The following is a 142,991-nucleotide window of genomic DNA, read 5'->3' as shown; positions in this document are numbered from 1 at the left end:
TATTGAAGTATTTTTATTATTTGTCTATAAATGGAGGACAAGAATTATTTTTGGGGGTGTAACTAGTTTTTCTCGGTGTTTTCTCTGTCTAACCAGAGTATGTGATATGTTTTGAAGAAAAAAAATGAGCCGCGTCACGACAAAACCAACATAATTCGTTTGCGACCAGCATGGATCCAGACCAGCCTGCGCATCAGCGCAGTCTGATCAGGATCTATGCTGTTCCCTATCAGTTTTGCTACTTGTAATAGGGTTGGTAAGCGAACAGCATGGATCCTGATCAGACTGCGGGGATGCGCAGACCATGCTGGTCGCAAACGCATTATGTTGGTTTTGTCGTGACGCGGCTCAAATGTTGATGTTATGTTTAGTTTGTTATTTGATTAAGTTAGGGTCACAAGTTGTAAAACAAAAAACTGTAGACTGGAGTATATTTGATTATTTGGTTTCCCGGAGCTGAACAGATTTTTGCATATGGGAGAGCTTAATTTATATTAAACCTGGTCCTAAAGTCTATGTTTTATGACCTATGACCCTACAATATGATTTCACATAATGAGTATGTGTGACTTGAGAGGAACTACATCCAAATCTATTACTATTATTTCAGCCACTATCTTTGTCATTGTTTGTTTCCTTTATTTGACATGCTAATAAATATTTGATTTTCTTAAAATTTGAATACTTTTTTTTTATACCCCTGAGCATATAGTAATTGAATCGTCCTTCAACCATCTGTCTGTATGAGGTTAACATAAAACTGCAAGTCGGATTTATCTGAAATTCTACATGTACCAATAGCTTCATAATTTACCCACTTACTAATCAATACCAAGTACATTATGTGGGCAAGTTACATATCTATGGCTTCCATTAATCCATATTATTGCCTTTTTTTGCACTTTGAAAATGGATATGGTTGACCTAAATCGGCGAGTTGGATATATCTTATGTTCTGTTTATACTAATGGCTTCATAATTTACACACTTATCAATACAAAGTACATGATAGTGTCATGTTATATAACAGTGCTTTCCATTTTCCCTGTTATTTCCGTTTTTAGCACTTTGAAAACTTATCACCAATAAGATAATATAAAAAATGTGATATTTCAGAAGATCTAGTATGGTCTTAAAGCTAAAAAAATCATAAAATTTGAAAACTGGTCAACTTAAAACGGAAAATATAGATAGGAAAAACAAAAAAGATAATGAAATGTACTCTGAAATCAATATTTAGTGTGTTTCTTAGATTTGAGTAAAACGTTTAAACAATGTTCAATATTAAGTCATTTTTCAAAATAAAAACGATTATTCTGGAGAAACATAAGCTGGGAATGTTTTAAATTTCGCTTACATGTTAAAAAGTATAGACCTACATCAAATGAGTGAAAAAATCTTTAAATTGTATTTTCAGTTAAGTCATTCATAACACTTTTAACATTATTCAATTGATTTGTAGCATACGACGGGGTTATCAATTCAACGAACTAGCTCCAGAATATGCATGTGGTCATACATGTATATTAGAAACGGTGTCTTATGATTGCTTTACAATGCCATGTTGTGCAAAATGTACTCAAACGTAATATTAAAAAAGTAGAAAAGCATTTCATACATAACAATTGAAATTGTCCTTAACTACCCCATCGTTATATAACTTTGATAGTAATTAATGTAAAATATTGTAAAGTGCAAGTTAAAGAAATATGTAGCCCCCACAAGGGCAATAACTTGCTAGTCTGTCATTTATTTATGACGGTGCATATTTTATGAGGGAAAATTGGGACATGTTTTGAAGACTAACTACGTTTTACGATTGCAAATATTGCAAATAATATTCCTACATGTAGTCATTTGCAATTGCATTTATTTTATGACCTGATTGACGTACGTAAGACATGTACATGTATTGTATTCACAAGAACAAGTTGTGAACACAAACAGAGAGAGGCATCAAAACACTGTCCCGTATCAATTCTCTTAAAGCGCTGATCAAAGTCGCTTCAAACCTAGAATGACTCGCAGATTAAAATAAAATAAAAAATCTCGCTATAAATCTTTCTTCTTTTTTTCGCCATTTTTTTCACATGAATAACCTGATATATGCTTTGTCCCTGCCAACATTAAATAACCATCTCTTGTTAGATTTATTCAAATTGTTGTCCATTAAAATTACAGTTTTGTCAAATTGGCGTTCCATCTGTGGACTTCATACATGTGGGTTTGTGACATCAGTGCGACACAGTGATTCTATTAACGCAGTTATGTTTTAAAAGCATCGCCATTGCTCAAACGCTGACTGAGATCACCTGTTTTTATTTGTTTGGGTCGTCAGACCAAACAAATAATGGTAGCGAAATTTCAGAGCCTAATGCTGTTAATTGCAAATGCCTAAAGTAGTCCACTTTTTTGAAGCGGTTACTTCCCTTTATATGTACACTAACGCATTGGAAAGCATTGGTGGCACTATGTTCTCAATATAGCCTCTAGATAGTCACGAAATACCAGGATATCACTTCCTCTTCCAAAAATTTTCTCGTGGGAGCATGCCCCGAACCCCCCTATTTAAGGAGTACATATCAAAATAGCTCAGTTACGCCCCTGCTAAGTGAACGATTTTTATTGTTTTCTACAGTGAATTTGGAAAAAAGTTACCAGCTTAAATGCATGTCCCTCATATATTGAACAGATACGTTACCACACTTAAGGTAAACCTGAGTAAGAGTAATATGAACTTGTAACATGTAGCCGATAAATGATGCATTGATCTCGATTTTATTGGAAAACTGAAAATGTGAATCAGGAATTTGAAATTCAAGGAAAAGTTGAGTTTTCTAGAAAATAAAATGTTGAAAAACAAGAAAGAAACATATAAAGATTTACTGTTTTATTTCCTGGAATAAATATATGTTGATATCTTTATAATAATAATTATTATCATAATTTTGTTCATAGTAGAACGGTGAAACAGATACGTTACTATGATTTAATATTCGTTTCCACTTAGCGGAATAAATTTATACTGTTAAGTAAATCCGAGCAACATTGTGTCAATAGATAAGTATGGAACATCAGTATTTTTATTGACCTAAAATGCTTTTATAAGTAAATCATGTATTTGGAATAAACAAGTCTGATTAATAAGTAACATTTTCATCAGCTTCAGTTCGACGTGGATTTTTTTTAAAAATGCATATTGATGCATAATATTTTGTAATTTATACTGGTGCTATATTGTTGAAAGAATGATAATAAATTTCTAAATTGTGTATATTCATGCTAAGTATTTTTATCTAGTCTCTGAAAGCAATTGGAAAAATGGTAACGTATCTGTTTTTTGCACAAATCTCGAATTCTTGGTGTCTATCTCCTATTAACTAATATTAATTAACAATGTATATTTAGCATTAGATTGCCATACACATACATATATTTGTACAACTACATAAAGTACAACATGTTATTTATATCTGAACATGTCTTTAATATATCAAAAGAAGGTAGATTTAAGCTTAAATAAACAATTTCTAATAAAGTTTTTTTAAAGTAAAAGAAGATTAAACATATTAAACTTATTATTTTTCATGGAGGAGGCGCGTACTGTAGGGAGTAAAACGACTATAAATTACCTAGTTTATTGAGATATATAGAAAATAATAAGATTATTAACATATGAGCCGCGTCATGACAAAACCAACATAGAGTGTTTGCGACCAGCATGGATCCAGACAAGCCTGCGCATCCGTTCAGTCTGATCAGGATCCATGCTGTTCGCTTACAAACCCTATAACAAGTAGAGATACTGATAGCGAACAGCATGGATCCTGATCGGACTGCGCGGATGCGCAGGCTTGTCTGGATCCATGCTGGTCGCAAACACTCTATGTTGGTTTTGTCATGACGCGGCTCAAATATTTAAGGTTTAAAGTATGGTCTGGCACCCAGGTAAACAAATAATTTATATCAGGGTTCAACATTTATCATATTATGTTTAATTTCTCTTCTGACATGTTATAAGTGTTATTTAAGGAGTGAATAATCATTAAATAAAGTAGTTTAAGGACATTTTCTAGAATTTATTAACATTGTAGACCTATCACAGCACTTTTCATATGATTATATTTACACAAACTAAGTTTAAAACATATCATAGTGTCATATAAGTCATATATGTATTTGTTATAAAGGGGAGAGCAGATAACTCCTGCTATTTAGTGGTATTTTCATTTATTGGCTATAAAAGTTTCTTTTTTTCCTATATTATCAAAGAATCTTATGTTGCAATTGGTTAGATTAACTCTTTTAAACTCTCAATAAGTTGTATTCAATTATATTGGATATATCTTGTGTGTATAGAACTACTTATTCAGTTAATTTAATTTGCATGCTGAAAAATCAGTGCGAGGTCCATTTTCACAGTTCTCTCCCTTGGACTGTAAATGGCCATTATAATTGATTATGTCATAACTTATTTAGTTTCCGATGGAAATTGATGGGGTTTTCTTCTCCAAGTCAGTTAAATATTGTTGTTAATTGATATTATTATATCAAATTAATAAACTATAGACCTTTTCTTGTAGGAGAAGTTAAATTAGGGTAAAATTACCTCATTTATTGTTGGATTGACTTCTTATCTTGAAATTGTTAGGCTATATAGGATAATCATTGTAACTTTTATAAAAGTTCATAGAATTTCATAGGGATTTTTTGGTTTGGACCCTTAAAAATGTATGTTAATAATTATCATTCAATGGTATGGATTTTTATAACTGTTTTGGTTATTTTTGGGATTTATTAAGCCTAATCTTATTAAATTAGGGTTATTTCACTTAATATTTTCTATTTTTAGGAGAATCTTAATGAATTTGGTTATTTAAGTAAAAACATGATAATTTATAGGGAATATCTATAGATTAATTTGGCTCTTCTATAGTTTAGGTTATTAGGTGATATTTAATGCAAAAAAACTAATCTGGTATGGACTTTACTAGAGATACAACTTACAAATTATATGAAATAAACAGGTGTCAAAAAGTAAAAAAAAGGACTAAAGTAAACAAACTGGGTCCCCATAAACACCTGTTTTAAGTGATAGATAGATATATGATGGTGAAACATTGCAATAAATAGAGTTTTGATGATATCTTCAGTTTAAAGTCACAAGGGAATAGGAAATGCATGTTACTTTAAAGACCTGTCATGACTTTTAATGCTATAGGTACTACTGGGATCTTTACCACAATTATATCTAAATAAACAATTTAAGAGCTTAAATGGCACTACTATTGCAAATGAAATTAAAGGTTATACTAGAAATGTGTCATCATGCCACGGATGCCCCCGCATGCAGCCAAAATTTCAGATGTTATAATATTTAGTTCCAAATTTGTTTGCACAAATTATTGTTTTCATTTTAAGTTCAAAGCCCTTAAAACTTTTCAATGTTAACACAAACCATTTTCATACAATGTTCAAGGCACTGAAATTATTCAGTCTTAACCTTTTGAAAATAACATATTTCATATTTGTAGCCAAAATAATGGCTACATACATGTCCACAAAAGTATGAGTGCAGAAACTGAAAGTTTAAAATTTTTCCAATATTCAAGAAAGATAAGTTTGTCCAAAATCATTGAACCACGACCAAATTCAAACTTAAACTGCCTATTCCTAAGATGTATCTATATTATTTTCAAAGTGAAAGGGACATAACTCTGCCAAAAAATCATCGAACCATGACCAAATTCCAACTTGACCTGCCCATTCCTTTTGACATATCCATATGTCAAATTTGAATTGAATATGTAACACTGTTGGGTAGATAATGAACAGAAACTGTAAATTTCATATTATTTTGAAAGTGAAAAGGGCATTATTCTGCCAAAAATTATTGAACCATGACCAAATTCGAAACTTGACCTTGGCATTCCAAAAAAATATCCATATGTCAAATTTGAGTTGAATGTGTTGTACTGTTGGGGAGATAATAAACAGAAACTGAAAATTTCATATTATTTTCAAAGTAAAAGGAGCATAACTCTGCCAAAAATCATCGAACCATGACCAAATTCAAACTTGACCTGTATTTTCTCATGACATATCCATATGTCAAATTTGAGTTGAACGTGTTGTACCGTTGGGGAGATAATGAATGGAAACTGAAAATTTCATATTATTTTCAAAGTAAAAGGGGCATAACTCTGCCAAAAATTATCGAATCATGACCAAATTCGAACTTGACCTGAATTTTCTCATGACATATCCATATGTCAAATTTGAGTTGAATGTGTTGTACGGTTTGGGAGATAATGAACGGAAACTGAAAATTTCATATTATTTTCAAAGTAAAAGGGGCATAACTCTGCCAAAAATCGTTGAACCATGACCAAATTCGAACTTGACCTGTATTTTCTCATGACATATCCATATGTCAAATTTGAGTTGAATGTGTTGTACCGTTGGGGAGATAATGAACGGAAACTGAAAATTTCATATTATTTTCAAAGTAAAAGGGGCATAACTCTGCCAAAAATTATTGAACCATGACCAAATTCAAACTTGACCTGTATTTTCTCATGACATATCCATATGTCAAATTTGAGTTGAATGTGTTGTACCGTTGGGGAGATAATGAACGGAAACTGAAAATTTCATATTATTTTCAAAGTAAAAGGGGCATAACTCTGCCAAAAATCATCGAACCATGACCAAATTCGAACTTGACCTGTATTTTCTCATGACATATCCATATGTCAAATTTGAGTTGAATATGTGCAACCGTTACTAAGATAATGAACGGAAACTGATGATGACGGAATGACAGAATGACGGAACGGAATGACGGAAGGACGGAATGACGGAAGGACGGAATGACGGAAGGACGGAACAGGGTAACACTATATGCCCCAGCCATTACATGGCGGGGGCATAAAAATGTAAAACAATGTTGTATTTTCCCTTGTATTCCCGAACATTAGGTTAATATTGTCTGCACTTAAGGCTCAATCCTGGTTTAATAATAAGAGTTTGTGACTTTCTCCTAATTGATAGGGGTAAAATACCGGCCTCCTTTCGAAGAACAGTGCTCCAAGGGTTAGCTAGGTGTTTGAGCCCCTGTCAGGCTGTGACATATCAATATCAATTGGTTAATAAGAATAAAATTGGAAGTGATGGGCAGCATATATGCAGACTATAATTATTCTCTCATAAAATCAGTATTTCTTTATTGATACATTTACATGTATAATGGGAAATATTACATCACTATTCTGAATTTGAGGGCTAAATCAGGAAAATGTTCATCATGTTTGTATTTTTCTGGGTTTTTTTTGTGAAAATAAATTAATGTATTTATTTCTTAACACTTTATGTTCACTGATTTACATCAGTTTAAAGAAAGTTTCAAAGGTTTATTGATATTGTTGACTCAGGTTCATAAATCTAAGGCATTCAAAATTGAAAGGAAAATTCATGTGTATACATGTATATTATATACACCTGGAAATAAGTTATAATAAATATAGCACTACCCGGAAATTTTAAATGTGATTGAAAGCACTGTCATGAGATGATGACTTGATTGAGCTAGGAAACAGTAATTTGATAACAAATGATACCAATTTAGTAATCATAAACCAGTAAATTTATGAGTTATAGTAATCATAAACCAGTAAGTTTATGAGTTTTCAGGAGGTGGGTGTTGATGTTCCGGAAGTGATGTTCCTATAATAGCAATGTCAAAAATGTAGCTATAACTCTGTATACAAAATGCAAGCAATGTATACAAAATGCAAGCAATGTATACAAAATGCAAGCAAAAATGATTTAAGACACACTAGAAAATGTAGTTTCACTATTTTAAGGTGATACAGTTTTTAAAAATCATTTAAGGTGATACAGTTTTTAAAAATCATACTGTCAAATATCTATAATAAATTTACAAAACCTTGATTTAAATAAATGTCAAATAAACAATGACTTTGATATAGACATAACATTCACAGCCCTGTTTTAATTTTACAAACCATGAATTAGCATATTAATATAAGTGCTCCCGCTGAGATTTGAACTCAGAACTCCTCTTATGTAATACACTAAAGAGGCATTTTGACAATTAAACTACAAGAGCTTAAAAACTTACTAGCCATGGCTTGTAATACATTTAAAAGATTAACATTCTTCCTACTTTTTTTGCATCCATAGTTTTTAAGCAGCCAAAATATAGGTAAGTGCCAAATATCTTGGGTCTATTCTAAATAAAAAAACTATTTTATCCTGAAAATTCTTATTTTTTTGTAAAAAGAATTTCTCAGAATCATTTCAACTACAAGAATCATTTCAACTGCATGTTTAAGAATTGTTTTTAAAACAATAGCTGTCGGTAGGACAGCAACGCTCGACTATTCTTAATGCTTGATAGTAAAAGAGCCTTGATAATGTAAAATTTTATTTAATATTATAGTTAATAACAAAAGAACAAAATTTTCTTGAAATCCATGTTACAGTTATAGGCCTTGAAGAGAGTCCTTTTATGCTCTCAAATAAGAGTATAAAATTTCAACTTGTTTCAATAGAATATGAAAATATCTGTGGTGGTATGCAAATCTAAATGTAAATTCTAAGTTGAACAAGAGGGCCATTATCAAGAGGGCCATAATGGCCCTAAGTCGCTCACCAGAAACAACTGCTTTTCAGTGTTGGAAATTATTTTTCAAAAGAAGTTGCTGAAAGGCAAGTCCAGCTCTTTCGGCAAGTTCAACTCAACTTTAACTTGCCCCTCTAGTAATATACTTTCACAACACTGATTGTTTTAGCTTTTTTTCTTCATAATAAACAATAGGGCCACTAAGATGGCCCTAGATCACTCATCTAACCCATCATTTCATTATTCACAATATAAATTGAAATATTTTGCCCCGATACTTTGGAAAGGCTTTGTTAAAAATATGTATGTTGCAAGTGTGTTCCTATGAGACTATGTAGAATAAATGCAAAATAAATGACCACTAGAGCAGGATTAATTTTGACTGGACAATTTTTTTTATAACTTTTTTGAATGAAAACACAAAATGTCACATGCAAAACATGTAAGGTGTAGATGTTTGAAGTTTTCAGTAGGAGATGATGTTCAAAGGTTTTCTATATTAGCTTTAGCGGCCCCTTTAAGGGGCCAATCAAATTAATATGAACAAACTTGATAAAAGACTACCTAAGAGTGCTACAGACAAAGTTTGGTGATTTCAGTAGGAAATGATGTCCAAAGATTTTTCTATTTTTAGCTTTGGAGGCCCCTAAAAGGGGCCAATCAAATTAATATGAGCAAACTTGATAAAAGACTACCGAAGAATGCTACAGACAAAGTTTGGTGATCATCCATCGATTAGTTCTGTAGAAGGAGATGTTTAAAGGTATTTCTATTTTCAGCTTTAGCGGCCCCTAAAAGGGGCCAATCAAATTAATATGAGCAAACTTGATAAAAGACTACCTTAGAATGCTACAGACAAAGTTTGGTGATCATCCATCAATTAGTTCTATAGAAGAAGATGTCTAAAGGTTTTTCTATTTTTAGCCGTAGAGACCCCTAAAAGGGGCCAATCAAATTAATATGAGCAAACTTGATAAAAGACTATCTAAGAATGCTACAGACAAAGTTTGGTGATCATCCATCAATTAGTGCTGTAGAAGAAGACATTTAAAGGTATTTCTATTTTTAGCTTTAGAGATCCCTGAAAGGGGCCAATGAAATTAATATGTGTAAACTTGATAAAAGACTACCCAAGAATGCTACAGACATATTTTGGTGATCATCCATCAATTAGTTCTATAGAAGCACACATTTAAAGCATTTGACCTTGTAAATCATAAAATTCTTATTCAGAAACTGCATTATTACCATTGTTCTTCTCATACAATTAAATGGTTTTCATCTTATCTTGCAAACAGAACACAGAAAGTCAGTGTATCAGGTAAACTCTCAGAATCTGCAGAGGTTATATCAGGTGTTCCCCAAGGATCTGTCCTCGGGCCCCTGCTTTTCATTATATACATCAATGATCTCCCACTTCATTTAGAGACCTCAGAAATAGACATGTTTGCAGATGACACCACACTTACAGCATCAGGACATTCACCACAAGAACTACATAATAAACTTCAAACTAACCTCGAACATGTAAACAAATGGTGCATACAAAATGCAATGGTGTTAAATACACAGAAAACAAAGGCAATGCACCTTACATCAAATAATACACAGCTTCATTTACCACCTTTACACCTTCAAGATCAAATGATCCAATTTTCTGAAACCGAAAAGTTACTAGGTGTTTTTGTTGATAGTAAACTAAAATGGAAGATCCAAATAGAAATGATACTTAAAAAATGCAACTCTCAGTTATACCTACTTCTCAGAATCAAGCAATACCTGGACTTACATGCAAGAAAACTATTCTTTAACTCATACATCTTACCACACTTAGATTATTGCTGTACTATCTGGGGCAATTGCAGCAATGATCTGATCAATGAAATCATAAAATTTCAAAAAAGAGCAGCAAGAATAATTCTAGATAAAAGTTATGATGCACCCTCCAGTGATTTGTTTAAAGAACTAAATTGGATGAGATTTGATGAAAGAATGAAATACAAAAAAGCAATCATAATGTTTAAATCTATCAATGACATACCATATCCACAATACATGCAAAGTAAATTCCAATTTGTTTACCAAAAACATGAGCGCAACTTAAGATCTACAAATAGTTCAGACCTAGCTGTTCCACGACCTAAGAAAGAATTTTTTAGAAAATCCCTGGTATACTCTGGCCCTAAATTATGGAATAATATCCCTCTTAACATAAGAAAATCTAAAACAGTTCAGGAATTTCAAGCTTCATATCTATCCTGGCATTTCTCATCATTAAATTAATCATTTTATAACAAAATTAGAATCTAATCATTTGATGTACCACCTTGAATGTATTTCATTTGATATGTACTTCTTTTACATGTATTATGCTATTAATGGACTGTATATATTTAACATGTATTTCTTGTTCTGACAATTTTAATGTACATTGTAACACAATGTTGTTGCAATTATTTTTGTAATATTGTAGTTGTATATATTGTAAATTATGTTTCATAGAGGCCCACATGGAAGATTGGGAAACCAAATGTGTAGCCTCGATAAATAAAGCCTTTACTTACTTACTTACTTACTTACTTACTAAAGGTATTTCTATTTTTTAGCTATAGTGGCCCCTAAAAGGGGCCAATCAAATTAATATGAGCAAACTTGATAAAAGACTACCTAACAATGCCACAGACAAAGTTTGTGATCATTCATCTATTAGTTCTGTAGAAGAAGATGTCTAGAGGTTTTTCTATTTTTGGCCCTAGAGCCATCCATCAATTAGTTCTATAGAAGCACACATTTAAAGGTATTTCTATTTTTTAGCTATAGTGGCCCCTAAAAGGGGCCAATCAAAATAATATAGGGCAAACTTGATAAAAGACTACCTGAGAATGCTACAGACAAAGTTTGGTGATCATCCATCTATTAGTTCTGTAGAAATAGATGTTTAAAGGTTTTTCTATTTTAAGCTTTAGCGGCCCCTAAAAAAGGGCCAATCAAATTAATATGAGCAAACTTGATAAAAGACTACCCAAGAATGCTACAGACAATGTTTAGTGATCATCCATCCATTAGTTCTGTAGAAGAAGATGTTTAAAGGTTTTTCTATTTTTAGCCCTAGAGACCCCTAAAAGGGGCCAATCAATTTAATATGAGCAAATTTGATAAAAGACTACCCAAGAATGCTACAGACAAAGTTTGGTGATCATCCATCAATTAGTTCTGTAGAAGAAGATGTTTAAAGGTTTTTCTATTTTTAGCTCTGCTGACCCCTAAAAGGGGCCAATTGGAATGACATGAGCAAATTCAAGTGTGACTGTCACAAGGCTGCTACAAACCAAATTTGAAGTAAATCTGCTTAGTAGTTTCAGAGAAGAAGACGATTGTTGACGCATGACGACGGACGCCGGAGCATCCCCCTTTGATACTAATAGCTCACCCTGAGCGTTCGGCTCTGGTGAGCTAAAAGAGGCATAATTCTGTCAAACTGCTTGATACAGTTACCTCCTCCTGTCTACAGGTTGAGGTCATGATGGTGAACAAGTGTGCAAAGTTTCAAAGCCATATGTCAATGGTCTTTGAAAATATTTGAGGTATTACAAAAACTTTAACATAAGTTGTTATGCCGACGCTCGGGTGACTACAATAGCTCTACTTATTCTTATCGAATAGTCGAGCTTAAAGTGATGTTTCATCATTTTCCTTCCACAAAGCATTACGAGTTGTGTATCATGTAAGCATTACAAGTTTTGAAATTGTGAAATAAAATTGATATTTAACTGTTTTGCAACATTGAAATACATATATGAAAATTTACAAAGGGCAATATCTCAACAAATAAGAAGTGCAAGGAATAGCTATTCTTGTGCTCATTGAATGAAGCATGCATACCAAGTTTGGTGTCAATCTGACCGATAGTGAGTTATGCTCCAGACGAGCCTAAGGGGAAGCCGAAATTAACAAAGGGCAACAACTCTAAAATCATTAAGTGCAGCGTACAAGTTCTTGTGCACTGCACTTCTCAATGAGATACATCATCCTATGAAGTTTTAAGTCAATAGCTTTTAAAAAGTAGGAGAATTGGCCCGGGCATTTTAATTATGAAAATTTACATGAGGCAATAACTCAAAAATATATCATGAAATACAAAGTACCAGTTTAAGTGTGCTGCACTTTTTCTTGAGATCTATCATCTAACAAAGTCCATAGCTTTCATATTTAGGAGAAATGGCCTGGACAAAGGGCAATAACTCTAAAAATAGGAAGTGCAGAGTAACGATTCTTGTGCACTGCACTTTGAGTAATTGAAAGAAGCATGCATACCAAGTTTTGGAGTCAATCCAACATATAATGAGTAAGATATGCTTACCAGGAAGCCTAACGGGATTCCGCCGACAAAAGTAACCCCTATATGTCCAATTTTTCAAGGGCGACAGAAAAATCAGTTATTTGACCTTTTACTTATAAATATATTTTTATGTAAATTATAGAAATTTTCTCACTTGTTCATTGCTGTGACATCAACACACACTGCAACATTTTCCATGAACCATCCCATTCTCCTACAAGTATATACAGAATAATTGGTTAACATATGTTAGATACAAAAAAATGTAAATTCACCAATTGGAGAATAAAAAGAGTACAAATGGCATAAATTAGACAAATTATTCAAAATTACAAGATCTGTCAATGAACAGCACACTCTTATTTTTTACTCAGTGCTGAGTAGTATTGATAAATGCAAAGTAAAAAGGGGGCATAATTTCTGCAAGTGCTTGGCAGAATTACATGCCTTCGATTGTGTTTGCTTTTTTTTCAGTCACACCGACACATTTAGGTTCATATGGTGACTTTCCAGCTTTACTGGTGGATACCTGACATGAAAAGATTCAGATTTCTGCCAGGATTCGAACCTACAGTGTTGAGAGACAAGTGGTTTAAAGTCAAAAAACCTTAACCACTCAGCCACGGACACACCTACATGCCCTTGATAGTAAACAAGTTCTTCAAGTTTGTAGTGAATATGTATGATGTGCTTTTTTTATGTTGAAAAAAAGAAAAAACTGTCTTAAAACTAAAAAGGGAGATAATTAAGAAAATTCTGTCACGGTTTATTTTCCCATTAGAAATTGCATGCCAATTGGATGTGTGTAACGGTTAAAGTGAATATATATATGGTAAAGACTTATGTGGAAAAAGGGCATAACTGGAGAAAAAAATGAAAAAAAACAGGGTTAATGAAAGAACTAATGAAATCGAGCTGTATATTAAATGGACTTGCCTATCTTTCAATCTTATTTTTAGGGACAATTTCAAAATAATTATACAGACTGAATTGTGAACAGTGATAAGACAATTTTTGTTTTGATATCACTATAAAATCTATTAACTTCATTTTCTTCCCCTTCTGCTTTTATCATGGCTTTGGGACATGCTAGTTATTAAAACTAGGCAGCATTGGAAGAAGTGTAGTCAAAGTATACGTCGAACCGTCGTATAAACGCACACTGAATGAGTTTATTATAATTTTGTTATTATATTTTAAAGCGCGCTACACTTTCCATCCACATCAGTTTAACGAAATCTTGTGATTGTGGTATGGTTTATTGATTATTGATTTATTATTGTTTTTTTCATTATTATACTTGTTATAAAAAAAAACATTATACTTTTAAAATTTTTTTTATTATACTTATGTTATTATTATTTTTAAAATAATAATTTGTTTATTATTAAATTATAACTTTCAGGTAATTATTATTTTTATATAAAATATAGCTTTTATGTTTTTGATATGCTTTTCTTTTATTGTTCTCTTTTGATTACATATATTTTTCATGAGACACAACAACACGACAAAATTTATAACCATTTTTTATGTCACATTGATTGAATTAAAGTTTAAAAAAAATTTTACAATTTCCATACACAGAACATACTTTTACACAATCGTACATATAGCTTCTTTTAAGAGCTTGACCAGAAACATTTTTTATTTTTACACCCTTTTTGATAACACATTTTTTCAAGCACATTTTTGTAACACATTCTTTATTTAACATACGGTATATTTTTATAAAATTTCTTTATTACCATTTTTATTTTACTGCCACATACCGCGGTATTTGCACTTTAATAAAGACCATTCATAGCATATTCATACCAATGTTTAACATATGTGTTAACCCTTTGAACATCTTTGTGTTTTTAAAATTTTCTAACTATAAAGAAGAAATCGCATCATTAAAAGTCGGCACGATGAGCTTCCGAACCAAAATTTAGTAGGTGTTATTACCAACATCTAAGATGCACTGTTGACTTTTTTCAACTAATACCCTTTTTTAAATTATAACTTTATCGATATTTTTTTACCACACAATTTATATCATCTTTTGATTTCATGGGTGAATATTATGGAGCCTACTCCATACAGCCGACCTGAACAACTTTTATACATATTCTTTATTCACACCAAGGACTTTTCAGACAAATTTTTTATACAGTTTTCTGTAAAACTGATTTTTTTTACTATATAAAAAAAACCTTTGACATGTTTAAACAGGATTTTTCCTGTTTTACCCTTTTTTGAAGCAGCCAACCAGAAACCAGATACATATACTCTTTATATGAAACCCTTTTCATATTAAAATTATTATTACAAATTTATTTTTAATACACCCTTTTTTTACAAATCTATAAAAAACACATTTGACAAGTTTAGCTGAAATTCTCCTGTTTGAGGAAACAGCCAACCAGATACAATTAATACCCTTTTATAATTACACTTTTTATACAAATTATTCATACAAATTATTTTTGATATTTCAAGTTTTTTTTTTACAAATCTATAAATGAAACGAAAAATTCCACGAAAATTCCGCATAGGGCCTAGTCAGGCACGAAAACGAAAATATTTTGTGCCAGGTGGGAACAAAACGAAAATTTTGTATCGGAGGGAGAAAATAAATACAATTTATAAGTAAATGACAAACAATTTATGATGTAAAAGTAAGGATATGAAGGCAAAAATCTAGGAAATTCCGCATTGCCACTTCAGACACAAAATGAAAATATTTGTGTCTGTTTGCTTACCAAAAGATATTTACCAATTACAGTCATGATCCAGACCACTTCCATACTATGAAACTCCATATCCCTCAGCACTGAAAAAATAAATAAAAAACAGAAATAATTTTTATACACATTTTTTATACACATTTTTATACATGTACATGTTTTTACGTTCAGAGTACAGACCCCCAGCCAATTATATTGTGGCTGAGAGACCAGATTTTTGTTTATACATTTTATGATACCCATCATTGAAAGTACAGACCCCCAGCCAATTATTTTGTGGCTGAGAGACCAAATTTTCTTATACCTTTTTATGATACCCATTTTTTATACATGTTTTTACTATGAGAGTACGGACCCCAGCCATCATGTGGCTGAGAGACCAGATTTTTTTTATACCTTTTCATGATACCGATCCTTAAGAGTACAGACCCCCAGCCAATTATACTGTGGCTGAGAGACCAGATTTTTTTTATACCTTTTTATGATACCCATTTTTTATACTTGTTTCTACGTTGAGAGTAGTGGACCCCCAGCCAATTATACTGTGGCTGAGAGACCAGATTTTTTTTTTTTACTTTTTATGATACCCATTTTTATACACATTTTTACACACAGTTTTATTACACATTTTTTTGAAACTCGCTATTTTAAATATTTAAAAACATTCTTTGACATATTTAACAGGATTTCTCCTGCTTTTTGAAGCAGTCAACCCGAGGCTGAGAGACCAGATACATTTTTAATACCCTTTTTATGATACCTTTTATGATGCCCATTTCATACAAATTATTCATCAATTTTTTTGCATATCTATAAAAAACCTTTGACAATTAAGTTTAATAGGATTTCTCCGATAGAATTACCACTTTTTACACTCGTACTAGAAACTGTCGACTAGAAACAATTTTTATACCCATCTTTTATACCCATTTTTATACATAATTTATACACCCATTCTTTATACCATTTCATACACAGTCTTATACACATTTTTTGAAACTCATTATTTTACATATTTAAAAAACCTTCTTTGACATGTTTACAGTTAAACTATTGTTTGTGATTTTTTTCCACTCCTTTTTTGCATTTAATACCCATTATGCATTTAACATATATCACCAAGCGACCAAAAACATTTTTATATCCAATTTTTATACCAATTTTTATACTAATTTTGTATACACATTTTTTTTAAACATACATCCTTTGATATATTTATAAACCTGTTTGACATGCATAAAATACATGTATTAATAATCAGAACGCGGCAGGAGAGTTTGTCAATAAACAATAAAATAAAATAAACAAAAAACGCCGAAGTATGTTATGTCGCGCAAAGTATGTTATGTCACGCGGCTGGTCAGACTGGCCAATCGAGATCGTCAAATTAAACATCAACCATATTTCATCAACACGATAACTAGCAAGTCATGTGGGGGGTGGGGGGTAATAAAACAGCCAGGTGTCTCAATTATCAGGAGCAATTATGTATACAAATCATCAAAATAAAAATAAACAGTCATATAACAAAGGCATTCAATACGATAGGCTAATGAAAAAATCAAATGACACGATAAAGTACAATAAAAATATCAACACACCTGCACGCCATTTCTTCCATCTTCGCCGTGCAACTCTCCCTCCTAAATATGCTTCTTCTTTTTCTTCTTCTACTTCTTCTTCCATCTACTTCTTCTTCCAGTACTGTACATACCTGAAAAAATCAAATGACGCAATATTAACACACCTGCAAAATCAATTTTCCATCTTCGCCGTGCGACGTTCCCTCCTAAACTGATTTTTTCTGTGTGCTCAAATGATCACGTGACCTATAATGTGTAAAGCGGGAAAATTGTCCGGGGTTTTTCGCCGTACTTCGGTCAACTCTGACCTTTTCATTATTGAAACAACAATAGATTTAACCAAGTGTTCTTTTGTTAAAATAAATATGGCGGGGTAAAATTCCAATCGCAACTTTTCGGCCCTTTCCGTCTGTTTTCGGATAAGGACCTCGAACATGTATGAATACATAGGATGGCTACGGCATTTCGGTCTAACCCACGCTAATATACATTCATTAAGTTCTTTTACTTTCAAGTTAAATTTCAGATACTTAAGTTCTGTTTAACCGTGCCTTTTCCTACACATTACAATGCATCCTCTTACAAATTATTTTATGCTGCATTAATGAGTTAAACTTTTTGTATGACTTAAAATTACGTTCTCGATACTCATGCGCAACACACAAGAAACATTTACAAAATTGTCGCCCTTGCATAGCGTCAAGTTAGCGTAAAAAAGACGTTAGCTCTGTGGTTTTCATTACGCACAAAGACAGCTGCTTTTTAACAGCGGAATATTAAAAAAATATTTGATTCAAATTTCAGCTATTTAAAAACGAAGACGGAAATGTTGTCTTTAAATTGTAGAAAAGGTATATACGAAATTTTGTTGTTGTTTTTTTAGACCAGCAACTATTAAATGTAAAAGCCGGTAACATGCCATTATTGGATATGGCTTACATGTTTCCAGCAAAAGTCACCTGCAAGAATATAGTCAAACAATATCTTTAGCACATGTAATTTGACTTTGAATTTCTAAATGAATATTTATATAGCATTATGTTTGTAATGTTTTTGTACACGAACAATCTTTAAATATGACATTTTTCAAATGTAAGTCATGCCTGCTCCATCTTTAAGGTCTTTTCTAGCAGATATGTTTTCATTGCCTACTTAAGTTATAGAAACATTTCTTTACATACCTTCAATTAGAAGAACTTCTTACCAACACAAACAGAACGTGTAAAGCGCATAACATAATAATTACAACTATTTCATACTTTTGGAAGGAATTTGAACTTGACCATCTTTTGAATTTTCATTAAAAAAAATCTTGAAAGATTTTTCCAGCATTCAAGAAGTTTCGAAAGTTTTCTATTCCCGTTTGCGGCTTTAACTTTCTTTTTCCAGACATTGAATCACTTTGAATGTGGCCAAAGTTATAAAAATAGATAAAATGTCTACAAAATTTATGTGGGTATTTTATCTTTATTTATTTAAATTATTTGTTTAAATGTCATTTAATAATGTAATGGATTAAAAGATTTTAATAAGATTTCGAATGTTATAGTTCTGGAAGTTAGATACTTATGGTCTAAGAAATAGTGTAGTGTCAAAGTCAACTAATCAAGGGATAATTAGCCGAGAGCATACTGTTTTATATGATATAAATCGATTCAACGAACACTCTGATTTTAACAATTTTTGAAAAAAAGTTACAAGGACTGTTCTATCTCCAAATGTTTTTTTTTAAGTTTTTAAGCAAGGAAATGTTAAAATCCACATATCTTTAACGATATTGAGATGTTCTCTCGACATCACGTTTAGTAGTTTTTAAATTTTCAAAATCCGACAATAAATATAAAAGTTATGCAATACTAAATCTTTACATGCTTTTTTCTCAAAAATAACAAATTAGCACTTAGAACAAAACGTTTTTCAAGCGACGAACAGGATATGAAAGAATCATTGACGGATCCTTTCGGAATAATGCCTGCTTACTGTAACAGCGAGATTCATTCTAGTTTTTTTTTTAAATTTCTTAAATATAATTCATTCACGGAGCTAGACTATTTTTAAACACAGATATAATATAGTATTTAATACTTACTAATTTTAATATGTTGTATACAGACAATAAAAGTATTACATAACTCATTTAGATACAATTTATGTGTTTTTTATTACGTACGGCGACATTGTATTTTCCCTCGTACTATTCCATTTTTTACAGGTATGACATCTCTCTAGCAGACGACACGTAAAATTGGAAACAATATGGCATTATTTCATAGCTTATTGTAATAGTTTTTATTTGTTTGGGTCGTCAGACCAAACAAATAATGGTAGCGAAATTTCAGAGTCTGATGCTGTTAATTGCAAATGCCGAAAGTAGGTCGCTTTTTTGAAGCGGTTACTTCCCTTTATATGTACACTAACGCCGAAAAATTCAGGGGAGATCACTGCGTACAGATGGTCAAATGACAGGCGCATTAATTTTCAAGCAAAATAATTCCCGAATGGTCGAAGATTTCTAATATTGCTTTATCCTTTATAGATATACATGCTTATAATAAACTCCATGATTATTAACATCTGTGTTAAACAACATTTAGCGTCGAAATAATAAGGGTTACAAACCCTAATTTAGAATATGTTTTTTTTTCTTCAGGCCTTTTACATATAACTTGACCGTGGCCGAGGGGTCTGGAGTTCAAATCCAGGAAGGCAACTCTTTTTTTCAAATTGTTTAAGTCAAATAAACATTGAATTGAATATCAGTTTTGCAATTAGTCTTAAAGCCAATTAACTACAATTAAAACGCTGGAAAGCACTGGTGGCACAATACTAAAACAAATTGGTTTATAATCTCACAACCTTCACCTTTCTGACATTCTGAGACCCAAACAAATTCAGCGCCTTCTGTGCTTTGATTATACATGATTTTTTTTCTATATAAACAAAGAAGGTCCGAAACGTGCATTATTCTACAACAATGCACTCGCCGTTCTTATTATCTCCCTGTGTATTTTCACATCGAGGGCGCCATTTTGTTTGAAAAATCTGATAAATAAAAAAAAACATTTTTTTGTCGAATTTTGTTGTGAAAACTATTTAGAATGAAAGAAAATGGTCTAACTAAGAAAATGAATCTTAACACCAATAAGTTTAATTTAGTCGTTAACGCTGTACAGACGTTTAAAGTGTCGTTTACGTGACGTCACAATGTAGCGCCTGGAAACTCTGAGGCGAAAACAAATTTAACCACCAACTTTATAGTAATTATTATATTTTTTCTTGATGTGTTAACATGGAAAAAGATATTAATTTTTCGTACATTATTGTACAGACGTTTAAAGTGTCGTTTACGTGACGTCACAATGTAGCGCCTGGAAACTCTGAGGCGAAAACAAATTTAACCACCAACTTTATAGTAATTATTATATTTTTTCTTGACGTGTTAACATGGAAAAAGATATTAATTTTTCGTACATTATTGTATAATAAAGCACGTTTTTCGTTCAAATGCTTGGTAATTAATCATTCAGGCCTATCGGCCTCCGTGATTATATTACTACGCATTTGAACTCAAACTGTGCATTATTCTACAACAATGCACTAAGAATTGATATATATATATTTCCTAAATAAAATCACAGTTTGACATTCTATATTTACACATGTGAAGTAATTATTATACACGTGACGAAACCACTAAATGTGTGACACGCGCAATATAGGGTAATAACAGGTACAGCAGCATTTATATCATTTTTAATAACGAGCATGTAAAATATAACACAAAATTGTATTTTTTTAAAACTTATTTATTCTCGTATATTCAAAAATGATCGTATTGGTATTTCGCCTATGAAATGGACATTTGTGTTTTAAAATATAATTAATATGCTTTAAGTAATAGATATACCATTGCTGCGTTGACGGTTTCTGGGTTTGCGTAAATTATACCATAATCACGTGACCTTTCTTATGCCTTAACCTCACGAGACGAAATCGAGTGAGGTTGCATAAGAAAGGTCACGTGATTATGGTATAATTTACGCAAACCCAGAAATCGTCAACGCACCAATGGTGTATCTGTTTTAACCTATAGCTCCGCCCAGAAACACTTACTCCTTCGATCTTCAAAACTGAAAATTATACCATAGTCTGGGTATGGTATAATTTACGGTTATTGGAAATTATACTTGGAAGAATTTTACATAAGAAGCGCTGAAGAGCTATAGGTTAAAATTTGTCTCGTGAGGTTAAGGCATAAGAAAGGTCACGTGATTATGGTATAATTTACGCAAACCCAGAAATCGTCAACGCAGCAATGGTATATCTATTACTAATCATAGAGCTAAAGTATATCTGCGGATTTTTGGTGTATTATTCTTAAATAACACATAGGTTTGTGGATAACACTTAAAATATCATCCAAAGGAAAATACTGTTACTCAAGTCGTGAATAAAAATAAAGTCTGAAAATATTTATAAGCATTATTATATATACATTTTTTTTTTAATTTTTTTTTAAAAATATTTCATTCAATAAAGTCCCTTTCATCATTCAGGTTATTTTAACTGTTAAACAATTGTCATTTAAAGTCTTTTCAATTCAAATCCAAGTGAGCGTCGATTTGTATCTTGCCGGGGAACGTCGAAGTCCGGAGACCGGAGTATCTTATGAACTTTAATCTTAATCGATTTTACGCTTGGTTTTTATTAAAACAAGCGTTTTGTTGAAAATCAATAAACTACAGTTTTTTAACGATTTATAGCAATATTAGTGTCTGCTGAAATGGATGCTTCTGTGAGATTTATTTCTTTGTTTCTTAACATATTTTCGAGCACACGATAGAAATGTCACTAAAAACACTATCTTGAATAATTGCCTTGATGTTAATCCTCGAAAGTTTTCATGTTTCGGATATATTATTATTTCGGATAAACGTACGACGATGCTGTCCGGTAATCTTGCGCACCTAAGCACTTATCAGCTAATTTACTACGATTCAAATAAATACAAAAAACTCATAATTATTTTCCTATTTGCAAAAATCTTTAAGACATATAATGACAGAAATATTTTTTGGAAATAACTCATTGAACTTCAGGAGTGCAACAATGTAAACACTTACCACCATGTTTAATCCCAACATTTATTTGTCCGGTGATCTTGCGCATGTGTTATGAATGACGTCACGGTAGCTTTTTTTAAAGTATGGTGTCCCAGTAATACTATCAATATAAATTTTGTGAGTCCAATTAATGAAAAGCTAATTTAAACTGTTCAAACAAAACTATAACACAAACTTATTTACATCAAGGGTTTGTTATTTTACTGTTCACTACTACACCTGGGACACCTGAAATCATCACTACCAGTCAATGTCTCAATTTCTGTACAGAATTTCAGATGCACCCATTGACTACACACAGTACAACACCAGTTAACAAATTCAATGCTCTTTTCTAGACCCTTTTACGCTTCCGTAGAAAAAAAATTGAAAAGCGCGGGAGGGGCCATTTTGACAAGATGGCGGGAATCGGCAGGAGATAACAACTGAACACACCTTAATTTGCAAAGGGAAAAAAGAAAATTTACAACATTTTATCGGTGCAATACTGCTTTAAAATGTGTGATATAGATTTTTTTTTGCTGGACGTAAGATTTTGGAACTGGATGAATAGACCATGTACATAGACAGGAATATAATGGGAAAATAGGTCAGTGGGCGTGTTTATGAATAAATAATTAGGATGACGAAATAATGTAAACAAATATGTTTGACAGATATTTTTTTGAACTTTCTTAACTTGTTGTAGTTCAAAGTAAGACCAAGTCACAAATTTTGGCTGAAAATTTCTAGCGACAGCATAAACAAACAGCCAAACAAAAGGAAATGCCGAGTGCGCAAGATCACCGGCCGCGCAAGATCACCGGACATGACTTTATTATTTTTACTGTACATTTGTAGGTCTTTTTATACATTTTCTTTTCCATCCAAATGTTTTTCTGTTGTTTTTTATGTTTTTTGAATGTTGACTTCAAACGTAAAATGCTATATATGTCATGATTTAAAACACTGTTTTTTTCAGTAAACAAAGGCATAATTATCCTTAGTATTAACACAACAGGCCAGGTTGGATGATATACAAGTAATATTTTCATCTGTCTTAATTTGGTGTACAATTGACAGTCTAGTGATGACTTTACATAGTCAATTAGTCATAGTGATACTTCTCATATTTTACATATGAGATTTGTTTTAATCCGTTCCCACTATCTTACGCTACCTATTTTATTCTTATAATTGCAAGGCTAAATGTTAATAATAATCTGTTTAATGTGAGATGCTGAAATATATGACATGTTTAGGATGAAATTGATATCAAAAGATAAAAAAAAAAAATTAAATTTGAAATTAAGCACGGTCCGCCTCAACTCGAGTCACGATCAGACCCAGTGTTTTTTTTCTTTATATAACTACTACCCTAAAACGGTACTGTTCCCAATAGAAAATAGACATTAAAATTCCCAATTTCCAATGTTTAAATTCCCAAAATGGCTGTTCAAAATAACCACAAGGCCAAGTGAATTCTCTGAAATCATATAAATCCAACATATTCATATAAATCACCACTCATTAGTTCTCCCTGGACAGTGGAAGCTGTTAGCTATCTATATTCATGATGACTAATCTTATTTCTAGCTGAAACAAGAGCCACCGCCGGGCGGGGGCAACGCTCGACTTTTTACTTTTTCTAAACGCAAACATAGAAAGGTTTGAACATATATTGATGTTTCCTTTTTATAAATTTAGTTGGTCTGTCTTGTCACATTAGTTTTGTTTATATATTTTGTATATATATGAATAGAAACATTAAGCATATTTCTAAAAATAGCAACAGTACGCAATTTCTAAAAATAGCAACAATGACGCAATTTCTAAAAATAGCAACAATGACGCAATTTCTAAAAATAGAAAAAAAATGACGCAATTTCTAAAAATAGAAAAAAAATGACGCCATTTCTAAAAATAGAAACAATGACGCAATTTCTAAAAATAGAAAAAAAATGACACAATTTCTAAAAATAGAAACAATGACGCAATTTCTAAAAATAGAAAAAAATGACGCAATTACTAAAAATAGCAACAATGACGCAATTTCTAAAAATAGAAAAAAAAATGACGCAATTTCTAAAAATAGAAAAAAATGACGCAATTACTAAAAATAGCAACAATGACGCAATTTCTAAAAATAGAAAAAATGACGCAATTTCTAAAAAAAAAAAGAACAAAAATGACGCAATTTCTAAAAATAGCAACAATGACACAATTTCTAAAAATAGAAAAAATGACGCAATTTCTAAAAATAGGAAAAAATGACGCAAATTCTAAAAATAGCAACAATGACGCAATTTCTAAAAATAGAAAAACATGACGCAATTTCTAAAAATAGAAAAAATGACGCAATTTCTAAAAATAGAAAAACATGACGCAATTTCTAAAAATAGAAAAAAAATGAAGCAATTTCTAAAAATAGAAAAAAATGACGCAATTTCTAAAAATAGAAACAATGACGCAATTTCTAAAAATAGAAACAATGACGCAATTTCTAAAAATAGAACAAAAATGACGAAATTTCTAAAAATAGAAAAAAATGACGCAATTTCTAAAAATAGCAACAATGACGCAATTTCTAAAAATAGAAAAAAAAATGACGCAAATTCTAAAAATAGCAACAATGACGCAATTTCTAAAAATAGAAAAAATGACGCAATTTCTAAAAATAGAAAAACATGACGCAATTATATACATGTATATATATGTATATATATATATATATATATATATATATATTTGATATATATTTATATATATATATTTGATATATATATATATATCTATATATGTATATATATATATATATATATATACATATATATATATATATATATATATATATATATATATATATATATATATATATATATATATATATATATATATATATATACCTGCATATATGTATATATATACACACACACATTTATATATATATTTATATATAATACATATACTATACATACACACACACCGATAAATGCACAATCTGAGAAAATTCAGTAATATAACCTTCAAGGTCAAGGTCATTAAAGAGCCCAAGCAAATTTGGGTTTGATAAACAACAAGGTCTGGTCCTTAAGAATGTTCTGTTATAATATGAAGTTTATCCCTTCAAAAATAGCAAAGTTACAGTCAGTTACTGCCAAAACAATGAAAATTTCAATAATTTGACCTTCAAAGGCAATGTCATTAATGAGTGAAGGTCAAGGTCTTTCGGTATATTTTTAACAGTTATCTTTGAAGATTATTATGTTCAAGTTTGAAGACAATCCATTCAAAAATAACAAAGTTACAGCCAATAATAGCCAAAAAAATGAAAATTTCAATAATTTGACCTTCAAAGTCAAGGTCATTGATGAGTGAATGTCAAGGTCTGACTGGTTATTTTTAAGGGATATCCTTGAAGATTATTATGTTCAAGTTTGAAGACAATCCATTCAAAAATAACAAAGTAACAGCCAATAACAGCATGAACAAGCAAAAATTGGACTTTTAACCTTGAAGGTCAAGGTCATTTATGGATGAAGGTCAAGGTTAGTGTGGTCTACTGAAAGGTCTTGTCCCAAGGGTTGTTGTGGCCAAGTATGAAGACAATACACCAAGAAATAAAAAAGTTATGATCCAGGTACAAGTTTTCGGACGGCAACGGCAACGGAGACGGCAACGGCAACGCCGACCTGTCCAAAAATATGGTCCGCCCCATCCAAACATACGGTCCAACTTGTCTCACCGTCGGCCCTGTCCTACGACAGAATTTAGCTTTCGCTTTACCATACCTGTTTAATGTGAGGCATTATACTGGAAACTTATACAAAATAAAAGAACCCTTTCAATATATGCTTGTACAACAAATGGATATGTCTTTTACCTGTAAACTGTATTTGATGACCTAAAACACATTATATCATGACAATTTTGTACCTTGATGTACATGCACAGCACCTAAGCAGCCTGCATTTTTTTTAAATTTTCTTTCAGAGATTATAATTTAATTATTACTTAATTTTGATAATATTTTGGAACATTATGTTACTAGGACAATTAAGATATGAAGAGACTGTCATATTTCCTTTATTAACATGACATGGTGCTGTTGCTGGTCTATTCACTTTAAATCCAAGTTTAAACACTGCTACTGTTAATATTAAGAGAAGGATGGTCTAGTGCCTGCTGCTCAATCCAGGGATTGTAGGTTCAAGCCCTAATGTGGTTTCCTCACCTGGCACAATGATTAGTTCAAGGAAGTAGACTGAATGTTGCAAGAATTGTTTAACAATCAAGCTTAAATAAATTTCAATTGATCTAATGCTTAACCCTTAAACTGCTGGAAACGAAAGCATTAATTTAAGGCTTTGCCACCAGTATAGAGCACCGTGCAGTCTGACCAGGCTCTATACTGTTGGCTGACAAACTTTTAATATTCAAATTGATATCCCTACAATTGATAATGGACAGTCCCAAAATGGAAGTGGGACAAGTCCATTTAAAATATTCAGCATGTTAAGGGTTAATGCTAAATTGCATTATTATTGGACTGTATTCCAGGGAGGCGTCTATGCTTTTTTCAGTTATATACATGTAAGTTATAAAAGAATTGTGGCAGGGCCCATGGAGAGGGAAAAATTACATTGTATAGGGGAAAGAGGTGGACAATTTAAAAACAGATCAAACATTTTAAATCTTAAATTATACCATTCTTATGATTAATGAATTTAATTACAGTAAGCTTAGGTCTAATGAATACCCAAATCATATTTGCAAGGTCTGAATCGTGTCTTCAAGTAATAATTTCAGCACTTGAAATGTGGTTTATCATGATTTATTACATGGCTAAATAAGATGATGACAAGTGGTAATTTGAATATTGATGGTGAGTTAAAATAAAAGTACTAGAAGTAGTTAATACGTCGGACTAGAAAATCTGCAGATTGCTGCCTGTTATGTTTCAAACACAACAAAGTGCAAGCAGTGGTTTTTGTAAGAAACTGAGCAATCAATAATTGTTGCTGGTTGGTTTCTGGATTACATATTGTCTCTTTAAGCATACAGTTTTCCACACTATAAAACTAAAAAATAAATTCTGTATAAAGCATAAAAGGGAATGATTTCTTGTTGTTTTTCAGTCACAGGAAGCAATGCTGAAGAAAAAGCTCCAGGCATTTTTGTCTGAGATGCTGAAACTAGGGACGGTAAAAGGTTTTAAGTACTTTGCGATGTATATGCGTGGCCGGGAGGAAATGGTACTGAGCGTGTTAAATCACCCTCAGGTAAGGTTTGGTGGTTCTTTTAATAATCAATGGTGTGTCAGAATCTGTTAGTACATGTAGCTGAACATTTAGTACTTTTTCTTTGAAATTTTATACACTTCTTTAATTTGATAATATATAATTTGTATATGATGTTGTTTTAGAAATTCTATTGTTATTGTTTTACTTTCATGTGATAAGTTTATAATAATTATCCTGACGCTCACTGAGTATATCTAGTCCAGTGCATTTCAATTTTAATGTCCAGCACTGCATACTGTTAAAACTAACCAAAAATGAAACTAACCAAAAATGTCAAAGATGTATTAAAATATTATAAGTATGTTTGTTATTGTGTTTATTAAATATTGACATCATCATTACAGAGTATATCTAGTCCAGTTCACAGCAAGCCAGATCATTCTGAGACAGAGAGGAAAACATTGTCAAAATCTGAAAGTTTCAGCTCTCAAAACCTGCCATATGATCAGTAAGACTTCTTTTATTTCACATACATATACAATCTATAGTAATGATACAGGAATTATGTAGGATACCAAAGTTGTGTATGTTTAGTTCATGTCACTTTAAATGGGAGCAAATGCAGCATGAATTGACTAAAGATTATTTATCAAATGAACTTGGAAGACTTATGTAATGTCAGTTTGAAAAAAAAACAAATTCAAGAACAAAATATGAAATATTTCACCTCTGTAAAGACATTAGAACTGTATTATTTTTGTGACTACACTATTCAACTATTGTTTTTTGTTGCATTTTTTGGCCTCTTGTGGTTTGATTATTTAAAAAAAACTGTGAAAATGCACATGTCTGAAGCTTATGTCAGTATATTGTAAGAAACTTGTAACAGTAAGAATACATTAGTATACACATGTATCAAGTTACAAGTCAGAAATTACCAAATGCATTACCAAATTTACAGGTTACCAAAATGCATTTGAATATTATTATAAATATTGATGTAATGACCTTTCTATAAGTATCCATAAGGTAATTTAGATACAGGATAGATATTGTAAAAAAATCAAATAGTGTGCCGTGGTATGGAAAACGGTTGTTGAAAAACTCTGTTCTACTGCTTTTTTTCTTTCGTGAGTTTAAACTATGCAGCAAAGGAAAGGCTTTTAAACATTTATATTTGTATTTTAGGCGATCACTGATGCTGTCCGTCCGTTCACAGATGATTCTCAGTACCCATGGTGTAAAAGATGTAGGTTTACCACCAGCATCTCCTAGTGCAGAGGAGTCACTACCTACTGTAAGTTAATATCCGCTGGTAGCTGTATTAATATGGAGTATATTCATAAGATTTATGATATAAAGTTTAAGTTAATATTTTTTTGTTATTTATGATTTTTTATCTTCATGTCATTGCAATGGCCTAGAGGTTAAGGTTGCTAAATTCAGTTGCCTATCCATTGTTGTTGTGCTTTGTTATCATGTACTGAATGGTAAAATTTGTTATGTAAGGAAACTATCTTAGTAGGCATGTGATTATAGTTATGTAACCACTTCTGATTGAGATGATGCTAAAATAAGCGGCACTTCGGGTATTCCTTCAATAGTAAAACCAGCAAGATCTCAGATAAAAAGAATATTAAATTAAATTCGTGTAAGTTCATTACATAATTTCTTCAACTCATTCAATAAATACATTATAAAAACTTACTCTCATTCAATATCTTCTATATAAATCATCATTAAAATAAAATGTTTTCTTGTATGTATTTCAGGATGAGAAATCAACATTATTCCTTATAGCTGGTTATAGTAGATACAACTGTCCGTATGTATGGGTGAGATCAAATCATGACCGACTTGTTAAACTCACTGGGGAATCCAGGGAAAGAGATTGTCCATTGAAATTAAAGACGACAATGAAATGGAAAGATAATGGTAAGTCCATATGTTTTTATCTGCTTAAGTTGATCAGCTGTGTTGAATATGTAGGTTATAGAATGATTTCTATTATACGTGAAATTATATATAAAAAGCAACAATTATGATTTTAAACAAAATATTAATTTTTTTAATGATGCCTTTAATTTTACCTTGAGCTGAGTTATTAAAGCTGCATGGCTCTAGAAATTTACATGTTATGTGCAATTAAAGAATGATATTGAAGTATTTATCACCATATTGCTACAGCATTACTAATGCAGTATAGGTTATTTTTGCATAATTTGACCAGATTTTGTTAATTTAAGTGGATTGTAAGTCTCATTATAGGCTATTTTTCATATTTCGACCTCTTTTTGGTAATTTATGTGGATTGAAAGTGCTTCACTTCACAATATTTTTTCTTTTAAATAAAATTTCAATTTTGTTCATGAAAAGCATGAATCTGGAGCCAAGCTGCCTTTGAGATAGTTGTGCCTCAATATTTTGGTTCAGATTCCTCTCAAAATGTTACATTCTATTATGTGAGGAGACCATTTACCTAGCTTACTGAATGTTGGAGGTTCAATTTGGTGATTGCTTGTGTCATAAATGAAATATAGACAGAATGATGGCATTTTTTCTTGTACTAAATAAGCAAAAAAGTCATAATCTGAGAAAAATAATCATTTATAAAACTCAAATGGCAATCATTTTTTAAATGGTGAAGATAAAAAGTAAAGTCAGTTAGTAACAGTATAGTTAAAGGTAATATTGACACTCATAATAAGGAATTATGATTATTCAGTCTAATGTAGTATGAAAAGACAAATTAAAAATCTCTTCCAAAATAGATTGCATTTTTTTTGTATGTAAATACTTTAGCAAAAATACATTGTTCTATTTTATTCACAAATTATTTTGCTATGCGATAATACATTGTTCTATTTTATTTACAAATTATTTTGCTATGCGATATGGTAGCATTGTTCTATTTCATCACTTTATTCACAGTTTATTTTTATGAATGGGATATCATAACAGTTAACTATTTTATCATTTTATTCACAGATGTTTTTGTATGGGATATCATAGCAGAGCTGGTGAAGTTATGTACATATCCAGCCCCAAGAAATCCTTTTGAGATAGATTTTGATTACTTCTCAATGTTGCCATTGTCAGAGAAAGTGTTAGCTACGGCTGCCATGGTAACCATTCTTCAGAAAATTCTCATTCAGACATCAGATCACAAGCAGTATGCTGGACCAGGTATATATGTTATATTTAACCTTTAACCTTATGAGTTTGTACAAGAGTTTTGCATCGTTTTGACTATGGTGTTATACTGCTGTTTTAAAGGAACTCCACTGAGGTCCAAAAATCTAAAAACATGAAATTAAGATTTTTTCTCATATCAGCTGATGTACTTGAAACAGGAAGATGAGGACAAAATAGTAAAATTTTATTCAGAAATAATTGAAAATTGAATTTTTATCTTATTTTTATCCGATTAGATTGAAATGATTTTTTGGGTATTTTTCATATTAGAATGATTATTCTGGTACAACAGAGAGAGCCAATGATCTGATAGTTTGCACATGTTATTGGTGTAGACCTACATCAAATGAAACATTTATTTTGAAAAATTATTTCCAGTCCTGTCATGTCAAAAAAACTCAGTTGAGGCCCTTTAAGGGATTGATATTAATCCCTTACCATTCTAAATATATTAAACAAATTTGTCCATCTTTGGACTAAAGACTAAATTATGTTTTGGATTATAAAAAAAAAGAAAAAATGAAGTAACTGAATTGCAAACTAATGCAGACAGTATGGATGTTCCAGCTGATTTTTGTCTGACATGGTTGCATGAGATAGATTCAGTTGATGCCAGCATGGTAAAGATGGTAAAGAATAAATGCTTAAAGAATAAATGCTTTGAATGCCAAATTGATTATGGCGTGACTATGCCATCAGTTGGAATCATTCAAGCATATACTATTGAAGAAGAGGGGGAGAACTATTGTACTCACCCTTGTGTAATCATCACCATCTTACACTGGTTAAGTTTTTTCATGCAAGTTGGTATCTCCAAACTGCTAAAGGGAATATGTTGAAATTTCAGACACTTATTTGAGAGCATAATAGGAGGTTGCTGTCAGTTTGACAGAGTTATGGCCCTACATTATTCAGAGACATATTTTCTATCAAGCAGTAAGATAAGTCAAGCATGCTGTCCTTCTGACAGCTGTTGTTATTCCTTACTTACCTAGAATTTGCTAAATCTAGTCTTGAAAAACCTCATTAAATTAAATATTTCTTCAGTCAAAATTATATTGCCCCACTTCTGTTGAAGTTTGATGTCCTGTAAACAGATCAAATGACTTCAGATATTACACTTTTACACAATTATCTTGTGTATTTTCTATGTAAAATCAACCTTAAAACCTTGAACCATGTTTTTTTTGTGTGTGTGTTTTTTGTTGGTTTTTTTTTAATTTGAGAAGGAATTTATTATTATCAATACTCGACAATAGCTATTTTTTTTTTCTTCAGTATTTGAAGAGTTACAACTCATAACGAAACTACATTTTAGTAGTTTAGAAAAACTTGTTCAGGAACAGGGCCTCCCAGTTTTACAAAAGCAGCAGCAACAACAACAACAGAGGTCAAGGTCACAGTCATCACATATGACCTCAAGGTCAAGGACATCATCATATAATCAGCCAATGAACACAGGATATCAGAATGCACCTCAACAAACAGTATGGTTACATGCAAACTCAGGCAATGTTTTGAGAAACAGACCTGTTTATGTAAAACACAGTTCATTACATGATGACTTGCAATATTCATTATACACATGTAGTTTTCATAGCTAACACACTGAGTGGTAAACCCTAGCATGATAAAATTTTTGAGAAAAACAATTGTCCATGCTAATTGATTTTGTTTTAAAGCAGCACGCCTCCAAATTCATACTTATTTTCAAGAAAATTTTGAAAAATTTAAAAATATTGTCAATTACAAAACAGCAGTCAAAAATATGCAAAAGTAACCCTTTTACTGTGTTAGTCATGTAAATTAGGAAAATATGGTGATAAATTCTGCAAATCAAGCTAGTTCATTGAATAAATTATTGTAAATTATTACTTGAATTATCAATAATTTTACTTTTCTTTAAAAATTACAATTTTTCTTTCAAGTTATTTTCTTTGGATTTTTTTTTTGGGGGGGGGGGGGGGGGGGGGGGGGGGGGGTGGCGGGGGGGGGGGGGGTTTCATCTGGAGGCATGCAGCTTTTTTTTTTTTTTTAAAGATATATCAAGCCTCGGACAATTATTATACTTTTTTTCTTTTGGAACCTTGGCAAACCAAACATATGTTTTATAATGCTTTGATAATAGAATATTAGAATTTAAAAGCATATTATTTAGATGCTAAGCAATTGGAAGAAAGTAGCGATGAATGTGACGTATTATGTCACAATTGTATAAGAATAAACTAAGTGGTATTTTGACTTCCATACAAAATACTAAATCACTATAACCTTACTGTATTGCCAAAAATGCAAAGGAAGCAATAGCTGATTCGACGGAAGGAATTGCCAGCTCCATCTTACAACTGTTGTTCTATATTGTTTAAAAATACTTTGTGAGATTTTATGTCCAATCAAGAAACAAAACAAAAATATTTTAGAATTCATTGTAAGTCAATGTTTCTATTCCAGGTTAAGTAATTGTCATTTATATCACTGTTAACTATTGATTTATATCACTGTTAATTATTGCCAGTAAATCATCATAAATTACAGTTAACCTTGTATTGTGAATTACAGGTACTGCTTACATAGTATGGTTAAGAAATGATATATCCCAAACTGATTTTTATCAGTCAATAAAATCACTGTTCAGAGTTCCGATGCGAGGAATTATATCACGATGGCGTAGCCCGAGTGATATAATGATGTGCATCTGAAAGACAGTGATTTTATAAAGCGATAAAATCACCGATTTGGATATATTATTTCGATTCTAACACGACATTAACAAATAAATGCTGCCATACCTGATATTAAGCTAAATTGCGGCTGATTTGTTTCCATACTTATTTTCAGTGCGTCGCATCTTTAGTGGTTAAGTCACATGTATTATGATTATGTCACATGTCTAAATATAGAACGTCAAACTGTGATTTTATTGTATAATAACACACACTTTTGGTTCTTCTATGTTCAATAGGGAACATTGCGGGTCGTGTTAGAATAAATTTAAAGCCACCATTTTAATTGTTAATGCACCGCGTTATAAATCACTGTGTTTTTTTTTTTCAGTTTTGTTTTTACATTTTTACTGCTATCAAATAATCATTTGATTGTGAATGACCACTAGTAAATTGTTGTTTGGGATTTATTTTTTAATTACTGCTAGCTCAGCCTCTTAAGATACTTTTAGCCATTCCATTGTTAGGAACTGCAAGTAAAGCATCATGTAAATTTCTTAAGATATATTTTTTGTTATTTATTGCTAATATAAAATAATTATCAAATAGCAATTAGTCATTTTATTCCAATACATTGATAGGCACAACAAAGTCAGAAACACAGCTATCTATATAAATTGTAAATATTAGGTTGGCAAATCTTGATTAAGCACAGTGAGCAACAACATACTTTAAACCACACTAAACCATTCAGTTAAAAGCATTGTTAGCCAAAACATAGTTAAAACCACATAAAATCATATAGGTAAAGTCATAGCTAGCCACAATGTAGCTAAAAGCACATCAAACCATTTAGTTAAGTCATTTTAGCCATAATGTAGTTAAAACAACATCAAACCATTGTAGTTAAATTCATTGTTAGCCACAACTGTCAACATGCAATGTACATTGTAGTTAAAACCACCTCAAATTATTTTAGTTAGAGTTGATATCAGCCACAACATAGTTAAAACCACATCAAACCATTGTAGTTAAAGTCATTGTTAGCCACAACTGTCAACTTAGTTAAAACAACCTCAAAATTATTTTAGTTAGAGTTGCTTTTAGCCACAGCCTATTTAAAACACATCAAACCATTAATTTTAATTAAAGTCATTGTTAGCGACAACATAGTTAAAACCACTTTTAACCATTTGAGGAAAAAGTCATTGTTAGCCTAAGCATAGTTAAAACCCTTCAAACCGTTGAGTTAAAGTCATCGCTACCCACAATATAGTTAAAGCCATATCAAACCATTGAAGTTAAAATCATTGTAAATCACAATGTATTTAAAACCACATTAAACCATTTTAGTTAAAGTCATTGTTTGCTGCAATATAGTTAAAAGCAAGTTTAGGAGTAGAAACCATGGTTTTATGTAACATGCATAAAACGCAAAGTTACACCTTTGTAGTGAAAGCTGCTGTTAGCTTTAACAGTTTATAAAAATATATAGGATTATTATTAAAATCACTAATGCATTAGAATAAAAAGCATAGCAAGTACATGTGTATATTGTTAAAGCACTGCTAGTTTTATAGTTAAAGCACACCTAGTATTAAAGTTAAAGCACAGCTTGCCTTGGTATCACTGTTAGCCATATAAATAGTCTAAAGCACATTATTGTAGTGCCATCTCATAATTAAAACACATACAATTTTTGAACATTGCTGATAATATCTGCTTAAAGAACGACTAGGTATTTTGTTGAAGGGCACCTGATCCGTGTGAAAGAAAATAACTGGATTCGATGACAATTGTAAAACCTTAATCTGTGGTACTTGTGCAATATTTTCACCTTTTTCATACCTCTACTCTGATAGATAGATTGACATAATTTAGTCCCTATTATTCACATTGGCCTTAGAAGACTATTTACTTTTAATAACTTATCTTCCTTTTTCTTTTTTTACCAAAATAATGGTTAGCATATGATTATACTCTTAGCAAGGCAGTTAATTGTAATTATTATTGGTACACAAATGATACATCATAAAATATAGGTCCAGTTCAAATTTTGCTTCAGACCACTTATTTTTCATGTAGTTAAGGTGACTGAGGGTGGTATTAATCATCTTTAGTGATTGCTCAATTTTCAATATGGAACAATCCAGGTTGAGGTTGAAATAATTTCGATATCAAACTACAAAAAATTGAGTGAGCAACAGTGCATCAGTATAGAGTCTTGTCAGACGGTATAAAAGTGCAAGCTGGCCTGGCTCTATACTGGTAGCATAGACTGATGCTTCCAGTTCCAGCATGTTATGGTTTAAAGCAGAATGCCAACAAATGAGCCAAAATATTTGAAGAAAATCAACCTGGAGAAAAATATACTAAGATTTTAAGAAAAGTAAAAATATTTACATTCACAATTAATAATATAAGTTAATGAATTACTTGCATGAAAAACACACTAAGAACTAATTTTGCACATTCTGACCTAATTTTGGCAATTTTTACGTAGATTTTAAGTGCCATTTGCAATGTTTGAATTACTCTCTTTGATCACTTATCAATATTTTACTTTTTAAAACAAATTAAAAATTATATAATGAAAGATACCATGAATCTGGAGGCATGCTGTTTTAAGCACTTGTCAAGCTTAGATTGAAATATGAAATTATCATTTTGTATAATTTTTGTATGCATGTGTTCAGATAAATAAGAAATGTTTGTCAATCTGTTTATATGTCAAATCTTCTTTGCCATGTTTATCAATTCAACATTTCCTATAGTTATTGCTTGCAATGAATGTAAAAATTCAGGGTGTCAGAGAAAATACTGTCTGGTATAATCTTTCTCTCCAGAACGGTGTTAGTTTGCAGAGGTTATAATGTATTTATTAACAAACTAAGTGCCAAGTTATGCTTTTTTAGAAGGGTATAATTGTGGAAAACATAAAATTTGGTAGAAACATATTTTTTCTACAAGTTATATTGGACAAAGTATATTTCTAGACAAAAGCTCCATTTTGAGGTAGCAAAATATGACACCTGAACCCCATATTCACCTTGATCTCTTCAATGTCAAGTTTTCAAAATCCCAAGAAATTTCACAATAACTTTATGATTTGTTTACAGTTTTGGGACAAGGGCATTTATGTTTTAGGAACATATCTTTTTTATGTTGTTCCTAGTCATATAGTTAAGTATTAGTTAACATTTGACCTTGAATTTTCATGAACTTGACCCAGTGACCTACTTCTGTATCATAGAAAGTATTACCTTGTCTAGTCTACACCTGCTATATAAGCACTATTGTTTATGCTCCACAAGTAGTTGATTAGATTAGTATGCTGAATTTTTGTGAGCTCATGATAGTTATATTTATTTCAAGTGTACCAAGTAACAGCTATGAAGAGGAGAAATATTAAAGCGGCCTCCACCTTTTCTCAAGGTTTAATATGTTATTTTCATTTAATTGTCAAATCAATATGTCTCCCTTTATGTAAATTAGTTAAGCAAAAGATTTCCTGATCTTCTATTTAAAAACAAACATCACTGACGCGCTATTAATAACTCTCAAAACGTTGTTTTGAAGAAGGCTTAATGTTGATGTGACGCGCTATTAATAACTCTCAAAACGTTGTTTTGAAGAAGGCTTAATGTTGATATGATGCACTTTTCCAAGATAAAATTACTGAAATTCTTAGTTTGAAACAACACAGAATTGTTTTTCTAGAAAAAAATAAAAGCTGAAGGCAGCTTTAATATTAATTCTATAGCAATGTTCTATTTGTGGTTAAACATTCACACAGATCTTATTGGAAATAGTCTGGTCTGAAACAAACAATCCTTTTCTTGTGTAGGAAACTTGGCTATTATAACAGACATCAAATGAAATAAATGTACTTTTAGCCACAGACTCTTGAACTTTTGGCATTTCTTGGAAACTTTAAAGCTGGTTTGAAAATGATGCCTGGAGAATGTCTTAACACCTTGGGCAAACATGCAAGTGATTTGTCTAATTGCACCATTCATGAATGCTTTGTTAATAGCCTTTGTTATTATTTTCGAATCATCGAAAATACTGCGTTCAAGGATAATGGGAATCTGCATAGATGGCATTAAAATGTTTCCATTATTTATTTGATGTTGTATTTTCCTATGGTACAATTGTTTCAGTTATTAAGTAATCTGACGATGAGTCTTTATGGAAAGTGAGATATGGAAAATATTTTACTTCAAAGTGATGTGTATTCTATATTCATATTTTTTTTATTTCATTATACATTGGTAACTTTTCACAATATTTAAGAAACATGATGAAATATAATAAGACAATTAGAATATAATTATCTCATTGAAACTATTCTTTGTATGAATAATTTATGAATATTGAATTGTGTATGTACATGTATAACATGTTTTTTGGGACAGCTCATGTAAGATCTTGTGTTTGAAATTGTTTAAAGTTCTTTATGTATAAATATTGATTTGATATTTCCATGGAATGTTGTCATGGAAATGAGGAGTGAAGTGTTCATAAATGTTAGAATATGTTAAAATGTAATATTGTTTATGTATTATGTCATAAGAAATGTCTAATTATCTTAACTATTAGAATGCTGGAGCCAAAATATAGCAGCCTTTAGGCTTAGTAAAACAATACAGTCCACACTCTATTTATGGCCAGGCCAGCGTGTTAATCCATGCAGTCCACACTCTATACTTTTGGATGAACAACTTGAATTTTCGTCTTGATGTCCGATAAGTAATAAAAGACATTTTGCCATATTAGGGCAGTAATCACAGTATATAAACGATTTGTACCCCAACCGGATCTTGTGAGAAGATCTCAACATCAGTTCAGTACAAACAGGCGGGGTGACCAATGAAACTTTTTAAGACGGCTTGCATTCAATCTGAGACGGTATGTAAACATTTGAATCATATTAAGAAATATTTTTTCTTTGCTTATAGATACATTTATATCCAGCTTCTTTAAATTTTTGCGCATAAAACGCTTTGCTCTTCGCTCAGTGTTTTGTTTATGTCAACACACGCCGATTACACAAGCAAATTTATGCATAAAATTGTTTTATTTCACTATTACTCATATCTGAATCTTAACTTTATTGTCTAAACTTGTCTTACCGCACAGACACTTGTGTGGATATCTTTGAATATTGATAAAAACACAGTAAATAATAGAGGCGAACATTCTGATAACTGTACCCGTCTTGCTAAAACAATTTTAATGATCTGTACCTTACTTGTGTTTTCACTGAACCATAACTTGCGAGTCACTTTTGATGATTTTTATTGTTTTTGTCCTATGTTCCAAATTATATCTTGCAGAATATGAAGTTATTGTGTTACAAGAGCATGACACATCTTTTAGTTCTATTTAAGTAACCAATACTGCACATGAATGGACCTTCATCATATTCTCACTTTCCATGGAAATACAAGCATGAAGTAGCTGGTAATACGAATTAGATTTTTAAAATTATTTCTTGACAGGAATTATCAACCAACAAATCTTATCTTCATTTACCATTCATTTTTCTTTGAAAAGATATAAAGCTAAGATATAACATAAGTCCAATAAACGTTTCTAGTATTAAGTTCAACGGCATTGTTGTTAGTCTTGACGTGACCGTTATTTAACGTCCATATCAATCCATCCTCCTCGAAAGATCATCACAGGATTACTTATTTCAATATGTTGAAAGCTTTACACGTACCGTTGATTTCAATATGTTTCATATTCTCATATTAAAATGCCTTGACTTTCTATTTCTTACATGCGCGACTAGGATCACTCATAATAAATCATTTTAAGGAGTTTCCTGCATATTGTTGTTAAATGTGTGAAAGGTAGTTTTCACTCTTGCAAGTTTATTTCCACTTATTTTTAAATAGTTTACAATCTTGCCAGTGTCTAAGACAACCTGTTAGTTTTCTTTGCACACAACTTGAAAAGTTTATCATCTGCTATCATAAGTGATCTTAAGTCAAAAGATATATATAAATCCATTTCCTTTCTATAAATTGCCATATACATGTATTTCTGATGGATTTGGATGAATCATTTGTAGTTGAGGGTCTTGACAGTAGCTTTCGTGTAACAAACATTCCCCTGAAAACACAACTTAAATGTGGGATCTGTGGAATAATTTGACTCCAAGTTTAGTCATCTGTACTAAAAACGTATCTTTTGGAGGCGTTTTGATTTTTTTACATTTCTTGATTGGAGATTAGTTTTCAAGTCCTCCTTCTTGTCTTGAAACTTTTACTGTTTTTGTAATATCATTTGCTTTTAAAGTCCTTTTTTTATTTTTTTCATTTTTTTTCAGTCTTTGGAGTATGATTTTAATGTTTATGTTATTGTTGTCAAACTGAGAAATTGTTATTTTAAGCTTTTGTTCTTATGTCATAATTGTGAACAATAGTGTTTCCGATTTTTTTAAAGAGAAATGGGACAATTAAGACAACTGAATTCTTCCATTTTGCCTGTCAATAAACATATAAATACGTTAAATGATAAATGTTCTCTCCATTAAATCTTTTAAAATACTCACAAGTCAGGGTACAGATAAAATTCGTAAACTCACAAGTAGGGTTCACAATCACCAGCAAGTAACGTTCAGTTTACGAAATTGACCTCCTTGGTTAAACTCTTAAAGGTTCAAAATACATCAATATTTTTTGCAGATGACTAAATTATCGTTTGTTATTGATTATTTTAGTAGTTCGATATCACAATTCAATGCTTAACTAAATAAACCTTGAAATAAGACAGAGTTTTGTTCGTGTTCAGTGTTGATCACATGAAAGCAGTTCGTGAGTTTCGATTATTTTATAGCTTTTATGCTAACATGTATATTTTGCATAACTTAAACGTTTAATAAAGTTCTTTTCTACGATATAAATAAAGATTTACTAACCTAACGTCCATAGGTATCAATATAAATACCTATATATTAAATAAGTCAAGCGTCAGAAAATGGTTGACACTGACATCTTCTCACAAGATCCGGTTGGGGTTCAAATCGTTTATATACTGTGGTAATGGGATAAGTCCTTGTAAATTTAATAGCAGTTAATCAGTTATTGTACAAAGGAGACAATTTGTCAAAAAAGGAAGCTGGAACAGTCAAATTAGGAATTCAGCAAAATATAAGTGCTAAAATGTATTGTTTTTCTGTATGATGTTAAAATGTTATTGTCTGAATTTATTTATGTGTATAAATGTTAAAGAGGGCTTGAATCTGATGGAAAGTAAATTGTGATAAGTTTTTGTTGTTGTTTCTTTTGTATATTTATCCAACTGAAGTCTCCTGATGAATTCGAAACACCTACATAAATGCAAAATAAGCAAACTTGTAAAATTGATAGACCTTTTATATAATACAATTCACTCTATTGAAGCCACTTAGTATAATGATGTACCTCAGAATAGGATTTGGTGTCTTTCACTTATTATGACAAGAAGTCCATAAAATTGCCTTTCTTGAGGGTCCTGTAAGAATCATTTCTTTGGTAAAGATCACCAAAGTGGTTTAGGAGATATATAAATAAACTTATACTGTTTTACATAATAATAATAAGTACCCTTCATTATAGAGATTTGTGTGCTGGTGCCTTCTAAATACATACCTTTTGCTAATGTTTGAGGTGATTGGGTCATGGTGAAGGTCACCAACACTTGTGATCTTCTTTAAAGCAGCAGTTTCAATAAAAGGTTTCCACTGCATTAAAATGGAATAACTAAAATCAGTTCTTTCCTTATTTTTTCAGTCACTTTTCACCAATTGAGTTCTGGTGGCAAGAAGACTCCCCCCAAGACTCACAACCTGTACATGTAATGCAGTCTCCCAACCTTTTACGATTGGCTGTTTAATTCTAATTCTTGAAGCCATTACTATGCTAAATATCTTAAACTGACTTGTCCATCTGTCATTCTGGACAAAACCATTCATCATTTTTAATTTTTTTTTTAAAAACATAGAGAATGGATGTACCAGCTGACCACTGTATGCACAGGTAGAATCTGTTGTTATCAGCAGGGTAAGAGATAACAAGAGAGGTTGGACATGTCCAGAAATAGATGATAAATAGACACTAGTTATCGTCCGGAAACTTTGACGTCGATCGACCAACCAACCGACCGACAAGCTGACTCCTATATACCCCCCCTAAACTTGGTTTGTAGTGGTATAATTATCTGGAACTTGGCAATCAGGGGTACAAACTTTTACCTTTACAGCTATAAGGTGTATTGTAACTATTCACAAGTGATCAGCAAGTTGTCCTTATTTTCAATATATTTACTAAAGTTTTCTTTGTAAAAAGGTTGTTTATACCCTGTGATAAGATGGGAAAAATTCAACTTTCCCGAGTTCTGAGTACATGTAAATTGTATCTTAAGTCATCAGTATAAGGGGTCACAAATGGATCATGTTCAAAAACAAGACAATAAATGTACAATTATTAATCTTTATTCAGTTAAAATAAGTCTTAATTACATATGTTCACTAAACTGAATAATTACGTTTCAAAAAACAACAGTCAATTCAGAGAAGAAAAAAAAATACAACTTAAAATGCCTTATTGTATTTATGAATAAACAGAACACCATACAGGTGCTATATGACTAAGTAAATACTAAGAAAAACATATCACCCTGTCTACATTGACTTCTGGTCAGTGCTTAACATGGTTACTGTCAAAATAAGGGAAAATACGTAAACGTTTTCACTTCTGGTCAGTGCTTAACACAGTTACTGTCAGAAATAAGGGAAAAATACGTAAACGTTTTGACTTCTGGTTGGTGCATAACACAGTTACTGTCAGAAATAAGGGAAAAAATACGTAAATGTTTTGCTTTCTGGTCGGTGCTTAACACAGTTACTGTCAAAATAAGGGAAAAAATACGTAAACGTTTTGACTTCTTGTCAGTGCTTAACACGGTTACTGTCAGAACTTAACATGGTTACTGTCAGAATGAAGGAAAAATACATAAACCTTTCCCTTATTTTAAAATTTACATTTATATACCTTGTTCTAAACAATTTAAATACAAGTACATATCCAATTATCTGTCAGTAAAATGCAATCATATTAACATATAAATGTTAATTATTCATTAATAGTATTATTATTAGAAATAGTAAACTGCTTTGTTACATACATATAAACATGTACTGTATATAAAGAAATGTTTATATAATTTAGTAGATTTCTTTTATCAATTATGGCTGAAATGAAATTTGCATTATTAAAGTTTTTAAATTCGATGTTATAGTTGGAGTGATATGGCCTTTTAGTCAGCAGTTATTACACTTTCGATGATAAATTAAAATATCATATTATATCCTATAAATAGGCTATACCGAAGTATTTTACAGAACGTGTTAGGATTAAATATAAAAAAAAACAAGATCCTCTGGTTGACTATTGTTAAATATTATTGATTTTCATTGTTTAAATACATTAAAATATTAAACTCTTTTTTTTTCACTGCCATGTCCTTAATGATCAAATTTCTTAGCATATAAATTTTTGAACTGTGATACTTATAACCTCAAAATAAACGTTAAAAAAATGCATTGTTTATTTTGTTAAAATAAATGGTTTATTAATAATCAAAGTAAAACACCTTTTTATCATTGTTTTTAAACGTCTTAATAATACACAGTATACCATACATGAAAAAAAAGAAGAAAAAAATTCATAATTTTAACCAAAAACAATTTCTGTTATGTACATATTTATCAACCTGACATAATACAATGTACGATAAAAAAAACATTTAGCACACAGAGTTAATTATCTGTCCTTGTTATATGTAAGAAAACTTTTTTTTTTCAAAAAGAACACTGTCCTTGTTATATGTAAGAAAAACTTTTTTTTTTACAAAAAGAACAAACTTATTTCTACATATTTAAATAGGGTAAATTTTCTTGCTTATAATATATGTTTAACAATTAAAATAATATGATGTAAAATTAATATAACACAATTAATGGGAGTAAAAAACACAAAAAACAAGGTGACTCATTTATAAGGGAAGCATAACTGATCACCAAGTTTTTAGTATTTTAACTTTACATGCATTTTTTGATAAAAAAAATAATATATGACCATAAAATTCTTAAATCTAAAATTAAAGTGACCATTTTACATATTCATCAAGAAAATGTAAAATTTCCATTTTTCACTTGCCAAAAGATTTTCCTTTAACATTCCTTGTTTCTTTGTAAATCATTTTTCCCTGATATGAATCAAATTAAATCTAAAAAAAATTCTTGAAAAAAAAAAAAAAAAAATAAGTAAAAGAAAATATACATATAAAAATAAAATCCCTGTTTTTGGAAACAACTTCTTGGCAAAAATTAGGAAGAATATTTATTATAAATAAAAAAGCTGTTTTCAGAGTCTTCACTGTTTTCTGGCAAAGCTGTACTAAATTCAGTGATGTATAAACATATTAATGAAAACATGTAAACGTAAACATGTAAATGACTTATGAAAACATTTCGTTATGTTAACATTTTGGTATAAACATGTATAATATAAGCACATTGCTCAATGTGCAAGCCTTTTATCTATTTATACAAAATAAGCACCTTCAAACTACAGTGCCACTTATGTATGTCTTCTAAGATAATAAATAGATTCCTAAATCTCCATATATTTCCATGATTTTGCATAATTACAGGAACTTCTTTAGGCAATACCTCACACCCTATCACAAACATCAGTAAATACCCTCTTATTTATGTCACGATCTTGACGGAAAATGTTTTTCATGTATGTAAATTTAGAAATCTATTTTCTCAAAGCCATTACTTATATTCATTATTGTTCACATAGGCAAAACAAATTTTATCGAACATAGTAAAGGAAGCATTTATCCGTAATCAATTATACACAGTACTGGTATCCCTTGACATTTCTTATCCTTCATGAAAACTTTTAATCCAAATCATAACATTTTGAATATTTCTAAATACGCTTTTTTCCCTAAAAATAGAATGACATATTTCTCTAAATATTTTTTGGTTCTACATTTAGAATTTATATGGATTTAAAATCAAAACCTTTTTTTCTTTTCTTTCTTTGACAGCTGTTAAAATGCAGGAACAAATGTTGACTTTATTATATCAGTAAAGGCGGCCTCTTTTACGAAGCTTATATAAATTCGCCTGTAAGACATGTCAGCTATTAGTCGGGGGTACTAAGTTAACTCTAAAACAATAGTTAAGAAATTTCCTTGCATCCATGTACTGTTTCAAAATGGCACAATTTAGATATGTAAAAATACTATTTTCAACATCTCACATATATATGAATCTAAAAAAATGGCCATTAATTTTAAGTGAGTATAAAAAATGGTTATTAAAAGAAAGATTTAAAACAATAAACGTGATGAAATTCAATGATTAAAAGAAAACAAAATTAATTTAATGTTGGTGCTTGGCAGAGAAAAGAAAGTGCTTTACTAGAAAGAGTAAGGACTGCTTTTTTCCCCAAATTTCTCTCCTGAACCAGTGCCAGATGTGATGATCAGATCATCTGGTCATAATCGAAATGAAAATCAGATTTAATGGGGAAAAAATATAAAGTCAATTTTTCATAAAAAGACCTATAAATGAGAACTTGTCTGTTCATTTTCCGTATGAAACAGCTAACAAATAAATCATAATGATACTGAGGTATTATAAATCAGAACTGACAAAATAAATATACAAATACTGGCTTGTATATAAAGTAAAATGAGCTGGTGATATCTTATTGCTTGTACTCTAGGGGAAAAAAAAATTCAACAAAAATATCTTCAGATCTGAAAAAAAGGCGAAAAATAAAATCTATGATGCCAAATTTACAAAACGTGTCAAATTCCACTGACTAATTAATTAATAATCAATGAGAAAGGGAATTTGACATCCATGGTAATGCTGCTGACAGTGATGGAGAAAAAAAAATTAGAAAATATTTCATGACAAAGCTAAATGATAAAATATTAACTTATAGGCAGTATTAATCAATGAACAATGTAAGTTTGATTCATTTTTAAATGCAGTATTTAAAACCCTAAAATAGATTCTTAAACAAAAACTATTTCCTTAAATAAAAAAAATCAAATCAAATTGTCCTCAAAAATTTACTATCGTCCATATAATTAAATTGTAAAAATACACAATATCAAAATCTAACATTCATGTAAATAAAATGTACAAACACTCATTCATGCTTTAAGCATCATTATTATTTAAAGAACAACACAGAATATTTACTACAGACACAATATCTTACACTATAAAAATTCCAATGCTTCTCAACCTAATTGAATAGTTCGTTAAAACAATATATTAAAACTATGCATTTCCTGCTTAAAAATTTTCAACCAAATTTGCCAGGAATGTTGGTGTCTTTTTTTTTTGCCTTTTTCTCTCCCCTTGAATGAGGTGTATCTTTTATTCAAGGTGCATCTTTTTATAAATACAGCAAACACCACTTATAATGATATCACTCATAATTATTTACAGCTTATAACAAAGCTGTTGATTCAATCCCAAATCTTGTTTTCAATTTGGTCGCCTCTCGGATATAACAATACATTTTAAGATCCCATGAATATCATTATAGGCGGAGTTTACTGTACTTAATTAATTACCAATACTTCAATAAAGTATACTCAATTGGAAAGTTACAGGCCTTTTATATATTCATATTATGGTAGTAGAGAGTTTCGATATTTGAAAGCAAAAATTAAAATTTTATATATTCTTACTAAAGAAAAAAAAAGACAACCAAAATCAACACATTCCTGACCGAAAGGTTTTCACTTATTTATGCTTATAAAATCAGTACAGAAATCATTTAAATTACGAAAGACTTTCTACATACAATTATGAAATTGATTCATTACATGAAATCAACACATTTTCCCCCATACATACAGTCATGTGTTTACACAATGATCCCATATATGTCATTTCTCTGTGTAAAGGTGATCATGATACACAATGATGGACATAAACAACACTGAAATATGACAAAGATTTAAAGGGGCACCCTCTACAACAAAAAAAAAAAAAAAGATAAAAAATAATTCCCATTCTATTCCCATTACTCTAAAAAAATAAACATATTTGATTTACATTTCTTCTGAAATCTGAATTTTTTGCATCCAAGACAAGTTGGATTATTTTGCTTATGTAAAATTTTGACTTGTTTAACAGTACTTCCCCAGGATATTTTGAGGTATCCCTTAAAATCAAAATCACTGAAATATTTGGAAACCTTCAAATATAACATTTTACTCATATCAAATCAAACAGAAAATGACCAAAAAATCAGTTGGTTTAACGGTAATGTAGTTGGTCTTTAAATATCTTTTAGTGTTGGATTTAATCTAAGACAGCAGACAACCTACTAGCTACAGGCTTGCTTTTTAACTCTGTTAATAATTATGTAAATTAGAAATATGTAGGTGTGGCGTCGTTGGTAGTTTACCCTCTATCACGGCAGCAAGCCATATTGAATTTACCAGAGTACTTCAGCCACCGCATTAAAAAATTGTATCCCTTAAGATCTCTTTGTAACTCTTAAATTTATCGCAGTAATTTTTCGTTACTGTTCAATGATAAGAGTAGAAATATTAATGAATGTTTCCAACTACGTAGGACAGTTGTAAAACAAATAAAACACAATTAATTTGGTTACAGAAATTCCTGCAATACTAGACCATTTTTCCAGAGGTTATATCAATATAAATCCTTCATAATAGTAGTTATACATACATAACACTAATACAAAAAAAAAAATTTAAGCGAACGAAATACAAAATCACAATGTTTCATTCAATAATTCATCTGGCATCACATTCTACACATACTGGACACTCGTGTAAAAACTTAAAGCTGGTGTAAATCTAGCCGTTTTGCACTTTTGTTCTTAAAACTGTCTAGTTACTGTCAGTCAAGGAACTTAATTTGTCACTTAATAACTTTGCTTTCTCGATGGGGGGGTCGTAGATGCCATTTCAGTCATCATGATATAACATACGCTTTCCTCATAGTCTCTGTCTATGCTTTATGGAAATACGATGTTGCAGTTCAAAATACGTTCAACAAATGCACATTCGGAGCACATCTGTGTGCAAAATAATAATGATGTATGGTCTCTTTTCTACATATTTTATACAAAAAAATTATATATTACAGAGATTTATCACGAAAAACATTCTGTTTTTTGTTTTTTTTTGTTTAATCTATTTTTTCAATTTCACAGCTACCCAAAATTTGAATTTGGTGGAATTCACATGCTTGTGTCTTTGTGGACAAACTCTGTTACAAAACTACTTGTAGAACCATGTATATGGTTGAAATGATTAATAAAGCACTTGTTGATACGGATGATGCCCCTGAATCACCCACTTTTTCTCCCTTCTTGTTTGGCTTGTTAATGTCATATTTTGGATTATTTGGATTTTGGAAGTCAATATCGCCATCTGGTGGCTGGTTAGGTCGTAGAGGTCGACGTGTTGGGTACACGGGACGTAGAGGTCGACGTGTTGGGTACCCTGGTGATTCATCCTCATCATCAGATCCCTGTCCGGACCCAGAACCACTTTGTACAACATCATCATCATCATCACCATCATCTCTACCGTCTCCACTAGCAACCACTTTGTCACCTTTAACTTTATGTCTTCTGTTACTTCCACTGCCCTCAAGGTCATCCCCACTTGCATCAATATCTAAATACAATGACAAATACATTACTATGCTTCATTGAAATATTCATATTGAATATAATGAATTTAGTACTGAACATTTTGAAATTGTAAGGTAATTATGCTTTTAATTCAACTTTGAATTCCTCTTATATATAACAAGACAATTAGATTTTAGCAGTTGACTAATCTCACTGCTTGAGAATTTGAAAAGGGGCATAACTGTAAACTGATAACTTAAAGAGTTATGGGACCTGTGCCCATCATGTTAAATAATCGCAGAAAACATATGTGTGAAGTTTCAACCCATTCCCTTCAGTAGTTATGGAGATACCAACTCGCACACAAAAACTTGGTCAAAGTGTGATGCTAAATGGATGAGTATAAAAGCTCTCCCTAGTCTTCAAATAGTCTGGCTATCATGAGCAACCCATGTTGTAGATTAACTTCATCTGTTAAAAATTCTAAGTTAAGAAGGGGCATAACTCCAAAAAAGATTGCTTTCAGAATTATGCCCCTTGTCTTACATGATCAAAATTTCATACTGATACCTTTTGAAATGGTTGAATAATGGGCTACATTAAAGATTTTGCAAAATGACAATGCAACGATCATAATACCTCTACTTTTTCTTTTCCGAAATACATGAACTAAAAATTAATAATGTCATTAAAACAGTGCTTAAATAGGACAAAATGAGAATACTGTAAATGTTAAAATATCTCCGATACAAAAAACTGACACAAAAATACAAACATAAGTAAACATACTGTATTGATTTAATGATTTCTTTTAAGTTGATGTTGTTTTCCAATTGTTTTTGTTTTGTTTTGTTTTTTAACATGTAGAAGTAAAACAGATTAGTCAGTAGTGCAGCAGAATAATATTTCCAGGTTTTCAGGCTCAAGTTCTGGACAGGCTGCACATTTATTGACCTGTTATAATAATAACATTTTCAAAAATAATTACCAATATTAGAGGGACTCCATTCAACATCAACACCATGATAGGCATTGTGTAGCTTTGTGGTGATCAATTTCAAGTTGTAAATTTGTACAGAGATAATGCCATTGTCCTCTTGTACGTCCACGGTCACTTCTGGATTGTTCACTTGATATATACGTCCATCCTTCTGTACCTCATGTATATACCTACAAATACAACAATTGTTACTTTATGAGCTTACTTTACTAAACAAAATTTATGTGAACAAATTTTTATGTGGAAAAATTTGTTTTGACTCAATAAGTAAACCATTAGATGTACAGTACCACCTATCGCTCTTATCCCAGGCAAAGCAAATGCTCCTTTTCGCATTGATCCTTATTAAGTTATTTGGTTAATTGCTATATACAGATAGAGAAATTAGATTTACTGGTACAGAAAAATTAATAAACATTGGTGCAGAATCTCAGAATACTTTAAAAAATCTTTTTTCTTTTAAGTTAGTGTACCACTTTATCAGAGTTCTGACCTGGCACTTAACATAATCAATTTATTAATTAATCAATCAATTAACCGTCTAGTGCTCCTCCCCTGGAGTATCTCTCCCCTAAATGTTTCTAATATTTTTCTCTCCTTTGTTCCTGCATTAAATCATATTACAATACTTTCATGACATAAAGTAAGCCACCTTGTATCATCCTAATCATAAAAGCAACCTTTAGATAAATTCTTGTAACAATAGAGACAATGTGATATGCTGTCTAGACATACAAATTAACCAGACTTCATATTATCATGATTTATCCCCCTAAAATATGATTTTCTGAAACATTTTTTCACACAAAATGTAATAGAATTCCCAAGATTCCTGCTTTACTGTCTGTGAATAATCACTTACAATGTTAACTCTATATAACGGACTTAACCTGCTGTAAAACTTGAACTTTAAATTGCTATTTAAAGGGAATTCCAACGTCAATTAGAAATATGTTCATAGGACACAGATGCACCAACACTTTTTTGACAGTTTACAGATGGATAGTAGGGCATTGGGATAAACTTAACCAAAGTGTGATGCCGACTCATGAATGAGAACCATAGCTCTATACAATGCACTATCTATTGAGCTAACCTGACAGTTCACTACATGGATGTGCATGCTGGCATGGCTTAATACTGGTTCAAAATGGCTAATCAGCAAAGAAAATGGTTAAGTTAACCCTAAGATAATATCTATATTTACTTTGCTCGATCTTGACCATTCCAACAGTCCTCATCATTATCTGGCTGGTTGGCTATCTCACCATTGCATATAGAATATGGAAGCTGAACCCAGAAATTCTTTGCCACCTCAACCTATAAAAGTGCTCATAATTAGTCTTGTAAATAATGTAACATATTCAAAAGAATGAAAAAGACAATAAGTCATGTACAAGGTCACTAGTTCAGGAGACTGCAAAAAAAATAAAAAATGCTGCACTTCTTTTTTTCTGTTAAGGTACTAGTCACCCTTCAATGCAACACTAAAATTCTTCCTTTAAAGCATTTGACCCTATTAAAATAGCTTTTTTTCTTATGTTTCCATGGTAATAAAGATCATTAGAATAATAAAATTGCTCATTTTCTGACAAAAAAATTATATGTGAAGGTTAAATGCAGAAAACTCCGAATTAGAAGAAAATTTTAGTTAGTAATTTTTTTTTTATTTATCCAGTAAACAAAAAGACAAATTTTTATGAAATTTAAAAATCATGTTGCAAGCTAATTTTACAAAAGAAGTCAAACATGACCTTCTGTCATGTCAAATTTGCAAGCATGACATTCAAAAGACAAAGTAACACAAACAAAATGACATGTCATAATTTAAGGTCGATATTTTATCAAGAAAGATTTTTTTTCTCTTACCTTGTCCTTGATATCTTTAACAAGACGATCAAGGTTTGTGCCTGCAGCAGTTGCCTCCCTTTCATTACTCTGACCACCACGAGCATATGTCATAAATTCTTTACCATAAGCATAGTCTGTATACGAGGACTCGTCCCTCTTGTAGCGGCTGTTAGTGTTTCTCCGTGGCTGACCGCACCCTTTGAAAATCTGAAAATATACAAGAAAAGACGACATATGAAAATAGCAGGTCAGGTGACAAGATGACAGTCATGTAAGACTAATTATCGTGTATTCTATTTAGAAATGCTCCTTTACTGTTTTTTTTATAATAAGCCAAACAGAAGAGTTCTATCATGGCTGGGGACCCAAGAAGCTTGCACAAGCATATGAAGGCACCTGGTCAAAGCAATTTACCTTTGTAAGCCATATTATATAATTGAACTTGTTAAGACTACAGTATAACTTCGACAAAGCAACAACCTTTGAGAGACAAACATTTTCATTGTTGCTTAGAAGTGTTGCTCTACAGAGGTAAAATACAGTAAAATACAACTGTTATGTATAGTGGAATAAAGTGGAAATTTTTACTTTGGGAAGAAATCATTATATAGAGAGGTTAGCGCTCTACAATTTATAGCCATGATTCACAGGTTATACTGTACTTGTGTAGAAGAATTTCTGAATCCCGATTGGGATTTATACCTTCACATAAATCTAGCAGGTTAAAAGAAAGCTCTATGCAAAAAACCTTTTGTTCTCATCAAACATATACATGTAATTGTGGAAAAAAAAATTCATAGGTTCATAAAAGCTGAAATCTTATATATGTCTATAAACAGAAAATAAAACATTTCTATGACATTACAGAAGTACATAAAAGAAATAAGATACTGGTCATGTTCTGTACAAATCACTTGGAATAAATGACAGGGGAAAAAATCCAATCAGGATGGAAAACACAGCTATCAATAATAGTATTATAACTGACAGATATAATACAGCAGGAAAAATGACTTACAATTTGTAACTATAGACTTATACAGCATTATCTGAAATTCATTTATATATTTTCTGTCTCCAACATTTTCGAATATGTCTACAACAAAAGCCATATAATTCTGCCATAACTGAATCAATTTCTAGAAAATTGTGCCAATAAAATCCTCAAGTAATTTCTACAGTGAATCACCAAATAAGGCTTTTTACAAGTAACTTTCACCCAATCTTTGTTTCTACGTCAATTATTGCCCATTTCCTCTTGCTAAAAGCAACCAATCAATCCTAATAAAAGCAGACGGGCAAAGCAGACGGTAGAATATAACAATCTGGAATTAAATTGTTCAGGGCAATCTTCTTGGATTTTTCCATTTACTACCTGTCAAGTATACTAACTGTGGAATAAGAACTCCAATTTCATGGTGTAACAGGCAGAGGACAGTCTGATGTGGCATGTCCAACGCTTTTTTCCCTTTCTTCTGAGAAACAAAGACAATAATGACAATGGTTCAAATATAAAGGTTAATGGCCTTCTTTCCTGTAAATTTCTATAAGCGAAATTAGAGTCACACCCACGCATGACAGGTCATGTTTCGCTTAATAGTATAGAGGACTTCAGCGCACATGATGTCATACGATTTTCATATTAAACAACAGTATTTCAGTTCTATACTGAATTCTCAGTAATTACAGCTATTTTAACATGACTGTGCTCAAATCAGAGCTATAAATAACTTCTTTCACAGAGAACAGATAAATATTACATTTCATCTTGATATCAATTAATTTTCAAAACTGTATTTTTTTCTTTAAATAATTGTTAAACTTTGTCCAGACATAATAATTTCTGTGGATTTCTACGCCATTTGTGTACCAAAAAAGACCCCCACCAGACGAAAATTTACACTTTCCAAAGTATTAAATTTTAGAAAAAATATTTATTTCAAAACTTAGAGAGAGACTGGTATTTTAAATGTCAAATGTCTAGCCATTCCTTTTTAAAAAACATTTCAATTTTCTTTAAATCAACATGACCCTGTAATTTTTGATGATGTAAATAATCATATAATTTTGTGTATGAGGAATGGAAATCCTACAAATACATTTAGTTGTCAGATGCCTGTCCTACACGTACATATTAGTTGTCAGATGCCTGTCAGATTTTTAAAGCCAGCATGCTCCTTAGACTCCACTGACACTACCCATGTTTTTCCATCTGAAAAAGTTATTTCCCTTTTCCTCACTTAAATCACTCAAAACACTTTTCCAACTAATAAAGTTAACCAGTTTTACTCAAGATTTCCTTCATTTTTTTTCTTCTTCGTCTTTTTTTTTTTTTGAAACTTCATGATAACTTTTTCGCATCTGTGTAGTTTCACCACACGCATAATTTTTTGTATTTTCTGACTGACAGAACATATGTGTATCAATCAGCGGTGTTGGGAAATCGTTTCACATTGCTGCACTGTGCCATAGCATCACTGATAAACCCATTAGGTGATAACATTTAGGAAATTCCACACCTACCTTTTTTTTTTTTTTTTTTGGTTCACAAGTAGATTTATGGAAGCTGATTCTATTAACTTATATTGCTTAAGTATGATAGTCCCTTGTACATTGTACCTGCAAACTATTAAATCCAAATGTTCTCAAGTTATTGCTAACATTTTAGACCACAGATTTGCGGACACATGGGTATAATTCTCTAGAACAGTATGAACTTGGTTGCTTTTCTTTGTTTTTCTTTTTTTGCATGTTTTTCTTTTTCTTTATTCTTTTATCAATTTTAACAACAGTATTTTGGTCATATCAACTTAACCAGCTTTCCTGGATAACTAACCAGTATTTAACAATTTCTCCACAAGTGATACCAAATAAATCAGTGGTAAGAAATAAATGGCCATGAGATACAATTTCCAAGATTGAATGTAACACAATGTCTGTACTTGTGGACTTGAACAATCAGAACTGATCAATTCAATGTAAATATTTGTTTGCGCAGTTCTAGGCACTTCCTACTATTTTAGCAAGTAAAAATCATTTTAATTCATTATTTGCAATTTTATCTCGTAAAACAATTCCACTATTTCCTTATCCATATTTTCACATATAAACCCTATTCCATCACTCAACATCTACTTATCATTTTTTATTTTCAATCGTAAATTTACAGTAAAACATGTTTGGCTTTTCGCTATAATTACTTAGCCACCACTTTAACATTTCAAAACATTGATTGCCTATCCCTATTTACCATTTCATGGCATATTACCTTAGCAACGGTTTTAATAAATAATTAGCAACAAGTTTAATATATAAAAGTATTTTATTCTTGGCTCTCTCAGTCACCATGTCATATAATTATAAAGAATAGCGAGCCTATTATAAAGAACAAAAGCCTCTATGAAACTAACCATAACCCTAGAAAATATATCAAAAACGTTGGCTGCAATGGTGCTTACAGAATTATTTATTATAATAATTTACAGATATTAAGACGTATAAATTACATCTTCAGTAACGTAATTATCAGTAAAACTTGCTGCATTTTCTCCAGACATAAAAATATATCGAAGACTTAAAAAAAATGTCTGCGAAACAAAGACGTCTTCTTTGAGAGAGAAGTATTTATCTTTGACAGGCATCTATAAAACAGGTCAATGATCTACGCCAATTCATGTCTATTACTCATAAAACGATCTGACAGAAATATTTCAGATTACATTTTTATGTAGGAAAAACAATGAATCGGTTATTAAATTTAAAGAGAGCCCTGTTACCCATTTTCTTTCTCGTAATCTATGTAAATGTCATGATTTTGTTTCCTATCACTTTATAAAACCCATTATATTAGCCGTTTAATCAATAGCATTTCTCAATCTTCAACATGTAAAATTGATTTCATCTTAAGAGAACATTTATAACATAAACCACTTCTGTATAAATTATAAGAAAAGACTTGTTCAGAAATAAAATTTGTTCACCAAGTCGGAAGTTTTAGTGTTCTGTGACCTACAAAGAATGAAACTGTGGGACTTTAATTACAGTTGGTTAAAAATAAAGGAAGTTTAAATAAGTCGATCAAACCATCAATTAAAGCTTTAGTTTCAGTGGTATTTAAGAAATTATTCTAAAATTGGCTCATAAATATCTTAAAGATGTTCATTTGAAACTTCTGAATTCAAAAGGGGGCTATATAATTAATGTAAAATGCATAGAAGCGAATGCCCCTTTATCATGTTATTCAAGTTTTGATAATGAAACAATTACCTGGACAGTCACATACTTTGAAGTAAATAAAGGGGTTGTAACTCTCACAAAGATCAAATCAGAGTTATCCAACTTTGTTCACTAAATGTTATTATATACACCACATTAACTGGCTCAAAAATACAAGTGTAAGAGTAGTAACCAAGACGATGTAAGAAAAGACCTATAAACATTTATGTAAGACAATATTTCAAAGTTTTATTTAGAACAGTTAAAATAATGACAAGTGTATAGACCACTGTAGAAAAATGTAAACAACCTTATAAGACATGTGTCAAACCTTATAAATATACAAAAACATTGTATTTATCATCCCAAACAGATTTTTGCAGGGGAAAAAAAACAACAACAATGAAAAGATTCAAATAGTGACAAAGCTGCGTCTGAAATTTAATTCCTCATATCTCGGAAATCATATCTGAATAAGCAAATAAATATAATTCAAACTGCATTTTCAAAAATTAAGTTTAAATATATCAAAACATAATCTGACATATTGCATTTACAACACCTCTCTTTGTTTATTTTCACTTCTCAGATAAGCTTTATCATTTTAACATTTCAAGATCATTTCGTAGGAAATAATTGATGGCCTGGAAATCTGCTATTTTTCAAGACTTCCTCTCTTTCTGTGTTTCTTGTCTTATTGAGTACTTTTCAGACTCAAGATTTCTTTTTGAAATTTCTGAACCGGATAACTGATTCTTTTTTCATAAATCAATAAATCACATTTTTCGTTTTGTCAGCTACTAGGGGGGCAAGTTTATCGTGATGTTTATAACAAAAATACTGCTGTATGCTTCTATACAGATGCAGAAAAAGACTCTGCCTTTATATCCGGACAAGCGTTCAATGAATTATATCAGCAAACCTCCAGATTCATGCTTATTTTTATATTCATGAAAATCTTGAAAATGTATCAAATAGTAAAATATTAAAAGCGAACAAAGAATGTATAACACTGCAAACAGCACTTTCAGTCCACATAGATAACCAAATAAAAATGTCAAAATATACACACAAAAAGCCAGAAATATATAGCGATAAATACTGTGTGAGATTTATTCATTCATTGCATGTAACATTTCAATTATTACTTGAATTGAATATAATTATATTTTAAATTATTTCTTAAAATCTTCGTAAATTTTTCTTCAGGTGAATTTTCCTGAATTTGTTTTTGGCTCATCTGAAGGCCTACAGCTTTAACTTACAAACATCGAATTAGAAAAAATTACCCTTTCTGTAACAGTAGTACTGTCTTCTTGGAAGTTCATGATAGCTTCTGATATCTTCACATCTATAGGGTCAACAACTGTCTCAATGTTGAAAGGACCTTCTAGCCGCTCTGCCACCAACTTCAGCGCTTCTGTAAATACATTATCACATTCTGAATTAACATTTTATACTTTACACTGTTTATCTGTTATCATATCAATTCCTTTTGTAACATAAAATTATCATAACCAGTAATTTAATATATTCCTATGATATATGAAACGTATACAACCAAAACTTCAACATATCCCTTTTGAAAAAGAGTTACCATTTACTATACATGTATCTAAATATTTTGTTTTGAAAAGTTAACATATCATTTTTTGAAATTTTAAAAACTTCCATTTAATATGGAAACCTTATATTATCAATAAACATATTTCCTTTTGAGAAGAAAACGATCAGTAACTTTATAATTTCCCTTTAACAAATACAAAACAGCGGGTAAAAATCATAAAGGGGAGTAACTGCCACAATAAATATCAAACTATCAAGTTCTTATGAGAAAATTTTTGTCATTCTGATACAAAGATCCCTCAGGGTATAGAAACAATAAGATACTATAGCTGATGACAATATAAACATAACATCTAGTCCCTGTGGAAATTAAACAGACAAATATATCATAGGAATAGCCTGTAGGAAATAAAGCAAGCATTTGATTTGTTCTCTTTCAGGGAATTGAAAGTAAATCAAATTGACATTATTTCAATCATAGTCTCTGGGATAAAATGTTCCCAGTCGAATGGTAATTTTCGGTAAATGACAGTAAGTAGACAATGAATATACAAAACAAACCCAGAAATAGCCAGATATTGGCTTGTGAATAAACAATTATAGTGTTTTTACTCAAGCTGAATATAATATTAATTATCATAGTGTAATTTGGAACAAGATGTCAAAGGCTTTAATTAACTGCTGAATCACTTTTATTTTCAATACATTTTTATTTTAAGGTTTTGGTTCTCTTTGCACCAGCACAATAGAGGTCAAACGGTGACTTTCGAGAAATACCTCAGGTGCCACTCCGTCCATTATTTCAGGCATGAGTTAAAGGACCATTGAGGTTCCGTACTTCCCCACACTTAAGTACAACAATGTCATAGGGCTGTCCTAGTTTCATTCTTATAATTTCCTTCTACAACTTTCTATTATTCAAACTACTAAATTGTTTTGGTTCAAGATATGGATAATTTTCATTAAGTTTTAGACAACTGCTAACAATACATTTTATTTCCTGCACTTTTGATATGAGCTCATGACCTTTATAAATGTTTTTGGCCTCTCCCATAGTTTTAATTCAAGGTTATAATTATTCTAAAAGGCCAATAACAACAATACGCATTTAGGGCGGAAGAACAGACTATTTTTTTTTACATACTTGAAAAAATCGTGCCTCTCGGAAAAATCTATTAAATAACCACTCACATAAGTATCAATTCATTCTTTGCCAACTTCCTTTCCCAGGAAAACAATATATCTAATGACATAAAGTAAAAGAAGGCTAATGTTCATATGGCTGTATAGATCACTTAGACTAATTTTGCTTCATTCTTTCACAACTACAATTCACCTAAAACTCATTTTTTTAATTTATTTTTCCGCCTATTATAAGTTCTATTATGTGATTCATCATTAGAAACCTTCCGGGGTATTTGAATTGATATTCAATGCAAAAAACAAAATGGTACTTGAATGAATATTGTTCTCTTTCCCATTGTTTAATTCTTTTTTTCCCACAACCATAATGTTTCATTACAATGATATTTGTCACTGTTAAACTGGTCCAAGAATGTTAAGATGGTATAAATCAAGCGCACTCATTCATATCACATGTATCATCAGAGCTGTGCTTGTGTTATTTTTTAAACAATCGCAATGATAATCAAACTTGATGAATTCCTATAATGACCATTTTAAGTTTATCAGGCCAATGGTGTAATGACATTCATAATTCTATAAATATCTAAGGGAAATGAGCTCATTTCTATTTTTTCTAAATCTTATATTATATTTAAGTAAGACATTAATTCAAAATGTTAATTTCAATATATATTTTTTAAGTTTGAACCAGGGCTGTATATCCTATTTCATTAAGTGTTGTACAACTGTTACATTTTATGTATACAATTAATAGAATCATTTTACACATTATTGAATATTTAATATTCATGCAAGCAACCATCTTAGAAAAATATAGGGCCTTTATTTAACTTTAGGTCTCTTAACAATAATGTAAGGTATTTAACCGTTACGAATCTAACACAGATGCCGTATTAAATATCGGACAAGAACAAAAACCGCAGACCGAAGCGGGACCCCTATCATCAAATTAAGGCTATCTTTGAGACTTCTTTTCATTCATTCGTAAAATATGAAACTGTAACAAAGTATCAACGACAAAGGATTTAAAGCTATCCTCTCCTAAAAAAGAAAAGGTAGAAGGGTACATATCAATTATCGCTAAATCTATTTACATGGGTGTCCCATAACCAAAATGGTGTCCCTATATAATACACAAATCACTGATGTACCAGTGATTATCTATAAAAGATGTCCTCAACTCTATTGTCCAAGATCAAGACTTTTCCGCTTGTTAAGAAAACACTTTGAATAACCCGTAAATGATCAACCAATGTGGTCTGCCTTTATTCATCTTAAATCTAACGCATAAAGGATATTCATAAACTTAAGATCAGTCATTTCTGTTAATAAGGTTTCAACTCGCAGTTCAAACTTGTTATTAGCACAAAGTTGTTCAAAAGTTACAACGATCTTAAATATTAAAATCTAAAGTTATGAAAAACCAAATAGCAATTGATTTTGTGGAAATTTCAGAAAAAACTATGGTGTGTACTTAATGCGAAAGTTATATTCCCTGAATAATAATAAAATAATTACATCAAACAGTGATTGTCAATATAAATCTTGATCCTAACTTGGAAGAAATTACCACCAGAATTATGTTGTCTGATCAATTAATTCATCATTGATCGTTCCATTTAGCAAAGACATTGTTGTTAGTTTGAACAAGTAGGCGGGAGAAGTAATCTCTCTTTTTCCCCCCAGTCCCACCTCCCAATGGTATAGTTATATCAACAAAACATCTGCCATACTGACATTTAAACAATTTCTTTGTTCTAATTTAGAAAAAAAATAAGTATAACAAATACAGTAATGTTTATTTTGTAATTTTGTTTCATAATTGCAATAACATGTTCTTGGGTTTTTTATATACCAAGTGCGCTTTTGTTAGCTGTTACTTCAATTTTTTTTTTCAAACTTATAACTTGGTTTTTGCCCACTTACTTTACAATGCAAAGGAAAATCTCATGGGATGGTGTCTTTGCCAAGCATATTTACTAACCAGACCATTTATTTCATTTTAGTTGAGACTGGAAGAAAACAGAAAACAACAGGGACTCGAATTAATCAATTATTTATCACCATTGTCCAGCTTGTTCATCCAAAATTGAGCTCTTAAATACAGCTTAGTTGTCCATTTATACGTCCAAATGTTTTTATCCCCGTTGCATTATCATAATGCAATATTAGCTAAAGCCGTCAACATCAGCAGGCGAGCATTTGTGGCGGACTTTTTGTAAATCTTGTCTGTCAAAACTGATAAATGAATGACGATCTAATTTGAATAAAAAAAGTATTGGTAAAACCATATGAAGATTAAGTTTCTTTACGGACAGGTAAAATTACAAGACTGAGCACTTAATACTGGATCGAATAATCTTTAAAAAAACATACCCTCGTACCATGTCACTGATTTGAATGGACCGGTTATTTACATTTCAATATCAACCCCTATATCTCCCGTATTATTTATATGTCTATTCTATTTGCAATACATCTATCGGAAACCTATGAAGAAGCCAATGAAGAGGTGGTCGTTTGGACCATAATATGTTGACATTATCATAAACAAGACGGCAATCTTGAACGGTGATCTAATCCTTGTCTACCAACAAGTTATTTATACAGTTTACCTAACCCTGCGACAGTTTTCATAATTTTTTATCTTTTTCCTACATCAATGTTAATGGCCTATATTTCATGTTTATAGTTTAATGGAATCCCAAATGAGACATTTGATATTGTGGTAATAAATATATGCTTCTCTCTTTTTAAAACCATTCCTTCTCTAAGTTTTCGTTCTTTAATAAAAAATGTTGGTATTAAAGTTTACGTGCAGGCCAGTTATGTTGCATATAATATATTAATCCAAAGCCAAGGTAAACTGACAAACAGATGCACAAAATTATCATTCATGGATTCCTAAATAAACTTTATCTCGTCACATGTGGAATCTATGATGCCACACCAGACTATACACCCATGTTCATTCTCCTTACTCAAGATAAATAAGCCTTAAAAACTTATTACACAGATTCAAACTCTTCAAAACCTATATATAATACCGTCAAAAACTGATTATCGATTCAAACTTTAAAAAACTCTGAAGGAAAAAGTGGAACCAAAATACAAGAAAAGAAACTTATCTTTCAAACACATAGCAACATGAATTAAACCATTTCTTCTAAAAGGAATTTCGATTTACATGTTAATTTTAGAATTTAATACAGATTTCGACTGTAAATGTGCCACAGGCTACCTATAAAACTCACAAGTTTGGATGGCAGAAGATGTACATTTCTCTTAGATTCTCTGACTTAAAGTGTACATTTTCTTTAGAGACTTCACACTTCCTTTATTTCTGCAGAAATTTTAAGTCGTAAAATTAGGACAAAGTTCTGGCATCCACGCCATTTCTCTACCTCATTACAGTTCTACCAGACGTGTATTTTGGAAAATATTTAGCAAAATTTTATACTACAACAGACAAGAAAAGAGAGAAAAATATGTTCAAAATAATTAAATGAAGGCAATATTTCGCCTCTGTTTGCACAAAACAATCTCATTTTCCACAGAATGTAATCAGCAATTTGAATGTCTAGAGCATGTTAAAATGTTATAACAAGTCTTTCTTAAGCTGTTATCAACATGATAGCTATATCTTTTTATGGCAAACTAATGCAGCATCTTTTATTAATATGCGTCTGCACAGATTCTTAAGGTCCAAGTTACTGCTAAATATCAGTTATAAGCATAAAAATAATGCGTGTTTTAGGCAGAAAATTAAGTATATCGTAAAAATTCTATCAAATCAGCAGTTCCATTGTATTATTTTATCAAATCAGCAGTTTTAATCACCATATCATGACTCAAATTACAAAATTTTCAGTGAAAACATTTTCAAAACCAAATCTACTAAACTTTTTCCTCATATTTTCATCATTTTAGGACCCACATTACATTCACACTACATGATTTTCAGGACCCAGATTTTGATATTTTCTGACGCCAGCACATTACATCATAATGACCTAATCATTTCACATTTCAGGATCCACATTATATCATTTTAGGACCCAAACAAAATTTCAGTTGGTCACCCACATCACATCATTTTACCGACCCATTGAATGCTATTACATTTAAATAACATCTTTGTTGAAACCAATGAAACTTCTATTTTAATAGATATTATCAGAAACTCAAGAAATGTCGGTTATGTCCAGGGGTACAAACTTATACTATTAAAGCTTACATGGTGCTGTACCATTAAATTCACAGTAATAAAGTGATCAATGCTTTGCACTTATTATGACATAATCTCCAAGTAACGTAACAGTAAAAGTTTATTTGTACCACCAGATAATAGATAGGGAAAACCCAAATTTACCAGTTCCAGAGTATCTTTATTCCCATGGGAGAAGATATAACTTCATATTCCAGAGCAGATTTTATCCAAAATTCATACAAACAACACCAGATAACTCATGTACCTGATAAACCTAATAGGAATCATTTTTACCTGGCTTTTCTCTCAGTTCATAAATATCAAAACATGATAATTGTTAATCTGGTATACGATCAGAGGAAATAAATTCTTCCAAACTATTTTCAGTTTATAGTTATCATCGGCTACATAAGCAGACGTACAAAACTTATAAAAGCAGACAAAATGTAATGGAAGCAGGTATGACAGAATTTATACAAAAAGCAGGTGAAACTTTTTCAAAAATGAAATTATTCAAAAAAAAAGTTGGGATAGACAGCAGCCTAAGACATTGACCACCACAAAATGATGAGATTTAGGAGAGCTAGCATTTCCGAGATGAGTCAGGAGGTTTCAATTAACTCTATGTACACTGTATAACAATGGCTGCTTCCAGTTTTCCTTGGTTGCTAAGGGTAACCAGGAAGTAAAACATCTGACGTCTGCTACCTCTGACTTTTTTCTCTTTTTTTTTTTTGTTTTCAAAAAGTCTGCTTATTGTATTTTCTTTCTTTTCCCTCTCATCTCTTGTTTTTAAATCAGGTGGAATACTTAAAATGCATTTACCTGAACTACAATTCAATAGATAAAAAGAAACTGGAAAAACTCACAGATCTGAATTAATGCTGGGTACACAATTGTTTACAAGGCATTTTTTTTATTTAAAACAAAAATTTATTTTCAATATTGAATCAGAGTAAATAACTTCATATAAATTACACCAAGATCAGATTTCAATTTAACAACATGGACAATGTGGCCATACCACGTGACCTTTCGGGTACGGAACACGCCGATTTTTCCCTCGATTCATGTAAGTTTTTTATTCATAACTTATTTATTACACTACCGATTTTGATCAGATAAGGCGCAGAGTACCCGTAATTATATCAGTTATCCACGGTATATCAAAATTCTGAAAACCCCTGAATAGTTTTTGAGAACATTCGAGTACAGTTTTATTTTCATAGCCTGGCCCGAGGGGAACGGTACACACTCATTTGGCATAACAGGCGATCTCTAGCAAGTCATATGTTTTTTGACACTATTTCATAGAAAAATACATGTTAAATCTGATATATTTACTATGTCCAATGTATCGAGTGAATGCAATGATGTTTTAGCATATTTTCATAAAGTTATGTTGAAATGATATGGAACACACTGTTATTTCAAAAGATACGGTACACACACAATTTCTGTCTTTGAAACAATTCTAAAATAAAATATATAAAAAAATTAATTTCAATTATTATGTGAGTGATTTTTTTCATAGATATACATTTTATTAATTTAAACGAGAACCCTGGGACCTGTTTTGCAAAGTATCATTATGTCTACAGTTTGATGTAAACAGGATTATTAAAAAAATAAAAGAACATTTTGAGAGTACGTTGCGCAAAATTCGATTTTATATGTTGAGCAATTATTATTTGGCTATAAAATGTTAAAATTTTAGGGAGGAATACGGAAGACATTGTTTTGTTTTGATTTTCATTTGAAACAATTAGGTATATTCTTTTGATTATAAAACGAATTGTGAAATTCATGGACATCTGTTATGTGTGATTATTATTTCATTTAATTTGTTTGTTCGAATATATAAATGACTGTCTAAACGTAGTATGAATATATAAACAAACAAGAAGTTAGGAGTAAGTTGGAAATATATGTTCCTTGCAAAATGTTGTTTAAATAATCGAATTTGGAGGAAAAACGCTGGTTTTGATGTAAGAGGATTTTTTTAAATCACGGAAAGTTTAAAGTTTTTTTTCGGCCACATAATATTTGGTATGAATAATCTGCCAGGGTCCCAAACTAACTGCATGTATCTTAATTATCAAATTATCTAAATATGGACAAATATATTTCGCAGTTTTACGTGAAATCAAAATTAATAATTTGATAATTTGAAGAACCCATATGGGAACAAGGCCTGTTATATATCGTAACGTAAGCCGTAGTTTATACAAGGTAACCTTGTTACATATACGTGTAAGGATAAACATGTTAGGAAATTTGGTAAAATTATGCCTATCTTGGACTTTCATTTCAAGATGCATTAAACACTTGAGTTCATGGATATGTGTGCTTGCGTGTTTGTGTTAAAAATAAAATGATATTTAATAATACCCATTTTGTCAATCAAATGCTATGGATTTTGGAGGCTGCGTTCTGTTTTATATACTACACGAAGTAGGTACGAGACCACAAGTGTCACTTCGATGTTTCGATTTTTTATGTGAGAAAGTTTACTACCGTACAGAATGTCGGTCGTTTTACTCAGGTGCCCGTTCGTTCCTTTATTTGTACCCAAAGGGGCACTTATAAAACTCGAAAGTCGCCACATGATAATGTCAGTTTTATGAGCCGTGAAACCAAACCAAAAAATGACATCATTACATGAATTAAAAGTTATTTTTAAAGCTTCATGCCTTTAAACATTAAAAATTTAAGCAATGGCGACTACATTTTTATTTGTTTGGGTCGTCAGACAAAACAAATAATGGTAGCGAAATTTCAGGCTCTGAAATGCTTATTTGCAAAATAAGAAAGTAGTCCGAACCCCTGGAAGCGGTTATCTACCTTTATATGTACTCTAACGCTGAAAAGATAAGGGGGGATCACTGTGTTAAGATTGTCAAATGACGGGCGCATTAATTTTCAAGCCTTCTCGGGAGAAGAAAAAGTAGTTCCCGATTGGTCAAAGACTTCAAATATTGTGTAATTCTTTACAGATATACATGTAATATTAAGCTCCATGATTATTTACATCAGTGTCAAACGAAATAAATAAGGGTTACAAACCCTAATATAGAATGATATGGTTTTCTTCAGACTGTTATCTTATAACTTCCCCGTGGTCGAGGGGTTACACGCCCTTTTAGGAAGAGAGATGTCCTGAGTTCAAATCCAAGTTAAGGCATGTTTTTTTTTTAATTGTTTAAGCAAAATAAACAATGCATTACATATCAGTGTTGCAATAAGCCTTATAGCCAATTTACTACAGTTATGATACTAGAAACAACATTGGTGGCACTATACAAAAACAAATTGGTTTACAATCTCACAGCCTCCACCTTTCTGACATTCTAAGACCCAAACAAATTCAGTGCCTTCTGCATGTGATTTGATTTAATTAAACATGACCATGATATTGCAAAATTGTACCTAATGACTTGCTTATTAATAACAAAATATAAATATATATAAATTGTTATCAAGTAATGATACTTTTTAGCGATTTAGGTCATGACCTTGTTTTATTTTTTCAGGATGAAGCAAAAAGACATATCTTACTTCACTTAAACTAAAAGAAATAAAAAACAACAATAAACACAGCATTATATAACAACATCTTCTTTCTATAGAGCGCAACTACCTGATTCTGTGAAGATTGAAGTGTTTAACATACCCTAGGTGATTTTAAATAGGACAATTACATGGAGGTTGTAAATGTTAAGCGTGATCTCTTGAAATATATAGTGCACAAATACATATAAACATTAAAAGTAAGCATTACGATACATTTCAAAAGAGGTCCCTGGGTTCTAGTTTAAATTAATAAAATGTATAACTATGAAAAAAATCACTAACATTATAATTGAAATTAAATTTTAGTAATTTTTATTTTAGAATTATTACAAAGACAGAAATTGTGTGTGTACCGTATCTTTTGAAATAACAGTGTGTTCCGTACCATTTCAACATAACTTTATGAAACTATGCTAAAACATCATTACATTCACTTGATACATTGGACATAGTAAATATATCAGATTTAACATGTATTTTTCTATGAAATAGTGTCAAAAAACATATGACTTGCTAGAAATTGCTTGTTATGGCAAATGAGTGTGTACCGTTCCCCTCGGCCCAGGCTATGAAAAGAAAACTGTACTCGAATGTTCTCAAAAACCATTCAGGGGTTTTCAGAATTTTGATATACCGTGGATAGCTGATATAATTACGGGTACTCTGCGCCTTATCTGATCAAAATCGGTTGAGTAATAAATAAGTTGTGAATAAAAACATACCTGAATCGGGTGAAAAATCGGCGTGTTCCGTACCCAAAAAGTCACGTGGTATGGCCACATTGATGGAGGTGTTCCAAGAAAAAAGATAAAGCTTTGTGAATACATTTGTTGCAATTAGGTTCACTCCCCCTTCAGTTCAATGGGCGTTATTTAATGAAGTATTATCTTCAAAAGAATAATATTAAGAATAAAGCTTCTGCATTAGAAGCTAAAGAATTTGTAGGTGATAAAAATTAATCAATTCATAACACACTTGGTTTAATTAAACAAAATGAGCTAGCTTGTGAGATAAGAAAAAAATTTCAAAACCCCTCCAGCCTTGATTCACCAATTTTGATTTCATACTCTAAAGGATTTAAATAATCCCTAAAGCAAGTAAAGACAAAACATTTGTTACATTTATAAAATAAATACATAAATAAAATACAAAAACTGTCAGTAGCATGTCTATTCATATTGTTTCATATAAAACAAGAAAAAAGCATATTTTTTCCAATCACATGCAGTAGTTTGGCAGTACAGATTAGGAATTGAATCTTCTAAAATTCCTTGTTACCACGGGTCTTTTCCCCTAACAACCTTGCATTACTTTAATCAGATTATATACAACAAAATTCCACCTAAAAAGACAATCACCTAGAAAATCATATGATCATGGGAGAAAAAAACAACTTGGAAATTGTCATTCATCGTTGGTATAAATGTGACTAGAATTACTGTGCACTAATACCTTATAATCTATTTTGTATTGATCGTGAAGACGTTAAGTTTTCCGAACATTCACACCCGAGGATGAATTCCTAAAACTGTAAAAGTCCAATGTCGTCAATGAATATTGGGCATCATTTTCTAGTTATCAGACGGAAATATTGATGCAACTCGAAGTTACCAATGGAAAAAAAAGTAAAGCACTTGTTTTATATAGTTCAATAAACAATCAACATCTCCCAGAAAGAAAACCTATTGCAGCGGCTCATTGGTTTGATGGCTTTGATTTGAAGACATGATGGTTACGCATACAATATTATTGAATTTGAGCAAGGCCTTGATTTCTCTGTTTTGCTACAATAAACTAAATATAAATGTATTTGCATGTTGCACATTATATAAGTATCAGATTGACAGGAAACCAAACTTTTAGTCTTTGTTATATAATGATTAATCTTTTCATTGAATTATTGCATCACAGAGCTGTATTTATACTCAAAATATTTTTGTTTAGGACATAATAAAAACTGTTTATCATTTTGTTCTTTACGTAAATTTTTTCCCAAATATTTAACTTTAAAAATTGTTTAATCATTTTATATCCTGGCGCTAAACTTGAGAAAATTTTCAGTTTTAATTTATATTAAAAACCATGGCATAGATAAATGGATATGATAGAGAAAACAGAAATGTGTTCAGCTCTTCAAATCTCTACAGGAGACTTCAACATGAAAATATCGACATTTTTCACATACCACAGTGAAGACTACTTAATATTCATACCACTCACAATGTTTATCATTATGCAAAATACCTTTAAAATTAATAACAATATGCAATTTAAATCAAAAACTTTTGAAGAAAAAAACAAAAGAACTAGTTATAAAACACAGTGTGCTGAATGTGCGTAATAAGTCTTAAAGACCTTCAGCTTTCTGGAAGCCAGTGGACCCAGAAGTAAATAACTTTGCCACCAGTACAGAACAAGACCAACCTGCACATTCAGGCAGTTTAACCAGGCTCAATTACCCGCAGTTGGTTGCTGAATTAAGTAGCCAATGTTTTCATAAAGCTTGGCCTGGCTTTGTTCTGGTTGAATTTATGGCGCTTGCTCTAAGGATGTTTTTTTGGGTTTTTTTTTGATGTCTTGAATTTGCTTAAAAGTCTTGAGGAAGTTTCATAAAGACAGTGTATTGTACATGACTGACAAGATTGTTGAAAGTACTTGCAGATATATAACTTATTGATTTAAAAAATTGATCTAAATTAAAACCACAGGTACCTAACAACTAAATATAAAACTTAACCATTTTTCAGATGATTCACTTGCAACAATGTCTGGTATTTATATAATTATGTACAGCATAATAAACAATATCTTAAACAAAATTAACTTCAACAAACAAGAGATTACAGTATCTATAGTTAACAATTAACCATAACAGATTATCTCATTATGTAGGTATAACAAAATACAGCCAGCCTGTTAGTCTATGTAAAGAATGAAACATATTTAACAAAAACACCTATGCTGCCAATTTTCAATGGTTTGAAAAATGGGAAAGTAATGAGTAAATGATCTTGAAGCAATCTGAAGATAAAATCTCAACAAACAAATGGGTTAACAGCACAACAGAAAGAAATTAATAATGCTTTGTCTTCACATAATGGTTATCATCATGAAACTCATATAGTGTGTACGGAAATGATGATGGTGTTGGTAGTTTTCACTCCAGAAAACACATTGAGGTAACGTCAAGCACTATTTTAACAGTACTAGTTGCCTTTACTTACGCAAGAAACACTTCTGTACATGCCAGAGCAGAGGAACAGTGGGAATGAAAGGATTTCATGATCAATTACAACAAAAATAACCTACACTGTCCGGGAATCGAACCCAATATACATGACTTAAGTGCTGTATGATTGACCTAGTAAAACATTGAATGCAGGATATCTATACAGGGCTGATAATGTTAAAGTTGATGTTTGGTTATATTCAAAACTGAAGTTGTTTAACCTTTCCTCCAAATTCTCTGACAATAATTTGAAATCAAATCAGATGTGCCAGCAGTGGCTATCAATATAGAAAATTTTAAGACATCATAAATGTGGGGGGGTTTTTGTTTTGTTTTTTAATTTATTCCCTTGAATGGTATTTGGGAAAAAGGTGTGCCATAAAACCAACCAGTAGATGAACAATTAGACCATTGAAACCTGAGTACATTGTTTACACATTTATCATATCTCAATTTAAAGTCAGTATCTTGGTGAATTTAACATTGAAAATCATCAATGCTTATTCTAAGTTATTAAAACTCATTTGGTCAGTCTGACACTTTTTTTCACAGCATAAAGAAAATCACAACGAGGTCACATTAGGACAGGCACCAGCTATAAAGAAACGACAGAAACAGGTTTAATGGTTTCCACACACGTCTGTCCCATAAAACACTTAACATCAGTAACCTATCAATTCTTTATCATACATAAAGATTTTCATTCTTTAGCCAGACAGACAAAACCGTAGCATATAGAGTTGTGGGAGAACAATTTAGGGAAGCCATTAAAAAATCATACAACATGATTGAAGTCCCACCAAGTTTTATGAAGCATAAAAACACACATATTCTGACATGAAATGATTTTCATGTACCTGATACTTTATGACAACATTATGAGCATACTTCAGTACTGACATTTATATGTGAAGGAATGCAACGGCTTCACATTTCAAAAACTTGTCCAGTAAATTAATATTTGCTTTAAAATCAAATACATGTATAGTTTATTTAACTTATTTAATATAAGTATATTTACTGGGATAAACTGAAATACTTAGTAGCCAAATAACTTAGTGAGACTGTAACCATAAAGTTTACTTTATAAAAACTAAAAAAAAACATTTCCATCAAACTTAATGTAACCAAAAGTGATATTAGCCTTTGCCACCAGTAAAGTGTCAGGCCAGTATTTTACCAGGCTCCGTACTGTTGACTGAACAACTTGAAAATTTCTTCTTAGCATCCTCAGAATTGAAAATGTACTGTTCCCAAAACTGAATCTGGACAAGCCCTGTACTCTATTAAAGAATCTTGGCATATTAAGGGATAAAATCCCTTGATTTTGTAATCTGGCAGTGGTAGGAGAGGATTATGCCCTTATTCTGTGAAAAGAAACAATCTTGCTGGATTGATAAATAAATTCATGATGCCAATTCTGTATATACATGGAAGAATTTATAATACTTTCATTAGTCACAAGAGACAGCGTTTGTAACAATATTATTCTAAGGTGATTGAGAAATTATTACTTTTTTCATTGATTTTCATGAACAGAAACCAATCTACCTTGTCTAACATTCATATTATCATTAATAATTTAAAGTTAAAGCAACTCTTAAAAGAAATAACTAATACAGACAAAACCTACAGTTACTAATGAATATTCACAAATCCTGCCATATGATAGTAACAAATGACTTTTGCAAAGACTCAAACTAAGGTGCGGCGAACAGTAACAGTTGTCAGCGTTAAAAACATGGCGAAAAAAAAAAATCCGCATGAACTCTGTGAGGGTAAGAAATAACGGCTGGTAGTTGTTGTTTTTGTTCAAAAGAAGCAATTACTACAGGTAAGTTGGAACACATACTACCTGTAAATAATAATTGTTCAGCTGTTATTAATATTTATGGCACAAGAATACAAGTTCCTGCAGACTTCAAAGAGGTTCTCAAGTGTTCCACACTTGATGTTAAATACGACCTCTGAACTGGCTGGCCAATAGTACTGAGATTTCATATAACTTTGTTTAAACAAGTCTTCACTAATTTGTCTTTTACAAGATCATGTAAAGTTTACTGTTTGTTCTTCAATGTGACAAATCAGGTTCTAAGTTCAAAGTAAACTCCATCATAAATAATGCCAGTGATATTAACAGTAGATTTTCAGACAGCATTTTAGTTCCTAATCATAAAATAAGGGATGAACTTAATACTAAATATCATGTAACAAAAATAAAGGAATGGCTGATAGTTTAATGGCTAAGTTGTGACAACCAGTTGACGAGTTGTTTTGACTGCAAGTAACTAAAAACATGGTTTTAGCTTGATTATGAAGAAAATTTTGAGCTGATTTTAGCCACTCTTGAGTTTTTCAGAGAGCATTTAGTTCTTATTATAACAAAAGGGTCACTAACTTATATTCTAACACTACATGATGTATTTCCAAAAAATAAAGGAACAGCCAGTTGTGTCGACCAGTTGACGGGTTGTTTCTTAACTCTGAATGAATCCCAGCATGTTTTCTGCAATCAACTTCTCCACATGTTGAAGTTTAAACATCATTATTTAAGCATGATTGTGAAGAAATCTTGATGATTCGTGAGTGGAGCAAACAAAGTGGAAATATGGCTGTCACCAAGTAGGACTTAAACCCATGACCCCTGTGCCGAGTGTCCAATACCTTTTACAATATCTATAGGCAACCCCATATGTCCTTACTTGTATGTTGATCAGTACTGGAGACCTGTAGATGCACACATGTACAAGCTAGCAAAATCTACTGACTACAGACTCACTGTACAGAACAATGTACTGAATGCTGATGTATTCACTTCAATATGAGAAATACTGTAATGAAGCTGAGCCTCTTCTTTAAAGGGTGGGTGGTTTCAGGTTATGTAATCTAAACCACTAGCTAACCATTTTTAAACATTAAACAATTTAAATCAGATTGTTAAAAAAACCTTTGGCTTTTATGTGCTTACAGTTTAAATACCATGGAATCGGTCCAAGTGGGTGTTGATAAAGAAATATTATATGTTTCTTCATACCTTATAGAACAATTAGAGAAATGAGCCAGGTAATTCTTTGGCTCCACCATCAAAGAAACAGGTGCTCATTTTCTGTTATCATCTGCCTATTAAGAACTAGACCATTGTTAATGCTTGTAATGCATCTTGGGAGAAAAAAACACTAGAAATTACACAGCATTAGATAAACAGTATGCCTGAAAGCTGTCTGTTCACCTTTACTATATTCAGTTCAATTTTGAAACAATATGAAGAAAGATCCAAAGTGCTTTTTTAAGAGGGGAAACATTCTTTTACAGAAATCCCTGTAAGAAATGTTTTTTTTATAATCTATAAATTTATCATCATCATCATAATCATCATCATTAGCACAATCACCATCATCATTGTCACCATCATCATCATCGTCATTGTCCTCATTATCATTATCATCATCATTGTCCTCATTACCGTCATCGTTGTCATCATCATCACCACCTCCACCACCATCATCATCATCCTTTTCCTTATCATCATCATTACTAATAATCCTCATTGTCAACATGACAATAGCTATTACATTGACTTCATCAAAATCATCACTGTCATCATCAACAACACAACCATCATCATCTTCATCCATAATTTATCATCATGTATCATCATCATCATTATTGATGATAAAAGTCATTAAGATTATGAGATACCATCACAATAAATTTACTATCAGGCAAGACAATTGTGGCTTCAGATCAAGACACCATTACAGACAAGCCACCTAAAATCATCAGTAACAAATAATTCAAAGTGTTGGTAACTTTAACCGATATCTGTGTCCTACTGAGTCCGTCCCCTATATAAAATATTCTTCATTTTACATGATTAAGGATGAGTAATGTTTATACCAAACTTTTCATACAGTGCTTTTTTTGCCACCATCATATTAAAGTTGTTAAGTGTAACACTATAGCTTTTAGCTTTCCATGATCAATCATTCTATGTTATACACTTGACATGGGGTTTCATTATGGCCCAAGCTGATAGAAAAAAAAGTTTCATAATGAAATATCAAGTTGCAAAAAATTCTTACTCTAATTTTGAGTTATGTGAAACTAGCCCAGGCTTGTATTTCCATTTAACTTATTTTTTTTTCAAAGATGACTTTAGAAAACAACTGCTTTTGTTAAATGGGTTAAAAAAAAACAAGATTCTGGGCAGGGGGGATTAGACAATGGGCTGAAATATTTATACTTGTATCTTTTCACTGAATCTCTGTATAGCTTGTTTATTTAACTCCTGACTCTTTTCAAATTATGTTAAATGGATACAAAGATTCTGAACATCATTATCAATGAAAAAATTTTTACTATCAATAAACTGCCTTTAGGACTATTTCAAAATATTTCTTAATAACTATTTAAACACAAACAATAATTGATCGCAAACAAATTTCAAAAGTAAAATATTTTAAAAATCAAACTTAAAATGAATATGAAACCATGCATACAAGGTACACAATAGAAACCGCATAAAGTTTCCACATTTGTCCAGTAATCATAAAATAAAGAGCACTTAAAGCACCGTTTAATCACAGTTTAAGCGTTGCCCATTCACCTTTGACCTAATCGAAATGCCAGATAAAAGGCCATGAGAGCATTCCTGCGCCTACTTGAATATGACTGGCTTCAATGGGCAACAATACGTACTCAAACAGAACATTATTGCAAAGCATTATGGGTACATTAGAAGCATTTCTCTGAGCTTCAGATGTCTCTATCCTTGCAAAGCTATCTGCTGATGCACGTAATGAATTCTGTCAATCAAAACTGGTGACAGATTGCCAAAATATATTAGTCCGCTACATTTCCCTTTTTATGAAGTGCGGTTTTCAAATTGAAATGACAGGTGACCTGAACTGCTGTACTGTCTTGACTGTGTATTTAGAAATTTTTCCCCTGCAATCCAACATAAGAGGAAGGCTGATAAATTCAATTTTCTCAATGATGCATCACTTTGAAAATGAATATGTTCACTTTTCATTTATTGCCATTCATCGTTTTGAAAGTAATTTCCAAGAAAATGAAGAAAATTGTAGTTTAAATTGTTCCAAGTCTGCAAACAGGTCATCAATCATGCCAGATCAGTTTTGTTCCAATCTATAAAGACAAAAGAACTTACCAATGTACTCGTTCCATGCCTTGTTTAGTTCTGAGTGGTGCGCTAGACAACCCTTCATCGTGTTAAGACAGTAATTATTACATGGCTTCGTCCTCGTAAGTCCGCCGCAATGTTGACAATACATCATCCTCGTCATACCGCGGGTACAGGCCTCCGTCGGCTTTATCTGTGAAAATCAAGAAAATATTCATATAATGAAAAAATATCTTACTCTATATATATAATATATATATATATATATATAAAGTTATATTCAGTTTCAACTGTAGCTGCATCCTAATGGCTAAGTGTCAGTTTTCACATTATGATATCCAGCGAAAATATTTATATTTAAACTATTATAACTATCTCTTTCACATTTATATGGCAAGTGATCAAATGTACTGTAAAATTGTGAAACAAGACATCTGTGGGTAATTTCTTGCACAAATGTGCATATTGATAGAGACCATCAACTTCATCCTAAGCTTAGCTTACAGAATGCGGTGTTCCTACCCAGGTGCCTCTTTATGCCTGAAAATATGCACGGAAGGGCACCTGAGGTCTTCCTCAACATAATAATTATATCATCCTTAGCTACCAGTGACAAACAATTCTTCAATATTCAATATTATTTACTTTATTGGTTTTTTTTAAAATTTATAGTAAAAGTCTTGAACATTTTACAACTCTCACAAACATAGTGTGTACATGTCACAATCTGCCTCATTAATTAAGTGGCTGCTTTTCCTCTGTATTTTATATTGTTTACTGTAATCTTTAAAATAATTACGTAAGGTTATTACAGGTTTTTTTTAAACTCATAATAGCATGGAACTGTGCAGTTTAAATAAGGATTGCACACAACACGCAACTTTTATGTCGTTACATTTTCCCCTGAGTACATACTCTTTTTCTCATTTGAAAAAAGAAACAAACAACTAAAAAAAACCCACACACTTTTTCAAAATGCAAATAAGATCATTTTCCTCGTTCCAATTTTTTAGCTGTTAAATTTTACAACGAAAAACAGAGTTAATGATTATATTCTGTAGTAATTTTACAGCTTGAGAACCAGTTTTAATAAATCTATATTACTAATAAAACAACCATTAACATTTTTGAGTATGCTTTTACAAATATGGCTGCACCTGTAAGGGGGGTACACTTGATTCTAGTTTGACAGAAAGTAAACACATTTTGATTATCCAAGGTTAACTTGTAAAGTTCTTATCCTACAAATCATGTCTACAATTTGATAAACAACTTTAGGTGCATGAGGCAAGCATTTTCTGATCACTGTACTAAATCTTATAATAAAATACTACAATAATGAAAATCTGGAATAACAAAAATAAACTGTCAGGGGAACAAATTTTGACCTTGACCTTTGACCTTGTTACCCAGCTATTATTTTAAAATATTGAAGCTGCTTGCTTAATGAATGACGAGCTGTCAATTATCTATTTTCGTAAAAATCTAAGGAATTTTGATTCTCAAAATACTTGAAATCTACAGAATTTCTAATCTAGAATTACTTAAAATCTATGGAAATTTTGATTTGCGAATTACGTAAAATCTAAAGAATTTTGATTTGCATTATATTACTTAATATCTAAGAAATTTTGATTTGCGAATTATTAAAATAAGACTGTCAACTGCTCACAGATGGCATGGACATTTTAACTAGTTGTCCTGACAAGGCCTGTCCAAGTAGTCCAATCAATGTTGACACCTGCGACAAGCCATCCTGGCTGACTATGATCCTTCATTCTGATGATGTAGTGCCCATAAAGACATGCCTATTGCCATCAGTATAGAGCCAAGCTTTCCTGCATAATTATCCTCTATAGCTAAAATTTTGTAAACCAAGGCACTTATTCTGAATCATTTCTTTGTGTTTTTGAAACTCAAATCTCTTTTAATTTCAATTGGACTGTTTCAAATGAAAAGCGAGTCCATTAGAAAAGTAAAACAGTATAATGCTTAATGGCGGGATAAGCATTTTACCTTAACATTGTTTGATGTACAACATACTGAAAATATTCAACCTAATTCAAGCTGTTTTATTTGATGAATGACCAAATTCTGGTATATATTTTTTTTCCTGTGGTATCATTCATGTTTGAGACAGGTTTTTTCCATCATAAACTTGATTCATTAACTTACAGACATTTACGAAGATCATGTGCAAGCCCTCAAATTTATCACCGTATACATCAACACTGTGTAGAAATGAAGATAAAAATGTTTCATATTTTCTACATCATCAAGACATTTTATTGCAGAAAAAATTCAAATTTCAGCCAGTAAATAACACTTATCTACATTCAGAGAAACATTTCAAATTCTGATGTGGAATGTGATTAAGCAAAAATCATGTGCAAGAAATTAAACTAAACCATTCTGGCGGCAAAAAAAGACCAGTCACTGCACAGTATGCACTGATATATCTGAGTTATAAACATTTAAGAGTTGCTTTTTTTTTAAGTTATAGTGGTCTGAAACAATCAATATTTACAATAAACTGCTGAATTATCACATTTGAACAGGACTTAGGGAAATTTTTCATCTTGTTCAGGTATTGAAGTAGCCGTTAAAGTTTTATAGCAAAAAAAACCTGCTAATTTTTTTTTTATTTTCCCAAATTTTTAACCCCAATTTTAAAATAAAACGGGGGTAATTTACTTAAAAAATTGAATTTAAAAATATTTTTTAATTTTCCAAGAAATTTTTTAAAAGGGAAATGGCCCAAACCCAAAAATTTTAATTTTCTGTTTAAATTTTTCAAAAATGAGCTTTTTGTACAAAAAATATAGAAACAATGTAAATCAAAAAATAAAAATAAAAGGCTTTACCCCAAAGACAGGATGAACCCCCACTCAAACTTGAAGAAACAAAAGGGCATAACTGTAAAAAGGTTTTTTCAAAGTCGGGGCCCCAATGCCCCCAAAATAAATTTTAAAAATCATCAAAAGGAAAAGTTTTGTGCCCCATTCCCTTCAGTATTTTTTTGGAGATCCCAAACTTGCATCCAAAATTTTCTGACAAACTGGTTTTTGAAAGGGTGAGCTAAAAAAAATTTAGGCTTTAAAAACCAACCCCCCCTTTTTATTTTTTAAGGAATGGGTAAAAAAGTTCCAAAAGAGGGGAATATTCGGGCCTTTTAAAATTAAAGGGGGGGAAAAAGGGAAAAAAATTAAATTTAAATCCTAAAACACTCTTTTTTAACTGCTTCACAAAAAAATTAAAAAATTTTGTAAAGGTTAATAATAGATAAAATTACAAACACCATCTTTTTTTCTTTAATGTCCCATTTTTAGCATGTAAAAACCCCAAAAAGGGAAATTCCATTTTTCAACCTCAAAAATTTTCAAAAAGTCCGGGCCCGATAGACTTTTTTTTCCCCTCCCTAAAACATCTTAATTTAATAAAAGTGTCCTGCAAGCAGATATATCTTGATAAAATGTCACTAGTATTAGTTCACATTGTTTAACACCACAGTAAATTGCTCATCACTGAGGCAGAAATTAATGTCAACTTCCCATAATGATAGTATAATCCAAAGTTTATTAATTAGCTCAGTTGCTACTCCTGGAATTTTGTCAATAAAGCATTCATGGACTTCAGGATACTGGCAATAAAAAGCCAAGATGGAGTTTCACTTGCTTTATTGCTAGAATCTGCACAAAGATCTGTAAAGTCTGACCAGGCTCTATGATGTTGTTTGTTGGTTTTTCAGTGACAACAACACTGTAATTTGTAAAGGTCATATATTATGACAACTTTCCTGAACTTTGGGGAAAGACCTCAGATGCCTCTTCATGCATTACTTACTGGTAAAACCACCATCTTACCGTAGGCTACAGCGCCTTAAAAGGGAAGGGAATCCCCAAGTCCCCCGTTTGATTTCCCAACCCCGCGGGAATTGGGGGGAAAGTAAATTGAAATCAGGCGACCTTAAAAAAAAACCTCCCACGTTTTCCCCCCTAAATAAACAAATGGGCTTTTAAGTTGATTAAAAAAAAAAACTTGCTTTAAATTTAACATGAGGTTTTTGGAGGATACAGATTTCTGGAAATTGGGGGAACAGTTTTTTAAACTTAAATCAAGAACAAACGGGTCTCAATTTGGGGGTAAACATATTTGGGGTTTTTAAATACTTTCCCCCCTTGCCAACAAATAATCCTGTGGGTTAAAATTTAAAAATATGAAAATTTTATATTTAAAACGTTCCATTCCCAAAATATCAAAAATCCCCGGGCCAAAAAGCAAAAACCCTCTAACAAAAATTTCCGAGCGCAATAAAAGCTCTTTTCACCTGAAGCTTCAATTTTTGTGGAATATCGCCAAATGGTTTTAAATCATCCATATGCCGTGTCACACAACTCAAGTAATCTTTTTCGAACACATACTGCGCATTCAATAACTCAAACATTTTTTGCAGAAGGTTCGTGAAGAAGTCATTTAAAATGTCCACAAGATTTAAATTTTCACCCTTATAATACAGTTTTAAATCACGGAAAAGTTTGGAAAACACTTCAGCATTTTGCTGATATAATAATCCGTAAGTCCGAACAAACATTTCATGTAAGTCTTTTTTGGAGTTCTCTAAAAGTTCTGTGAAAAACTCTGAAATTAGATAAAAGATATATTGTATAAATAAAATCCAGTTACACAGCAAAATTCTTACCAGAAGTATTTAAACATTAACATAATTATAACAAAAGCCATTCTCTTCCTTAAAACTAAAATCAATTATGGCTGCGAAATTTGGGGATATAAAGAATGAAACTATACGTATAATGTCTATGAACTGGAAACAAAATATTTTTCTAGTTTTTATAGCGTTCATATGACCATCCAAAAAAAAGGCTTCAAAAAGATAGTAAATGTAACTGTTACATAATTTTCCCCCAGAAAAAGAGTGAAATAGAACGAATTTCAGTTTTAAGAAATATATGATCATACCTTTTTCTTTAAATTAGCAGTTAAAAAAAAATTAAAAAGCCGGGCATAAAATGTTATTGTAGTAATGAAATGCCATTATGATCTCAAGGTAAATCAAATGTCTATTATGCATTACACAAAACTGTCAATAATAAATACATTGTACCAACTTTGAATATTATCATGTTATTCAACATTCTTCTGCTTTATAACACAACTGTTAATTTGAATAACCTCTTTTTATATTTTTACCCATTTTATCTGAATTTTTATACAGCATTTGTACCGAATGCATAATTACAGACAATAGCAATACAAGTGCATGGTCATGCCATGTGAAGAACTCAGGTATTTGGTTAGATAAAAGAGTTATACTGAATAATACATAATAAGACAGAGTTGAGATTAAAACTAATATAAGAACCAATTCTTGCTTATCCTGAAGCAAAATGAACCAAAGTTCTGAGACAGAAAGATGAGAAGAAAGAAAACTTCTATAACAACGACAACAACAATCTGGATTATTTGCACTATAGCTCTAAGGCAAACAAATTCAAATGTCATTATTTTCTCTACAGAATTTTTCTCCCCTCAAATAACATCTGCAAAACCATTTTTCATTGGGGCCCCCTTTCAAATAAATAATTTCAAACTAATCCAAATTTTTTTAAAAAGGAAAACCGAAAAATTTTGTACGTGAACCCAAAAAAAAAAATAACCCGAAAAAGAGGACGCAATAAAAAAAGTCAAAACCTTTCAATAAGTTTTTCTTTAGGGGGAAGAAGACCCCCATGGGATTACTTCAGGGGAAAAATGGGCCCCCCTAATAGAAAAACCCGACCAAAAATTTTTCATAAGCAGGGGTGGGAAAAATTTCCCCAAATGAAAGGGAAACCAAAGTTCCTTGGGAGGATTCGAAAACCCCCCAAAAGGGGGGAGTTAAAAGGAAAAATTTACCTTAAAGGGTTGTCCCCCAAAAAATTTAATTCCCCAAATTTTTTTTCCCAAAAATTCCCTTACAAAAGGTTTTACTGAACCTTTTTTAAAATTATAAAACAATTCTAAAAATTATGGGGTTTTTTTTCAAAAAAATGTATTTATTTTTATTCATATCTGTGTAAAGCAGAGGTTAAACAACATCAGTGAACTCGGGGATATTTTATCAAAAGTGAAATTCTATATTTATTCAAACTATATGCAAATGACAGCATTCCTCGATTTCTAAAACTTTGAATAGATTTTATTTGCATTAGAAGATATTCAAATAACTTTTACCATCAAACGTAAGTCACTACCACAGGCCTGATGATATTTGATCTAAGGGGCGTGAAATTGCCTTCCTAATCCTTTCTTTACGCCTAATGCTACCCATAATGCATCACATTATTAAAGCCACGATTGTCACCTACTGTGGCAATTATAAAAATATTCTATAGTACTTAAAATTTTGAGATATTATACATTAGAAAAACTTTATTACATTTTTTATGTACATGTTTAAGACATCATTCCCCCCTAAAAAAAATTTGTCATCTTTATGAACATTCACTGCAATCTTAATGACTCATGTAATTTTTATATCTCTTATCAACAAATCTTTGTATTTTGCTAAAATTTTTATATGAATGAGTTAAATTGTATCTGAAAAAGAGTCCAGTAAAGATTTAAAGTATAGCCAGTTATGTCACGAGAGTCTGAGCCAGTAGTGAAGCATTAATGAGTAATTTTTAAAGGAATAGGAATGGATGGATTGATGTCTGTCTAATATAAATATTCATCATTTAAAAAGAGGAACCATGACAGTTTTCCTATTGACATCAACCCTATAAGAGAGAAATTCGTGTTTTAAGACACTATTTTTTACTTGAGAAATAAGTTCATGGGCGCCGCCATTTTGGCGTTCTGTCATTCTCGCGAGACAAACGAGACCGAGATTGTGACGTGTTACACCCACTTCCGGTATAGGTGTACACGCTGGTACAACTGAAATATATCTTGATGAATTATTAAGAACTTATTAATTTTATTGCGTATATTATTTATGAAAACATCATATGGAACTGAATTGCTTTAATTAATTAATTGAAGACGCCGCAACATTAATTATCATTTGTCCGATATTCAAGCTTGCTGATGATCCCACCACATGATTTAAGCAATGACTGCTTAATTTTCAAAGATAAACCATAAATTTAATTTGGGTACTATGAGAAACTTCTTCAAATTGACGATTAATCCTTTTATTTTGTACTTAATTTTCGCTAGACAAGCTGTCCAAATAGGGTACATCGCCGGTCATGTATCTTTTTTTCAGGTAAAATATCAACTAAATCCAATATGCTGAGGACGCGATTTTCCGCCATTGACGCTAAAAATGAGAATGGCGCAGGAAAATCGGCAGCCAGACTAATATCGTTTGAAAACAAAACTGTCCGTTAGGTTATTTAGGCACCCAGTCAAAACTGGTACCAACAGCAACAGGTTGCCCATTCCCCTATAATTACGCATATTCTCGGGTTTATCCAGTTCCCTAAAGCTTTTTTCCACGTTATCTACTTACCCGACAGATACGCATTTCTACTACCGTAAATTTAATCCAATAAAACAAAAAATCATAAATCTACTTAACATTTAAAATGATTATTGGTAACTGAAAAAAAATGTGTTGCTATTTTATAATGTGCTGTAATTTACTACAGTATAATTTGACAGGTGTGGAACGTAATTCCCTCCAAAGTCATTCAGTTCACTGATGAAGCGTAAAAAAACAGATGTCTATTTCGTCATTAGACTATTTGACAAGGGTGATTAACCAATCAGGGCAACAATGTGCATGATCAAAAAGTATGTCGGCACAGAGGCATACAAGGTGCAATAAAAATCGTCAGTACACAGTGTGACACGAACATTTGGTGCAAATTAGGAACAATTAAAATGGACAATGCGCAGTATTAGACATAAGTAGTAAGAACCAGCAATTGTGTGAATAAATTATGCAAATTAGATTTTTTAGCAGCCAATAAAAATGATTTGCCTGCAGTTAATATTAGGCTACGATTACGATGGGCAGCATCATACGTTGACAGACATGTTATAACAATTTACTTTTCAAAAGAGTTGCTTATATTTTTGAAATGTGAACATCAATTAAATCATATGTTCACACCTTTAAATTTGAAAGTCAGAATCAAACTGCAAAAATTTAATTATATGTACTATTAAGAACACGTTTTAGTAGGGTTTTTATAATGGAAGTGGCTAGAGTACGGGCCCGTACGGCTAGCCAAAAGTTTTAGCCGTACGTGAGTCACGTACGACTAGCAAGGACACACTGGATTGGCTAGCCGTACGGCACTTTTCAAAATTTCATGGAAGTGTTATGTTATGACTTTAAGCGAGGATTTTAACCAAGAAACAGCATTAATTGTCTTCGGATGTTAACTTTTTAGAGATTAATCGCCTTCATCGCTATATATATCGATCTTTGTCATCGCAAGATGTCGAGAAAAAATAGCCTTTGCTTGCATTTACACCAATTGAAATAGTTTACAAATTTTGATAATAATCCTTTTTTGTTTCATTAAGTTTAATTTTCGACACCTTTAATATGAAAAAAAAAACACAACAACAATCACTGAAAATGATTGTTGTAAGGCTCTTGATAATTGCGACAATTACCGACGGTACATGTAAAGAAGTTTGTCCATCAAAGAAAGTTTGCATGTTCCGTGAAAGGCATTCTAAAATTCTATTGTCAGTCCCTGGATAGGTTTTAATTAAGGCTAATTAATTGATTGACTGTCCTTTTATGTTCGATATTTATCTACTGTTTTGAAAATTATATTATAATTATTTTTGCATTTCACCGTGTTTTTTTTTTTCATTCAATGTTCTTTTTATTTATTTATTTATTCCACTCCGATCATTTTTACTTCGATCCATGTGCTTCAAATTAACAAAAATGATTTAATAATTCATACAAATAAAACAACAAATGATAAGCATGAAAATTAACAATTTTTGAACGTTCGACTTCCATATAATTTTGAAAAGTGCCGTACGGCTAGACAATACAGTGCGTCCTGGCTAGTCGTTCGTGACTCACGTACGGCTAGAACTTTTGGCTAGCCGTACGTTTCTTTATTTTTTTTTTTTTTTGATATTGTTACGTATTTTGAACCATAAAAAATCCCCTCTTCACCTCCTGTGAAAATTAAATTGTCTAGTCAATACTTTATTATATTAATATTTCCTTACGATTCAACTAGATTTATCATGAATCTAAAGATGTGGGGAAATGACATCACGCGCACCTGTTTTTATACGGCCAATACACAAACATGGCCGCGCTTACTGATTTGTAGAAATCGGTGATTAAGCGATTTAAATTTTGTTATCATTCGTTTAATATTATTATTTGGCGGCAGAAAATTTGCAGATTTATTATTTATAGTATTCTTTTTCTGAAATCAAGTTTTTATTCTAACCTTGTCTTTCCCTTTAAAGTTGTTTTTACTCAAACATGGTCTAGCATATTTGTAGCCGGTAGTAAATGGCAATTTCACCAGCTGAGTATTTAAGCTCCATGATAAAGTAAGTATCCCTTAAGCTGGACTCAAGCTTAAATATCATGATATTGTCCCCTCTGTGCAGTAATGGGTTAACTCCTAGCTATTAAAATATATAAGAAATCAACCTGTTACTGCACTAAGGTGATGATGTATGGTTTATGTTAACAATGGTTTGTTTACCACTCTCCAAGATAATAAATTTTTTAATGATTATTAATCACCCTAGTTATGTATTACATTGTACTTAAATGGATGTTACCTAAGTAACATCATACATAAAGATTAGCTTATAAGTCATGCAGGCTGTCATCGTTCAGTTGTCCATACTGTATGATGACCAGACACCATTATCCTGTCATGATCTATGACACCAGTCAAGGGGTTAGGGGGAAGACAGCATATTGGTGCCCGACTGACCAGGAACTATTCTGTTGTATGTTTGATTTTGGAAAACCTCAAAATTCTTAACTCAAACAAGGACAAGTTCATTATTCAAAACGAGAATGGTTCAAAAAGAAGTAAAAATGCCTGTAAATAGCAATGAACAGTTCCAAATTATCAAAGAAAGAAAACATTGTTGTCATTAAATTAGCAGAATAAAGGGTTACTTTACAAATGTAATTAATGGACCACCAATCATGTCTTACAGTTTTTATATGATGACAAGATTTCAAATTTCTTTACTTTGTGCAAATTTTAACAGCTGAATTTTATACCTGTAACAAATCCCTTGACAAACAAATGAAGAAAAGAAGGTTTTTTTGAATTACTGTTCTTCAAGTTTGTTCAAATGTAAAATATTGTGTCAAATAAATTTCTAATTTAAGGGGATTTAAATCTTTTGAAGACGTTTTTCATTCACAACAACGAGCAGTGGAATGTGAACTATTTGGATTATATAAACACACTCTTTGTGTAACAATAAATCTTACGCAAACTGCAATGAGTTTTGCAGAAATGTTTTGCTTTAAAGGTACTGGTGTGCAACATTAAAGTTGTTTTTTTCCCCCCTTAATTGTAATTAATAATCCATAGCAAAAACTTTTCTGTAAAAATATAAAGAGACAATTAACAAGAAAAAAGAATAATGTATTTTTTTTTTAATTACATCAGTCTTCTGTAAATCATCTGAACAAAATAATTGGTTCGAATTTTGAAGAAGAAAAAAAGTTCTTAAACCCTTTTTTTATTTTGAATGGGTTTTATCGTCGCACAGACACAGTAGGTCATATGGCACCTTCCAAGCTTTACTGGAGGTCAGGAAGACCTCAGGTGCCCCTCTACATGGACTGCCACCTGAGGAGCACCACTGATGGATATCTGGACAACTTCCTCACATGAAAGAATCTCAAGTCCCTGGCGGGATTCTGGCTTAAATAGGTGACAAACAAATGGTTTAAAGACAATGTCCTTCATCAACCAAGGTCATGTGAGGTCCAGGAAGTTATCCAGCTAGCTTATTAAGCATCTGTGGTTCTGTGACTCAGGTGCCTGTAAATTTAGCTTTCAACATCAAATATCAAGTATTATTAAAAATAAATCACATAGAACCAAAAATATTATTCTTTTCTTTAATACATGTATAAGTACCTTTACAATTTAAAAAATCAAAAATATTTTGCCCTCATCTACCTTTAATATCACAATAAATCAGTCTGGGGGAAAAAACAACATAGAAATTTCTTTGATAAACTTTGCAAGACTGGTGAAGAAAACAAACATATCTAGCTTAACCTACAAAGTCATTTTATCAGAGGCTATTTTACTACTAATGATCTCATAAAGGAAAAGTATGTCTTGTTATCTAATAAACCCTTATAATAAATGGGATCTCATATACTATATCCCAGTTAATCATCATGATAGCATTCCTTGTGGCTAATATATTGACAGAGCTTTTTACGGATTATCAGTCAGCAAAAACAATACAAAAGTGATACAAGAATTTATACTGAACCCCTAATGTTATAATATAGCAGTTACGGTTTGTGTTGGCAGAATGAATCATTTGGGTCAAAGTCAATAACAAGTTTGAATATTTAAAAAAAAACTGCAACAGTTGTAAACCTTTAAAAGGATTCCACTGAGGTTCTTTGACTTTGCAATTTTTTTTCTATTTATATCTTTATAATTGCAATTTTTTTTCTATTTATATCTTTATAATTATCTGTTGGAACTTATGCAGGAATTTAAAATCTTATATTTTTAGGCATATTCAGAGTTCCTTTTATTTAATTTTATCAAACTGTCCTATTAACTGCTTTAAAAAGTTCAGTGCTATCAATTAACTAGGTTTGTAGCTTTTAATGCTTTTATTTTTATAACAGATTGCTCATCAAACACTCCAATTGTTGCATTCAGTATCATTTAAATATTTTAAAGTTTAAAATGTTTATGTAACAATGTCACTGGTATATATGATATAAGTTCATTTTAGGAGCGTAATTAAACTTCACCATCTGAAACTAATCTGTTTATTTGTGTACCATATCTCAAACAGTCATCATCTCTGGGGTCATTATGAGGCCAGTGTGGACACTTGCTATCAGTTTAGTTTGTCATAAAACTGGCTAATTTACAGCTCATGCCTTCTTTGGTCATTTAATGATATACATGCTAATTATAAACATTCATATACTGTATATATAATAAAACTCTGTCTGTTTTAATAGTGAAACATTTCTTTGTTTGCTTTTGAAATTAGAATGAAACTTTCAATGTTCAACAAAACAATGTTCGAAAGTTTTGACCGTTTATAACTTGAAATGCATTAAATACAAGTGGAAGTTTATTGACTGTTTTTGTTTTTTTATGATCAAAAAGTTGGCAAACGTATCAGAAAAACTATCTTAGTTTTACATAAAACACGTTTTCATGAAATGTATACCGAATATTAAGAAATTATCTGCATAAACAAAATTCAACCTTTTGTTGAAGCAAAAAAGCATGTTTCAAAATTGAAAGTTACATCTGGTGCAAATACAATGTGATTATACCACTTCCACTCTCTTGATTTTGTAATTTTCTGTCAATTTCTTATGAGAAATGCTCAAATTTTATTTTCCCTGGTTTAAAACTGGTCTCGTATGCAACACAGCAAAAACAATCATTGTAGTGCATAAAACTGGTTATGTATTCATTCCTTAATTACATCACTCTTATCGTATTAAAATCGTTGAAATTAGAAACCGTAAATTTTCAACTGTTGCAAAGAAAAACTTTGCGTTTCTGTAACATGAAACCTATCCGAGTTAATGACTCAACATATTCCACATTCTTGTCAGCAAAAACACTTAAAACGCCAAGTGAAACATGAATGAACACCAAACCCCCTGTGTTCGCTTTTTTGCGTAACTTAGTGTTTTTCCCATTTTCTAAATTAAGCATTGGGTTACCATAACAACTGTCATCAAAATGTCAAGAAGGTGCAAAATCATATGCTTATATATTGCGATTGCGAAAACCCATAATGACTAAAACTCGAGATGTTTCGAGTCATAATTTTTCATAAATTTAATCGTAAAATAAATTCCTAATGATAAACTTTATGATGCTGAAACATGCACTGTAATAATTACAACTTTGAATTTCTTTGATGTAGAACATACTGCCCTATTTAAACCAAATATGTACATATGGGATGATAAATCTGCCTAACTTAAGTACCATCCACAACAAAACTCTCTTCCCCCCTCCCCCATCCCACCCATAAAGAAATAACTATGACACCAGTAGAAAATAACATTGTCAAGAAATCAATGAAACATTCTTTACCAATTATTACATTTTGGGATATTTTAAATTTGTTAATAAAATTATGTTTAAGGGATTAAGGGCTACATAATGCTGTTCACTTAAAGCTTTGTTTTGCTCTCCCTAATTACATAATAGAACCTGATTCTTGACTTCATTGGCCATTTTAGTCTATTTAGTAGGATTTTTAACTAGCAAATCAAACAATTTTTTTATCACCCTTAAAGTTTTAACATAAATTATTTATGAATTATTAAAATATCACTGTACAAAAACTGTAACAGTGGCATAACCAATGAGACTTTTCAGCTTTATTGCCTGCCTTTCTAACAATATCTTAAACGCTCAAATTGGCTGCTAGAGTATAAAGATTCTAAGATTTTGTTTAACCTGGATCCGATGACAGTGTCTGTTAGTTTCTATGCTGTTAACAACCTTAATATTTCCCTCTGTAATGTTCGTATAAGATATGAGCTCCATATGTTTTTATGCTTTCCCACTGCTGTGTTTACCATTTTCACCTAATTTCTGCCATCCCAACATTTTTTCCTATCGGAATCAGCCAAAAATTTGTAATTTTTATTTATGGATTCTTTTTTCCTGCCTTAGTAAAGCAGACACTACAAACACAGCACTTTTTACTGAAATCTTTAAATTTTATCCCTTACCCTTCTGGAACAGAAAGGGAATCAATAAAGCCACTGGCCATCCTGTATTTGTGTGCAGTCTGGGCAGCAACTAACTCATCTTGATATCACCAAAATTGATAATAAACAGTTCCAAAACTGGAAGTTTTACAGTTAAGAAATTCAGGAGGTTAAAGGTTAAAAAGTGAAACTTAAAAAAACTTAAAATATATCAGTCATTTCTTACAAAGAAGTAAATAACCTTTCTTTAAATGATCAAGATACTTGCACTATTTGTAGATCTATATTAAATGACTTTTCTTTAACCTGTTAATTTACTTTGAAAATCTCAGCTCCTTGTGTAATTAAATGTTTGCCAGACATTTCACTGCTATCTGCACTAAGTGCATGTTTTATAACAAGTTAACCACTGAAAAAAAATGCCTTCAGGGTAAAGTATATAATTATTCATCCTGTACCAAAATTTCAAGACTATTTCTTATCAGTTCATCACATAATTAACTGCTCTTTTCAAATTGAATTTTGTAAGCAGCAATGTGTACCTTGTTGTTTCCAGAATTTTTTCTTGCAAACTTTTAGTAAAGGGTCTATCAAAGTACATAATTATATATTGTTTCTATCATGCAAAATATTGTAACCATTTATGTCATCGTTTTACCGATTTCCCTGTAGACAAAAAATCGATTAATAGAAATTTTGTGCAAATTAGGAAAAGCTCTGGTATCAACAATTAACGATCAATTTTACAGACACTTAGTAATTTTTGTTCATTTAGTTATTGCCTCATACTATCTTTAACAATTAATCATGCCCACTGTATTAATCGTACAAATCAATACACAATTTAAGAACCGGAGCTGCGATTTAGCAAGATGCGAATTACGATTTAGCAAGATGCGAATTACGGCTAAAAATAGCGTGTTACTTTCACAACGTGTATGAGAAATATTTCATTAACTCTCGAACTGGTCATATGACTGAATGTGCACCATACTGAGGAAACTCAATTTCAAATGTTGAGTCATTAAATCAATAAGACAGACGATATTGCTGATGATACCACATGGTGAGTGATCATTCTTTTTACATTTCTCTTTACTTTCAGCGCATAAACGTGTCACAAACACCATTGGTAGAAATAGAAATGCTGACAATTTATTGGTCAGATGCAAAACTGTTAAAGTTATATATAATAATATGAAGTAAGTATAATATAATGTAAGTCAATTTATTAATATTAAACAGCGTCCCTGAATACGTAAGTGTAAGGTACACTTAGAGAAACATGACAGTTCCATTTAGAAACATATCTTGCTGTGTTTCCTACATCTAAAAATTAAATGCTATTACTGCAAACTCCAAAATAACCTATGCAAGTAAAAGCAGTTTTGCCTTGTCAGAGTATCTTTTTAAAGATACTTCTTGTTTTTTAATTATTTTACATTCTTAAAACATGACATTTTCCCCAAAAAATTTCTGGCAAATAAAGTGCTATAAAAATTAATTCAAAGAAAAATCAGATCTTATTATGAAGCAAAAGATAGATTATATTTATAGAAAACATATTTTACACAGCTGTGTATTCAACCAGAAGACTTGATGCTTTTCAAGAATCTAAATAATTTCAGGGAAATCTATTTTATTTTACGTACATCTGCATTAAAACTGAAGTGATTACAGAATCAGTAGATCAATCAAACTTTGTTCCGATGCCAAAAATTTCTTTTTTATTCCCGACATTTCATGTAGCAGTTTGATCTAATTTCTCCCCTCTGCTCACAGATTATGTTTTTATAAAGGTTTACAATAGTGAAGAAATAACAAGAACACGTCACAAGAATTCTTAGTTCTAAAGAAAAGGTTATCTTGTCTATGTTTACCTGCGAAAAAGCGGAGAAAAATTGCGAAATCTGTTGGAAAAGTTTTCCGCATGCTCTCGAGATGGTTCTCTGGATGCTGATGATGTTTACGAAATTTTAATCAAAGCAACAAATAGAAACAGGCCTGGTTCAGTTTCAGTTATTATGAAAGGAAATACCAGCATAGTTTACTGTTTTTTAATTGTCGTCTGCTGCTTTATGCGTCTGCTTTATACGCTTTATAATGAAAGTCTGTAATGTCGGAATGTTGAGAAATATACAAGGATGTTCTTGCTATTTTCAAAGTCTCAAAGTAGATAAAATAATATTGATCTAAATGACCAGGTACCATGAACAATGAAATAAGTCCATACATTTGAAAGCGATGTATGATACAAAAAAGTGGCGGAGATACTCACACATTTTAGAATCTCAGAGGATGTTTTTAACCCAATAGGTCGGCCTTTTTTGAATTTTGTAAATTGAAAAAAAAAATAATCACAACAGCAGCAAAATTACAGGTTTTTGTAGAACATTTTGTATTTGGGATTGTTTAAACACAAATTCTAACGTTTTTTTGGTCATATCTCAGCAGATGGTCAACCTAACCGGCTTCCTGGATAACTAACCAGTAAATTATCAAATTTTTGACAAGTGACGGACTACTACTCACCTTATCTCACATTATTTCTGAATTAGCAGTGAGACACAAATGATCTTTACCAGAATTAAAGATTTAATATCAAGATTATAAGTCATGAATGAATTTCGCCTTCCTAGAGGATCAAATCTGGGATCCCTAGATTATGAATTCAAATGTTTTCCTGTATTCAGCAAAGCCGGTGAAATTTTTTTGAGGGAATAAAGCATTTTCTGAAGAAAAATATACACTCTCAAGAATTTCCAAAATTTTTAAACCAATATAATTATAGTTGGTACTGTTCTAGATAGGAGTCACTTGTTTTTAAGTTTTTCTATATTTTCTTATTCAACACAAACTGATTATTGGCGTGTTATCTTAAAACAATCCCAGTGGGTTAGTACCTCATAAATGCTTGAAAAAATACATACAGGTATTCTCTCGCGAGGATTATAAGCTTCATATTTTCATAATGCCTATTGTTGTTTTTTATTCTTAAGAGAATCAATAAATTATCTAAATTTTTTAGCAAAGTTGAAATTCAGTTTGTTTTTGTTTTATTTGGTTGATACACGATAATTGATAATTCAAAAATATTTTGAAATATTAATTTTCTTTTCATCCAATACAAGTTATGAAAGATCGGTCGGATTTTAGTATACAAATAGCCTTTTGTCAAGATTGTATTTTTTTTAGTATTTTTATCGTTTTATTTTATGTTTGTTTCAGCAGCACGAATCTGATTCAATTCATTTTTTAAATCGGCTTTTAGATATTTAGCTGAATTTTAATTTGCACTTTATTTCATGTTGATAGGTCTTTTTAAACTCAAGTTATAAGTATTTTAGTGCGTCAAAAGAAACACACTTTTGTTTTATTTTACTGCGACGTCGATTATATTGTGACATCACGTCAATTGTTTTCTATCAGGTTCGTGCCGTTGCTATATATATTGAGACAAATAAAGAGACCTGATGTTCATTAAAAGAAGATCAGAAAAATAAAAAAAAACTTAGTTCCCGAATAAGGACCTTTCAGTATTGTCTTAGAGTTTTCTGCAGAAGTGGTGAAGCAAGTCCAGGAAGCGCAGCAAGTCTAAGAAGCACAGCAAGGCCAGAAAGCGCAACAAGTCTAAGAAGCGCAGCAAGTCCAGGAAGAGCAGCAAGTCTAAGAAGCGCAGCAAGTCTACGAAGGGCGGCAAGTCCAGGAAGCGCAGCAATTCCAGGAAGCGCAGCAAGTCAAGGAAGCGCGGCAAGTCTAAGAAGCGCAGCAAGTCCAGGAAGCGCAGCAAGTCCAGGAAGCACAGCAAGTCCAGGAAGCGCAGCAAGTCCAGGAAGCGCAGCAAGTCCAAAAGTGCAGCAAGTTGAGGAGTGCAGCAAGTCCAAACGTGCAGCAAGTCTAGAAGCGCAGCAAAGTGCAGCAAGTCCAAAAGCGTAGCAAGTTCAGGAGTGCAGCAAGTCCAAACCTGCAGCAAGTCTAGAAGCGCAGCAAGTACAGAAGCACAAGGAAGACGTTTATTACTCTGTCTAGCAAGTTCCTTTGTTAATAAGACAAAGTCACCTTAGTTAGTGGACCCACTCAGACTAACGTCTGACACCTTTAACTATATATATTTAGCCTTCCATAGAGCTGGGCATGGTCTTTTTACTTTGCAATTGTTTTTGCCTAAATCCCATGAATATGGAGCTCAAAGAAAAGAATAACCCACTACAGGTCTATATCTGGCTAGATTTTTATTCGAGCCCAAGCTTTCCAAAAACAAATTAAGAACTTACCATCAAATTTTTTTGTTCTAGATACAAATGTTGATTTGATAAATCTAAATGCTTCATCTGCTACCCCTTCATACTCCTTCATACTGAGGGATTTGAGCTTATTCTCCATGTCTGATGTACAGCACGTGCTCCCATGCGGACATATCTGTAAATGGTCACCTGCAAACATACAAGGTAATATTATAAGATAATGTAGGTCAAAGAAGCAGTTCTCATGCAAGTCACTATTGTTTGGTTTTATTAACCTGTCAATTACATACTGATTACACGGTCGATGCACACAGTATATTAATCTTCGGTAGATTTTCGGTAAGTTCCGTGAGATGTACGCTGTACGATGGAATTTAATTTAATTTGTATCTCTAAACAAAGTGTACTCAGCGTTATAGCGCAATAGGGTAAATCACGAGTTTATAATCGAAGTGTCACACGTGTTTTAAGATCGACACCGCGTTGGTCCATGTTTTTTTTTCCTTATCAATACTTTCAACATTAATGAAGTTATATATGATTATTTTATGTTGTTCGTTTTGTTTTATTATGTTTTACTGAATTTTGTTATGTCTATACTCTTTTTAAATAACATGTTTTAAGAATTCATGTTTAAAATTAAAATGGATTAAAATAAATAACTGTCTTTTCAATGCCGTAAAACACACTACAAATCTGTTCCATTAAAATATACTGCAAAAAAATAAAGAAAGAGTACTAAAAAAATGGCAACAGTACGGATCGAACCACAGACCTCTCAATTATCAAGCATTCCCCTAACCGACTGTGCTATTGCGAATTAGCGAAAACCTTCGCATTAAGCTGGCGTGACTTTCAATCCATGATTAATATATTCCACATTAATTCTCGTAAACTACACGGACCAAACCGAAGTGGATCGAATATTTAAATGAGTCATATAATGTATTCATAATTGACAGGTCAATAAAATCATACTATAAGATAAAGTCACTAAGATCATCATCTTTATTATATGCTGGATATAGACATACAGTAAAAATCTAAATTGTTCAGACTAATGTGTCTTGGCAGTACATGTACATTAAGTCATGACTTATAATGATATTATGATCATTTGTTTGTTGTCAAATTGAGCTAAATTGGCTTATTTATAATTATATATGTTTAAAAAGATTGACTTTGATTATTATAATGGTCATTGACCAATAACTGATATAACATGATAACCAAAACTGTTTAGGATAAATTTAACAGCTGCATAAAATATAAAGAGTGCCCCACCCCCCAATTGAAGGTTAAGCATACATTCCAGATATTCATAGAATTTTCTGTGAGTCACATGGGTTATTGATTAATTATACATGAACTTGAGTACAATTTTAATTTAAAGCAAATAGGGCAAAATTTAAAATAATTTTGACTTTGACGTGTACACCCTCCATTTACACTTAGATAGGCATACTGTTGCTTTAAATGTACCATGGCATTAAGTTTTTTTTGTTTTTTTTTTTAAACCAAAGTGCCATGCTAACCCAATAACACTTTTTACTAGCCAATTACACTTATTCAAAACACACAATCATCCCGTTGTTTTTCTTCACTCACACAGATAAATCTTTGCATAAATAATAGACTTGAGTATAGTTATCTCCCCCTGTTTCTTTAACAACATTCTGTTGCAATGTTTTCCTCACCCTAACTGACAGCACGATCCACATAAATATCACCAGATGTAACCAAAAACCCCATATAACACCACTAACTTGTCAGGTCTACTTAACTGTGTAGCTTTTCTGGCCACTGACCTTACAGAATAGATATAAACTACTATTTGGGTCTGTTGTATCAAAATATTCATGTAAATCACCAAAAGAAAGAAAAAAATGTTTAACAAGAGGGCCATGATGGCCCTGAGGTCGCTCACCTGTATATAGGCCCCCCCTACCCCCAACCCCCCCCCCCCCCAACGTTGCAGGGCCAATTTAACCTAAGGGCTTTTATTTGCACAAACTTGGTAGACACCCATAAGAAGATGTTTCATGCTAAACATCTAAGCTCTAGCTCATTGGGCTTTTTAAAAGAAGATTTTTTTAAGTTTTTACTATACACATATAGTTAAAAACAATGACACCCCTGGGGCCGGGCCAGTTTTGACCCCAGGGCTTTTATTTAAACAAACTTTGTAGACACTTACTAGAAGATGTTTCATGCTTAATATCTAAACTCTAGCTATTTGGGTTTTTTCAAAGAAGATTTTAAGTTTTTGCTATACACATATAAGGAAAATCAATGACCCCCGGGGCGGTGCCAATTTTGACCCCAGGGCTTTTATTTGAACAAACTTGGTAGACACCTATTAGAACATGTTTGATGCTAAATATCTTAGCCATAGCTCTTTGAGTTCTTTAAAAGAAGATTTTTTAAGTTTTTACTATATGCATATAGGGAAAATCAATGACCCCCCGGGGCGGGGCCAATTTTGACCCCAGGGCTTTTATTAGAACAAACTTGGTAGACACTTATTAGAACATGTTTCATGCTAAATATCTTAGCTCTAACTCTTTTGGTTCTTTAAAAGAAGATTTTTTAAGTTTTTACTATATGCATATAGGGAAAATCAATGACCCCCTGGGGCGGGGCCAATATTGACCCCAGGGCTTTTATTTGAACAAACTTGGTAGACAACTATTAGAACATGTTTAATGCTCAATATCTTAGCTCTAGCTCTTTGGGTTCTTTAAAAGAAGATTTTTAAGTTTTTACTATATGCATATAGGGAAAATCAATGACCCCCCGGGGCGGGGCCAATTTTGACCCCAGGGCTTTTATTTGAACAAACTTGGTAGACACCTATTAGAACATGTTTCATGCTAAATATCTTAGCTCTAGCTCTTTGGGTTCTTTAAAAGAAGATTTTTTAAGTTTTTACTATATGCATATAGGGAAAATCAATGACCCCCCAGGGCGGGGCCAATTTTGACCCCAGGGCTTTTATTTGAACAAACTTGGTAGACACTCACTAGAAGATGTTTCATGCCAAATATCTAAGCTCTAGCTCTTATGGTTCTTTAAAAGAAGATATTTAAAGTTTTTTCTTTCGGTTGCCATGGCAACCAGAGTTCTGCATGGAATTAAATTCTTTGAACAATTTTTGAAGGTGACCACCAAAGGAACATTCCTGTGAAGTTTGGATGAAATTGGCTTAGTGGTTTATGAGGAGATGTCATTTAAAGTAAAAGTTTACGGACGGACGGACGGACGACGGACGGACGGACGCCGGACGAAAAGCGATCACAAAAGCTCACCCTGTCACTTTGTGACAGGTGAGCTAAAAACTGAGGGGAATATTTTATGATATCCCATTTATCATCATTTATCATGGACAACTTTTGATAACCTGGGAATAATGTAACTTGGCAAAGGTCCTGAATGTATCTTTTTTTATCTTTTTGTTTAACAATTTACTACTACAAGAAACTTTTATGTAATGGTTTAGAGTTAACATTTGTAACATAGGGATACTTCCTGAAAAGTTTTGTTGTAACAACTTTTGAACAAGGAATATAGATAGGGTCACAGTTAACATTTGTCTTTAAAGGGTCAAAGGTATTAAATATGTTTTCACAATAAAATGGTCACATTTAAGTAACATTTGACTGTTTGGTTGCAGACACAGTCAAACTCCTGGATTTGACTGGCTGCTGATATTTTAAACATAAATCAAAGAAGAAAAAATAAAAAACTGTAGCTATTACAGTGGAGCCTTGCTAATCCGAACCCTTCTAATCCGGAATCCTTTCTAATCCGAACGAAGTGGCCGGTCCCGATTTTATTCGTTCTATTTTCAATAGTAAAAAACCTTTCGGATCCGGAACCTGTCTACTCCGAATTCCGGACAATTTTTTTAATTTTTGTTCTTATTTTACTATAAAATTTACCTCTCGGATCCGAACAGATTTTGCCAAATGTCACACCTTCATTCAAAATAACAAATATTCGCACATCTTGCAGGTGTAAACATACACCAAACTGATAAGTGTTATTTCGCTTGATTAATGGGTGATTAATGGGTGAAACGTATGATCTGTGAAGGTGTGAAAATTACACTTATATTGCCTTGATATCTTCTATAATTGCTTAATTGATTGTTTTTCGTCAGCTTCTATAAATATTTTGATATAATTCAAAAGAAATAATTATCTTTTAATCCTCTGTAATGGATTCAATGATACGTGATTAAGTAATGAAAATTAATGGAAACTGTCAGTGAATTCGGATAGTCGCTGATTCGGATATGAGTAAACAACAATTGACAAATGCTGGTACGAATATTCAATCATGTCTCGGCCTCCTGTTTAACATCGTAGGTTAACTTACGCTTGAGGACATAATATTTTTGCTTATTTATTTATTTTTATTTCTTTATTTTTGTATTCACATGTATTAAAATGAACGATAAGAGACTGCAAAAATAAAATATCTAAATTGCAATTTCAAATGCATTCCCGTTTTCTTTCCTTAAACTATTTTGCAAATAACATGAAAAAAAACATGTAAAAAACCTTCTAATTCGGAAACCTTTCTAATCCGGAAAACTTTCTAATCCGAACTTTTCTTCTGGTCCGGACGAGTTCGGATTAGACAGGTTCCACTGTAATAATATTTTAAGTCTAAAGTCACACGTTCGGCATTTAGCATGCACCTATAAACTATTATGCATTCTCTTAACTGTATTTAATAGAGCTTTAAAAAATTTAATACTAAATAACTAATTTTGCAAGAAACGGTCTTCTGAAAGTTTGTAAACCTTGTGAATAAGCCATCATTTTCATTTGCCAAAGTTTTTGGAAGGAAATTACAGAAGACACAACAACAAATATATAAACCAATTATGTCTTTTTCATTTCCCACTTGACACTTTAATGTTTTCTTAATAGTCTTCATAAAGGACATTTTGTAGACTTAACTATTAACCTTTTTTTACTCAATTCAATTCAATACAAAATACCCGTCAAAAGTTTCAAAATCTTAACAATGGCTACAGCCCTAGAGAAAACACATTTTGAATCGACTATATAATGACCACTGTTGGGTTCGGTCAATTTCACATTGGTCAATAAAAAGCAGTGGATGTTGGAATGTAAATTATAGAGGTTTCAGATTACAGCCAATGATTATGTCCATTCAGGTAAACGGTATAAGTTACATTCGGTCAATCATCACAGTATGGTCATCCAATTTTGTCCCTTGGAATATTTTTCAAACCCAATACAGATAATAAAACTTCCGCGCAGCAAAAAGAAGCTCAAAGGAGGCTACGAATTCTGGATGTGTTAACCTCATATCAAAATATTATAGTAGAGCTGTCATTGATTCAGTGCAAAGCATATCAATATCGATATCAAGTGACTAAAATCAATGATACACCGATATATCGATAATATCCAATACTCACTTGTCTGTCATTCACTTTCATACCTGTTTCAATGATTTCAGTCAAAAACGTGTTCTGTACAGTGTCTTGTCCACTGCATGATTTTTTCAAGACAATATTTTTTGTCACCATTGCTATGAAATAATTCCACTATATAACAAAAGCATAACAATAGATATAAATAACTGCTTCTGTATATATTTTGAATGAATTTTATAATTTCTAGACATTTAATTTATAAGTCAAAAGTATCGATTTTTTAAAATGTGTATGGCAAAAAAATATCAACGATACATCGATATTGCCGATATCGATGACAGCTCTATATTATAGACCCCAGCAGATCATTTCATTATGTTGAAAATTGCATTGATCAAAATTTGCAGAAATTCAAGATGGCTGCTAAACTTCTGTTGAATGAAAGCAAGGTAAAAAAAAATTTATTAGCGACAATAAAAAAGCCTCCAACCCACTACAGTTTTTGTCTGTTGTCATTCTTTAAACAAAATTTTATACTATGTAACAAAGTATTTTCATCTAAATTAGATTTATAGTGTATACTTTTGTGATACAATATTACTCATTTCAATAAAAACGTTTGATGTCGAGTGAAAAAAAATGAAATAACATTTATTACAAAAAATGACAGAGATAAAAATTGTACTGATGAAACTTTCATAATATTCATCTTATAAATAAAAGTTTAAGTTTTGATGTATTTGTATCATATCACATTGCGAAAATGAGATTTTTATAATAAACGTCGCGGAAAACGTCAATCTTAAATATACAGCAAACCTTAGGAGATACAATATTTATCTCCTCAGCCTAAAAATTTATTCAAAAATTGCACATTATAATGATTTTTATTCAGGTTTGGTAGAATGTTGATGAGACATAAAAGAAAAAGTTTGGTTTAATCTCGAGTGATAAATGTTGCAACACACTGATAATGTTCTTTCTTTGCCCAGTACACGGTACTTAACATATTCAAATTAGAATGTGTCATGCATCACTATATCATAATCAAATTATTTTAATTTATTCGACTTTATGTAAATTAGCCGAATACAGTTAGTCTTATGATATAAGTAGGCATTTTTTACATTCCGACTTCAAACAGAAAACCATGCTCGCTCGACGGCCTCATAAAAATGTTAGTGGCACAACGCGTTAAAAGGTGCATCGGTTTCTTCATTAATACCGACAGACGTAACGACAAAATTTTATACGCAGTCGCATAAATTAAACTAGCCTAAAAAGACACCTGGTAATTTGAATAAAATGTTGGGTCAACGCATATTACAGTATAAAACATCATAATTATGTTCTTACTGAACTAATTACATCATGCAAAGATTTGTGACTTATCTTTCATGATGTTTAACTCAGAATATCCATGTTGACCGGCACATTAAAAATACACAAGGAGCATTAGGGGTTTTAATTTGTAATATTCAATGGAATTTTTTGCACTTAGGAGGTTTTAAAGTACGGCCACAATAACACTATGACCAAGCATCTCCTTGGTTTAACAATTATAGGCAATAATTATTTTAATACTAGTTTGAAAACATCTATTACTACATAAAAATAAAAAATATTAACCACACAATAACACATTTTTGTTTATATTTTGTAACAATATCCCAGATCAAGAACAACCTTCTCTCTGAACACAAAAATGTAGATAAATTTTAACACACATTAGAAGAGAGCTGTGCATAAATCGTGTAATATGTCAGTATCTGTTCATTTCTGCAATAAACATGGTCTAACAAAGTCGTAACTGGACATAATTTACACTAGCCCTGTGCCCATTAAATTGCCAGTAACTACCATTTCAAGTACTTATATTTCAAGAAAAAGACCTATATAGGGGATAATATTTCAGCCGTCTACCTAGGCGGTAATAAACTTGTCTGTGTCGCCTACTCAACAATATATTTAATTCATCTGAATACAAAGTAATTATCCAAGGACAACAGCTGTACCATAGGAAAAAAAAACATTACACCAAATATATATAATACTACAGGTTATGACTTATCATTTATAGGTCTTACTGGTTGTGTTACAACATTTTATTTAGGTATAAACACACCCAAAAAAAATCTAAATAGATGTATTAACATATATGTCACATATAAAAGATCAGCAAATCCTGCCAGTAAAAAAAAACTTATTCAACATGTTTTTGTTCAGTTGACATTATGCAACAGATTGTAACAGCATTTTAGTTAAATTTAGCTTTCCAGTATTTCTAACATTTTTTTTTTCAAGACAACTTCTTAACATACACTTCTTGAGTAGTTAAGAGATGTAATACTTCAAAATTTACTGTGGACTTGTCTTCAACAAAAATAAAGCAGATACATTATAAGAATGATCAAAATCTATTATGTTTAATTTTAGTCAAATATGAAGACAAGTATTCATTTGGTGACCTAAAACAAAAATCTGTATCATTCATACAAAAATTCCTAAATTCTAATTCTCCATCAAAAAGGAATGAAATAATTAGGCCTATATATTTTAATTCCCCATCAAAAAGTTATTATAGATTAATAAAAAATTTAAAAAAGAGCAAGTTTTGTAAATTATTTTGATTATCCCATCATATACCCACAGCATAGAGACCCACAATGTCATGGAAGATTGGGAAACCAAATGTGTAGCCTCGATAAATAAAGCCATTACTTACTTACTTACTTATACCTCAACAATAAAAACAACATTCAAAATAAAATTGCAGCTACATGTGATAAAATAAAATGGGTCAAAAGTGCCAGTTATTTAAAATTACGACAAAGTTAGCACATTTACCGATATATATATATACATTACACATGATCCGAGGGCTTTAAATTCAATTCAACCTATAAATATACAGCTGTTTTATTAAATTGTAAATTTTCATAAAATCTTTTGAATTTAAATCTCGTGGATTTACATGAAGATTTTCATTTCACCTCTAAAAGGCTTTGTATCAATGAATTCTTTATTCACAGTTATATCTTAACAAGCTACCAATTACCACTACCAGAAATTGCGAAAATTTTCGTTTCAATAGAAAACGTCCCCGTCGAGTGTTACGGATAAGTGTAACAACGCAATAATGTAAATAATCTCAAAACCAAAAGGTTTTACCCTTATCTGGCCTAAAATACATTCATATATCAAATATTTAAATGACGTTTCATTAATCGTCACCTCAAAGGAGAAGCTGTAACGCATAATACTAAACAAACAAAGGAGAAATACTTTCTTTCGAACAAAGAGAAAATATTGAGACTACTGGTGAAGACAGATCATTCTGTAAGGGTTATCTAAACTCTAAAACTGAAATACCTCATTATTAAAAATACTGTTTGATACAAGATAATGACCTATTAACTGAATGTGTGCAAATACCCCAAAAGTCGTCAATAGAACACGTCAATCAACGATACAAAGAATATTCATTCACAATTATTATCTTCGCAAACCTTGTACTTTGATACTTGTGTGTGGCCGATCGCAGTGTATTGGGGCTTTTATAATATACAATCGATCACTTTATCTGCCCGTATCATACATTTACCTAAAAAGGTCAATTCAGATACCGCTGTGTGACAGACCAGGGTGTTTTTTATTCAACACTTACACCATTTAAAACAACCATGTCTTAATCTCTCTGTTTATTCAATATCGAAAATCATTTGAAAGGAGTAACAGTCTTAACTGAAATAAATAATTGTGTCTCCATAATATTGACCACTACAGGAAGTCATCTTGCAGACTTTATTGAAATATCTCTTTTCAAGAAATCAAAAAACTGATAAGTCATTCAAGACATAGCATGTCACAAAACAAAATCCTCCAAAATATTTTATCTATGTCTAGACATCATATTAATGATATTATTCAGAAATGACAACTTGTTTAACAATTCTCTTGTAACTATTTTAGTCTGTCAAGATTATGAAGACTTCCCGACAATAACGACCTCCCCCAAAAAAGGTCAAACTGAAGTTAAAATCCAACTTACTCATTCAGATTAGGGATTGGACCTAAGTTCATGCATTCCACATTTGTCATATACCAGTAAAATGTATACACAAGTTTGATCTAAATGAAAAACATATGATTTCTGATGCCAACATTTAAAGCTACAGCAAATACCACAGCAATCCAAAGGTCAACATGGAAAAACATGTTACCTGAATCAACAGTTGACAATTAAAATAACAGGAAGTCAAAAATGTGACAATGTCAAGGGCTGTAACTCGGTCAAGTTTGAAATTGAGAACTATATAAGGGGAACCTCGTAATATCGTAATATATTTCTATACAACATATCTTAAATATATTGTTTTAAATAAATACAAAAATATATCCTAACAATTATTATCATTATAACAGCATGAACAATACAGCGAACACAATAATAGTAAAATCACCGCTGTTGAGGAGGGAAAATGCTAATATAATACAATGATTAAATTAATTAGAATATTTTTTTAAACAAATTGAAATGGGACTGTTCTAAAATACAAAATTGTAATTGAGGGACACCAGTGAATACTGCAACACAGCCAAAGCTAATTAAAGAAACAAATGTTTCACTAATTGGTATGTAATTTGTTCTTATTAGATTAACTTGAATTACTTCAATTAACTAATTTAAAAGCTGCGCCCTTAACTTCAAAACAAGTAAACAACAGCTTGAAATAGAAGCTGCATGCAATTTTCAATCCATATATACATGAGAAGAGTTTCAAATGTATAGCAAACTCTGCATATAACAACATTCAGAAATACAGTCAAATTTATATCGTTATATACGTATATTGTTAATATAATATTGTGCTAGGCAAACGATCTGAAAACAAGAGTCGGAACTATGGCAAGAGCATCATATAGCAGTGGTTTATTGTTATAAACGATTTAATATGGCAAGAGCATCATATATCAGTGGTATATTGTTATAAACGATTTAATATGGCAAGAGCATCATATAGCAGTGGTATATTGTTATAAACAATTTAATATGGCAAGAGCATCATATAGCAGTGGTATATTGTTATAAACAATTTAATATGGCAAGAGCATCATATAGCAGTGGTATATTGTTATAAACAATATTGTTATAAGTAGTTTTCTGTATCAGTAAATATATAATTATTATATATTATATATACAAAGACATAGTTATAAATGTCATTGTAATTTGGCTAAAATTTTGGAAATACAGAACTTTCAAATTCAACCAACATGTCTGGCCAAATACAATGTATGATAAGGTCTTTCTCAAAATTGTTAATCCTAAGAAAATCTACTGCTTAGAAATGCAGAATTCTCTGTTTAACAGCTATGAATATAAAGAAAATTAATGGCAGAAAAGATGATAAAGTTAACAAAAAAAAAAGTTGGTGGGTTTTTATGCTATGCTCTGCAAGTACTAATTTAAACATAGAACAGGTATATGCACTTGGATTGCAGCTGTAGCATGGTAATGAATTTGAAGTGTTATTATAAGTAGATAAGTGGGTTCAGTACAGTGAAATCTGCATCATCCGAATTAACAAAGAACAGCACTGAGATTCAATATTCAGTATCATCATGAACAAAAAAGCAAAGTACCAGGGTTCAATATAGTGAAAATTGAACAAAGTACTTAGGGTTCAATGCAGTGAAAACTGCATCATAAAATTTGAACAAAGAACACATACAGTACAAACTGGATGCATCATCAATATTGACCCAAATGAAGATCACAATGCCAATTATGCAAACAGAATATAATTATCATGCACACAATTAATCTGCACCCGATTTCATCATAATAAAAGATTAATCAATAACACCAATAAAATCTTGAATACCCAAAAACAATCCAGGGAGAAAAGAGAAAAACACTTTGCAAAAACTCGCTTTTGTCATCATTTCTAAGATCTATATTTTGTATTTTCTGCTTAAACAAGTACTCTGACAAGCTTTAAACGATGGCATATCATGTAAAAAAATCACTGCCAATTTTCCTGACAATAAACAATTTACCTGGCTTCTCAAGACCTTTGCAGACAGTTGCTTACACACTCATTTTCAGCATCACTTCACTGATGGCTTTGTAATGCAGATTCCAATTTTCCATCATTATGAAAAGGGTGTGGGGAAAAAGCCAGCATTTTACCAGAAATGCTTCTGTTTTATTCTGTTACAGAGTTTTTCTTAATTTTGAACTCTTTCCACACACACACAAAAATCATAATAAAGTTGGTCTAAACCTCAAATTCTAGAACTGCTAATTTTCATATTGTCTACATAACATAGATATACAGACAGGTTTAACCCTTAACATGCTGAATATTTTAATAGACTTGTCCCACTTCCATTTTTGGAACGTCTCCTAATCAAGTTTTAAGTTATGTCATGTGAAATTCTAATTTGTCAGCCACAGTAAGAGCCAAGGTCAGATTCGCACGAGGGCATAGTTTGGTAAGGCTACATGGCCTGACCTCTATACTGTTGATTTTTATAGTTATACCAATAATTGTTCCAGACTTTAAGGTTTAAGTCTTGTATGTCATTCTTACATAATCAAAGACACATGTCGATCCCAGTGCCAGTTTGGCATGGGCATGGGCAGACAGTGCTGCTACCCATTAACTATAGTTCAAGCACCAAAGACTGAGGTACACTGTATAATATATACAATATATTCACATATTTAGCACAATGCTGCATGTAGAGACATATTGTCTAAAACATAACAAATTGAATTCTGAATTCAAACTTGGACATGTCCATCTGGGCTAGAAGATTGCTGTACATTTAGGTATGAAATCTGTATAGAGAGTTGTTTAAAGATGTGTTTTCTTCCCCCTGTGAGCATACATCATAGATTTTGGGAGTTTACATACACACATAGCTTGTTTAATGAGTTTTAAATGAGCACCAGGCCTGTACCAGTGGCTTTGCACTGCATGTAAAAGTAATAATATTGAAACAGAGCTCCATTACAAGTCTGGTAAAGTCATGCAAGCCTCTTATATCATTCCAGACAATGTGCTGAAAAGCAGGCACTTTGTTGTTTTGTTTTTTCCACAAAGATTTTGCCTGATTTAAACTCAGAAGTTTCTTAATGTTCAGAAGCCATTTACTGTTATCCTTTCCAATTAAAAAGACCATATAATTATGGAAAAGCTAACGTTACATGCATATAGTGTAAATGATATGTTAGCAAGAGTCTATAACTTTTCCTGTGTAAATTTCTATGGAAATACTCACATGGTCAGTATGAAACCAGAGCATAATTTGTTCATGTTGAATTAATAAATATATTAGCATATAGTTGTTCACGCTATTACATGGGCACATAGGTCTAACTTTTTTAATCATATACACTGAATTTATCATATTATTTATCATTTAATGATTAACCTGTCCATGCTCTGTCTTTGCCCTGTCCTGTTTTGGTTTGGGGTCCGCCTGGGCTCCTTGCCATTGGTTCTTGTTGCTGGGTCATATGGGGGTTGCGTTCATTGAACGCCGCCCTTCCTTGTTGATCTTGTTTATCATATTTTATCACTATCTCCCCAAAAGGAAAAACCTGAACCACCCTTCAAAGTGTGCCAAAAATTTTTTACCTAATCATACAAAACAGTTTACGGTGTGTTTTAATTTAGAAAACAAAAGCTGCATTTATTTGAAAAAAAAAAACAAGGCTCATTGAATATGTTTAATTGGTAAAAACTGTATTTGGCAAAAGCTGAGATTACCATTCCAGCCCCTTTCAAACTCCCATAATGACACTAAAAGTGGACCTGTCACTTATGATTTTCTAGGGAAGAAAAAGCATAATATTACACAGCTGTTACATTAAAAGTGAATTGTGAGGGGGGGTTGGGTTTAAACCCTTTTTCATGGAGATCAAGGGAAAAATAAAATCAAATTTGCACTCATTAAAAACAAAAATTTTTGGATTATAAGGAAAAAAACTCAATGTAAAAAAAACCCTGGGGCCTTTTTAATTCGTCCTATATTTAAGGGGAAGACGGGGCCCGCAGGGTTTTTCTAGAATTGTCATTGAAAAAAAAGCTGACTTTTAAAATTTCCAGCAGAGAGTTGCACATGTCTTGTTACTTTTAAATAAAAAAAATTTCTGGCGCAAAAGTGTTTTTGGTAAACTATAAAAATTAAAGCCATGCTTCAGGGAAAAATATCCCATTTTTTTTGCTGTTAAAATTCTCCCAAGCTTTTTTCCCCCCAAAAATAAATTGCAAATTGTTTTGTTATGTTCCCTTTGCAAAGGTAATACTGTTTAGCTACATCTTTTTGTTTTTTTGAATTTTTTTTTACTTTAAATATATATTAATAACTGTTATTGATATTACCTGTACTGATAATAACAATGAAAAGAGGGGGAAAAAATTGGGAAAATTTGAAAACCCTGGGGCAATTCATCAGATTGGGAAAAAAAAATTACTAATTTAAAAAAGCAAAAAAGAAAAGGGAAACAGTTTTCTGCAAAACATAACTTTTTTCGAAATTTTCAAAACCCCAAATTTTAAATTTTTAAAAACAAAAACTTTTCCCATCCAATAAAGGGTTTTTTTACGTCATACCGTTTAAACAAACAGACTGGAAATTTTCTGAATGAAAAAAATAATCAAGTTCACCTTAGGGGAATAAAAAACCGAAATTTTCCCTTGTAGCCTTATTTTTTAGATGTTATAAAAATTTACGTTTTGTATCCTTTTTTAAAACCCTTTTTAAAAAATCGTATTTAAAACCCCCCAAACATGGTAAACATCCCTTTCTAGACCATTACAATTCCACACCAGTAAGTTTGAAACTTTAAACCTTGTCATTAAAATCTATTATCTACTCAAAACACCATGCCCTTTAAATGTTTCAATAACGCTTTTTCTATTTCCGACTTTGGTTGTCATAAATTGAATTTTACTTACGTGGTATATAATTTTAAAATTTTTCAACATCAATGTCTTTTTCAAGACCATTGAAATGGCTTTGTCCGATAGATCAAGATAACTAAATACCCCAAGTGAAAACACACTACAAACAAATATTATAAAGATATGCTGTCAAATATTTGAAGCATTTCAATCTATCCAACAGGAAAGGAATAGTTGATGGATTTAGATAAGGAACACCTGTATGATCACTTTTATTGCGTTTTAAAAATCACTTTCGACATGGCGTAAAATACAAGATACAATCATGCCATTTCTAACAATAAAAAAAAACGTTTAATGAGATTTTAGTTTGTTAAGGACCGATTTCCACTTGATTACACTTTAAAATCGGTCCATGTTAGTAGATTTTTAAACTTATTCACAAGGTAGTCGGAAAAGTTGACATAAAAGTATTATTTTTTTATTTATACCATAGGCAAAACACATTTTTGTGAGAGATAATAAATTATCTAGCTAGCTATAAGCAGATGTTACATTTTCCCTACAACTTAAAATATGTACCTCTTGGTGAATACATTGAGGGTCATATGTCATGTAACATCAAAAGCAAAGTGCATAAGTGCATGCATGTATGCATCTTGTGTTACAAAATATTGCACATACCGAAACAAGGACCTGCACTGACAAAACAAAATCGGTCCCATAAAAAAAATGTTCTGCTGCAGTGCATGCATCTCTTATTACATAGGAGACATCTGGCCCACTTCATCTCCCCAGGCAATATAAGGTAATAAACTTCAGGTTTAATACAACAGGGTTGCCAGCACTTTGGTGAAATAAAATTCCCTGACTTTTCCCTGACTTTTCACTGACCAATTCATGTTTTTCACTCCTGACAATTCCCTGACCTTGAAAAAATACCCAATTTCCCTGACTTTTCAAGTCCGCTGGCAACCCTGTACAATGAGGGTCACCACATAGACAGGTGCATAAAATTAGGATATCCCTCAACTTAAACTCAATTGGATTTTCAGGACAAACTGCCTTTTACCATTTATAAATGCACAGAAAATCTAGCTATTCAGCTTCATCTTACAAATTTATGGCATCAAATCATTTATCTAACTTTGACATTTTATACAAAATTAATATTTCACAAACTAAATTACTTTTCCATGTTCACACATTATATTCATCAAACAATGTTAACCGACAGTGGATTCCATTATTTGTACTGATTACCTAATTCAATTAATAAAATTGTAATTGATATTGTGTGTGTTGTGGGGAGAGAGAGATGGAGAAAATGCATTGTAATTATTGAGTAATCAATTCTCTTTGAAGTGCTATTATCAAGAAATCTTTAAATTGTTTTAACCTGTTTTTAACACTAGCAGGTATTTCATTGTTGACATATACTGCAACTGAGAGCAAATCAATGTAACAGTCCAGGAATTTTCTGCTTGATGACAAAACGTTGAAGGGGGGAAAGACAGTCATTACACTGAGTATGATCAATATTCCCCCCCCCATTTCTTTAAATATAAACCTAATTTTGTGAATGACGCACATTATAACTTTGTATGCATGATAAAGTTAGTTTTCATGACAGAAATAACATCTTATAGACATATTAAAAAACTGAATGCAAGTGCTTAGGTCAGAGCGAAAATGATCGAATAAAAAAACTGTCAAATAATAAGATATTCAAAAGACTTAAAATTGTAGAAAACTTTCTCCTCTATTATTATTCTCCATGCGGTCATTTTGACCACACATAACTAAATCCTTAAGGGCTAATTTCTCTATATTTGATTACAATTCAATTTGTTAAAAATCTAATTATCAAAAATGTTTGCTATACAAATAATTGAAAACGGAATAAATTTCCTGACCAATATGACCTAGACAAAATTGCGCTTTTTAGCGGTCAGTGCAACAAGCGTAATGGTCAAGTCACATTCACCGAAAGTAATTAGCGCTGTATCGATAAATGTCATATTTGTTGTATCATTGTCCAAATGTTTAATCTACGTATTAGCATTAATCGTTTTAAATAACAAACCAAGTAATCCTTTATAAAAGTTAAAAATCAATTTCGTTCATAGCTGAAAGAAAATATCTAGACGGCTTGTGCCCACGACACACTGTCTCGTTGGTATTCAATGAAATAAAGTAGGTAGCCCTCAAGCTGCTGTCCCATCTCTCTTTTATGCTATATCTGTAGATGTTTATGGAGATACTTTGAATAAAAATTGATATTCATATAAAATGACAAGTTCTAAATCTTCCATTCATAAATTTTTTTAAGGGGAAGATGTACTGTATGATAAAGTATGCTAATGGATTTCGGCTTTTACTTATGTCTGTCTTACGTATACAATTATTAATAAATATATACCAGTTTTAATTTAGATGAATATTTTTACGTTATGCATTTGTATCTCTGTCCCCTTATTAAGTTCATTTTTTACCTTTATACAAAAATGTATATTAATATGTCTAATGAGGGGCATTTGTAAATAATTAATCTGTGTAACTTTTTACAATTATATACTACTAATTAAGACGGTAATTTAAACATGTATGGTAAGGCTAGTCTTCCCCCTACATGTGTATCCAGGAAAAACTCTGAATGTACCTAAAGAACCCAAAGAGGGCAAAGAGCATGTTGTAAAATTATGAACTGTTTGAAAATCAGAGTTAGACAAAGTTCAAGGTGATTATAGTACCCTATCATATGTCACCGTTAGGTGATGGGTCTGGCAATTAAAATCCAAGTATCAAAGATAAGCCCAATATAGCCATACCTAAACATCAACATCAGGAAAATGTTGTTGCTGTAGTTTATTTAGTATTAATTGTCATGAGTTCTACATATACTAGCAGACATTTTTAAAGCTATGATAAGGCCTGTGCCTGGTGGATACCCCACTTTCCTAACTTAATTGCCTCACAGCCACTAAGAATGTTAGTATAGAAACTTCGGTCAGGCTGCAGGCTGGCCTTTCACAAGTACAGACAAGTCCTTATTGCTGTTTTGACGCTCTCTTATGGTTTCAAACTTTCTTTCACAAAACATTCCCATATATTTCAAGCAAACTTATCTAAAGGGTTGTTATAGATTTATGTGTTTTCAATCAAGAATTCTCCCAGCACACTCCCCTAATCAAAACTTCTGTCTCAACATGTCTTTCTGGAAACAATCTTTTATTGCTATACCCAATTCAAATTTCCCATTTTGTACCCGCTTATGTAAACAATTTATATAAACATCAAGTGTTTGTAGCTTATTGGATACTTGATACAAGATTAGTAAGGATAATACATAGGATTTTTATCAAAGATACACCCACTTCTAACTGACATATAATCTAGAGTTATCTAACCTGGTGTAACTTGAGTGACAATTAAAACAAGGGGAGGTAATACTGGATAAGTTATTTCACAATCATGTTTACTGTAAACTAAACATTTACATGAAATTTACATAAACATAATTTAATTAATCAAGATTCTTTGTATTTAATACTTAACAATTATTTTTTATTTCTATTAAAGGGCAACAATTAACAAAATCCTATAGATTTATTTTCATCATGCCAACCTTCTTTCCCTTGTATGTCTCTTGACAAAGGGTTTTCAATTTTATCCCTATATATCAAACTTATCCCTATAATAGGCTATATAATTATATAACCTTTCCTAACAAAGGCTTTTCAATTTTATTCCAATATATTTTCAATCAAAATCTAGTTTTTCAGACAAGTTTTGGACATTAGTAACAAAAATGTGATAAAAAAAGCTTATGACATAACAAAGGGAGGTTATTCTGAATTAATAAACCATTGGATAATTTTGTATCCTAAATCTTCTACATTAAGTACAATATAATCTAACATTTATAGAACCACTTCAATAACAAAGAAACACCCTTGTAGTTTTAACAGTTAACATAAGCATTGCAATGTATTACAATGAAAGGACAAACAATTCCCTTGACAGCTTTTCAAATTTGTTCAAGGGAGATTAGCATTAAAGTTAGGTAACTCTTTCGTATTTCAATCAAACACTTAATTCAAGTGTGATACTCAAATAAAAAGGCATTAACACATGTATACAATTACTAGTACCAACAGGAAAGGTTACTAGTGACTTATTTTATTCTTATAGCTTAATTTTAAATGACCTTTCAAAACTTTTGGATAATACATCATTACACCAGTTTACAAAATATAATGTAATACATCATATTCAAGAAAGATTAAAAGTTAAATGAACACTTCAGGATAGGAGTGGATTAAAACAGTTTATGTTCAATGTTCATTAATACCAACTTTCATCATGGACAAAAGCTTGCACATATCTGAAAATACTGGGGGAAAAAAGAAAAAAAGATTTTTGTCAACTTTTTTTCGTTTTCTGTTGTACAATTTGAATAAAAAACACATGATTACAGACCCATCCTTATTTTTTGTAATGATAAACTGCCAGAAGTTTTACAAAGATTACCAATATTGTACTCATTAATATGTATCAATAGTTAGAGAGAAACTGATAAAAGACAAGCCTAACAATATATCTGACCAATCTTTACAGCCTTCCAATATTCATCACAGGAGGATAAATCTACTACTTCGGAATTTATTATGTGGTGACTTAATTGTCGGAAATTGCATTTAATTGACATAATTGAGATATTTCATTTTTATTTCAAAGTACCTAGATTCCGTGTTCTTAGATTCAATCAAATCTTTCAGTAATTTCTCCTCTATCAGAAGTTGCAATGGGATTGTTGTCAGTTCTGTAAATGCTTTAAAATGCCAATTTACAAAATATGATAAGACTAGAATTATTTTATCATCAATTGATTTATAAATATTGCCAAGATTTCTCAAGGAAAGAGCAACAGATCAAAAGGCGATACATCAAACCATTTTTTTTAAACATAAAAATAATAATATTTTGAAGATACATGTACCTATCCATGAATGGGATGGTCTGATAAAGCCTTGATATGAAATTAGATTAGTAAACACAATTTTTAAATGCTCTGACTCAATGGCATGATTTAGATTACCGTAGACTATAGTCTAGAAGCAGTTAAAATCACAATTTTAATGCTCAGTTTTATTTGTCATCGGCCAAATGAACCTAATATTAAACAAACACATTATTCAAAATATCAACTTAGGATTTAAGCAAAATGAATAAGAAGACGATAATCCTTAAAGTAAATCGGACTTTGACCAGAACTTATTTTTTCTTCTTAAATCTTAAATCAAATGGATTGGACCGTGTGATTAAGCATGATCAAACCAAAATCGCACCTTTACTGTGGCTTTCAAGTCGTTACAAAATGGTTACATTTAGTAAAATATGCGGTCGGAAGTACGCTTTTTACTGATTTTAAGAACAAAAGGCGGAAAAATGTCAGTTAAATTTCCATAATTGCAAAGGAAGACAATATCGTGTTACCTGCGTGACCCGTTAAAGTGCAGGCTTGAAGTAAAAAGCGTCAAATTAATGACTACCTCATCGGAAACTATGGGTGATATACAAAATGACAACTTGTTGAGTGTCTTTAGTGACATACCTTAATGGGGTAATAAAGTCTGCTTTGACTGTTCCTTTGCTGCGAAATTTGTGGCCATCTCAAATTTTTCCTTTGATGAGATACAATCTCATGAAGAATAACAAATGATGTTTTAAGTACTGCACATTTTCAAAATCATACAAATATTTGTAACAGTATCACATACATGTACATATGCTAGTACTTTGTGATAAAGTTCAATTTGTTATGTTAAAAAGATGATTAATTTTTTTCCCTTAAATATTTTACCACTGTCTGAATTTTGGTACTTTCAGTGTACATAATAATGTCTTGTGAGTTAATAAAATGAAGAATACATGTATGTTAGGGCTTCCATTAAGTTTCAAAATTTGGAAACTGCAAAACCTCTGATATTGGAAGTCACATGATATAGGTAATGAAGGAAAAGAATTGTAGACTAGAAGTCACAAGCCAAAATCATGAAGTAAATGACTCCCAAACTTCTATTAAAATGGAAGCCTTGATATGTTAAGGAAGAAAATTTTAATGTAGTAGACCACACAAACTGCATATCTTCTAGAAACACCTTCCCTACCAACAAAATGTAAACAATAAACAGCTTGGTAATAGAGAATATCTAGCATTGGTGCCTGACCTCAGATTATATAAAACTCATCTGCTCATCTTAACATTTTTATTATTTGTTTAATCTCCCTCTTCACAACTTTCTCTTCATTGAGTACAGTAATATCAGTTTGGATGAGGTTCCAACAATTTGATTGATTTCTGGATTTATTCCCAAAGACAGTACAAAGAAACCATTTGCTGAACCATACTAGATAAATTACTTTTCCCATATACTCAATGTAAAGAACTATCCCTACAGATACATACTGCTATCCCTCAAAAATATCAGAAATCAGCGTTAATTTTTTCAGACAAGATCAATGTTATTTCTTTTAATCAATCAGTCTTATCAATTGCAAAATCTACACAAACATGACACTGCTTCCAATTTGATGCTAAACTAGCCCCTGGGATAAGCACACATAGTATTTAAACTGATACTACTTCAATTTTTATTTCAATCTGAGCTTTAATTTTATTGGAGTTGGCAATAGGAAACCTGAAGCAGCTTCAGAGGCTGTGCAGGGTCAATCAATACAAGTAGTCTAAGACAGCTCCTATCCACAGGAAACCCAGAAACAAAGAAGTGTTTGAGTAGAGCCTGGAGGAAGATAAATTGTTTATCTTGACCGAAGTTAATGATGTCCAGTCCTGGTCAGAAAACAAGGCAATCTCACTGATAAGCTTGGGGAAGGCAAGGTCGGCCAAGGCATAATGCGTACTAATATTCAAGTGGATAATTATGTGATTAAAAACTAGGTGATAGGCCAAAGATCTTGTACTATTCTTATTCAACATATCACTAGTTAGTTCACTTAGTTAGATTATCTTTGGCAGAGCCATCTAAATCTTTGTCTGAAAAAGTGCTGTAAATTAAGGACCAGATCTATGTGGGTTTCACTTTAGGTTAAAGCCTCTTAACATGATTGTACAGTACTCTCCATACTAACAGCTTGTTGATTCAGGGTTTGTATATTCCTTTAATTATATACTTCAAGCATGGTCTATGATCATATATAATAAGAATACGGCATATAATTTCAAAGTCATAAATTATCATACAACACTTTAAAATTTTTATATTAAAACACAAATTGCATGAACTGTCGGAGCACTGGGAGGTCAATTATTGTCAAAGTAAATCTAATATGCATCAGCCATTATCAAAATCATGTTCAGTCCATTAAACAATATCTCGATAAAAAACGTTTTCATATCAGCTGAAGTTTCGAATCTTACAAAGTTATTTCTTAACATAAAATTTACAAGTGAAATATTTTAGCATAAATTCACAACAATATACTAATTTTTTATAAAAATGTTGTTTTTCTTAAATATATGAATAATATTTAACCATAGTTTATGAGAAAGTTGAATATTTGACAATTCTAACGTTATGTCATTCTCACAATAGCTAGATATAAAAGAAATTTCACTTTCACCAACATTATACATAGGACTTTTATTAGCTGGCAACACGCAAATCTCAAATAATCATTAACACAGTGATAATTAATCAAATTTTCATCTACACGAATGTGCTATTTACCCTGAATATAGACAGTTTTATTACATTATCCAATATTGTTAGGACTGAATGTAAATAAAATTTGCCAATAACAACAATAAAATTGTCCTAGTAACAATAATTAGACCGTTCCCCCCCCCCCCCCCCTCCCCCGACTTTATAGTACAGTCTGGATGACAGTATACAACATATTCACCCTTCTTTTTCATCATAAATGTCCATGATATTAACATTTATTTCAATTAATTTTCAAGTTTTATTTCATTGGTTCAATTCTAGATTTGTATACAGGACTATTCAATATCTCATTCAACTTTTGACAATTTAAATGAACATTTATTTAGAAACCGTATTTTTAAAGACCCCAGATTGCAACCTTCAATTGAAATATCACATTTCATTGCAAAAAATATGCATGTACTGAAAAAAAAGTAAATTGATTTTTTAACACAGGTGGTATTTAAAATGTAAATAAAAAGCATTCCAATGATTCAAAGGGACAGACAGAGTGGCACCAGGCAGTTTTCAACAATGCTTTTTGTGTTACACTTATTTAATAACAAAATTACATAATAAAAGATTTGCTCTCATAAGTTTAATCATCACTTAATTTATCAATCATCACCTTGGTAATGTGAAGATTAGGCAATTTTAACACCAGCTTTTGTAAAAGTGAAAAAAGAATTTCATTTATACATGGTGTATTTAGCACATTTTAAAATTTCCCAGCCCTTAAAATTCTACAAGCTCTTTGAAACATTTTTATTCTAGTTTAAACAATATTTAATTTATAATCCATATATCTACATAAATAAAATTTACAGATTGAGTAGGAAGCTACTTTTCTTATAACCGATTAAAACTGATCACTTGAAAATTGATTAAAATTCTACTTATTGATTAAAATTGATAATACCTGTATTTATCTAATGTTTACTTAAAATGTATTTTCTTATCAGCTTTTACGATTTACGCAGGTAAAAACAAATACTTTACGAAAAAACAATGTAATGGCTTCGTCAATATAAAAACAATAGGTCTCAACAAAATACTTAAAATGTCTTGGCAAAATAAAAGCTTAACACAAATAAAAGTGAAAGTAGTTGGGTTTATTTCAGATGGACTCTTACATTCCGTTTTTTCCCAGAATTCTCTTGTAAAAAGATTTTCTACAACGATCAATCATCTGAAGTAATGGTAGTTTTTTTCATTTATTTTTGAAAATTAAATGTCAAGCTATAGCATGGTATTAAAACCAGAAAACGAAATGACATATTCTGCTTAAAAAATCAACAACCATGCAATCTATCAGTCACGAAATGTTTCATGTAACCTCACAAAAAAGGAAAAACAACTTGGAAAACTTTTGTGTCAAATTCTTTATCTTTGGCTGCCATTCATTCAAAAATATAACTAATGAAAAACAGTAAAATATTTAAATGAAAAACTGGAAAATGATTTCAGACAATGTTAAAATTTATAGCTAAAAACTTTTGTTAACTTGGAAACATATCCCTGCCAATAAAATCTGACATGCTGTTTATACTGACTCTACCCCACTCCCCTAATCCTTGCATATTCCTAACAGATCATTAAGCAAACTTTCCAACATGAATAAATACCCATATACTCTCATAAAAATCTCTAATTACAGCCCTTCATGACTAAAAACAACAAAGTTGAAAAACTTCTTTTAAATAAATTGTAAATTAAAGCCTAACTGGTATAACCAGGTCGGCAATATATTCCCTACTTAAATGTTCGACCCATAATCAAAATCTTGACTTGTATCCAATTTAATTTGTTTTCCCAGTAAGTAACAGGCAGGAGAGCAGAGACTGCTACATAATTCATCATTATTTTTTCTTTTGATTTTTTTTTTCAAATCTACTCTCCAGTTGTTAAATTTCTGAAATTCTTCTTTACTTATCACACACGGGGGGGGGGAATTCACCGTGACTTTGTATTAGTAATACCCACGAGGAAAATGGCGACTGCTGAAGCCCCTGGTAAGTACCTTTATTATGTTAAATTTAAGGGACAATTTCTTAAATTCAAAAAAAAACCTTTGGCGTATTCATTTATGCACCGTTAATTTTCTTTCTTAAAATGACATACAAAAGTGCATTATCCTTTACGTTTTGTGGTTTTTTTGAGAAACAAATTGTTTGAATTGTGTGGAAAATTTGCACATTTCAGCGTTTTTAATTTGCACGAAGCGATATAACTTTTTGGGTACCCAAAAAAATGAAAAATAAGGGCCTTTCTTTTTTGCACTTAAGGGACACCAAAAATCAATCATTTTATTGACATCTGTTCTTGTAGAATTTCCATATAAAATTTTGTTCGAAGGTCTGTAGCCTACAAATGCTCTTTGCAAGTGTTTAGTAAGTAAAACGAACAATTTCTGGATAGTAAGTTACACGAAAACAAAATAATAAGTTTCACGCACAGTTTCCAATAGCTTACTTAAATGTGACGAAACTATTTTATAATTCTTTTGGTTTCAAATTTGCAAGTGTGTTCCGTCTACGGTGACAGAGAAACAAATATCGAGAGAGATATTTTAATAATAATTCATATTATTTCATAATACATGTATTCATATTCATATAATTTCATAAAAGATTACTTAACTTAAAAAAACTAAATGAGACATTGACATTGATACTCAACAATGTACGTTACACTTGGCCCTTTTTTCACGTTAGACTGGACCCACATCCGTTATCTTTAGAACTAGATTTATAAAGAAATAACTGTGCAGAAGGAAATATTACAAACACCATCATTTATTTTTTCAGTATTTGCAATTTGGACCAAAAACCGCAAAGGAGAAGACATTCGCCATTTCACATCGATATTTAATGCCATCATAGAACTGGTATACAAAAGTTTTTATTAAATTTATTCTTTTATACACTGGCAGATTTTATAAATAAACCCAAGAAGTTTTGTTTAAAATGTTATGTATTACTATACGTTTTATTTTCTTACCATGTGCAAATGTGTTGCGTCGTAAAACTCTTTACTTTTTTGTTTGTGATAGAGTAAAATAAGATATTCAGTGCGTCCATGGCCGAGTGTTTAAAGTCCCTGATTTTTTATACACATGCTTCTCACCGCTATGGATTCTAGTCCGACCAGAGTCCTTGAATTCTTTCATCAAACTAGCTAACAAACGTCGGTGCTTTAACTCAGGTGTCCCGACATTGACGGTCATTTGAAACCCCAGCATCTAAGATTGTTTTATGTAAATATTTTTTTTACTTCCACTTGCCTTCATATCTTTGACCGTTTGATTTCAAATATTTTCGTTTTTCTTTGAAGGTCCATTATGCCTCTTAAATGCTCTCATTTTTTTTTTTAAAAAAAAAAAACTGTTTATTTTGGTATCTTGTTACAGTTTCCGAAAACATACTCATTTGCTAGATACTCAAACTATCTTTTACATCTTTTGGTTCTGTTGGAAAATGGTTATACCTTTAGTGAATAAGTATTTCGTATGGAAGTCAAAATACTACTTTGTTTTACATTTTGCTACCTTAGCGACACATCACTTAATATAATGTTCAGTGCTACCTTTTTCAGTTGTAATAAAATACTATCATACGTTTTATCCATTATTTAAACATTATCAAACACATGTTTTGACATTTCTAAAGAAATAAAACAATATGGATTTCTGAGGAAAAAATGTGCCTTTAATCATAACTTGTATCACTGTATCATTGTTGTGTTTGTTGTTGTTGTTTTTTGTTGTTGTTTTTTTGTAAAGAAGTTATTTTGTTCTTGCGAATTCTTCAATATATTTTCATAAATTTAAGTAAACATAGTGACTAAATGTAACAAATTACCGCCATATAAAAAAACATCGACCAGCATTCAGTTAATAAACATCACCATACCAATTAACAAGCAATTATAATTGTTCATTACAGAAAAATGAGGGCCAAGACACACCTGAAACTGCAGAGGTCAAAGAACTACTATCGCCACAGAAAAATAACACTGAGCCGTGTAATATCAAATCCCACCAAAAGTTCATTTGATATATTATAATAACAACCAATTAAGCATTCCTCCTATAGATAAAAAAGTGAAATATTTGATCTTGAATAATTGAAATAAGTATTTCTATCTCTTAACATATGAACTTTAACTTTCTTTTAATGTATATGTATGCTAATGGAAACTGTGCGTGAAACTTACTTTTTTGTTTTCGTGTAACTTACTATCCAGAAATTGTTCGTTTTACTTACTATACATTTGCAAAGAACATTTGTAGGCTACAGACCTTCGAAAATATATTTTATATGAACTTCTACGATAACAGATGTCAATAAAATGATTGATTTGGTGTCTTAAGTGCAGAAAGTAAGTTTATTTTCCTTTTTTTTTGGTACCAAATTAAATCGCTTCGTGCGAATTACTATCGCTGAATGTGCAATTTTCACACAATTCAAACAATGTTCTCAAAAACCACAAAACGTAGGATAATGCACTTTGTATTATCATTTGAAGAAAATTAACGCGCATATGATACACTAGGTTTTGTTTTGATTTAATAAACGTTTGTCACCTTAATTTAACATAATAAGGTACTTACCGGGGCTCAGCAGTCGCCATTTTCTCGTGGGTATTACTATACAAAGTCACGTGATTCCCCCCCGTGTATCACATATTTCTCCACATTTTTCTTGCCCATCAAAAAACATGCAGCATATTTTATTTTAGTACAGCCTTAATACTTGTACATACATTGTATTTTATTTTTGTACTTAAGTGCTGTATTAAACAAACTTATAAACTTCTTTAAAAAAAAGATTTAATCCAAAAGTTACAGGGTGGTTTTTGGCTATAATTAAAAAAATTGTGTGTCTAACATTTAAAAAAAAATTCCTTTGCGAATAATAAACCAAAACTTAGCAAAATTTTAATGGCAATTCAACTCCAAAAATTATTCATTAATGCATCATGAATAAAATTATAGAACAAAAATGAGCCGTGTCATGACAAAACCAACATAATGTGTTGGCGACCAGCATGGATCCAGACCAGCCTGCACATCCGCGCAGTCTTATCAGGATCCATGCTGTTCGCTATCAGTTTCTCTACTTGTAATAGAGTTGGTAAGCTAACATCATGGATCCTGATCAGACTGCACGGATGCGCAGGCTGATCTGGATCCATGCTGGTAGCAAACGCACAATGATGGTTTTGTCATGACACGGCTCAAATGTTGTTGTTTAAAGGAATGACTTAAAAGATTACTATCAACAATTTGCATACGATAGTTTATGCAACCACACACAGTTTCTCCCCTTTTCTTATGAGATAACTATCTCGCCCTTAACATTAGATCTGGCTTAAAACTCCCCCAGTATAGATACTATCTGTATAATAATCTGTATAATATTATCTAGGTCACAAACAGTACTGCAGCTATGTCACTCTATCTAGACTCAAACCTTGTAAAATATTTCATACCCGTCACATAGTCAGACTCAGATACATGTATATAAATGTCTTACATTACAGTATTATAATACTGACATATTTTTTTGAGAAGCAACTATATTATATGTCTGATCCATAAATCTGAGCTTTTCCTCACAATGTACAAATTTTTTTTATCATTTCCACCATCATTCAATAATATATAGCACTGCCTCAGTCATGTTTTCACAAAAGAACATATATATATCTTTAATACAAATTTATATCCAATATTAAATACATGGTCTAATGTTTTAAGTTTGACTTTGAAACTGTCAAATGGTTTTTTTTGTTGTTTTTTTCCAAAGCAAATCTTTCCACTAGATCTCATTTTAGATGTTGTTTTTTTTTTGAAAAAGGACATTTTTGATCTGCTGTAAAAACACTGGTGAGAAATCTATGACGTCAAACAAAACATTATTGCAGTGTTTGGTCAAAAATTAGGAAAACAAATAGGAAATTGGACATAAACAAACAAAGAATGTCTTTCAATAATCAAGTATTAATTTGACACTCCGGATTATTTTCAAATATTAAACAGTATGGCAAACGTTTAAAGGAAGTGTGCTAATAACTAAATAAACAATAAATGGTTTGCCATTCTTTATTACAGTCCGATATCCTGGACATTATGTCATCTAGATTGGATGAATATTTAAGCCATTCAAATGCTAACAGTCACAGGGTAAAATCATCCTGCCATAGTTCATAGAATATTCAAATTTAATATATTACATGACAATAAGAGCTATGTAATAATTGCACACAGAGGAATAAATAATGCATCAAGACTACTAGTGCTTTTAAAACCGAGACTGCAAGGACATGCACCTGTCTGACCAGATTTGTAATATTTGACAACTTTGCTGGGCTTTGTTGGTTGTTGGGGTTTTTTTTGGTAATTAAAACTTTTGTGTACAAGTACCACAATGGACAACAGGGCAAGTCAATTGCATGATGTTTAGTAGGGATGAATAGTAAAACTGAAAAGTGTTCAATTAAATGATGAGAAATAAGTAATTTTAGTTTTCAGGCATTTCGTCCCAAACTTTGAATTTTGAAGTTAATAGCTGCAAAAACATTCATCTGACATCAAATCTATACACTTGGTCTATAAAACTGCCATTTTATCATTTAAGATCTATACAAGCCACACTTATTAAATTAGAAAGGACTTAAACAACTGGACAAATTCAGTATCACCTGTCCCCTTATCAATTAAGAAATGATAAAACTATAAAGCTGACATGTGTTCCTTTGTTTCCCTGGCAATATAATCATTTCATTTAATCTGGATTAATTCAAATCCCTGCTGAATTTTTTCACAAAAATATACAAAAGGTTTTGCATAAAGACACCCAATTTGCTTTGAGGGATATTAAATTATGAAAATTGATATTAAAATTACAGTATCACTGGCTTTCATCATAGTTAAAAATAGGTAAAAGAAATATTTGTGTGTTTAATTTTAACCCCTTGCCATTCTGGTTTTTTAATAGCAGACTTGGTGTAGACAAGGTGTACAGGTGTAGTCAATGGATACAATTCAATTACAAATCATTAATTTATATAACAATTTTCTTTTTTTATATCTCCTATACATAATTAAAATTTCAACTGTCTGAATGACACCTTATATGTCCCTATAGGCACTTAAAGTATAGTCTTAAATGCCATATGTTTATTCAATTATGTCCAATTATGACACATGATTAATAATTGAGCAATTGATCACAGATAAGTGGAACGTGTCAAAATTACACCAGCAAAAAAATACACATGTCATTGTTCAATCATAGAGGCCTTTTCTGTTGATGTCCAAAAAACAAAAGCTGAAAAACTTATTAATACATTCCTGTTAATAGGAAATGAAACGAATATACATTCTTTTGTAACAACTTTAAGCCTTTCGAAAAAAAATTAAGTGTCTCAATAAATGGTTTAAGATGTTGCTGTGCCTTCTCTGAATATGAATATGGGGTTGTATATTATCTTTATATTGAACATTGAGAAATCTTGGAGATATTTTACACTTTCTGACAATAACCATTAAATGAAAATAACACCGGACACGAATGCACAACCTAACAAATGCATGCATTTAAAATACTTATATTACACCACATTATCATGCATTGCTTGACACAAATTCATTTGAAACAACATCAAAGAGGTCTTTTTTTAGTTTAACTTGAGATTCAGATTTCAACATTACATGGGATATAAATGGAGGAAAAACTGTGAAAGCTATCTCAGTATAACTGTGATACGGTGTCATCAACAAATACGGCAAATGGAAAAGTTGGAAGAAATAGAAAGCTCACTTAGGAACAGAAATATTTCAACATTGAGGTTAAAAGTTTGTTAAAACAAACAACACACCAAAATATCTAGGTAGAAATTGTTAGATAATGAGTTAAGTGTTTGCAACATACTTAATTTTGTGAACATTAAAACAGGGTCAAGATTTATATAGAAGTATCTGAATTCTTTTAAGGGTTCCGGTTTCACTTCAACAATATTAAATGAAATTATCTTCCAAACTGCCAGAACCATAGGATTGGTTTGAAACAATAAATTAAAAAAATTCTATTTAAACCCAAGAAAGTAACAAGTCCTGCAAGGAACATATACATAACATTTATTAATGTATTAGTATATATTTACGACATTATTGAAAAAGAAAAAAAAATGTCTCTACAAACTGGCTTATGGTCAGAAACTTTTGTTAACAAGGTAACCAGCAAAACAAATTGATTCACTGATACACCATGCATAATGAGCATTATAACATTCACATTCAACCGAATCATTGGTAAACAAGAGTTTTGCCTCTAGATAATTTCACACATCTACAACTATGCAGCCAATAATATACACCTAGGTTGTGTATCTCAAATAACAGCACTTAACAGCTGTTGATTCTATCTGACCATAAAATAGCCATTCAGTGGTCATAAATTGACCCTAATACTCCCCATTAGTCCAGTGCCTGGCTGTGCCATACACAGTAAGGTAATTACTATGTCACCATTCATTATTTCCCCCCCTGTGTCATATTGCCAAAGGTAAATTAAGGTGAAAAAATGTGTGTGCAGTGAAAATATATGTATTCTGGCTGTACCTTGTGTATTGAAAGGATTTTGAAAGTCAAATTTCTGACAGTATTTAAGGGGATCTTCTAAGAATAATGAAACTGCTAAAACTGCATGAACTACAAAATTGATATAAATACTCATGATTCTATATTATTTAAATAAAAACTAGATTTATTTACTTATGACTTTATCTTCTCATTCAGTATGTTATTATTTATCATATATTTTCACTGAAAATAAAAATGGTTCCCCCAATATAATAATGAAATAGCTATAAAATGTATAAATTATAAAGCAACATCATTCTCAGATGATTCTGTTGTTGATAATTTACACAATCTTTTATTTTAATTTAACAAAGAATAATTCCAAAATACATGTACGAAAGAAGTGTGTTAAATTTTTTTACTCAAGAGCTATTGGCACATGCATGAAATCATTGCTAAACGATAAAAATTTCTACTTGAAATAGCAGAAAAATTAATATCTTCTCCCAAACATTTTATCCTTTTTATGAACAATATTCATGTATGAAACAACAGAAACATTACAATACAACTCTTTGAAGAATCTATTATGTTTACTACATAATATTATAGTGTAAGATTATGTAGTAAACATAATTTAACTGTTCATATTTCTTGAGATATTGCTATTTACTTTTTAAAATGGTTAAATATGAACAGTGATGGTTTAAATTATAAACCAGTAAACAGGGGATAAAAACAATTATTGTGTACAAAATTCAAACATAAATAATTTCTCTAAACACATATGGCTGTAGTTCATGACCCTCTGATAAGAAATTTTGGCAGGTGTATTTATCTGGGTCCTACTAAACACTGCTAAGGACCGCTAAGGACTGCTAAGGAGCCACAAAGGACTACTAAAGAGGCACAAAGGACCTTAAAATACCTCCTAGGCCATTCTTATATTACATGGTATTATTTTAAGTGAAAAAAAAATTATAATTTTAAGAAAAAATATGATTTTGGTGAAAATTTTATGAGTTGTCGGACCGCTAAGGACTACTCAGATACACAAAAGACTGCTAGGGAGGCATTAAGGACCTTAAAATACCTCCTAGGGCATTCTTATAATAAAAGGTAGTATGTTTAGTGACAAAAATGTATTATTTTAAGAAAAAATATCATTTTAGTGATAAAATTTATGTTTTTGAAGAGTTGTCGGACCGCTAAGGACTGCTCAGGTGCACTAACAACTGCTAGGGAGGCACAAAGGACCTTCAAATCCCTCCTAGAACATTCTTATAATATATAGTAGTAAGTTAATAGACAAAAATGTATTATTGTAAGAAAAAAATATAATTTTGGTGATAGAATTTATGCTTTCGATGAGATGCAGGACCGCTAAGGACTGCTCAGGTGCGAAAAGGACTGCTAGGGAGGCACAAAGACCTATAAATATTTCCTAGGGAGGCACAAAGGACCTTAAAATAACTGTTGGGGCATTCTTATAATTCATGGTAGTATGTTTAGTGACAAAAAATGTATTATTTTAACTTTAAGGAAAAATATCATTATAGTGATAAAATTCATGTTTTTGAAGAGTTGTCGGACCGCTAAGGACTGCTCAGGTGCACTAACAACTGCTAGGGAGGCACAAAGGACCTTCAAATCCCTCCTAGAACATTCTTATAATATATGGTAGTAAGTTAATAGACAAAAATGTATTATTGTAAGAAAAAAATATAATTTTGGTGATAGAATTTATGCTTTCGATGAGTTGCCGGACCGCTAAGGACTGCTCAGGTGCGAAAAGGACTGCTAGGCAGGCACCAAAACCTATAAATATTTCCTAGGGAGGCACAAAGGACCTTAAAATAACTGTTGGGGCATTCTTATAATTCATGGTAGTATGTTTAGTGACAAAAAAATGTATAATTTTAAGAAAAAATATCATTTTAGTGATAAAATTCATGTTTTTGAAGAGTTGTCGGACCGCTAAGGACTGCTCAGGTGCACTAACAACTGCTAGGGAGGCACAAAGGACCTTCAAATCCCTCCTAGAACATTCTTATAATATATCGTAGTAAGTTAATAGACAAAAATGTATTATTGTAAGAAAAAAATATAATTTTGGTGATAGAATTTATGCTTTCGATGAGTTGCCGGACCGCTAAGGACTGCTCAGGTGCGAAAAGGACTGCTAGGGAGGCACAAAGACCTATAAATATTTCCTAGGGAGGCACAAAGGACCTTAAAATAACTGTTGGGGCATTCTTATAATTCATGGTAGTATGTTTAGTGACAAAAAATATATAATTTTAAGGAAAAATATCATTATAGTGATAAAATTCATGTTTTTGAAGAGTTGTCCGACCGCTAAGGACTGCTCAGGTGCACTAACAACTGCTAGGGAGGCACAAAGGACCTTCAAATCCCTCCTAGAACATTCTTATAATATATGGTAGTAAGTTAATAGACAAAAATGTATTATTGTAAGAAAACAATATAATTTTGGTGATAGAATTTATGCTTTCGATGAGTTGCCGGACTGCTAAGGACTGCTCAGGTGCGAAAAGGACTGCTAGGGACCTTAAAATATTTCCTAAGGAGGCACAAAGGACCTTAAAATACCTGTAAGGGCATTCTTATAATACATGGTAGTATGTTTAGTGATAAAAAATGTATAATTTTAAGGAAAAATATCATTATAGTGATAAAATTTATGTTTTTGAAGAGTTGTCGGACCGCTAAGGACTGCTCAGGTGCACTAACAACTGCTAGGGAGGCACAAAGGACCTTAAAATCCCTCCTAGAACATTCTTATAATATATGGTAGTAAGTTAATAGACAAAAAATGTATTATTGTAAGAAAAAATATAATTTTTGTGATAGAATTTATGCTTTCGATGAGGTGCAGGACCGCTAAGGACTGCTCAGGTGCGCAAAGGACTGCTAGGGAGGCACAAAAGACCTTAAAATATTTCCTAGGGAGGCACAAAGGGCCTTAAAATACCTGTGAGGGCATTCCTATAATACATGGTAGTATGTTTAGTGACAAAAAATGTATAATTTTAAGAAAAAATATAATTTTGGTGATAGAATTTATGCTTTCGATGAGTTGCCGGACCGCTAAGGACTGCTCAGGTGCACTAACAACTGCTAGGGAGGCACAAAGGACCTTAAAATCCTTCCTAGAACATTCTTATAATATATGGTAGTAAGTTAATAGAAAAAAATGTATTATTGTAAGAAAAAATATAATCTTAGTGATAGAATTTATGTTTTCGATGAGTTGCAGGACCGCTAATGTGCACAAAGGACTGCTAGGGACGCACAAAGGACCTTAAAATATTTCCTAGGAAGGCACAAAGGACCTTAAAATACCTGACCTAGGGCATTCTTATAATACATGGTAGTATGTTTAGTGACAAAAAATGTATTATGTTAAGAAAAAATATAAATTTAATGATAAAATTTATGTTTTTGAGGAGTTGCCGGACCGCTATTTGGACGAATATTCTGCAAATTGTCAATCTTAAAAAAAGATACATACACCAAATCATTCTTAAATCAAATATGCAAACACATTTCCTAAAAAAAACATCAAAAATTCTATGACTTTCTAATTATTTTTTGTTAGAAAACCCAGAAATTACATGCCGCAGGGAGGCGTTTGTTACATTTTGGGGGGGAATGTTACACTAGATGTTCAAATCTCATAGTTCCTGGGGTTTTGGTTTTAATATAATGATAATAGCTTTATATGCTTTAAATAGTACATAATGTACAATTAATGTAAACAAATAGAACAAATTTCAGGAAAAATATATAGAATTAAGCTCCTTGATCAAGGAGTTTCTTTCTTTTTGTATTTCAAAATGAAAAGTTGCATAGACATTTGAATGAACTGTTCTGAATTAAATAAGAACATTGATAATGAAAGGAAGATTCTTTATTTTCAGATAATGTATTTCCATTGTGTTAAAGAAAATTATCATACAGACAGTAACTTTCTATATATATTTACAAAATAATATATAGTGATATAATCAGATTTATCTTTTTAATAGATATTATACAGACTGAAGTAAATTATAAGTTTTCATAAGCTTGAATTTCTAATTACTAAATACCAACAAATAAAATTTTCATTTAAAAAATTACAGATCTGCTTTTAAATTGTTGTAATTAATTACTACCAATTGATGAAATTTTAAGTTTATTTATGTGAAATGTCAGTAACATTATTATCTGAAGATGTTATTATGATTCAGTGTTATAAGTTCATTATTTCTCAGTATTGATAGTTCTCTATGTTAATGTTTCAGTATAAATGGACTGCTGATCATTCATTAAAATTTACAGATTCAAAATATTTTTTTAGGACTTTGTTTACAAACAAATTTTGATTATTATCACTTTTTCATTACTGCATGGTCATAACCATATATAAAAATCATTTTTCTTATGATCTTCTTCCATTTCTTATAATAATTAAATTGGTCAAGTGATATGACAATGTGCTGGAATATGGAGACAAATACTTTATTCAGGGTGGTGAAATATATTTGTTTTTTGGGTTGTTTTTTTCATTGACTATATATATGGCCAATAAAAAAATGATGTTCAATAGATCCTTAGACTTAATTGATTTACAGCTTACTTAATAATAGGCATGTCCCTCCCACTGTTTTGAAGTATATCACCCTATATTGGCACCCCCACTGGTTTGTAATATATCACACATCTCAATATACAATACACAGCTCCCAATATACAGCTTGTTAACTTCCAATAATGTGCCAGCCCCATCTGTATGTATATAGGGGGGATACTAATCGACGGTCTCCACAAAATCGACGGTCTTTGACGGTCTCCAAAGACCGTCGAAGACCGTCTATTGTAGGAGACCGTCGATTAGTAGGTTATCACACAAATCGACGGTCTCGCGATGAATTGATAAGAATAATTTAGAAATAATTAATAATAGGTCAATTAACATTTTTTCTTTTACGACGATACTTTATTTAAGTCAATATTTAAGGATATTAATGGGGAAAGAAATGATTAGATAAAAAAGGGAAAAATATAAAAAAAAATATGGGGAAATAAAAAAAATAAGATATTGTTATGCAGCAAATTAGATGAACAAATTAACAATGAAATATATTGAAATATAAAAATGTTATTGAATTTATTAATAAATATCAAGGTCTTATATTTTTATTTAGATCTATATTATTATTGTTAGTAGTAGTTAGTAGTAGTAGTAGTATAAATATAAATTTGTGAGTTTATGCATATTTGCATATAAAATTATATTCTAAAGACCGTCGAAGACCGTCAAAATGGGGAGAGTCCGTCGATTTGTAGTTTATAGATAAAGACGGTCTCATGGTATAGTTTTATGTCTACAAGGCCGTCGATTGTAGTGGACGGTTGATTAGCAAGGTTACTATACAAATCGACGGTCTCGTGATTATACATTAATTTGATGGATATTACATAGTTATTAATTAATTTAGCGGTCAATAAGCAAATTCTCTAAGATAATGATTTATTGATTTCAGTATTTTTTTATAATTATACGATTAAAAAATTGAATAAGATGAAACATAATTAACATGCCATTTTTTTTATTTTTTTTATTCTTTTTTTTTAAGACAATGAAATATATTGGAATATAAAAATGCTATTAAATTTATTAGAAATATCAATGTCTAATATTTTTATTTATATCATAAGTAATAGTAGTAATTAGTAGCAGTAATATAATTTCGATGTTTTAGCTTAAAAAATGTGGTATGGTTATGTGGATGTCTCCAAAGACCGTTGATTGTAGGAGACCGTCGATTAGTATGTAAATATACGAATCGACGGTCTCGTGTTATTAATTTATGTAGCCAGCCAATCTAAGACGATACTTTATTTGTTTCAATTTTTTTTGATGATTTGTAAAAAAAGCAAATACGATATTCCTTTAAAAAAGGATATAATATAATTAATATGATTTTTTTAATGAATGTCAATTAATTGATAGATCATTGTTATTTTTCCAGATTTCCCCTTTTTGTATTTATGAGTGGTTTTTATTTGTATTTTTTTTTAATATTAACTTCATCGATAATATTATCATTTGTATAAGTAATAATAGTATAGTCAGAATAATTTAAACAGAAAAATTGTTAATTTGTAAGTTTGCACACAATTGTCTAAGACCGTCGAAGACCGTCAACAGGGAGAGACCGTCAAGTATAGTCTACAGTAGTTTGATAAATATTGACGGCCTCGTGGAGACCGTCGATTAGTAGGTTACTACACAAATCGACGGTCTCGTGATTATACATGAATTTAATGGATATTATATAGTTATTAATAATTTAGCCGGTCAATAAGCAAAACTTTTTTTCTCTTTTTTTTTCTTTTCATTTTTTTTTTGTTTTTTATTTTTTTTTTTATTTTCTTGTTTAAGGTGTCAGATTTTATGTTACATGAACTCCCTCTGTATTATTATTATAAGTAGTAGTATAATCTCGATATTTTTAATTTAAAAATCTATAAAAATGTGTTAGTTTACGCACAATTGTATATATATATTCTAAAGACCCTTGAAGACCGTCAATTGAGAGAGACCGTCGATTAGTAGTATTATAAATACAGACGGTCTCGTGGTATGGTTATATCTCCAAAGACCGTTGACTGTAGGAGACCGTCGATTAGTGGGTTACTATACGAATCGACGGTCTCGTGTTATTAATCTATGATGCCAGCCAATAAGCATTTTCTCTAAGACGATATTTTATTTGTTTCAATTTTTTTTGATGATTTGTAAAAAAAGCAAATAAAATATTCCTTTAAAAAGGATATGATATAATTAATATGATTTTTTTTATGACTGTCAATTAATTGATAGATCATTGTTATTTTTCCAGATTTCCCCTTTTTGTATTTATGAGTGGTTTTTATTTGTATTTTTTTTTAATATTAACTTCATCGATAATATTACCATTTGTATAAGTAATAGTAGCATACTCAGAATAATTTAAACAGAAAAATTGTTAATTTGTAAGTTTGCACACAATTGTCTAAGACCGTCGAAGACCGTCAACAGGGAGAGACCGTCAAGTATAGTCTACAGTAGTTTGATAAATATTGACGGCCTCGTGGAGACCGTCGATTAGTAGGTTACTACACAAATCGACGGTCTCGTGATTATACATGAATTTAATGGATATTATATAGTTATTAATAATTTAGCCGGTCAATAAGCAAAACTTTTTTTCTCTCTCTTTTTTTTTCTTTTCATTTTTCTTTTTTGTTTTTTATTTTTATTTTATTTTCTTGTTTAAGGTCTCAGATTTTATGTTACATGAACTCCCTCTATATTATTATTATAAGTAGTAGTATAATCTCGATATTTTTAATTTAAAAATCTATAAAAATGTGTTAGTTTACGCACAATTGTATATATTCTAAAGACCCTTGAAGACCGTCAATTGAGAGAGACCGTCGATTTGCAGTATTATAAATATAGACGGTCTCGTGGTATGGTTGCGTCTCCAAAGACCGTTAACTGTAGGAGACCGTCGATTAGTGGGTTACTATACGAATCGACGGTCTCGTGTTATTAATTTATGTAGCCAGCCAATAAGCATTTTCCCTATGACGATTGTTTATTTGTGTTAATTTTTTTTATGATTTGTAAAAAAAGCAAATAAGATATTCCTTTAAAATGGATATAATATAATTAATATGATTTTTTTTGATGACTGATAATTAATTGATAGATCATTGTTATTTTATTTTTTTTTTGTATTTTTTTAATATCAACTTCATCGATACTATTTTCATTTGTATAAGTAATAGTAGTGTACTCAGAATTATTTTAACACGAACATTGTTAATTTGTAAGTTTTGCACACAATTATCTTAGACCGTCGAAGACCGTCAACATGGAGAGACCACAGTAGTTTGATAAATATTGACGGTCTCGTAATAGTAAATTTAACTCATTGACTTGATTGCAGTAACAAACTTTGTACTAATGTTTTCGTTTAATAACTTTATTAAACCCTATCAACATAATTTCTTGTGTATTTGTCAAAATGTCGCTTACCGGGTTAAACAGAATAGAACAGAACATTATTTTATTTTGACTTATACCACGGATTTATATTACATGTAATATAAATCCGTGCTTGTACATAGTACATAATCACAATCATACATAGTGTGATAATACATTGATAGAAATGCATAAACAATTAAAAACAATACATTACTAATTTTCAATGAATTAAAACAGACTTTAAAGACAATGTCACGTTACTTTAGTAATTATTCTAGAATGTTATATCAAATTAACAAAAATTTTATTATAGTGTTGAGGATAAACTGTTTTAAACATAATTAAATATACATGTTTACATAGCAGACATATCATCAGAAAAAATCTATACATAAACAGATGTTTTTAAGGCTTCAAAATTCAACACCTACTTGATGTCATGCGCTTACAGAAGGGGGGGGGGGGGGGGGGGTAAACCAGACCTAGTTCTGTTATTTTGACATATGACATTAAAAGAGGGAAATTGACAAAACAAAAAGAACATTTAAAATAAAACTATAGCTCAGTTTATAAGTAAATAACAGGATATTTTTTCAGTGGATATATATGTTTGAAGATACCGAAAACGGTTTTAAACGTAAAAAGTTTTGTTATAGTTTAAACTGATAAGAACCAATTCTGTCTTTTGAGAAGACAGATTTATTAAACATTGTTTCACACTTTAAGACAACTTCTTTTCTTTTTCAAATCAACCAAAAATTAACAAGGTTTTATTACAGAAATTAATGTCGTTACCTTTATATCATTTAATGAAGTCTCCTCGCATGTACAAATATAATACACCAAAATCCATGTCCAATACAACCCAAATACAAACCACTTTATTTTAAATTGTCATAGATTACATAATATACATTTAACATGTTTCAGGCAATAACACGTGAAAGGAATGCAACATAGATATTTAGTATGGGTAACATCTTGATCATAAATAGTCTAATTAATTATATGTATTTTTGTTTTTTAGTGTTTATGTATTCGAGGTGGAAAGCGGACTATATTTGAAGCATTTATTTAAAAGTGGTAAAAAATAATCGTTTAAATCAATCTGTTGGAGCGGATTGTTAATTAGTAATAATGGCAAATAATCGAAAACTGTTACGAGAATTGTTTGCGTGAATATGTTATAGCCATCTATTAATTACACTAATTGTCGCAATCTCTGTGGGCGGAGTATTAGTTAATTATCGAGAATTAGCCAATCAATTAGCATGTGTGCGTTACCAATTATATTACCGTATCAATTTATTGGTCATTTGAAAGCTTTCTAGTAATATAGTAATATCTATCTATGTCTAAAGTGAAATTTCCAAATATCAGAGATACTAAAATGAATTTTGTAGCAGACAGGGTTCCAAGTGTCATTAACTAAAGCAGTGGAGAAAAAATTTCCCGAAAGCGTCAGTATTTCTTTGTTGGAATCATGTTAAAAGGGACGTTAGAGAATCCATGGCTGCGTCAACGAAAACGCCAATATCAAACGTTGATCTGTATATTGACAGAAAATTAAAATACTTTCAATTAATGCACCATTGTCTTAGAAAGGAAAATGGCGGACTTCGCAGGCATCTTAGCGTGAAACTGATAACGATCGCTGATTAGCTTATCTCTGTGACCCCTGTCAGCTTGATTGACAGGCGGCGAAATGTTTATTTTGTTTTATTTTACATTGCATTTAAGTGAATTTTTTGTTTGTTTTATATTTGCATTTTGTATATTACAAAAACAATTATTTTTTGCCTTTTTATTTGTTAATTTTACAGGTTTGATTATTTTAAACTTTTTTTTTGCATTCATTAAAAAAGTAAGGCCCTTATATTAACAAACTTTTATGTTTAAAATTTTATTCCCTGACCGATTTTTAAAACCAAAATTTTTGCTATAAAGAATCAATTCTAATAAATTACTGAAATAATTTTTTGTAACTTGTCTAACTTTTCTCGTGCAAAATTGCAAAATTTATTATAAAAATATTCTCTCACTTTTTTTACATTATTCCATAAATTGATTGCATAAATGTTTATTATGTTCATGTTTTTATTTTCACTTATGTACTTCGTAATTTGAAATTTAATAGCTGATTTAAATTTTATTTACATTCCCTTTAAGTAAGTGTTTTTTTTTGTTTATATTTGCATTTTGTATATTTCGTAAAAACCATTATTTTTGCCTTTTTCATTTGTCAGTTCAACAGGTCATTTGTCAATTCAACAGATTTGATTATTTTAAACATCGTTTTTCTTTGCATTCAGGAAAAAGTAGGCTTTTTATGTTGTAAATTTTGTCAATTTCTTTCTTTTTTTTTATTATTACTGTATTTTTTTTTCATCAAAATACCCGTTAATCACCCTAAACTATTGACATTAATCACTGAAAATAAAAGTGTTATTGCCTATTGGTCATTCTGTCTAATTACGTATATAATCTGGAGACCGTCGATTTGTGTTATAACCTACTAATCGACGGTCTACTACAATTGACGGTCTTCGACGGTCTTTGGAGACCGGGGACCGTCGAAGACCGGAGACCGGAGACCGTCGATTAGTATCCCCCTGTATATAGTTAGGATCCATATCCCACTGTTTTATGAGGGGCTGAAATTGGTCTGTATCCAACTGTTTTATGAGGGGCTTGGATAGATGATTTGTTTATTATTGAAGTAAAAAGAATGATCTTAAAGAATCTATGTTTTAACAATTGACTAATTTTAACCACAATGTCACTTCAACATTCTATATATCCTATTTCAATAGTTTTCTGTGAATATACATCCTGATAAGATTGTTTTGATTTAATTTTAGTGTGAAATATTTCTATGTACAGTTGCAAAGCTAACTACTTCCATATCACACAACATAAGAACAAGATAAGTTTAGTGTTATTGTAAAATTAAAAAAGAATCATTTGCTCATTTCTGTTACATCTGTCCACTTCAGGACCTTATTTTGAAAACACCAAAAAAAAAAATATATATATATATTTATATTTGTCCAAAATTCATTTTAGCTTTAATATTATGTTGATAAATTGTTGGTCCACTGAAGGTAAGAGTAACATATAATCTATTTCATGTAAAATATTTTCGTAGAAAAAAATAATATCAGTTGCTTTGGAGATTTAGCGTAAAACTCCCTTTGTGAGATTTAGTAAGCACCATAATTGAGCCGCGTCATGACAAAACCAACATAATGGCTTTGCGACCAGCATGGATCAAGACCAGCCTGCGCATCCGCAGTCTGATCAGGATCCATGCTGTTTGCTTACAAACCCTATTACAAGTAGAGAAATTGATAGCGAACAGCATGGATCCTGATCAGACTGCGCGGATACGCTGGTTGGTTTTGTCGTGACGCGGCTCATATAAATTTAATACTGATGATAGGGACGGATGTTACAGACAACTGTTACATAATTGCCGGAGAAAATGGCAATTTTTGTAACATTTTCATAGTTAGACTATCAATAAGCACCAGTAACATGGCAAATTTATTTATTTGATCATCTGATTTCCTTTGAACTTAAAATTGTTCTTCTTCAATTCTTCATAATATAATTTCATTCACTACTGAGTGATATTCTTTATACATTTGATAACCACTGAACATAAGAGCATTTACTAAAAGACCTAGTCAATTTTCACATCCTATGCAGTCCTGTTACTCATCCAAAACATAATAATCAACACCAAAATACATAAAAAAAAGAAAAATCACCAAACAAAATTAAATAGAATTATTACACTCTAATTATTATTAATATTTTTTCTTAAAGTAATACATTTTTTGTCATTAAACATACTACCATATATTACAAGAATTTCTTTGGAGGTCCTTAAACGCCCTTTGTGCCTCCTTAGCGGTCCATAGCGGTCCGGCAGTTCATCGAAAGCATAAATTCTATCACTAAAATTATATTTTTTCTTAAAATTATACATTTTTTGTCATTAAACATACTACCATATATTACAAGAATGCCCTAGGAAGTATTTTAAGGTCCTTTGTGCCTCCCTAGCAGTCCTTAGCTGTCCTGCAACCATCATCAAAGCATAATTCTATCACTAAAATTATATTTTTTTCTTAAAATTATACATTTTTTGTCATTAAACATGCTACCATATATTACAAGAATGCCCTAGGAAGTATTTTAAGGTCCTTTGTGCCTCCCTAGCAGTCCTTTGTGCCTCCCTAGCAGTCCTTAGCTGTCCTGCAACTCATCAAAAGCATAATTCTATCACTAAAATTATATTTTTTCTTAAAATTATACATTTTTTGTCATTAAACATACTACCATATATTACAAGAATGCCCTAGGAAGTATTTTAAGGTCCTTTGTGCCTCCCTAGCAGTCCTTAGCTGTCCTGCAACTCATCAAAAGCATAATTCTATCACCAAAATTTTTTTTTTTTTTAAATTATACATTTTTTGTCATTAAACATACTATCATGTATTATAACAATGCTTTAGAAGGTACTTTAAGGTCCTTTGTGCCTCCCTAGTTGTCCTTGGTGCCCCTAGGAGGTATTTTAAGGTCCTTTGTGCCTCCCTGACATTCCTTAGCGGTCCTGCAACTCATCGAAGACATAAATTCTATCACCAAAATTATATTTTTTCTTAAAATAATACATTTTTTTATCTATTAACTTACTACAATATAATATAAAAATGCCCTAGGAAGTAATTTAAGGTCCTTTGTGCCTCCCTAGTAGTCTTTTGTGTACCTGAGCAGTCCTTAGCGGTCCAGCAACTCATCGAAAACATAAATTCTATCACGAAAATTATATTTTTTTTCTTAAAATAATACATTTTTTGTCACTAAACATACTACCATATATTATAAGAATGTTCAAGGAGTGAGTTTAAGGTCCTTTGTGCCTCGCTAGTAGTCTTTTGTGTACCTGAGCAGTCCTTAGCGGTCTGGCAACTCATCGAAAAAACATAAATTCTATCACCAAAATTTTATTTTTTCTTAAAATTATACATTTTTTCTCATTAAACATACTACCATATATTATAAGAATGCCCTAGGAGATATTTAAATATCCTTTGTGCCTCCCTAGCAGTCCTTTGTGCCCCTAGGAGGTATTTTAAGATTCTTTGTACCTCCCTAGCAGTCCTTAGCGGTCCTCCAATTCATCGAAAACATAAATTCTATCACCAAAATTATATTTTTTCTTAAAATAATACATTTTTTATCTATTAACTTACTACAATATAATATAAAAATGCCCAAGGAAGTAATTTAAGGTCCTTTGTGTCTCCCTAGCAGTTGTTAGTGCACCTGAGCTGTCCTTAGCGGTCCGGCAACTCATTGAAAGCATAAATTCTATCAACAAAATTATATTTTTTTTTAAAATTATACATTTTTTCTCCCTAAACATACTACCATATAGTATAAGAATGCCCTAGGAGGTATATAAATGTCCTTTGTGCCTCCCTAGCAGTCCTTTGTGCCCCTTGGAGGTATTTTAAGATTCTTTATACTTCCCTAGCAGTCCTAAGCGGTCCTGCAACTCATCAAAAACATAAATTCTATCACCAAAATTATATTTTTTTCTTACAATAATACATTTTTGTCTATTAACTTACTACGATATATTATAAGAATGTTCTAGGAGGGATTTGAAGGTCCTTTGTGCCTCCCTAGCAGTTGTTAGTGCACCTGAGCAGTCCTTAGCGGTCCGACAACTCTTCAAAAAAACATGAATTTTATCACTAAAATGATATTTTTTCTTAAAATTATACATTTTTTTGTCACTAAACATACTACCATGAATTATAAGAATGCCCAACAGTTATTTAAGGTCCTTTGTGCCTCCCTAGGAAATATTTATAGGTTTTGGTGCCTGCCTAGCAGTCCTTTTCGCACCTGAGCAGTCCTTAGCGGTCCGGCAACTCATCGAAAGCATAAATTCTATCACCAAAATTATATTTTTTTCTTACAATAATACATTTTTGTCTATTAACTTACTACGATATATTATAAGAATGTTCTAGGAGGGATTTGAAGGTCCTTTGTGCCTCCCTAGAGCAGTTGTTAGTGCACTGAGCAGTCCTTAGCGGTCGGACAACTCTTCAAAAACATGAATTTTTTATCACTATAATGATATTTTTCCTTAAAATTATATATTTTTTGTCACTAAACATACTACCATGAATTATAAGAATGCCCCAACAGTTATTTTAAGGTCCTTTGTGCCTCCCTAGGAAATATTTATAGGTCTTTGTGCCTCCCTAGCAGTCCTTTTCGCACCTGAGCAGTCCTTAGCGGTCCGGCAAACTCATCGAAAGCATAAATTCTATCACCAAAATTATATTTTTTTCTTACAATAATACATTTTTGTCTATTAACTTACTACGATATATTATAAGAATGTTCTAGGAGGGATTTGAAGGTCCTTTTGTGCTCCCTAGCAGTTGTTAGTGCAACTGAGCAGTCCTTAGCGGTCGGACAACTCTTCAAAAACATGAATTTTATCACTAAAATGATATTTTTTCTTAAAATTATACATTTTTTTGTCACTAAACATACTACCATGAATTATAAGAATGCCCCAACAGTTATTTTAAGGTCCTTTGTGCCTCCCTAGGAAATATTTTATAGGTTTTTGGTGCCTGCCTAGCAGTCCTTTTCGCACCTGAGCAGTCCTTAGCGGTCCAGCAACTCATCGAAAGCATAAATTCTATCACCAAAATTATATTTTTTTCTTACAATAATACATTTTTGTCTATTAACTTACTACCATATATTATAAGAATGTTCTAGGAGGGATTTGAAGGTCCTTTGTGCCTCCCTAGCAGTTGTTAGTGCACCTGAGCAGTCCTTAGCGGTCCGACAACTCTTCAAAAACATGAATTTTATCACTATAATGATATTTTTTTTTAAATTATACATTTTTTGTCACTAAAACATACTACCGATGAATTATAAGAATGCCCCAACAGTTATTTTAAGGTCCTTTGTGCCTCCCTAGGAAATATTTATAGGTCTTTGTGCCTGCCTAGCAGTCCTTTTAGCACCTGAGCAGTCCTTAGCGGTCCTGCAACTCATCGAAAGCATAAATTCTATCACCAAAATTATATTTTTTTCTTACAATAATACATTTTTGTCTATTAACTTACTACCATATATATTAAGAATGCTCTAGGAGGGATTTGAAGGTCCTTTGTGCCTCCCTAGCAGTTGTTAGTGCACCTGAGCAGTCCTTAGCGGTCCGACAACTCTTCAAAAACATTAATTTTATCACTAAAATGATATTTTTTCTTAAAATAATACATTTTTTGTCACTAAACATACTACCTTGTATTATAAGAATGCCCTAGGAGGTATTTTAAGGTCCTTTGTGCCTCCCTAGCAGTCTTATGTGTATCTGAGCAGTCCTTAGCGGTCCGACAACTCATAAAATGTTCACCAAAATCATATTTTTTCTTAAAATTATAATTTTTTTTTCACTAAAAATAATACAATGTAATATAAGAATGGCCTAGGAGGTATTTTAAGGTCCTTTGTGCCTCTTTAGTAGTCCTTTGTGGCTCCTTAGCAGTCCTTAGCGGTCCTTAGCAGTGTTTAGTAGGACCCTATTTATCTGTTTATAAAGAAAGAAAGATGTAGATAATTCGTTTGCAAGTACCTGATATTGGCGAAATTGGTACGGAGCTGTCATCCCGAAACCCGAGCTTAACGTACTCTTTCTTCACTTCTATACACGATAGATCCAAACTTTGAGCGATATCACAAAGATTTGACATAAAAATAATAAGAACACACAATTGTGTTAGGAAACTTGAACGCGAGTCGGCCATTTTCGGATAGTCAGTTAAAAACGTTAAAAGATAGACGTTAACTCATCCAAGAGATACGTAATCCCGAAAATTATATATATCCATTTTTTGATGAACTCATTTCATAAAAATCCAACGTTTACATTTTGAAAAACACGGTAATTAGGTCGATTTTTTGTAGAGTACACATGCGCCGACTTTACTTTGATTATCCACAAAGGCAACTGTAATTTGTATATTTTGGCTATTCCATTTACCTCCCCATAAAATTGTGATCAGTAACTGTAGTTACTTTTAACTTCGTTTTAAATAAGTTTCTTTCAAAAGCTCTTTTCAGTGGAAATAATAAGTTACATCCAATATTTTGGAGAGGATATTTCTTTTACTTAAACCATGCCACTTCATTAATTCGGAGGAGGAATATGAGGGGGATAATTACAACAGCTGTCAGTCAATTTTAACTACCAACAAGAAAGTTAACTAACAAAAAGGCAAGAAGAGTTGAAACAGTGATGTCCAATCTTTACTATCATTTATATAAATCAGAGTTTGTTTTCGAAGATAATTTTAACATGTTTCTTTGGTATCTGCCTTCATCTTCGTTAAAATTTAGATGTATGAATAATAAAATGAGAACTTGCGTATTATGTACTTTATGTGAGTCAAACCAACTGGGTGACGAATTTCAATATCTCTTTTATTGTTCACATTTTGATCACATTTTGTTTATACAGTAGACGTTAATTTTTTCAAACCGTATTATTATAGAATACCTATTACATGAAAATTTGAAGATCTTATGGATAGTAAAAACAAATAACATTGTAAAAAAATCTTGCTTTGTTTTGTAAAGAAATAATAACAACATGCAAATAATAAGTATAATATTGTATCATTAGTCCCCTAGAAAATCTTGTTAATGAAGCACAAATTTTGGTCATTATGAAGAATCTAGTCATATCATTATTTTATTTTACGGGTACAATATAATTGTCACTCATTCTCTTGTTTTTATGTATATTTTTCTGTCTTCCTGTTGAGACATGTTCACAATTGTATTTCATGTTGCATGTTCTTATGAACCATGGCAGTATTGAATAGAAATATAAAAAAATCAGACATCAGTAAGGATCTAAAATTAGAACTTCTCTTTCCAATTCAAGAGAACATGGGTTTGATCACAAACAGGCAATATCAAAGATAAGTAAAAATTAAAATATATTAGTTATCTCTCATCATTTTAAACAGAAAGTGGATGAGATCTTTAATAGTTTCAAAGATGTAGGTTACTAAATTATCTATGTCTCTGATAGTTTCGGTATAAAAAAACCAAAATAACACCCGCCCTCTGGGATATTTGATTATTATAAATATTATAATACAGACTCTACTATTGTTTCATATATTTTCAACATACAGTACTGACTAAATCTTAATTTGGGTTTATGTGCTAAATCTTTTATGTTCTTCGCACTTTAAATTGATAAAATATTTTCAATCTTTAAAGGTCCTCTAAATCATGTGAATGTTGCTTTTCCTTTTGATTCTTTACTTTTTACTTTCGAGATTCAAGAGACTGCACAGTGCACTTGAAATACTAAACTAAACTTAAAAAATCAAATGTAACTGGTGTAAGCTTCCTCACAATATATTATCATGGCACTGTCAAACTGTCAAATATGAACAAAACACAAATCCTCTCAATTTATGCAGAAATAGCAAAACTCATATTGTTTTTTTTATAATAAATTCACATGCAATGGAAACATACGGTTAATCTTGCAAAAATGAGACTATTCGAGGTAGATAGTTTTATATATCTAAACACAGCATTTTCGTTTTTATGGTGGGTGAGTCTGTTGAAACCACGACTTTAATTACAAAATTGAAACCGTGGTTGAAACGAATTTTAAACAAGAATTTATGTTTGTATAAATCTATTTATACGAGTACAACCTCAATATATATATGTAATTTATAGTAACATGTAATTTTGCTATTTTTAATGCTTTTGACTGAGGGATCACGTTTTTACAGATATTTATACATCACAACAGCAGGTGTCGAGTGCTGTGAGGCAGCCTTAAAAAGTTGTCCCGTATTTCACATTAGTGTTGTTATATTTTTCTGGTCCTTTGGGATCAGTGAGTCCAGCACTGTTAAGTGTTAAGAATTGAGTACCGATCAAGCCGGAGCTAGGGGGCGTGAGGGGTGTTGCATATTTCATTATCCCTCATGCACAGACTCAGTCAAACCGAGTCTGCAATTTTCATGAAATTTAGCTGTTTTTAATGCTTCCGAGGGGTCACCTTTTGCTGATATTTGTTAATGATTTATCAATTGAGAAATCACATTAAAATTGTAAAAAAGCTGCTTTGTATGAAAAAATGCACATAATAACTTCATTTATAGTGTATTAAGTCTAACTTCTTGTCAAACTTGACACACATACACACCAATTAGATATTGGCTAAGAATCTTAATAATGAAACAACTCATTTACATGTTATTATTGTTAACATACTATTTACTTAGTTAAGACCAAGAAATATATGTAGTGGAGTTCACAGAAAGCAATTTATGTTTTTGTAAGTTTTATTTCTATAAAGAATAAGCCTGTAATGAAATAAAATAAAACATCACAATACTATACAAATATCTTAATATACAAATTCATTTCACAAAAATATAGCACACTACATGTTTATTACAAAACAATTCAAACTACAATTTAAAATAATTCATTAATAAATAAATATTGATATATACCAGCTTGTGTAGAAGTACTCTACGACAGAATAAACAACATGACCTAAACCTAAGGCATTATGGTGTTCTGTCACCAAGCTTGCTATTCGTGCGTTCAATACATTCAAGGCATTCGTATTCCATAACAGTGATCCTCTCTAGGACCACACCCTTTGACAAAGTCATAACAAGTAAACCAAATAGCCCTGAAACTTAGGTTCACTTGACCTTGACCTGCCCTCTCCACAACGTACACGTCCAGAAGAGTCTACATAAGTACTTCCTTCATATTTTCAAAGAATTCTTTTTATTCAGTTTCTAAATAAACTTTAAGTACTGTATATCAATTGTAAAAAAACTGCTGTTTTTACCGAGGTTTAATCCAAATGCTAAAAGAGCAGAGTAGAAAATTAAGAATTTTATCAAAAATAAAATTAAAAAGCTTTCATGTATTTTATTTATTGAATGTAGTTAGATCATCTGTTACTTAACTTAGAATTAGCGATCAGAAATAAGATATTGGAACCGGACGGTATCGAAATATACCTGTTGATAATAGAATTTGCAAATGCTTTTCATTACAAAAATAACCGAAGAACACTATGTTGAGATGTCATCTTTATGATTCTAAAAGATATCTGTTAATTTCTAGAGTAACTGGTAATGTTAAAAAAATACAACAAACTTTAAAATGTCTGAACAGTTTGTGTATATGATATGTATCGATTATGATGAAAGTATTACTGCAATAGCAAACTTTATTCATAACTGTTTTTCATCTAGATTTACATTTCTAAACAGTAACCAAGAACTCATGAGTTTTCATGTAAACTGTTTTTGTATACAACATGGATCAATAGAACTTTTTTGGGGGTCAGCAGAATGTGATTATGTGAGGTATAGGATCATTTGACTTGTTTTGGTTACACATGGGTTATGTAGTTTTATATTGTTATATCCCCACCTACAGACGCCCTGAATTGTAGTTTTAGTTTTCTATAAAAACAGACTAAAACAGCAAAATATCAGCAAAAACTGGCTTGGATAAATATAGGTCATTCCATTCTCGATAATCTAAAACACTGCACACTTTTAGTATCAGACACTTTTATGCGCTTTGCCATCATTGTCAAATTCTATTTCGGAGTCTTACACATGAATTGTACTTTAAAGCTGAATGCTTCAGAAGAGCGAAAATACCCCAAGACAATCAAACATCAGAAAAATGTACTACGAGTTTGAGAAAAGTAAAACGATTTGAGATTCACGTAATAATAATCATTTACATGTTATGTTCGATAATAAGCAGTATTTATAACCATATTTCTACTGCATGGCTAACGCAGTACTTAGGGTCTATTTGTGCATATTTTGACCTTTTT

At 31.3% G+C, this 142,991-nt stretch overlaps 2 protein-coding genes across 2 annotated transcripts; one reads left to right on the top strand and one right to left on the bottom strand.

The window, feature by feature from the left end:
* Nucleotides 1-21,889: 21,889 nt before the first annotated feature.
* LOC132720433 (uncharacterized) lies at nucleotides 21,890-32,445 on the top strand. Its single transcript, XM_060704581.1, has 7 exons — nucleotides 21,890-22,096; nucleotides 27,542-27,685; nucleotides 28,051-28,154; nucleotides 28,835-28,943; nucleotides 29,419-29,581; nucleotides 30,635-30,832; nucleotides 32,120-32,445. The coding sequence occupies exons 1-7, from the start codon at nucleotides 22,085-22,087 to the stop codon at nucleotides 32,443-32,445; spliced, it is 1,056 nt and encodes a 351-aa protein (XP_060560564.1). The 5' UTR covers nucleotides 21,890-22,084.
* Nucleotides 32,446-43,907: 11,462 nt separating this feature from the next.
* LOC132720424 (glypican-6-like) lies at nucleotides 43,908-139,278 on the bottom strand. The gene is made up of 10 exons (XM_060704567.1): nucleotides 138,711-139,278; nucleotides 92,350-92,508; nucleotides 78,442-78,786; nucleotides 77,985-78,026; nucleotides 74,176-74,343; nucleotides 56,571-56,701; nucleotides 51,085-51,273; nucleotides 50,423-50,535; nucleotides 49,204-49,385; nucleotides 43,908-48,258 (listed from the first exon to the last, which is right to left on the bottom strand). Exons 1-10 carry the CDS (start codon nucleotides 138,880-138,882, stop codon nucleotides 47,849-47,851), a joined length of 1,911 nt encoding a protein of 636 aa, XP_060560550.1. The 5' UTR covers nucleotides 138,883-139,278; the 3' UTR covers nucleotides 43,908-47,848.
* Between the last annotated feature and the right edge of the window lie 3,713 nt (nucleotides 139,279-142,991).

Source organism: Ruditapes philippinarum, unplaced genomic scaffold, assembly GCF_026571515.1.
Source record: "Ruditapes philippinarum isolate M1 unplaced genomic scaffold, ASM2657151v2 ctg1599_1_1_1_1, whole genome shotgun sequence".
NCBI classification, from domain to species: Eukaryota; Metazoa; Mollusca; class Bivalvia; order Venerida; family Veneridae; genus Ruditapes; species Ruditapes philippinarum.
The sequence above is the reverse complement of the archived record's forward strand: the minus strand, read 5'-3'. Positions and strand labels throughout refer to the sequence as shown.

Excerpts from the sequence above, each read along its gene's own strand:
- LOC132720433 (XM_060704581.1), top strand. Across the intron at positions 28,155-28,834 it reads CAAAACCTGCCATATGATCA|GCGATCACTGATGCTGTCCG; the intron begins GTAAGACTTCTT and ends TTTGTATTTTAG. Across the intron at positions 29,582-30,634 it reads AATGAAATGGAAAGATAATG|ATGTTTTTGTATGGGATATC; the intron begins GTAAGTCCATAT and ends TTTTATTCACAG.
- LOC132720424 (XM_060704567.1), bottom strand. The coding sequence starts at position 138,882 with ATGGCCGACTCGCGTTCAAGTTTCCTAACACAATTGTGTGTTCTTATT. Across the intron at positions 49,386-50,422 it reads AATGGTCAAGATCGAGCAAA|GTATATACATGAGGTACAGA; the intron begins GTAAATATAGAT and ends TTGTATTTGTAG. Across the intron at positions 48,259-49,203 it reads ATGGAGTCCCTCTAATATTG|ATATTGATGCAAGTGGGGAT; the intron begins GTAATTATTTTT and ends CATTGTATTTAG.